The sequence below is a fragment of the Coenobita brevimanus genome, chromosome 14, assembly GCF_032717465.1.
Source record: "Coenobita brevimanus isolate Jiangsu-jjx chromosome 14, ASM3271746v2, whole genome shotgun sequence".
In the NCBI taxonomy this organism is placed as follows: Eukaryota; Metazoa; Arthropoda; class Malacostraca; order Decapoda; family Coenobitidae; genus Coenobita; species Coenobita brevimanus.
The window spans coordinates 13692360-13836538 of record NC_136967.1 but is presented as its reverse complement, the minus strand read 5'-3'; the positions used below and the strand labels follow the sequence as shown (position 1 = coordinate 13836538).

Here is a 144179-nt window from a genome sequence, read left to right as displayed (position 1 = left end):
GTCCCATACTGGGTACACGGGGCACAAAGGGGTTAAGAGTGATGTGACTAGAGTACCTGCGTTCATGTTTACTGCTGGTGATGAGTGTGGTGTCGGATTTGGCAGAGGCGATCGTCAGCCTTTTGTCCTAGACCCATGTTTGCAGTGTTAAGGTAGCCCTGTTGCAGTGTATAGGCTGTGCCCGCTGTGTGATGTGTGTGATTGTGGTGAAAGTTTTATCTGCATAAGATGCAGTGATTGTGGTCAGTTAGGAAGTGGGAATATCATGCTTGTATACGTTGAAATGTGTAAGCAACAGAATGAATCCCTGTGAAACTCCGGAGGGGAAATTGTGTGTCCGTGAAGACTTGCCTTGGAATGAATCATGTTCTCGTTTACAGGATGAATAGTTGCCAAATCAGCGGTTGGTGTTGTTTCCCGTGCTCATGTTGTACGTCAATTATTAGTCTGCGTTGGAGGATGGCATGAAAGGCTTTACAAAATATCTAGTGTTGTTAGAAGAGTGTGCTGTGCAGATGTCATTGAGTTGTTGCCATCACATATTTGTTGCGTGAGATTAATCAGTAAGGCGTTTGTACAAGGCTGTGCTTTAATGTGTTGTGATGGAGAGAGAGGAACTTGAGGTGTGACTTTGTTGAAAATAAGGCATTTAGTTATTTTGGATGGTGCACTAAGTAGTGTTATGATGCTTTATGAAGAAGGTTGTGTTGGAGCCGTGGCCGGTTAAAGTTTAGTGACAAGTCTTCCATAATTCCAAGTGTTAGATATACTACAGTGTGTGTATGAGTAGCTGCTGATATTTGTAAGGACCTGGATGGCGTGTAGTCCGAATTATTTCAAGTTCTGGTTGCTGGTGCCATCTGGACTTGTGCTTGTAGAGTTCGTTATTATACTTCCCCTTAGTAGTGGTGGTGGATACATTAGGTGATTTGTCTGTCCGGGCGTGCGTGCGTCCGTAACACTCTTGTGAGCGCGATATCTCCTGAGCCCAGAGACGGATTTCCACCAAACTTTTGTCAGTGATGCACAATAAGATGATGAACTGTCTGGGTCAACAAAGTCAAGAACTCAAACGTCAGGGTTATTCGACTTAGTTTATCCTTGTGGTCGCGATATCTCCTGAACCCCCGGACAGATTTCGACCGAACTTTTGTCAGTGATTTAGTCTGAAGGGATGATGGATTAGGTCAGCAAAGTCAAGGGGTCAAAGATCAAGGTCATATGGGAGTGGGCGCTACATCTAAACCCCTCGACGGATTATAACCAAATTTTTGTCATTGATACAGTATGAAGAGACGATGAACTGATTTCACCAACAAGGTCAAGGGGGCAAAGGTCAAGGTCATATGAGTCGACTTAGTTTATCTTCAGTCTCATTTCAACCCCTATGAACCCTGTCATGGAGGTTATATGGCGAGTCTGTGCTCAAGGCTTGGCAGAGGCATACCGAGCGGGGCTTTGGGTCGACAGTTCGAGGCCCGAGCTCTTGGCGTTTCAGTTTTTGTAATCTTACGTGTCTATTCGAGAGTAAAGGGGACTCAATTGTGGTCGAGTTGAAAGGTTAGTCCATGTTGGTAGGACTGTTTTTTCAGATTAAGTGAGTATAGGTATTAGCTGACTTACGTTTGCAAAATGGTACACGAGTATACCTGCTCTGTTAAGTGTTGGAAGTGGTGGCGGTGTGGGTCTTGGAGGTGCTGTCTTATGACTTTGTGATACTGTTAAGTATTTTTAAGAGCCGAGAGGGGTGTGTGGAGTGACTGAGTGTTGTTGTAATGGCAGTCTTGTTTTCTCTTTTCTTTGTACTAATCATTCTGTTGATCTCGTAGCTTAGTTCATGGAGGTTTGTGATGGTGTCGTGTGTGTGGGAGAGAGTTCCAATGCTTACGTGAGTCCCGTTGTCATATGAAGCGAGCAGTGTTTTGTGTCAAGTTTTGGTTGCAATGTCATCTCTGTCCTCGTGGGATGGGGAGTTTGTTTGCAGTAAGTATGATGTTGTTGAGTCTGCAATATGCAAATCAGTGTTGGCAATGAGTGTGCTGTTTAACATACTGAAGTGTTGCAACGTCCCTTCAGGGAATCTCTGTCCAGTTTGCCCTTCTGTATCCTGTGTACAGTACATGAGACGTGATCGCTCTTGTTTGGATTGTTCTTATGGTGATAACGAGGAGGATATGGTCTGTGGCAAGTCTGGGTTCCGTTCGCTTGGTGGACCACTCCCTGTAATACCTATAAGTAAGTTTAGCTGATTGTATAGCAGACTTGTGTGACGATAAATTTGGTATTTAACTGGAAGAGTAAGAAAGAGCTTGTAATTCATGCTGCTTCGAAACTGAAAGAATACAAAAAAATAAAAAATGGGTATTTGCTTTCCTGCTTAATTCTTCCTCTCTGTTGCTACTTTCCTGAAGACGTCTCTACTCTTAGTTTAAATTAGACATATTCGCTGATGTAGTTCTCGTCAAGGTTTTGATATTCTTAACTGAGAGAAAACATTAATATGATTATACAAACGACAGCAGTGGTTATGCATGTACTCATTAAGCAGTAGTTACTAAGGGTATGCCGATGTCCCATTTCCTATTCACCTAGTATTTTTCTCTTCCATTTACCTTCCGTACTTTCCCTTTTTTTCCTTTCTACCTCCCGTAAACAAGAACAAATTGTTATTCAGTATCTGGAAATTTCAGTCGGAAAGACAAATTCATCACTTTAGTACAAGCTGTTTATATAAAATGCATATTAACAAGCCCTTTGTAAATAAGTTATAAATATGTACTGCCAATACCAACCTCATGACTGACGTGTTCATCCTGTGTCAGGGTTGAGAGCCAGACTGTATATGACATCTCCTACTGCTACACCTCCATGATGGGCTTTCTCATAACTCTTGTGGTCAGCAGTCTTGTCTCCTTCTGTACAGGTGAGTTTTCAGGCACTATTATTTACCATTTCACTGCAGCTGATTCGTCTGAGTATTTTATTCATCATTACACCATAAAGTTTTGGTCAGATGAGAGAACTCTTGCTAATCAGACGCTTAAAAATAAAAAAATCCTATCCCAAGTTTCTTTCTTGTAGCGGTACATGTAGGACTTGCATATAGACTAGCTTCACACGATTCAGTTTAGTTGAGAGAAATCTTAACAGTCATGGGGTGAACGACAACCCCTTTATATGAGAGCTACTGAAGTGCACTACAATTGATTGTTAACCTTCTCAGTCATAATGCATTTATAATTTTTATTCTTGTTAGTATAGCACGATTTTATTCAACCTCATAAGACCCTCGAGAACTGACTAGGTTAAAGAAGACTAAATCTAAGCCATCCAATTCGAAAACTCTGTGAGCTAAATAAACACTTCGAAAGGTACTAAGCAATATATAAGAAAAAGACATCGTATTCAATGGGTTATTGGGCTACAAAATATAATGTAGTATTTATAATCATCATCGTCATCATCATCATTAATAATAATTTATTTCAATACTCATTGTTTCTAATCAATACATTCCAATATGTCCTTGCCAGCTCTAATAAAATTGCCTTGCAGTAGGTAGGAAGACACATAAGTCGTTACCTCCGACACTCCACTTAGTACAGTGACTTTTTTTTTTTTTTAAAGTTTCGTGCTGTCTTCTGATGATTTAATAGTGTGGGGACATCTCTTATAGAAAGGAAGTTAATGGTGGCAAAACCCAACGTCTCTAGTTCGCATGGCCTCTCCTAATCTTTGCAAACTCGTCTGTTAGGAATAAGAATTAAGATACAAAAGAGACAATCATGGTAGGCCTACGTGTGAAATTTTGATATTAAAAGTGCGTGATATAATGTGATGATCATGGGTTAATGAATACAACAGTACCTATGCAACTGCTTTTGTGCACTTTCATTTCTTCCTTTACTACAATTTTTTTTTCTTATTATTCTTGCAACTTTCAGACGATTTTACTTCCACAATTGACCTGATTTTGCTGAGATTTCATCTGACCTCTCCAGTCCAAAAAAGCTGAGTAGAATCGTGTGGTGGTAGCAAGAACATGATATGAAAAAAGTCATCTTAGCAAAAGGAGTACGGGTAGAGGATATACAGTAAACATCATGAGTCCCTTTAACTCCTGTCAGATGGCGTCTATTTACACCCGCGCGGGCTGGATGCACGGCGGGTGTAATTATTTGCCTAGTTTGTGTGTGTGTGTGTGTGTGTGTGTGTGTGTGTGTGTGTGTGTGTGTGTGTGTGTGTGTGTGTGTGTGTGTGTGTGTGTGTGTGTGTGTGAACGGCATGTCATCATTTTTGTTTTTTACCGACCTGATGAAATTCATGAGGGTCACCCGAGGACAAAATGCATTGTCTTTACGGTTAAGGGTTAAAGTAACATGACAAGGTCAACTTGAATAGTTCTGATTCGGTTCAATTAAACCAAACGTGGTAGAAGGCTTGACGGAGAGGCAAGAACGAAAGGTGCTGATTTTGCAAAATGCGGTCAGGTCATCTTCGACATGTCTAGTGTCTGAGTGTTAACAAAATAAACATTTTAAAAATCTAACAGGTCAGACTTTTTGGAAGAGTTGAGGGTCAGGCAATGCGTTGACCTGTATTTTAGGAAAATTGGTCGTAGATCAAGGTCACATGACACAGCCAACTTCAGTATTTTTTTTTTTCCTAAAGATGAATGTTGGTGGAAGTCTGCAAGGTAAGGCAATAATGAAGAGATTTGATTTTGTAAATAATCAATCAGAGGTCGAGGTTCCAGGGTACGGTCGATCGTCAAGGTCGCATGGTAACATCGGCTTAGCCTTGGCAATTTTCATCCGATTTTGACCAGACGTTGTAATGGTTGAGGTTTAGTCCTGGAGGAAGGAATTCAGTTTTCAGAACGATCAATCAGAGATCAAGACCATTGTGTCTGTGCGAAAAAAATATCTAAAGTAGTTCTGATTCGATATGGCCTATACTCGATTAAAGGTTTGAGGGTCAGCCAAGGCACTAACCTATTGTTTTTTAGAACAACAGGTTTAAGGTTAAGGTTACTAGGCAAGGTCAACTTAGCAATTTTGGTTCAGTTTAGGTAAGTTTTTGAAGATGGGTTTAGAATTAGACAAGGATGAAGGGATTCTGGATGTGAAAACTGTCATTCAAAGATCAAGGTCAAAGGGCTAGGTCAAGTGCTAGACCATTATAACTCAAAGTTTTGATTCGATTTAATCCAGACCTGGAGGAAGAACTGAAGGTGAGCCAAGAATGAAAGTGATTCCAAATTGAGAAAAATTTGCCAAAGGACAAGATCAAGGGGCAAGGTCAGCCTACTCGTATACCATTCTAATACAGTTTGGATCCAGGTTGGTGAAAGTATTAATGTTGAGGCAGAACTGAAATAAATCAACTTTGAGAACAATCAGTCAAAGTTTAAGTCACAGAAGAAAGTCTCAAGCATTTAATCGGTTGTAGGGTACGGGCGTTGCAGTCTTTGAGTTCTTCTTGTTGTATATTTGCTGCTATTAGACGCGATCATTAAGCTAAGGAGAACTCCCTGGTAGTTTAGAGAAAAGTAAAGGTTATACTATCTCTTGTAGTTCAGAAAACCAACTTACTATAGTGTGTGATGTTATGTAGTTGTGATACTAATAAATCTGATCTCGGCAGGTCCACTCTCTCCAGAAGCAGTGGGCAAAGAGTTGACGTGTTCCTCTAGTGCACGACTTCACCGGCGTCTGTGGAGGGTTTGGTATGGCTACTGTACCACTCCTGTGACTACAGACCGCAAAGTTGTAGCAGAAGTGGAGCTCTGACTTTTATTTGTGTTGTTGTTTTATTGTGAAGTAGAGAGGTTTCAATGAGCACATACCTCCCTGAACGTCAATAAACGTATTATTTACTGTTGGGATTCTTCTTTTCCACCAGACGAATACTTTTACGATCTTACATAGCCAGATGATTGTACGTTCTTAGTTTGTTCTGTTACTCAAATCTCAGAGAGTGTATAGCTCCGTCAGCGACAGTAATATTTATAATTTAATCCTGCATCCGAATCTGAATCAACATAAAAACCCAATCAACCCTCCTTTGACCCACTACCTACTTATTCATTTGATTTCAATTAAATTCACTGAAAACTTTTCGAGATATTTTGTACACAAACAGGTAAAGAGATCCCGATAAATACATAACATTCATCCAACGTCGTTGGTGGAAATAAATATATTTGAAGGAGGAATAGTGTTTATTTTTGTTAATAGAAAAAAATTAGCTAATTAGTACTTTCTACTAACATAGTTACAGGCTGGCGTTCATATTCCCTTAATATAAGTCTAGCAGTCCATAGTCATACGCTTTTAATCTCGGAGGGTGTGGACTGTTTGTTCTTCTGTCCTTTGCCATTAAGTTACCATCGCCACATGTCAAGCTGCACTCTTTCACCTACCAGTACTCTCAGTTCCTTCGTCTAATCTTCGGTCTTTGTCTCCCCCTCCACTTCACCCAATTACAATCTCATTTTCAGTCTCACAGGTGACAGGCTCCTTTCTCGTCATATGAACTAAGGCATATCAGGGTACTTTTAACACTTTCCAGTACACGCACATCAACATAAAACGCTTACCAACTTATTATTTGTAAAGCTGTCTGCATAACATCACATGCTTCTTTAGGATAACTCACTTCCACTACTCTCACTCCTGAGCCATGTCGTTCCAGTAAATTCTAAGCTTCATTTACTTTCTTAGGCGAGTTTACCAGTTATGTTCAAACATCCACTCATCAGTTTCGAAATATGGTGACTAAACACTTTACAAAAAGGGGAGCAAAAACATAGATGGTGTTTCATTCATCGCGCCTACACAGTCATTTTCCAAGCATTTTCCAATACCATACTCCAGCACCACATATACCCAGTGGTTGTGCATACGAGCCCTCAGAGTGAGGATCACAATACACTCGTGAAGCGATTTCCTTACAACCATGCTCACCTTCCTATTCCCCTGTTCCTGGTCGTGTGACTCATTGGTCTTGTATTATTTAAGTCTTGAGTTTTGGTTAAAGTTATTGTGCTAGTCGAAGGCAGGAGGAGTTAAAGATGAATACAGGGAGTCGATCTTGATCTATTATCTTCAAGGAAAGTCTAAATTGAGCAGTGTATGTATTGCACGGGAACGTAGTTTACTGACTAAGTCTAGTCGGACCCCTCTTCTTATTTCCCCTCTCCACTGTCATAAAAGACTTTGTATTTACTTTGTGGTTACTTGTAGTTGAGTTATATATATATTAGACTTGTGGGCGAGCGGTTGTTATATTTGAGTAGCTTTGTAAGTAGATAATCTTCTTTCCCATTTGTCATGTAGTGACAGGAGAGGTAAAGAATAGTATGGGACTATTTTTATATGTCTTGGAAATATTAACAAAGTCTCTCACACAGAGCGGAGTATAAAGTAGAGTCCCGCTAGCTATCTCTCTGTCTCGCTCTCTCTGTCTCTCTCTCAAGTTGCTAAGCCCTTCTCCCTGCGACCTGTCTGTTCTATGGCTAACTTCTTTCTGCCCTCTCTTTCCTAAATTCTGGTGAAACAGGAGACGTATCACGTGTGTTCCTTGTGAGTGGAAAGTTCTAGAAGCCTGTGTGTGAGTATGTGTGTATGTGTGTGTATGGTCACTAAGGCTTTGTTCACCGGTGGATTGCTGACAACTAACTGCATCATCTCCTTACTGGCCACTTCGTAATCTGTCGTCAGCTTTCCTCAGTGTAATTTGCAAGATCATTTCCCATTCCCAGGCTCGCATAGAGCTGTCTATCTATCTATTTATCTATCTATCTATTATGATTTGTAATTATAATATGGAGTCTTAACATATTGCTCGGTCACGCGAAAATGGCGTACCATTGACAGTTAATAGTCCTAACATATTAATATATATTATATACACATTATAATGAACTTATAAGCTAATTAAGTGAAATACATAATATTGTAAAAGTAACATAATTGTATGAATATTGTAAATATATAATATTCATAGTAAATAGCAATTATCCAGTAATATTACATTTTAAACAAGTTGTATACATTTTGTGAGATGTGTATGTATAACAGACATACGCATATAATTGTGCAATGGTAATACATAATTGTAACATTTTATGAATTGTTACAAAATATTGTGGTAATGCATAATTGTGTTGGCCTTATAATTGTAGTTACATTTTGTTAATGCAACTGTTACATAAGTGTCTTGGCCTTATAATTGTAGTTAAAATTACATAAAAGTTACATCTTGTTAATGCAACTGTTACATAAATGGTACATATTGTTTGTAGTTACATAATTGTAGTTAAAGTTACATAAAAGTTACTCTTGTTAGTGCAACTGTTACATAAATTGGTACATATTGTTTGTAGTTACATAATTGTAAAGTTACATAAAAGTTACATCTTGTTAATGCAACCGTTACATAATTGGCAAAGTGTAACATAATGCAATCGTTTGTCGTTACATAATTGTTACATATCGTTTGTAGGTGCATAATTGTAGCAAGAGTAACATAATGCAATCGTTTGTCATTACATAATTGTTACATATCGTTTGTAGTTACATAATTGTAGCAAGTGTAACATAATGCAATCGTTTGTCATTACATAATTATAATATGGAGTTACATAATTGTTACATATCGTTTGTCGTTACATAATTGTAATAATTGCAGTCCTGACATATGAATCCGGTCATGCTGCGGTCGACGATAGTGATGATGAGTCATGCCACTAGCTTGTGGAGACAACAATTTGCTTTTTTGTTTGTAGTTTATGTTGTATTTTGGCGTTTGTAGTAACACTTACACTTATTTTCATTTGTTTGTTATGTGATCTTACTCTATTTCTCTCGTTTTCCTTTCTTACTTTTTCTTTCTTTCTTTTTTGTTGTTGTATGTATTGATTTTCTATAGTTTGTTTTTCTTCGCTTGTGTACGCTTTTCCCATGTTGTTCATGGTTGCATAATTACTGGCTAATTTCCATGGGATACTTTTTTAAAGTTTAGTTTATATTGCACAGATATTATTGAAAATGATATTATATAGTCCCATATTTTGTTATTTTATATATATATATATATATATATATATATATATATATATATATATATATATATATATATATATATATATACACTATATACAGTATTAACTATATACACTGACTTGTTGTTCACTTGTACCTATCGTGGGTAATATGTGTGTCAGCACTGTGTGGAAATCATTGTCTTCACGATTGTGTTGAAGATGTTCACTCTTGCTAACGTCATTTGTGTTGGCCATTTCTTTTTTTTCTAGTTTACCTTGTAACTTAATTTATATGTTTCCACTAGGTAGCTTTAATTAATAAATGTTTAATACAGGTCTTTTAATCGCTCACTGAGTAACGGTGATGGTATATTTTCTTTAACACTTTGTAGATATAATAATGTATAGCTGTATGTATGAAACACGTATTTTATGTAGGTATAAATGGTAACACTCGTTGGTAGTAAATAAATGTTATAATAAATGAATGAATATATACAGTGTAGAATATTTATTGTTGATGCAAGTATTTAATGATTGAATTATGAAGATAATTGAAATAGGTATATGTATTTAAGCTGTAACTATACAGCACGTTTTATATGTTTGTGCAGAAGCTTATTGTCTATCACTGTGTATTGTATAAATGAAGTAACTATGTAACTCACTAATTTTTACCGTGGTGGGAATAGTGTTAATGATGGTGCAGGTGGTGAGTTGACTGACGTGGCGTCTTTTCAGCAAGCACGCATGATGACGTCGACTTCCCACACTGGTAGCTGTGGTGAGTGAATGAGTAGCGATGAGTAACTTGAGTGAAGACGAGTGAGTAAGAGGAGTTGTGAATATGGACTTGGTATTTGCTTCGTCGTCTTGACCTCTTGACTCCTGCGTCAGCAGTGGAAGTTGGGTGGATGTAGCAGAGAGAGGAGGGTGAGGTCTGGTGATTATGAGTCGTGTCTCACTCTTCGTTTGTTTGTCCCGTTTTTCTTTGTCGATGTCTTCTCGGTCCTTTTCTCTTGTGATTTACTCGTTGTGGGATGAAGACTGCCGCTACTTGTAGGTGCGTGTAGAAGATTATACAGACGACTCGTAGAGTTGTTTCTTGTAGTTGATTGTAGATGGTTGTAGTTCGCTGGTTCGTCGTAGAAGTTGCAAGATTGTTTGTATCAATATATTGTTAAACTACTTGCAAGGCGTCCTGTGACCTCTTCACCTCTGCATCAGCATGATGATCGGGGAGATGGAGGGGGCTGGTTGGAGAGAATATTGTCAGGAGCTGGTCGAGTTGTTGGTTGTGAGAGGTATTTTTTTGTTTTCAATCTTGATATTTTGTAGGAATTCACTGTTGATTCGTAGACGAGGTTCGTATACGTTCGCTGCTACCAAATGTCATAAAAGACTTTGTATTTACTTTGTGGTTACTTGTAGTTGAGTTATATATATATTAGACTTGTGGGCGAGCGGTTGTTATATTTGAGTAGCTTTGTAAGTAGATAATCTTCTTTCCCATTTGTCATGTAGTGACAGGAGAGGTAAAGAATAGTATGGGACTACTTTTATTTGTCTTGGAAATATTAACAAAGTCTCTCACACAGAGCGGAGTATAAAGTAGAGTCCCGCTAGCTATCTCTCTGTCTCGCTCTCTCTGTCTCTCTCTCAAGTTGCTAAGCCCTTCTCCCTGCGACCTGTCTGTTCTATGGCTAACTTCTTTCTGCCCTCTCTTTCCTAAATTCTGGTGAAACAGGAGACGTATCACGTGTGTTCCTTGTGAGTGGAAAGTTCTAGAAGCCTGTGTGTGAGTATGTGTGTATGTGTGTGTATGGTCACTAAGGCTTTGTTCACCGGTGGATTGCTGACAACTAACTGCATCATCTCCTTACTGGCCACTTCGTAATCTGTCGTCAGCTTTCCTCAGTGTAATTTGCAAGATCATTTCTCATTCCTAGGCTCGCATAGAGCTGTCTATCTATCTATTTATCTATCTATCTATTATGATTTGTAATTACAATATGGAGTCTTAACACCACGACCTGTCGGTTCTATGGCTAGCCCCTTTCTGATCTCTAATTCCTACATTCTCGTTTAGCAGGGCATGTGTCACGTGGGCTACACTGTCGTGGAAGCTTCTAGAACCCTGTATGTCTGTGTGTATGTAGTGCTTCCGGTCCCCAATGGCATACTGTTGATTAAGTATTTGCTGAACTCATTTCCGTTTGGTCGATTCTCGCTGACACACTTCCTATCTCACACCTTGGCTGGTGCTTCGATCTATTTATCTATCTATCTATCTATCTGTCTATAAGTTGTATTGTTATAATAGTCGCCACCTTAAATGTACACACTTTGATACATACATACATGATATCCATCTATATATATATATATATATATATATATATATATATATATATATATATATACATCATCATCATCCGTTTAGGTCCACTGCAGGACCGGCCTATCCCTACCGAAGCAGGGACGATACAGCAAATGTATCTCTACTCAGTGGCTTAGGCTGTCTGTAGAGACGGTATGTAGTGTGACAAGTGCTTGTGAGTGTGATTGTAGTGTTGTACTTTCTTTGGATGTGTGTGCAGTCTGTGAACCAAGCCGATTGGGTGCAAGCATACTAGTATGTGACACTGGTTCAACCACAGTACCCCTTGTGTTCGCCAAAGTAGCACGTAGCTTGGTGAACGTTTCCCAAAGTTTTTACAGCTCTGGCGTGAGGCGAACCAGCGCTCACCAGCGTGCGAAAAGCACATTCTACCACTGTACTACAGAGGCTCCAAAAATATATATATATATAAATATATATATATATATATATATATATATATATATATATATATATATATATATATTGTTACGGAACAGAGAAAGATAATGTACACTTTAAGTGAGAATACGAAGAGTCACTACTGTCCCGTAAAGTTCCAGGTTCAAAACAAAAGAGTTAGGTAAAATTACAAGTTAAAGTTTAATGCTTAAATTAACAACAAAACATTCAGGACTCATAAGGATAATGTAATGGCAAATAAACAGGTTAAATATATGGTTAACTGCAATAGCCTCTATTAACACGAAATTAACAAGAGTAAATTTTATCTAAGTCAGCCCTGATAAAATGAGATACCAGATAATACTCAGTGAATGCCAGATAAATAATTACAGATACAAACTATTATCAAAAATGACTGACATAAAGAACCCCACACGAATTACAAAAACTTCACTAGGCCTACAAATTAAACTTATGCTATACAGTACAAGAAAAAATGCAACAACAGTTATACTCGAATTACACACAGCTGCTAGATGGTTGGAGACTTCTTGAGCACTCACAATAATAATATCTGTACAGGGGAGGACAGAGATGTGAACAAAATGAGGAGCAGATCTAAGTGGCAATGATGCAGAGACTGAGCTCATTATATAGGGGCCAGGAGAGCTTGATACAACTTGTAATGAGGACGCGCAAATGAAGCCATGGGGACAAAGAGATGACAATCCCGCAAAGTATAACAGAGATGTCGACTTACTCTACTATAACGGTAGAAGGGGGGGACTGAGGCAGAACACGCTCGTGATCAAACATGCAGCAACTGTGCGTTAAAATTACACAAAGGATGATGAAATCATAGGCTATGTAACACCTCCCCACAAAGAAAAAAGAAATTTACAAAGGAAATTTCTTATTACTCTAAAACAATCTGTATATGGCACTACAGACCATGCAAAAGTCTTTCCTAATAGTACAAAACATGAGATCTCCCTAGCACGCTCAGTCATAGGTACTTGCCAGTATCCCTTTAACAAATCAAACTTACTTATGTACCTAGCCTTTCCGATCTTGTCTATGCAATCTTCCACACGAGGGAGAGGGTAAGTGTCTGTTTTGGTTATCTGATTAACACGTCTGTAGTCGATGCAAAGCCTCTGTGACCCACCTGGCTTAGGGACTAGAGTGACAGGAGAACTCCACTCGCTCTGACAGGGCTCAATCATCTTGTGGTCCAACAGGTAGCCAAGCTCCTTCTGGATGAGAGGAACTTTCACTGGGTTCACACGGTAAGGAGGCAATTTAATTGGCTTTGCGTCTCCAACATCGACATCATGCATCAACACAGTGGTTCTTCCTGGAGTGGCACGGAACACTTGCGGGTACTCCTGCAGTAATGCCGAAAACTCTTGCCTTTCCTTGGGTGGTAGATGAGAAAGCTTAGTCTGGAGATCATTCATGATATCAGGATTCTTCCCCAAACTATCACTCAGGCTCATACTGCATGGGAGAGCTTCACTTGCAGACTCGGGTGGAACAGCTACAGTGCAGACTGGATTATTTTCATCCCGCTTGTGATATAACTTTAGCATGTTGATGTGACATAGTTGCTTGCTCTTTCTACGATCTGGTGTGGCGATGACATAGCTGACATCACTGAGTTTCTTCTCCACGAAATAAGGGCCACTAAACTTGGCTTGAAGAGGTTGCCCATGAACTGGTAGCAGAATCAAAACCTGATCTCCTGGCTGAAAGTGGCGTAACCTGGACTTCTTATCATACCAAGTCTTCATCTTCTCCTGAGCAGCTCCTAAATTCTCTCGCCAGCTGTAAAGCAGTGGACAGCCGTTCTTTGAAATTCATCACATACTCCAGCAGGTTGACGTCATCTTCCTCCGACAGCCAGCATTCCTTGAGTAGCTTAAGGGGTCCTCTTACTTCATGGCCAAACAGTAGTTCAAAAGGTGAGAAGCCCAGTGATTCATTTGGAGATTCTCTTGCAGCAAACACAACGAATGGAAGACCTTTATCCCAGTCTTTCTGATGTTCCAAACAGTATTTCTTGAGCATCGATTTGAGTGTTTGATGGTATCTCTCCAACGCTCCTTGGGTCTGGGGATGGTAAGCTGAAGACGTGATCTGGGAGATGCCCAACTCTTTCAGAGACTGTTTGAAAACGTTTGACATGAAATTACTTCCCCGGTCTGACTGTACCTCCTTGGGCAGACCAAACTTTGTGAAGAACCCTAGCATTTCCTTAACCACGTTCTTTGCTGAGATGTTTCTAAGTGGAATGGCTTCAGGATAACGAGTAGCCATATCAATCAGGGTCAACACATAAGAAAATCCTGAAGAAGTCTTAGGAAGAGGGCCCACAATATCCACCAACACACGGGTGAAAGGCGCCTCAAAAGGAGGAATGGGAACTAGAGGTGCAACCTTTTCGGTCTGATTACACTTCCCCACAACTTGACAGGTGTGACAAGACTTACAATACCAGGAAACATCCCTGAAGATACCTGGCCAGTAGAAGTGTTTCAAAATGCGTGCCACAGTCTTCCTCACTCCAAGGTGTCCTGCCAAACTGGAATCATGAGCCACTCTAATGATATCCTGCCTACAAACACGAGGGATGACAACTTGATGTACAACCTCCCATTCACAGTCGGCTGATGCTGTTGGGGTCTCCACTTCCTCATAAGTACTCCTGACTTTACATAATAACAAGTAGAAGCACCAGCTGACTCTTCCTCACTGCAAGCAGAGTTAGCTAGACCTTTCAACTCAGGGTCAGCAACCTGCAACTCAACCAACTCTTGACGAGACAAATTATCAACACTACGGGGTACTGCCTCATCTGGTGAGTGGTCCAAATTAGCAAGAAAAGTGTCAGCTAGGATAACATCATCATCATCCTCTAAATCACCAGTAACTTTAGACTTAGCCCTAGTGACAGCACATGCAGGGAACACATCAGGGACATCACAATCCTGGGACACAGCCGCTGGCTCACTAGACAACTGAGGAGCTGGACACACTTGACTTCCACCAATATCATTTCCAAGTAAGAAAGTTACACCTGACATTGGGAGTGTCTCAACCAACCCAACCATAACGGAACCATTAACAAAACCAGACTCTAAATTCACTCTGCACAGAGGGACAGAGAAGTAATTATTCCCTACACCTTGTAAGATTACAGTTTCATCAGAGGAATTAAAATTAGAGCCTAGAACACTGGTCAGCATAAGGGATTGGCAAGCACCTGTATCACGATATATTTGAACTGATTTCCTGTCATTACTGTCCAGAGGACTGACAAAACCATCAGACAGGAAATTAGCACATGAACTCTTGAGAGTGTCACCCACGTTACTGCTCAAAAGAGGAGCTCCATCATGAGAATTTAAGTTACCCCTCAAAGCAGGTTCAGTTAACTCAGTTAAAGAATTCTGGGAACTCTCAAGAGTGGACACTAGACCAATTGACTGAATATTTAAAGACTCCTTTTTGTTCACATCACGCTGTCTCCTGAAACATCTCTCCGTAGTATGACCAAGCTTACTACAATAAGTACATTTACTTTTCTGAAATCTAGAGGTGAAGCTGGTATTTACTTCCTGAGAAACATCATCCTTATTCTCTTTCCTGTTACCTGTACTCTGAGTAGAGGCAACGTACTTACTCTCAGCTTTCCCTTTTTCTCTAGAATATCTCTTGTGAGTGAGAACATACTCATCAGCTAAAACTGCAGCATCAGACAAATTATCTATTCTTTTCTCATCAAGATATAGGCTTACATCTTTATAAATACACCTTTTGAAGTCCTCCAGCAAAATCATCTGCTTAAATTTGTCAAAATCAGAATCCACATTCTTAGAATTTAACCACTGCTCCAACAAATCTTCTTTGATTGTTGCATACTCAACATGGGATTGCTTATCTTGCTTGAAAGTTGTCCTAAATTTTACTCTATAGGCTTCAGGAACAAGCTCATAGGCCTTAAGAATCAAGCTCTTAACTACATCATAATTATCACATTGATCCTGAGGCAAAGATGCATAAGTTACTTGAGCTTTACCGGTGAGAACAGTTTGAAGGAGTACTGGCCAATACTCCTTAGGCCAATTAAAACCTGTAGCTACCCTCTCAAACAACTGAAAATACTTTGTTAAGTCAGATTCATTAAAAGGAGGGACAAGTTTAACATTTTTAGCCACATCAAAATCATCAGAGCTAGATGATCCAGTTCCACCTTGTTTCATGCGATACTCATGGTCTGCCTGAATCCTAGCAAGTTCAACTTGTGCGTGAAACTCAGCCTCCTTAACATCAGCCTCCTTAGCACGTGCTTGAAATTCAGCTTCCTTCACACGAGCCTCCTGCAGGGCTAGCTGTAACTTAGCTAATTCAATCTGCGTTTGCTCATTTGGAGGAGTTACATTAAACAAGCTTTTATTAATCATGCCAACAATTTGATCTTTAGAATGATGAGAGTGAACTGCAATTCCCAATTGTTGAGCAACAAGCTTAAGTTCATTCTTTGTTCTGTTTTCTATATCACACACTGTTTGCACATTTGACAAAAAATCTTTGGCTTCATCAAGTGTAGAAATAGTAGCCATCATGAATATATCACAGTCACAAAATATCAAACAATATCCTTATGATAATATCCTGAATATCCTGATATGAGGTCGCCAAATTTATGTTACGGAACAGAGAAAGATAATGTACACTTTAAGTGAGAATACGAAGAGTCACTACTGTCCCGTAAAGTTCCAGGTTCAAAACAAAAGAGTTAGGTAAAATTACAAGTTAAAGTTTAATGCTTAAATTAACAACAAAACATTCAGGACTCATAAGGATAATGTAATGGCAAATAAACAGGTTAAATATATGGTTAACTGCAATAGCCTCTATTAACACGAAATTAGCAAGAGTAAATTTTATCTAAGTCATCCCTGATAAAATGAGATACCAGATAATACTCAGTGAATGCCAGATAAATAATTACAGATACAAACTATTATCAAAAATGACTGACATAAGAACCCCATACGAATTACAAAAACTTCACTAGGCCTACAAATTAAACTTATGCTATACAGTACAAGAAAAAATGCAACAACAGTTATACTCAAATTACACACAGCTGCTAGATGGTTGGAGACTTCTTGAGCACTCACAATAATAATATCTGTACAGGGGAGGACAGAGATGTGAACAAAATGAGGAGCAGATCTAAGTGGCAATGATGCAGAGACTGAGCTCATTATATAGGGGCCAGGAGAGCTTGATACAACTTGTAATGAGGACGCGCAAATGAAGCCATGGGGACAAAGAGATGACAATCCCGCAAAGTATAACAGAGATGTCGACTTACTCTACTATAATGGTAGAAGGGGGGGACTGAGGCAGAACACGCTCGTGATCAAACATGCAGCAACTGTGCGTTAAAATTACACAAAGGATGATGAAATCATAGGCTATGTAACAATATATATATATATATATATATATATATATATATTTATTTATATATATTTATTTAGTTAGATAGATAGATAGATTGATAGATGGATAAACAGATAGAGAGAGAGAGAGAGAGAGAGAGAGAGAGAGAGAGAGAGAGAGAGAGAGAGAGAGAGAGAATGAAGAAAGGAAGAAAAAAACGGAAAAAAACAATAAGTCCATGTGCCTAAAGGCATTCTCCATTCAAAAAATAATAATTTATAACAACTGGATTTAAATTGAAGTGGATTAAATGTTTGTGGAAAACAACTCCCAGGAAATGAATTCCTGAGAGTAGTAGGTCTGGGGATAAATGAATTTTGATAAGCAGAGGTTCTCCACTGCGGGGGACAGAGTGTGAGTTCATGGGAGCTGCCAACTGCCCGAATATTTCTGGAGAAAATGTGAAGGGGAGGCACAACTGAAGCCAGTTCGTCAGAGCAGTTACGGTAAAAATATCGATAAAACAATGCTAAAGAAACAACATCTCTACGTACTGATAATGGAGGAAGGGTCTGCGTAACGGCAGGATTATTGATTAATCCAATGGCTTTATTTTGAATTTTGTCCAACTGCCTCAGTGCAACCGCTCAACCTCCACTCCACACTGGTGAACAGTATTCGATCTGAGAACACACATGACTTTTGTATATTGTGGTCATATATATATATATATATATATATATATATATATATATATATATATATATATATATATATATATATATATATATATATATATATATATATATATATATATATATATATATATATATATATATATATATATATTTACCCGTCCCCGGCCTGGAGGGGCTTGGCGATGGGTATTGTTTTCACTCGGTTTGTCTGTTTACTTGTTTGTCCGTCTTTTAACAAAATTTTGCAAAAACTACTGGTGCGATTTTGACTAACATTTCATGGATGATGGGCTATGACCTGATCACTTGATTAAATTTTGGGCAAAATTGGGCCAAGGCTGCAGGCCCAAAAAATGTTTTAAAATGTAAAAAAAAAAAAAAAAAGTTTTTTTTCCCCGTAACTCCTTTCAATTTCGTCATATAGTTGTTACAATACATATTTCTTGTGCGTACAGTACTGCGACCCTCCGTCTCTGTTGAAAACATTCTCGCACAGCATCATGTAAACTCCCATCCTTATTCATCATATTATTTAGGTACTTGATGGTGCTTACTTCCTCCATCTCCTGACCATTCAGCCTCGTTGCACACTTCGTGACCTCAGTCATCTTGAGAAAAAAAGAACAAGTTTTAACTTTACTATTTGCTGGATTCGGTTTCAGATTTTGGTTCTGAAACATACACCTTAAAACTCATTTACAAAGCCCTGCAATTTTCACTTATCTTCACATAACAGAACAGTATCATCAGCAAACAACAGAACAGTACCACTGTTATTCACACCTTACTCTCTCCTTAGTAGCATTTGTTAACTGCCTTGCCTTGAATTTTGAGTAAAAAATATCTATATACAGTACGTTGTATATTAAACAGTGTGACATTATATGTCCTCCTTCAATCCAACATACAAATAAGAGAACTCATATTCACCACGCACTACCGATAAGCACCTTCATACACATAACAGAATTTAGTGATTTCCAGTTATCCCATAATTCTCAGTATACTCCACATTCCATATATGTTTACTGTGTCATGTACTTTCGCGAGATCCATGAATGCAGTATAGTTTCTTTTTCTTTCCCTGGAATGCTTCATGAAGAGGACTACTTCCCTTCATAAAATCTCCTTGATCCTTTGCTACCATTTCCATCGTTCTCATTCAAACGCCATTGACACGTATACTACGCTACATTTAATGAATATTTCTCACTACGCTAAAAAGAAAATATTCCCGTTGATTGCTTCACACAACTACTTTTACCTTATACAAGGGAGGCTTACTTCCAGTTCTCAGGCACTCTTCCATCCTTCCAGGCCAGTCTGCACATTTTCCATATTCATTTAAGCACTCTCTCTTCTCTATATTTCAGCATAAAATTTTCAAAGGGATGTACAGTCATTGACAATCTTTTCTCCTGTCCAAAGGGACAAACAGAAATCAATATACCCTATAATCCCTGCATTTCGTCGCAGACCATTATTATGCGCAACGGATGGGAAACTCATATAAACTTAATGTTAAGATAACGGGAAGACACTAGTATTAAAGCATTTTTTTAAGCAAATGCATATTAGCAGCTCTTTATCACACAATACTGGAAAAATAGATAAAACTTTCGATGTTAGCAATGGTGATGATGAGTTTATGTTTGAGAGAGGCAAAGATGTGTTGTCTTAGATGAAAGGAGTGTGATGATAGTCATTTAGACTGTTCCCCACAAGAATCGAGAAAAGTTGAGTCACGACTTGATAGGAATCCCTATTCAAGTGCTCACAAATCTGTATATACTCGTAATTCTACAGAATCTCATCGCACCGCAGAGTCGAGCTGATTCGAAACACTTCTAGTCGAGTCTTGACAAAAGTAGCAGGATCCTGTTGCTTGTCAGTCATAGAGAGGCGGTTGTTCTAAGTGCACCACCACATAACTTGAATTCCCCGATCTTGTTCTTTTTTTTATTGAGGGGAGAGGGCTTAATAGCCTTCACCCACATTAGGCCAGCCTCGTCCTTAAAATTTGACCATGTCACTCCCGTATCGCAATTACCGCGGATCTAGGGGGTCTTGCGGGGAGGGAGCATATGGTATAATGCTCGTAGATCAGTTAGACGGTATCTCCTCCCCTCTGACGATCAGCACAGGTCGTATGTCCTTACCCTGGTCGGTAGCCTGGAGCAGATCATGGAGGGTGGAATAGGTCGTTGCTCCGAACTGGTACGACCGGGTGTGGGTGCCGAGGGCTAGGAGGTGTCTGTAGGAGGCTACATCTAGCCGATCCATGAGGTCGATGATGGGAGGGTGAGATGGGATGCCCTCCACTGCCTGAGGAGGGAAGAGCTCACTGACTTCCTGCTTGGCCGAGGAGCCGGTCGATGCAAGGAGGCAGTGTCAGTAGAGTCCCGCCCCTCTTCAGACACTGATGGCGTATGGTGGACTTCCGCCGTGGTCTTTTGGTGGTCGGTTCCAGAGCCAGGTTGGTGATCTGGGAGGCATTCCGTCTGTTGAGGGGGACCTCCAGCTTGAACCTCTTCTGCGGTGTCTGGTGGGGAGCAGCAAGTCGTGGTTGGCGAGCCCAACGCTCCCCTTGGCGAGGGACCGAGTATACATCGCGGGCGAAGCACTCGGGGATGATAAGGCAAGGAAGCCCGTTCTACTCAAAGATCTTATGGAGAACTCGCAAAGCCTCTCTTATCACCCGAACAAAAAGCCTTCGCCATCGTGATGCATATCTCCAAGACAAGGTTCAGCTGTCCAGGACTCCCAGGATCCCTGGCCTGACGTCCCCGGGCCATGAGACGTCGCCATGCATGGGCAGAACCCTGCACGGCCACACCTCCCAGCCCAGTGATATCCCTGGCCTCAGGACGCTTAGGGGTCCCAAATGGGCTAAACTTCACCGGCTCTCCATCAGCTAGGAAGTGTTGGAAGTGCCGTGGGTTTGGCTTAACAATCGCCTGGTGGTGCACAAAAACATCAACGCCAGTATCTTGGAGTTTGATGAATCCGTACCCCGCCCGTACGTTAAACCAAACCACCGTCCCCCGAATCTTCTGGGCTGCAGGAGAGTGTGGCTGGCTGGTTGCCCCCCTCAACGGGTCGCTGGCAGTGGAAGCAGTACGTTCGCCTTCCATGGCTTTCGGATCTCCTCCCCCTCTCTGGAGTAAAACTCTCTCGTTCATAAATGACCAGATTCTATAGTCCTAGTGATCGCAAGCACCTAGATCGTGCCGTAATTTCATCACTACAGAGAATAGTCACTAAGATCTTCAAGGTCTCGTCTGTTAGTCTTAAATCCTTTTATTAGTTTCCTCCTCCTCATACTCCTACACCTCCTAATATAGAACATAAAGAATGTGACTGCAAGAGAAAAATGTCTTTGTTACTTGGTCTGGTGGGCTAACGATAATCCTGGTACTTCAGCATCAGTATGAAGGGGATTAATTCATTGCTACCTTAGTCACATATCAAATTACTCCACTCGACTTAACACCCTTTGTGTGCTTGCAGCCATAGTATCCAAAAGGCATGTCTCTGGTTGTGTCTGGAAATGTTTGAGATAGTAGCCGGTGGACTTTTTTTTTTCTTTTAGTGTGTATGTGTGTGTGTGTGTGTGTTTTAATCGTTGCTGTCACTTCACTTTCTGTGCCTTGGCCTTGATCGCTGTTGTAATATTGCTCCTCTTGCTCTTGGCTTTGATTCTTGACAGTGCTAGATACGCGGATTTGGTTTTCCCATCTTACAATTGTCCATGATACTTATGTAAGATAATGATAAACCAGTGATATATACTTCAGTCCCAGTCCATTTGCGCCAGAATCTACATGCCTAAACAAAACCAGGCAGCCATGGCCCAACCTCCCTCTTTACTCTCACACACCCCTCGCTGGTGCACTCTTCCCCCTCCTCCACTTGCGCCCCGGAGAAAAAGAGGGCCCTGGTCGTGAGGCTGAATGCATTTTCCCATAAACTGTGAAGGGACCTGCCCACAGAATCACCACTGTAAGTATGCCTCGGGAGCACCACAGGAAAATAATACACGCTTTATCTTCATGCTTTACGACTTGTTTTTCATGGTAGCTTACTTCGTTACAGAGGAATTCTATCACACTTTCATTAATCGAGAATATTTCTATCTAAATATACACACTGGCCAGACAAGAACAATACTAACAGGATACAATTCAACTTAAATAATAGTAGGTAGATACGCGTCTTTCATTCGTAAATCGAGAATTTTATCTTTGGCTATGGTAACCTGTTAATCTTTAGCTTTACTATTAGTGACAAATTGTTTTAGCTTTAGTGGTAGTTGGTTATATTTCATCTTTAACAATAGTACGTGGATATTTTTCAGAGTAATGAATGGCGACTGGATACACAAAAGTTTACATGGACTTAGGATATATATCAGCCAAATAGTGGACTGTTCTAGCTATAATTCCTGCAGTACGATGACGTTGATTTTTTTCTTTTTGTTTTTCGATAATTTTGCAGAGAATAGGAGACAAGTTGACAGAGGCTACATGAAGCCTCTTCGGTTCAAAGAACTTCCCCAAGGTAAAAAAAAAAAAAAAAAAAAAAAAACCGCCCTGAATGAAGTAATAGCATTCAGAGTGCAACCCCTCACCCCACAGCTACTCAAAGATCCAAACACTTGACCCAGCCCTGGACATTAACCTTGACATAGCCTAATAGCAGTGACCTTTTGACCGACTGTTCTCAAAAGTGGGTCACTTCATCCTTACCCAACCCTCAACCCCTCCATCAGGATTGGTTCTGGTAAGACATAAACAATTTTTTCTTGTTGTGTTTTCAGTTTTAAGAGAATCATCAGTATACCCCAGCGAAAGCCAGATTTTATTCAGCTACAGCGAGTCACAGGAACCTGAAAGACTTGAAGAGGAATAGGAAATAGAACAATTTAACAGTAAATGTAATAATAAGAAAAAGAAGTTTCAATGAAAAATAATAATAATCTGCCAGCAGAATTTAGCGAAATGCCTCTGCTTTGTGCCAGAGTAAAGTGTAATACATGGAATGATAAAAAATGGGTGTGTAACTCTTAGTGAAAGCAAACACTCAGTCTCGTCAAGTGCAGGTACTGGTGTGGTTGTCTCCTTTTTTGTTAATTAAACATCTAAAAAGAATAGCAGGTACTTATCATGCAACAGTTACAAGTAGCCCACGATTTATATTTATTATCTAGTACGTTATGAGAATGATGCCATCGTATCTGGAGATATTTTTATCATCCAAGAGTAGAATTTCTTTCGGACGTTATATTAATCAATTTGTACAATAGTTTGTCGGATACACAAATTCAAAATACCAACAAGGTTGCCTTGCATTTATATGAGTTTCCATGTTAAAAGGATTTAATAAAAATAATAACTGTCACCCCATCTCAAATTGGAAGTCGTTAATTCAAAGGGTAAGATCAACGCATGACTACACAAACTGTACCCTAGATGGAAATAAAGACTGTAACTATACTCTGTCCACACTAACTTCCTCTAGAATTGCACCCTAGAAAGAAATAAAGACTGTAACTATACTATGTTCACAATAACACTGCCTGGAATTGCTTTCCCCTCACCTTTAGCGCTGAGCTGCAAGAAAAGGTAAAGAGTAAAATATGGATACGTTATCCATGGAATATGCAGCCGCAGTATAGTCTAAGTCTGCCCTTGAGCTACGGGTTCTAAGCTGTACAAGGACTAAAATCCCCCCCAGATCAAGATGGACGGTCTGTGGGGATGGTGAACCTGTTTTCCATTACTTCATCATGATTATAATTCCGTAACGGATAAGTAAAAAACGTTGAGAAAAGATTAATTCCTTCAGTATGATGACGTCTTTCATCATTTCGTTCGTGCAGTCTTCATGCTGTTTTGTTCCTTTAAGCTGAGTCCCATTGTACTAAATTGGAAAAATAAGACTGTTTCAGACCTCTCCAGTTCAGAGTATGTCTCCCCAGTTAAATAAAATCAACTAAAAATCAATCTATCTATCTATATACGTAGGCTGCTTACCCCAAGGAAAGAGAGGTAGCCGAGACAAGACGACACACTCCCAATTTACTAATCCACTCAAACACATTCATTCGCATCTTAGCCCCAAAGGGGAGAAGGGACAGATCCTCACAGCATCACACAGCACGAGGGCGAACTGCGCAGTGTAATCAGTGACATCCGCAGCAGGGCCCGACGGCAGAGCTGGTTTACCCCTACCAAATCATAATAGACTAAAAGTACCAGGACTAAAATGATCAATTCGTCCTCAAACTGAATGGGTTATGGGCGTCTGTCTGCCAATGATAAAAAATCCTTGATATCATCGGTAAAGTTGTGTTAGTCAGGTGTGTAATGCTTTCCCTGTGTAATCAGTGCTTGCCAGGTGCACAAGTGGGCCCTCGGTGTCTCCCGTCACTGGAAATTAATGGCCTCTGCAGCATCCCCTCCCTGCCTGATCTCCTAATAATGGGGGTAATATTTTGCATGACTCGACCGTACCAACCATCATTACACATTATTTCCATTGGGAGATCTCAATTCAGTGTTCTTAAAAACACACACACACACACACACACACACACACACACACACACACACACACACACACACACACACACGCACACGCACACGCACACGCACGCACACACACGCACACACACACACACACACACACACACACACACACACACACACACACACACACACACACACACACACACACACACACACACACACACACACACACACGAGTGGAAGCATTCAACCGGACATGCTTTCCTCCCCTTACCCTCTTGCTCCCCCAATAAGCATTATCCTTTATAAACAATGTTATTAAATTTCCATGCAGGCACAGAATGGTGGCGAGGAACTTTTGTGACACTGTGTGTTTTTTACAAAGCTTAGCTTTTTTTTTTTTATTATTCTTTTTAACCTCACCAGCCAGTGGACTTAACTTATACTCAATTCTTGCTACTACCAGACAATTTATACTCAGCATCAGGAAGGCCCCTTCCTCTGAAGAGGTTAATAAAGTCCGTACTAGCCCCTCCCCCCCTCCCAGTTCGAAAGTTCTTCCAAGATGAATACTTCCGTCTCCCGGTATTAGGAGTAAACTAAAAAACACGTCACTGGAGTGAAATGCTGAATCAAATGTCTCTGATGTATCGTCCTCTTACTTCACTGACCACAGTGGTATGTGCTGGCGACCATCATCCACTCAGCTGAGGTACGGCTACCTACTCATACCTTATATGGCTCTGCACTGAGTGACAAGCCTAATGATTCTCTAGCACAGAAAACTATTTTCAGCGTTGTGTTGTGACCATATAACTAAATATTAGGATCAAGCGGAACCTACTATGGTGTCCCTGTTAACTGGGTAGAAAGACACAAACGCGTCGTCCATCTAGCAACCAAAACTCATCACCCTTCCCGGCGCCTTGCTATGGCAAGACGTTGTCCACCAGGGAACATCAATCACTGCACTAGATGGCCCTGCACGAGAGATTGCTTGCCTGCTGTTGACGGGTCTGCCTAGCTAGTCAGACCACGAGTTTACAACTACTAATATTATAGTACTACTACTACGACTACTACTGCTACTACTACTACTACCACTACTACTACTACTACTAGTACTACTACTACTACTGCTACTACTACTACTACTTCATTGATGCTTCGTTTTTTATAAGGAACATCTGCTTGTCCCACCTACAGCTTACTTACCATTCAATTGCCTTCCAGAATCTTTTTGATATATTGTGATGGGATTTATGGCATATGTCTCTTTATTCTGCTCCAAGATACACAGTCTTTCCTAAGCTGAAAAAAAAAATGGTGCTGATGGCAAGAAAGAAATATAAAGGACACAAGCCGGTAGGCGATGATGGCCAGCTCTAAGCTAGGCAAGCTTTGTCAGCGACTGGAAGTGAGTTTCGACACTAAAAGTCATTTCTATATGGAGGTACTCAAGTGCAACATTTCACCCAAAAATCAAAGCCAGGACTTAATAATCTTCGGAGCCTTAGCATTCCGCGCGAGGAAGGTCTCAATTTTAACACGTTTTAGATTTTCTGCATTTGATGATGACCTTTGACCACTAACCTGTCGGGTATAGGTCATGCATATACGAGGCACACCTGGCTGTAATACTCCTTAACGTCTATAAGCAAGCAAAGTTTCATTTGTTTCCACCCACCCACTGTGGAGTTATGGAAATTGATATTAGCAGAATTCACCACCAGAGATACACTTGCTATAAATAGGTGGCGCTGCCACCAACTTGAAGTGAGTTTCGACACTGACTGACATATTTGTACGGAGGTACTCCAGTGCAACATTCCATCGAAGAATTATGTTCATGGCTTAATAATCTTCAGAGCCATAGCATTTCGTAGGAGCATCGGCTAATCGTAATTTTAGCTATTTCCATCGTTTTTTTCCCATTTGATGACCTTTGACCCTTGACCTTGCCAATGTAGTACATAGGTGTACGGCAGAAAGTTGTAGTTCTAGTCAATGTATATAAGCATGCAAAGCTTCATTCCATCCCATCCAGCAGCTGGGGAACAAGGGGAGCATTTTTGAAAACCAGTATTGGTTGCTAGAGATGCAGAGGCCAATCTTTGCAGGGTTGCCACACGAAAACTAGATAGGACAGAAGGGATAGATGGATAGTACACTTCCTATAAGTGTATGACATCAAGATTACGCCTAAAGAAATCAGAGCTTTCTACGATCACTAATGATGCTTGTACAACTCAAAACGTGAAAAATGCGAAAAAACGGGTTTTCGGCCGTTGCCAGGCAACGAGTAGTTGCCTAGCAACCAAAACCTGGTGGACACAACGAGGTCAAACACTGATCATTGTGTCCATGTTTGGTTGGAATCGGTTAATTCTGAAGGGTAAAAGTGCCTGCCATAATAAAACAAGACAAGAAAGAAAGAAAAAATACAAGAAAGAATGAAAGAAAACCCAACTAATAATAAGGGGAGCATGGAGCTGGTCAATTATATTGATTGTACTAACAGAGTTAATACATAGATGTTTTCTCTAAATCCAATATGCCCCGGAGTAATGAAACTTGATGAAAATACATATAAACAATGCAATAGTTTATGGAATACACACACACACACACACACACACACAGATAGAGAGATAGATACATACATAGACAGATAGGCATATATATATATATATATATATATATATATATATATATATATATATATATATATATATATATATATATATATATATATTAAATAACAGAACGGAGAAAGGAAAAACAAATGAATAAAAAAATAATCCATATACTAGAATATTGGCGTCCTCTGTTCATAAAATATCTGTAACAGTTAGACTTGAACAGCTGTGGGTTGAAATTTGGAGGGAAACAACTCCAGTCATATATAGTCCCATGAGCAGCGTAGGAACACAGGGCTAGTCAAGTTGGTCCTGACATTTGAGATGAGAGTGACCAGCCTCACTCATTCCTGAGTGGCATTATGTGAGCAAACCCCAACCATCCCTCGGATATAAACCTACACAGGCTCAATCCGACTGGAGCACCTTAATTATCCACTAAAACACCAGGTGCCATAATTTTGTTACATGGTTACCACCTAGTGTGGTAAAATGTTTCCTGGTGTACAGGAAACCATTTGGCTTGTCACTCAGTGTAGAGTTACCCATAGGCAGAAGCAAGAGGAAAGAATGAAGGAAAGAAAGACAGATGAGGGAGTGTAAAGTCACCTATAGGCAGAAGAAAGAGAAAAGATTAAAAGAAAGAAAGACAGAAGAGGAAGGATGGAAGAGAGGAAAGGGCAGACACCCAAAGCAGCACTACATTGAGTGAGTGGATGGCGAGCGTCCCCACACACAGACACACACATATATATATATATATATATATATATATATACGTTGGAGTGTCCAAGCAGGACCGGCCTATTCCGAGCGAAGTGGGGACGATACAGCCAATGTATCTTTACCAAGTGGCTTAGGCTGTCTGGTAGAGATTGTATGGAGGGTGAGAAATGCTTGTAAGTGTATTGTAGTGTTGGACTGGTTTTGGATGTGTGTGTAGTCTGTGAACCAAGTGTAGTCGGTCCGCGCAAGGCGACTGAGTACAAGCATACTTTATAGTATGCGACACTGGTTCAACCACAGCACCCCTTATGTCCGCCAATGCAGAACGTGAGCAGAGGAACGCTCACAAAGTTTTATTACCCTGGCGGGGGGGGAACCCTTGTTTTTCAGGGTACGAAAACGCACACTTTACCACTGTACCACAGAGGCTCCATATATAGATGGATAGATAGATAGATATACTGTAGATATATATATATATATATATATATATATATATATATATATATATATATATATATATATTTGTCTTTATCTATCTATTATCTATCATATATATATATATATATATATATATATATATGTATATATAAATATCTATCAATCTATCTATCTATCTATCTATCTATCTATATATATATGTCCATATCTATATACATTTTATATATATATATATATATATATATATATATATATATATATATATGTATATATCTCTATATATCTATTTATATATATATATATATATATATATATATATTTATATATATATCTGTCTTTATCTATCTATTATCTATCTATATATATATATATATATATATATATATATATATATGTATATATATCCATCTATCTATCTCTCTATTTATCTATTTATCTATATCTATATCTATATCTATATCTTTATCTATATCTATCTATCTATTTATCTATCTATCTATCTATCTATCTATCTATCTATATATATATATATATATATATATATATATATATATACAGATATGGTGGAAAAGTAAATTAGCTGATATTAAGATGGATAATTTAGCAAGAAGAAATAAGATCAACAGTAAAAAGGCAATTGTGCCGGTTAAATTAAATGAATTTTTCAGTATGCACCCCAACAACGAGGCTGGGATTCATTTGTGGGGTGGGGGTTCATTTGTGAGTTCATTTGTAGGGTGGGGGATTATACTGGAAGGCTTATTTGTGGGATGGGGTTCGCTTGTGGTTTCATTTGCAGAGTGGGGGATTATTTGAAGGCTTAATTGTGGGTGGGGTGGGGGCTCATTTGTGGGAAATTTTTCACTGGTCAGTAAGCAAGACGATCAGGTTTAATCAAGTCCTAGTCTTCTCCTAAAAGACAACTAGCACTACTCAAATTTCCATCTAGATCTCCAAATACTGTACTCTAGGTGAAGATGGGCATTGAAGAATAACTTTTTCCAGCAAGGTGTAAAATATTCGAGATGCGAGGTTGATGAAGGGTTCCATGCCCAGTGTAATGGAGACTGAGGTTCATTTATCTGGTATGAATAGCCACTTTCAGGAGAGTTCCTTTTGTGAGGCTGGAAGGTTCACATGTGAAAAGAGTTTCATTTATTGGGAGGTATGGTTTGTTAGTGATGATGAGGTTCACTTGCTAGGAAAGTAGTTAATTTGTGCAGGTATATTTGTTGATATAAAAAAAGAAATCATAGACCGCTTAAGTACGGTGACGACTTATATTCTTTTCTTCCTTCCTCTAGACGATTTTATTTAGCTAGTAGAACCCCCTCGTCGGTATGTTCTGCTATTCTTAGTCTCGTCATGATATACCCTGCATCCTCATTTTTCTTCCAGCAACCTGATCAGATTAGACTGGAATGTCTGGTAGAGTGATCCTAATAGTAAGATGGTAAATTTGTTTCAGTGTTACTTGAATTGTTTTATTATGTCAATCTTGCTGCATATGGTTTAATTTTTCTCTCGAAAGTCGAGTTCACCGATATACCTTGCTAGTTACCGTCACCTCACAGCATGGGATTTCTTGATTTTAAACAATGTGTTGGGCAAGCAACCATCAGGCTGGTGACTTGAGGTGGCAGGTAATAACTTCATGTGCTGGCATGTCATGAAAACAAGGTCTGTCGAGCCACTCCTTCCTTTACGGCGTTCAGCTGCCAGTGTATTTTTAGCTGATTTAACAAAGAACATCAAGCCCCTACGCATCGAAAGCTTAGCATAATAATGGTTGTTAATATGACCATGAAAATTACATACCATACGAGACTTCATTTTATCGTTTGATACAGTGATATAAAGATTTACTATTGTAAACTAATTTTCCATGTATCATTCATATTAGTGGGCATTGTGTATATAGTTATCCTACTTTCTTTTCTGTTCATGGTTGAATCACACCCACCCGCTTTAAGGGGGAAAGAGAACTGGTATGATAGTCATGATGATGATGACGACGATGATGGTGGTGGTGGTGGTGTTAGTGGTGGCGGTGGTGGTGTTAGTGGTGGTGGTGGTGATGTTAGCGTTAACGGAGGTGGTGGCTCATCTTCTCTCAGCTGAGTAATATAATCGCCTAATTGTTGCTGGAACATCAGTATACCACTTGTAATGAACAACAGTTATGCCGTGGCAGGCAGTCGCATTTGCCAGATTTGTATCCGTTTGTTCTTCTATAAAGGGACACATATTTTGCAACTGAAGCATTTATTACGGCCAGATATATGACCTACCTCTGAATCAGACAAAATGCCCAGTCAAGGTCAGATATGACACTAAGGTAGAATCTCTACTATGCTTAATCTATTCGACATGCCGACGGTGGCGGTAACGGTGATGATGATAACAGTCACGATAACAATGATAGCGATTACAGGAACGATGGTATTAATTACGGTAAGTGTGATGATACTGACGGTGACGACGATGTGGATGCCGATGGTGATGGAGACATTGTCGTTGATGAGGACAGCAGTGATGATGATGGTGGCGATGATGATGTCTGTGACAATAGTGACAGTATTACTGATGCTGACGACTTTGACGATGGTAACGGTAACGATGAAGTCGTTGACGACGTAAATGACAACTGTAACTCTGACAATATTGATAAAACGTGTTCAACTGCCAGTGCAGGCGGCCGCAGTTATATAGTGGCTAACAGAAAGCCTCAGGTTATAATTATCATTGTCTTTGCGTCAGTTTCAACTTAAAGAATTATGCCACGGCAAAAACAGCATCATATCTCTCTCTCTCTCTCTCTCTCTCTCTCTCTCTCTCTCTCTATATATATATATATATATATATATATATATATATATATATATATAAACAGATATCGTGAGGGAAAAGGCTTGGCGAATAAGTAGGAAAATAATATGGACAATCTAGGAGGGGGAGGATTGCGATATTTATCGTATATTGCGATGGGTTATCTATATGATTATTGCCAGTAACATAATTCCCAGAGGCTATCCAAGATGATCTTGACAAAAATGCCTTCATTTGCGATAGAAAGGGAAATAATATTGGCAAGTACTGTAATGTGCTGTAAACGTGAAAATCATTTTCTTTAGAACTCAGATAAAAACTTCTGCAGTTTTACTGTCATGCATATTCAAGTATATGTATGAATATAATATCCATCTATCCACCCACCATTCAATCCATTTTTGTTCCATCAGGAGGTTAGAGGCCCGGGGCTAGGCTACTTAGTCCTGACAAGTAAGGCTAGAGCGACCAGCCCCACTCGGTCATGAGTCGCATTATGTGAGCATTGTGTTACAACCATCCCTGGATATAAACCCTAAAAGACTAAATACGGCTGAAGCGCCTGAATCCACTAAACCACCAGGGGTCGCTTGGTTGTATGGCTAGCACACAACGTAGTTAACGGTAGCCTAGTTTACAGGCATCCGTTTGGCTTGTCATTCAGTGCAGTCACCCGACAGCAACACCACAGTACAGTGAATGGCGATTGTGAACACCCACACTGAATAAAATATAATCATATTTTAATACACACAATTACATTATAACCTTTTTCACAATAGTGTCGAATATGTAAAATTCTCCATTTTTTTTTTTTTTTTATGTGTTCGACTCTGGGCATAGGCTTCACAGCCTGCTATCAAGGCCCAACAGTCCTCCTACATACCATACACCTCTTCATGTCACCACTTCGGCGCTAACACCCACCGTCCATATTGAATACATGCCAGGGCTGTCTCATACAGGACTGGTGTGTTGGTATTAGCGGGGGTATTTTTACGACATGTCGGCGGGTCTTCTGGTAGATCAGTAAAGCCTGATTTAATGAAATTCAAATCCTTAAACTGTTCCCTGCCCCAGCGGGGATTTGAACCTGGGTCCATTAGAACGGCAGGCCACGTCTCTACCGATTGAGCCACGCCTCCCCCGACACAGTAAGCCTAAATTCCTTCCCAGTGAGGAGAAAGCAAAGGCATTGTGAGTGGCAGGTGACAGGTGAAAGAAAAAGATATGAACAAAGAAAAGTAAAGCAATAACCAACGGAAGAAACCGGTGGAAAAAATATGGATGTGCAAAAATGAAAACGGGAGGAGAGCCGAAAGATATAGCCGTGGGACAGGGGAGTGAAGCACGGATTTGCAGAGAAAATGGAAGTGGAGGAAAACGACGGCAAAGGAAAAAATATATCGCAAATGGATATTGACAGAGAATGGAGAGAAAGGAAGAAATGCTATGTAGAGCAAGATGAAAAAGGGAAATATGATATACAGGTAAATACAAAAAGGGGGAGAGAGAGAGAGAGAGAGAGAGAGAGTGTAGAAAGGTTTAGAAGGCAGAGGAAGGAAGGGAATAACATGGAATAACATAAACAAGACATGGTAAAGCAGAAAGGAAGGTAGGAAGTCAGATACTTGGATTGAAAGCAATACAGACAGATAAATGGAGAACCGAAGAATAAACACAAAAGAGAGGTAAAAATGACGAAGGGATACTGACAAAGCATGAGAGAGAGAGAGAGAGAGAGAGAGAGAGAGAGAGAGAGAGAGAGAGAGAGGTTAAGTAGTCTATCCCTATCTGATGGATCAGAAACCTTGTGTAATTCTTGTAAGGCTTACTTTAGTATGCAGGGGAAAGAAGTTATAATATTAGCCCTCAAATGAAGGGGTAGAAGATATGTAATTATCATTAATGACAATAAATGAACATGTCACCTTTTCGCACAGCAGATTATTGCTAGATACCAGGGTAACAGAGGAGTAATCAACAGATGGAGGAAGAAGTACGTGGAGAACAACACGGAGAAGCAAAGTTCAATGATTTGGGATGCTAATATTAAATAAGCTAATATCCAAGAGGTTTAACTAAAGTTCAGAGAGGCCTTTGTCCGGCACCTGACTCTATAATACACAAATGATGATTGTGTTACTCAGTATGTAGTATAATATGTAGGTGAGATGAAAGCGGAGTGCATGATAGTTTTTATAAGTTATATTCTGTGCTGTTATAGTGGAACGTGATGGTCAATAAAATCATGTCCCGTGTCTGCGTCGTACTCTATCGCCTGATAGAGAGAGAGACCTTCAGTGGGAACGCCTGGTGACCCTGTTATATAATAGAAAATATTTTAAATTATATCATGGCAATATTTCATTTATAACAGAAGCTTTGGCAATATACAAACATCCAATATATTTAATGTAAACTGTTTATTCATCACTGTCCGACAGGTATTGAGTAAGTCACAATTAGTCGTAATTTATAAATGTTCAATAGAGTATACTACAGATACAATTTGGCATCATCACCGAGGAAATATTCTAATTTTCCACGCCAACTCTTATTCTAGTCCACTCAGGCATGTAACAATATTTGGATGAAATGATCGGACAGACAGACTGACAGAGATAGACAGGCAACAGACAGACGGCATACATTCCGAATCTCTCCACAAGGTATGCCTGTTCGAACCTGTAAGAACATTGCCACTTCAGTTCACTGGGTGAGTTGGTACTTAAACTTAGCTATACTGAAAGTGAGAATTAAACACTTTTTCCTAACTAAATTTAAACCTTTCATTAGACGGTTTGAGAATACGATGAATAAACATCACTCTCAATCCCTGTTATCCTGTACGGTGCCTTTCTGGAATGTAATTGTCGCCAACATTTGCATGCGTTTAAAACTTTCAATGCAAAAGAATCAAGTTTATACGATCATTCCTCAGCTGAAAAAATACAAAACAGTCGCAAACCACACTGCTTATCTGCCCAGCACAAGCCAGTTTACTGTTTTCAACGGCAGTGTCCGAACTAAGAAGCGTGGTTTATAAGTATTTATTTTATTTTATTAATTACCGTGCCCGGACGGAGTCCGACGAGGTATTGTTTTTGGTTGAGTGTGTTTGTTTGTTTGGTTGTTTGGTTGGTTGCTTGTTAGCAACAATACAGAAAAATGGCTAGAAGAAATTACATGAAACTTTCAGAATATGTGGGCACTGGTCCTAAAAGAAAGTGATTAAAGTTTGGAGGTAACTGAGTGACCTTGAGTGTTCAAAATCAAGGTCACGGATTTTGGGGGGGCTATAGGTTGAAAATAAGAGATAATTACTGCTAGGAACATACAGGAACTCGTAATATGGGCTTTCACTTGGCACCAAGACTTTTGACCTTGAGTGACCGTGAAAGGTCAAACTCAAAGTCACGGATATTCATGGGGCTGTAACTCGAAACTCACTGAAGATAGAGATATTTACTATTACCAAGATATAGGAAGTCTCATATGGGCTTTCATTTGGCAGCATGACCTTTGACCTTGAGTGACCTTGAAAGGGTGTAACTTGAAAACACTTGCGTCATTATCTTAGATTTTAAATGTGTTCTGACACAAAATGCAGAAACGAGTCAGTATTAAACAGCAATAATATAACTGCTGTCGGGCGAGGTTTGATGTGCCTGACACCACTTTTCTTTTGAGGGGGTGGGGGTGACGGTGATGTAGGTTGGGCAGGGAGGATGACTAACATAACTGAATTGTAAAAAGAGATACATGACCTATAACTCTGATATCCCGTATTAAGGTTTTTACATACCGCTATAGAAGGGAGCTTTAGTCTATATTTGAAGACATCTTCAAGGTGTGCAGAGACATTTGAGAAAAATAGGGAATTATATACCGAAACATGACCTCTCGTGAGTTACCAGTTGTAAATGATTCCCTACTGTTTTTACATTAGTCATATAACAGTACAGCATACATAAATCTTGCACCTAAACTGAGACAAATTAATAACATATACCGATAATCTACGTACTCATATACACAAAATTACAATTACTAACGATATTAAAAGTACACACATTATTATTATTATAGTGAAGCCTGGACATTGTTGGAAGGACACAAGTCAAGAGTGAGAGCAGTGGAAATGAGTTATTTAAGAGGAGCATGTGGAGTCATATGGAGAGACAGGCTGACGAATGAGGATATAAAGGAGCGTTGTGGTGTGGATGTGGATGTGATAGGAAGCGTTATGAGGAACACACTGAGGTGGTTTGGATATGTGGAGAGGATGGAGGGTGAAAGACTGACGAAGAGAGTGTATGTGAGTGAGGTGGAGGGGGGAAGAGGGAGGGGGAGGCCGAGGATGAGATGGAGGGATGGGGTCGAGAGGTATATGAGAGAGGGGGGTGTGAGTTGGGAGCAGGGCAGTGAAATGGTGGGGGACAGGACGACGTGGAGGCGATTTGTTTGTGGCCACCCCTAACGGGATTGAGGCGTCTGGCAATAGATAAATAGATAGACATTATTTATTCACGGTATGAGGGAGAAAACACACCTCGTGCCTTTTCTTCCTTTGTTCACCTTACTTCGCCTCCCACTCGTCACCTGACCTCAAGAGTTATCGTAACATCTCCACTCGCATTCGCTCTCTCCTAGGTGAATATTATATGACTACTGAGTTATTACAAATTTCATTGCTTAATAATCTTACGATTTACATCTCACCATTTGTTATATTTGTAGTCTCTGTCAGTAGTTTTAGGAGTGTGTTATATAGTTTATATAATTTTGTACTCAAAACCACGGTCTCATCTTTCTTCATCAGAGTACATTCTCTAATTGATATCTGGAACGAGAGTTGTAGATGCTTTTTGCTTCATCCCTGTTGATAGTGTAGGTATATTCCTCTGCATGTTTAAATATTGCACTATATTCTTTGGCTGGTCTAACTAAATATTTATGTTTCTTTACTCTCTCTTCAACAGAATTTCCAGTTTGGCCCAAGTATATGTTATTACATCCTTTACTTGGTATGTAGTATACATTACCACGCTCAGTAACAACATTGTTCTTAACCCGTCACGTCCCGAGGTTTTCCGCACCTCCGACATCCCCAGTCCCGAGCCTTTTTGGATTTTTTTTTTTTTTTTGGCTAAAACTTCCGCTTATGTTGAGAAACGAAGGAAAATCACAAAGAAAGTGGTTTCCGCAGTCTAGAAGTGGTCCATTCAGGTGAGGTCCCCCGAGCCAGGTGTGGTGTTCTGTAATGGACGTGATATGCACTCACGTTTTCTATGGTAAGGAATACTGGGAGAAACAACACACAACACCTCTATATTTATTGAATTTGAACTAATAAACAATAACAGTAACAATATAATGGATTTCAGACACACATATATGAAAAATAAGCATTGTACCATCGCGCGAGCATAACGAGTTTGGTCCGAGTCGTAACATGCTATATGCTAAGTGTCTTGTATCAGTCAACCTATCATTTTTTCTACTTGTATACTTCTGTTTCAATGACATTTTACCAATTACAACTGTTTGTAAGTGTTTTCAGATGTTTTCATTCATTATGATGACATGCAGCATAAGTCTAGTGCACATCAGCTAAGTAAGCGCACTCGCTATGACTCGTATTTCAACATACCAAATTGTTTTATCACTTTCCAATTATTTTTCCCTTTACATAGAACCTTTCCTCCACCACTGTAAATGTTTTCAATTATTTTCATTCATTACGAGGGCATTTAGCGATATGCTAGCGCATATTCACGTAGCAACCACAATCTCAAACACTCGTGTTTCATCATCTACTTTATTTATTCACTCCAATTATACTTTCCCACTTACATTACACACGTTTACACCCCTAAACTGCACTGTACATACTTACTGGCATTAGTTATTCAAGTGAGCATCAGAATATCGCATGAAAATACCCTCGCAATGAATGTTTCGACCAACATAATACTCAAACACTTATATACTAATTCTTCACATATATTACACACTTTACCACTTGCTGACTTTTGTTTTCACTAATACGTGCCTTATTCATTCAACTGAGCGTCAGGAAATCGCATCTCTATACACACGCTATGAATATTTGACTTAGAATATATTTCAGCACTTACAATAATTTGAACTTATATTATACCCGTAAGCATTTACAATAATAATAATTATACAATTACGGGCCGTATTTATTGCACTGAGTGACAGAATATCGCATCATAAAACCCTCGCTATGTATGTTTCCATTTAGGGCATATTTATACACTTACATACAATTTTTGCACTTATGTTAAACCCGTATGCACTTTATACTAATATTTGGAGATCAACATGACTGATAATTTCACTGAGCGTCTGTCTGTCGCATTTACCTCATAATTTCTGCGTCCTTTCGCATTCACACCATATTAGAATTGCATCAACTTGTGATATTCACTGAAACATGGGTGAATACAGAGACCCACGTCACACTGCACGCACTCATAGCGGGTGTCCTTCCTCTGTGTCGTGAGTCTCACCTGGGAATTACTGCACACGTGACACCTGCGTTGGGGCCTAGGTCTGTTTGGCTGGGGAGGGACAGGAGTGGGGAAATGGGGGCCGGATATTCTCAGGGCAGTTTGTGCAACAGGGGCAGTGCGTGTGCGATGTTGGGGCCTTTCAACAGCATACCGTGCAAAGATTTCTCTTGTGAGCTCCCTCACAAACCCTTCAAATGTTTCCTGAACTCCTGTTGTCATGGCGTGAAGGTGATGGCAATTCAGAGCAGTGATATCTAGCAAGTGAAAGAACAGTTTCTTATACCACTTCATCGTGGTCCTGGCACACTCTACCGTCGATATCATGGAGTCTGACTGGTCCACGAGGCGCATGTTTATATTATAATCCATGACACACTCAGGTTTCCAAACACGACGCCTGTTCTCGCTACGGTAATCTACGGAATCAGTACGGTGCATCAAGGGGCGGTGAACCGTGGACAAGAGGCTTACTTCTCTATTGTGGTTCCACACAGTTGCAAGGATGTTGTTGGCTTTGAAGAAGATAACCTCATTCCTTGCAAGTTTCCGCCCTACCTTGGCCATGTGACGCCAGTTCACCTTCACGGTTCCACAGACTCCCGTTTCATGCGTGTGAAGATAACGAGCGAGAAGAGGGCTAGTGTACCAATTGTCCAGGTAGAGAACGTGACCACGATGAAGGTAGTCTTCTATCATCATCTTTACCACTGCTCCCGACAGTCCAATACTTCGATCTTCTATTATGTCTGTCTGTCCACCGGTGTACAAGACTATGTCTTGCACGTATCCAGTCCTACAGTCGCACATAACAAAGATCTTGAACCCAAAACGGTGCCTTTTGCTGGGTATATACTGCCTAAATGAAATATTGCCTCTCCACAACACGAGACTCCCGTCTATGACGAGGTCTCTATAGGGATAGAATGAGGAACGAAAGGTTTGCCTGAGGTGATCAAAGATCTCCTAATTCGCCTCATTTTATCAGTGTTGTTCGCATTTACAGGATCATGAGCATCATAGAAATGGAGGCGACTTAGAATTTGTTGAAACCGATTATGGCTCATCACTTGACCAAATATTGGGGTAAACATAACAGGGTCCCTAGTCCAGTAAGCAGGAATTCTTTTCTTTCGTATAATACCCATCAAAAGGACCAGGGCAAAAAATAAGAACATTTCTGGAAGGGAGATAGGGTAATCATAGATGATAGAATGCCTACTCCTTGTTCCCAATCTTTCACTCTCTACGCGCTGGGTGCATGCAAACAGGTTGGTTTGGTATACAGTCTGCTCCACAAATGCCTCACTGAAAAACAGGTGGAAAAAATCCAACCTGGTGGAATTACGGTGAATTCCTGGAGCAATGCAGCCAGATCGCTCCTGCTCAGTGAAGGGGTGAATGAGGGCAGAAAAATCACTTCCATCCTCCAAATTCCACGACACAAATCCCTCGTCCCCATCATCCCCATCACCGCCTTCGTCTGGGTGGGGAGGAGATCCTGGTTGGGGAAGTGGGGGAGAAGGAGTGCGGAGGGCTTCCCCACTGTCACTCCTCTTCCCTCTGCCTTTACGCTTTCCCTTTCCCTTACCCTTACGGCCTTAAGGAACATTAGGGGGCTGTGGGGATCAAGTAGGGGAATATTGGGGAGCAGAAGACGTGCTAGGGAGTGGTTCCTCCCCACCTTCCCCCTCCATGACAACACCACGTGCTTTCTCACGCACCCTAGCTCGACCACGTGTTAGGGGATATTGGGGAGCATAAGACGTGCTTGGGAGTGGTTCCTACCCACCTTCCCCCTCCCTCACAACCCCACGTGATAATGAACGCACCCGCACTGGCCCACGTGATCCACTACGCCGCCTCACACTACGTAGGGAGAGCAATGACTCACTCACGTCACTCTCACTTTCCCTAATCCTCCCTGCACTTTCCCTTTCACTTCCCACTCCCTCTACTTGACCTCCTAACTCCCCAAACAAAATGCTAGGCCCATACCTGCTCATACGACGTGGTGTGCGCTCTGGGCCACGATGAGTTATGACCTCACGTCCATACCATGTGGCAGCACATCCCACGGCTCCGTCATCGTCCTCGTCCTCGAATTCTGGTTCCAAATCACGTTGGGGATAGGGATAGGATGTTGCACGTGCCTTCTTTGCCTGCTGCCCCTCTCTAGCAGCACGGTAAGTCACGTACTGCCGCTTCCTGGGAGACGGAACTTCCTCGTCACTGCTGGTGGTTTCTTCCTCCTCTGGCTGCACATAATCCTTGTCCATATCTTCGTCGTCCAGTGGGGAATCACTGTCGCCTGTAAAGGTGTCCAGGGCGACTTGAATTTTGCTGTCTGAGAGACCTCTCTTAGCCATGTCTGAGCAGGATCGTTGCTACCAGGTGAGTGGATGAGTGGTGGGTTAGCGCGGGTCGTGCGGGGTCGCCGAGTGTCCCTGCCTGGTGGCAGGTAGGGGAAAGTCATGCGAGGGTACGTACCAAAAATCAAGCGCAAAATTTGAAAATTGTCGAAATTATGCACATTGCAATTGTACGACGTACCGGTACGTCTCCGGGACTGGCAAATGCAAATCGTTGCAACGTACCCATACGTCGACGGGACGGGGAGGGTTAATGATTATTTTAATGTGATCTTATACTTAAAAACAACAATTATAGCTCAACATCGTAAAATATGTACAAATGGTTCTAGCTGCTTTTCATTAGGTAAGGATAGAATATTATATTTCATAAGAGGCTCCTTGTTATTGTTACCATAAAAAGGGTCCTTCGCTTTTACTAAGCATTGCTGAATTATATGTTTAGAGTTGCATAACTTCTTTCCCTAAACGATTTTTTTTTCTTCAGTTTCTTCATTAAAAAATTATGGGTCACAAATTATCAGAGCCGTCATGAACATGGAAGTATATGTGGACTGCTTTACATGAAAATGATGATATGAGAAATAATGTATATACATGAATCCACTGAGGTGGGTTTTCTGTAAACCTTAATTTTAAACACACCACCACCATTACAAATTAGTGTCCTGAAACAACAGGACTGTTGGTTTCTTCTTCGATTTAGAACGAAACTGACTGGACGTGGTTGTAAAGTTTCCCGAAATACATTTGGCGACTTTCGTTAGCAGGTCACCAACATAAAATATCATCAACATATCTACATCAAGCCAAAGTAAATGTGCATTCCCGAGAAATACATCTAGTTTCCAAATATTCTATGTACAGATTTGAAAGTACTGGCGATATAGGATTACCCATAGCAAAACTGATTTTTTTTTTAAGTAATATTTACCCTGTATCATGAACGCCTTATTCAAATCATAAAGTTTCACAAATTTTATTAATACATTATAACTGGTAAATTGAGATTACTTAAGTCATTTCAAAGGAAATCAAGCAAATCTCTGATAGCTACTGTTTGGTTGGGTGGAAAGCGCAGTCTAATAATGAAAAGCAGTACCAGGACATGAATAAATAGCATCATCATCTTGATTTCATGAATGACTTTTCGGTTACAACATGTTCTGTCTTCAGAGCTTAAATCATAAAAAGCCAACGTTGTACAACAGAGTGAACGAAATCTAGAGATTACTTTTAAATTTGAAGTAGAAATCATTAACCATACAGCACTTGTAAATACTCACAAAAAAACACCAAATCAGTATGAAGCATTGCCAATACCCCGACAGTAATTGCCAAACCTAGTATATAAACAGGCCAAACATAATAAATAGTAATCAGTATGCCAAATTATTAAAATGTGCATAATTACTGGAAATATACTGGCTACACCAAAATCAAGGAAGACATGCATAAAATAAACAGAGATAATCACAACTTCTAAATAAGACCAAGTCCAAAAAATAAACCAAAATAAAGTGCTCTAAACCTGGATGAGTAAAAAAAAAAAAAGAATGTACATGAGATAAACATGACTTGCAACAACTTGATCAGTAATGACAGCACGGATATTCATAATCCACATTTTTTTCCCTCCACCTGACAGTCAGAGGAGGGTTTGTTATCACTGGGATCAATAGGTGTCCGTCCGTAAAGTTGGGAGGTAGGGCAGCTGGCTGGATGTAGAGATTTTGTTTCTGGGCCAGAACTCAGAAAGTATTCGGTATAAAGTCATGAATTTTCACGTAGTTATGTGTATTATGGTGAATTAGTGCCTTTTGATAGGAAGATTGCTGTGTCTTAAGTATTTTTAATATATATATATATATATATATATATATATATATATATATATATATATATATATATATATATATATAAATAATGGAAAAGGGAAATAATCAGAGATTTCAGTGCCACCTTCGCAGATAATCTAATTTAATGTTTTTTTATGCCTGTCATCAAATGATTCTATAAACTTAGCGATAACTGACTCTTTGGTTTTTACCCTCCACCTGACAACGTCAGAGGAGGGTGTTGTTATCATTAGGATCAATAGGTATCCGTCCGTGGAGTTGTGTGGCAGGGCCGTTGGCTGTTTGTAGAAATTTCATTTCCAGGCCAGAACTCAGAAAGTATTCACCATAGAGTCATGAAATTTCACATAGTTATGTGTCTTACAGTGAACTGGTGCCTTTTGACAGGCAGAATGCAATTTTTTTTTTTTTTTTAATAGAAAATAATGAGAAAGTAAAAAAATCCAGAGATTTCAATGCAACCTACACATGGAATCTGAAGGGCCCAGGGTATGCATCCTCAAGGTGTTCTCCTTACGCCCACATTTAAAAGAAGAGATTGGGGGTTTGCGTTATGCGCTTGATTAGGTGTGCAGGGTGGTGGGGGATATGCTTTTGGTCAGATGGTGAGTTGCAACAGCGTAGGGTTGTCTTTGTTTTTTTATTATTATCATCTGGCTATATGGTTACATCCCAGTGTTGTTTATGGTTTCCTAAGTTACAGGAAACCATTTGATTTGTCACTCAGTGTAGTCACCTGAAGTGGAAAGAAGAAAATTAAAAGTGACAAGAAGGAAAGGGAGAAATAGCAAGAGAAGAGAGCAGACACAGAAACACAACAATACAGGTGAAGGAAAAAGTAGGTAGCACTACATCAAGGGAATTGACGTTGGTCGCCACTACCTGCCACTATGAGGCAGTGATTTAGAGAGGATTGATGCACGCCTATAGTTTAATGACAAAACTTCAGAAATTTATACATAATAATATATAACAGTGTATAGAGTACATAAGACAGTACCTTGAGGGGTTGAGGGAGAGCCGAGAGGCTGTCCTGTTGTTTTTTAGAATAACAGATGAATGTCGCATGGTGAGGTTGATTGATTGCTTGATTGAACATAATTAAAAAATGGTGGCGCAACTGCCAGGGTCCTTTGCCGCCGGACAGCAAGGTAATAGACGCAGCAAATAAATGTGTATATTCAAAAGTAAAGTTAATACCCATTAGTAGAGAATTGCAAAGCACTGAAAATAACAGAATAGTTTATAAAATATCAGTTACTTATAAAAGTGGAAGGAGACCCACCTCTTGAAGAAAACTAAAAACACCAGGAAAATCGCTAGAGGCTCCACCAAGCATCGTGGACAAACATTAGGCACCATCTGCCCCTTTATTGTTAAGGAAGAATTGTCCCCCAGACTCGGACACTCGACCAGCAAGTGACGGACAGCAAGGGGTACAAGGCAATCATCACAGTATGGTTATGTCTCTCCACTCATCAGGAACCCATGTGTAAGCCGAGAGTACCCAATGCGAAGCCTAGCAAGATCCACCTCAAATCACTGAGGAATGGAGGGGAGAACCCTTGGCACAACCACTCTCTGAAAGATTTCTTTTAATTTATTATGAGCAACACCACCCCAGTGTCTCTGCCAACAGGTACGAATTGCATACTGCAAGTAAGGTGTTCCATTAGAAGCAGGAATGGGGTAGTCGGTTGGGGACTGTTGAGAGGACGCAGGTTTAGCTACTGTATCTACCCTCTCGTTGCCTACCACACCAACATGTGAGGGAACCCAGCAGAAGTCCACATGACGGCCACCACGGCCAAGAAGAAAAAGCCACACTAAAATTGATAAAACCAATGGGTGGGAAACATTAAAAGACTCCAGTGCGGAGAGAGCACTACGGGAGTCATTAAAATTCACAAAAACAGACTGGGGGAGAGTTAAAATGATTTTGAAAGCATATAAAATTGCAGTCAGTTCTGCCGTATACATTGAAGTAATACCAGGAAGGCTACTGCCCCTACTAAAGGAAGGGAAGACAACACCAAAGCCTACTCCAGTATCAGTCTTAGACCCGTCATTACAGACGGGAACAGAACCCTCATGAGTGGAGGCATGTTCTAAAAAGAGAGAGAGAGACACCTAAGAGGGAAGTGAGCCCTTTTTACCGACAATGGACCTACAAAATGTCATACGAGGGAGTAGCCAAATACCCGCCCTAGGGATCCGATGTGGACAAACTGCCAGTCTCGGAACAGAGAGAGCTAACATAACAGACTGCACCCTGTAACCAAAAGCATTGGGAAACTAGAACGGGTGTTATAAACAGAAGATCGGGAATTTTAGGAGATGGTGGCACAAGAAATTGAGTCCGGAATGCGATGAAGATGATACCAATACCTCATCATCAATGACTCGTGTCGCAAATCCAAGGGGAGTACACCAGAATCCACCAACAAACTTGAAATCAGGGATCACCTGCATGCCCTGGTTGCCATACGTACACCAGCATGATGCACAGAATTTTACAACTGGAGACGAACATCTGTTGCAGTGGAGTAGATCTCACACCCATATTCAAGTTTAGGAAGAATAAGAGACCTGTGCAAGAGGAGCAAAGTCTGATGGTCAGCACCCCAAGAGGTATGAGCCAAAACCCTCAAAAGGCTCAAAGCATTTAATACAAACCGCCTTAACAGAACGAATATGAAGAACCCAGGTTTGTCGTCTATCAAACAGAAGACCCAGAAACCGCGTCTCCTCCACACAGGATATTCTCCGACCATAGAGATACAAGTCAGGGTCTGGGTGAACCCCTGAAGACGACAAAAATGCATAGCCACTATCTTTGTGAAAGAAAAATGGAAGCCACGAGACTCTGCCAGGCAGAAATTCTATTAAGAGCCAGCTGCAACTTCCTCTCTATCAGAGACATTCTGGATGTGGTTAAGGAAATTGAGAGCTCATCGAAATGTAGTGAGCCTCGTACACCTTCAGGAAGTACACTGATTACGCTGATGATGAACACAGCAAAGAGAGTAACACCAAGGATACTCTCGTGTGGTACTTCATCTTCTTGTGCCCGGGCATTAGAAAGCACTCCTTCCACTCGGACCCTTAAAAAACAGTTAGATAAAAACAGCTGAATAAAAATAGGGAAGGGCCCACGAAGACCAAGTTCATGAAGAGAAAGTAAAATGCCATGATGCCGGACATTGTCATATGCCTTCCCCAGACCGAAGAAGATCATGACCTAGTGTTGGTTTGTGGAGAAAACCTCACAGACAGAAGATTCCATGGACAGTAGCGCATCAGAGGTAGATCGTAATTTTTGAAAACCATACTGGGCAGGGGATCAGAAGTCACCTCTCTCCAAAAACCACAGAAGCCTAACACTGACCATCTTTTCTAGAACTTTACATATACAAGAAGTCAAAGAAATAGGCCTTTAATTCATCGCCTGTAGATGGTTCTCACCTGGTTTGGGGATGGGAATAACCACAGCAACACCCCGACAAGTTGGAAACTCACCAGAACACCAGATCTTACTGAATAATGAAAGCAAAAACAAAGCGGACTCATCAGACAGGTGGGGTAAAAAGCATATGGAATATCATCACAACCAGGAGAGGAATCATGGCACTGCAACAGAGCCGCCTGGAGGTCAGAAATAGAAAATGGAACATTGTAAGACTCTCCCCCAGAAGAGGCAAAACTGAGACCACGAGACTCTAAGCGCCAACGATGGCAAGCCAATGCCTTATCTGCATCCTTCTGTGACACACTTGCAAAATGATTGACAAGCAACTCTGCAACAGCAAAAGGATCAGCCACAGTTCTACCTGCTCCAGATAAAACAGGAGGGGAAGGAATAGTAAATTTCCCTGAAATTTTCGTTACCCAGTTCCACATCTGAGTATTGTAAATCCTCGAACTGATAGAGGAAACATAACTCTTCCACGATGAACCCCTGGCCTCCTTCAAAACCCTCCTCATATGAGCTCATGCCCTCTGATAAGCCACCAAATACTGAGGATCCCCTTGGTGATAACAAAGTCGAGAGAAGGCGACTTGTTTAGCTCTCACTGCAGAACTGCACTCAGAGTTCCACCAAGGAACCGGACGTTTAGGAAATTTACCACTCGTTCTTGGAATAGATAAAAGGCCTGCTGAGTCCAACAAGTCATTGAAATATGACACTGCCTCATTATGACAGCCAAACTCATGGAAAGAAACGGAAGTGGAACTTAATTCCCTGAAACGTGGCCAGTCAGTCTTATCCAGAAGCCAGCGAGGAAGACGTGGCTGAAGTCCACCTGCACTAGCAGTTACGGGTAACGGAAAACGGTCGCTGCAGTAAAGGTCTGGCAACACACCCCAGGTAAAATCTAAAACAGCATCAGCTGAGCACAAGGACAAATCAACTGCAGTAAAAGGTCCAGTCTGGCTATGGAAATAAGTCATTTTATTGAAGCTGAATATGCCCAACTCATCATCATCCACTAAAGAGGCCAGCATGACACCCCGAGGGTTGGCCTCACTGTTTCCTCATAGTGGATGGTGACCATTCATATCTCCTAGTGACAGAAAGATTGAAGGAAGGCTGCGAATAAGGCGTTCCAGATCCGCCCTTTCAACAGTGGCACTAGGAGGAAGATAAAAACTGCAAACTGTATACTGCCAACGTAAAAACATCCAGACAGCAACAGCCTGCAGGGGAGTGGAGGTGTCCAGATGACTGTATGGAATATCCTGGCAAAGGAAGATAGCAGCACCACCATGACGACTTTGGCCTGGCACAGGATCAGAATAAAAGGCATGGCAGCCAGAAGGACTGGAAGGAACAGCATCACCTACCATGGTCTCCTGGATGTACATGCACAGAGGAGTAAACTGAGAAACAAGATGACACAGTTCCTCATAGTTAGCACGCAAACCCCAACAATTCCACTGGATGATAGAACCTATAGTGGAGGGATGATTAAGTGCGGGACTGTAAACCTGACAAGCAAGTGGATTTGGATTGATGCTTATGAACGCCCTTCGGAGGAGCCTGCCCAGCACCAGAAACTCGCACCCTGAGTCTAACATCCGAAGGCAAACGTGAGGACGAGGAAGTAAGTTTTACAACACTCCGTCTTGGAGTGGGCATACCAGTTTGTTTAGAAGACAGCTTGGGGGCAGCCTTTGGAGATGTAGGACGACCAGTGCCCCCACCAGAAGCCCCGGAAGTGATAGTAGAGTCCACAGGACTTGAATCATTTGAGGAGGACATCCTATGCTTCAGATCTGAAGCACCAACAAGCTGTCCAACAACATCCCCAGGTGGGGACCAGACCAGAGGTGAACCATCAGCTTCAGCTGTCACATGGCTAGATCCCTCAGCCAGCTGGGCAGAGTGAACAGGAGTGGTGTTGACACAAGGGTCGACAACAGAAACATTAGGTGGCCGGTCTTTAGGCCCAGATGACTCTGACGAACAACAGTGATGCTTGCCAGGTACAGATGGAGCCTCGGGTAAGACAGGAGAAGGAGTCCGGTCAATGTGGACATCTGCCACCATCACAGAAGTGTGCAAGCCGTCAGCCACCGATGTGGGGGTGGAAACGGTCTGATCACCATTCGAGCAAACATCATTCTCACAAGCAGTACTAACCATGAGGACAGCATTCTCCAAATCACAAGTTGAAGGAGTGGGTACTGGAATGGGTCGAGGCTGCCTCTGAGATACAGGGTGACGCACTGACGTTCCAGAAAGAACAGAAGCATAAGTAATCCCAGGCTGAAAGAAGAGAGTCTGGGCTCTCCTTTTTGCATCAGGAAACGAAACCCTCTCACGTGTATGAATGGACAAAATTTCTTTTTCCAGGCAGTATCTTGGAGAGTTTTCAGAAGAGACAGCATGAGGACCTCCACAGTAAGAGCATTTAAGGAGTCCTGTACAGTCGCTGGTATGGCTTGGTCTGCCACAGGAGACACAGACACCAAGAAGGCCAGCCTGTGCACGACGGCAAATTGGCTAACGTGCCCATACCTCTGGCAGTGGAAGCAGCACTTTGGGGTTGGCACATATGGCATCACAGGAAGCAACAGCCAAGCTGTTTCACAGATGCAGGCAACGTTAATTTGTCAAATGTCAGAAACCAGGTCGGGGTCAGGGCCAAAATTCCATTGATTTTCTTCTGAAGGTGGCCAACCTTCATCACACCAGATGACCGTAGTTCCTCCAACAACCTTGCCTTTGAGTATCAGAGGAAGTCACGGGAAAATACGACACCCTTACATTGGTTGAAACTGTCATGAGGAACACATGTAATGGCTGCATCAGAGACTGAGGTCAGACATAGTAAACGGGAGCTCTCACCAGGGAAAGACACTTCTATAAGTATATTCCCATCACCCTGGGAAGAGATCTTAGGCTCCTTTCCACGAGCTGACACTATGGCACTAGGGCCGCTCCAACATCCACTGACCTACCTTGTATCTCTTTTATAACCCCATCCATATACAGACTGAACAACCGTGGAGATATGACACATCCTTGTTTCAGTCCAACCTTCAAATAGAAAAATTCACTCAGTTCATTATCCACACCCACTGCAGCCTTAGCACCCTCATATATATTGCTCACGGCCTTCAACAACTTCCCATCTACTCCATTTATTCTTAATTCTTTCCACAATCCTCGTCTCTCCACCTTGTCATATGCATTCTCCAAATCCATTAAGGCCGCATACAACTTCTCTCTGTTCTCTAGAAACTTTTCCACTAAAGGTGTAAGAATGAATGTCGGATCTACACAACCTCTTCCACTCCTAAAACTTCCCTGTTCTTCTCCAACTAATTCCTCTGTTATTTCCCTAACTCTGTCAATAAGTATCCTATCATATACTTATCCTGTTACATTAAGAAGACAATTGCCCCTATGATTACCGCACACTTTCTTTTCCCCTTTTCCTTTGTACAGGGCAATAATTAAACCTGACTTCCAATCCTCCGGGATTCTACCTTCCTCCCAGGCCAATCTGCACATCTTCCACATTCATTCTACTACACTCTCTCCCCCATGCTTCAGCACTTCACCACACACTTCATCAATTCCTGGGGCTTTCCCCATTTTAACTTTCTTCATTGCGTCCACAACTTCCATTTTACTGATTTCTTCCTCTCTTCTCATATCCCTCCTTCTCTCAGCCATTCCACAGCTGCTTATACTTGCGTTACTTTCATTCTCTGTGTTAACAGTTCCTTAAAGTGTTCTCTCCATCTACTCACTTTTTCTCCCTTCTCCACTAGTAATCTACCATTTTTATCTTTCACTCCCCAACTAACCTTTTTGGCAACCTGTCTAACTCTCTATACCTCTTTCCAGAACATTTCCTTACATTCCCTCCACTTTACACTCAAGTTCCTTCCAAATTCTTCATCCACTCTCTTCTTATTCCATCTTACTAATCTTTTCAACTCTTTCTTCCTGTCGACATTTAACTCTCTCTTCCGTCTCTAAACTTCTTGTATGCCCCTGTTTCTCATCCACTGACTACTGCTTTCTTCTTTTGTGCCACAGCCTCTCTCATCTCTTCATTCTGCCATGCTGTTCCCTGCATCCCCTTTTGTCATCTCTTCACCCCACACACCACTTCATGCTCCACAGATTTCTTCTGTGACTATCTTACACACACCTTCCACGTCCCCCATCTGGTCCAGTTCATATTTACCTAATCGCTCCTCCACTTTCCTCTTCCATTCTGCCTTTTTTCCCATCTCTTGTAACTTTTCCACCCTCCTTGTGTTAACTACTTCCTTCTGCCCTTCCCATCTTCTATTTCTCCATTTCATTTGGACTTTGATTCTTACCACCATCAAAGTTGTGGTCAGAAAGTCCACTCCCCGAACCTGTATATACTCTTGCATTCATTACACACCTTCTCATCCTTTCATCCACACACGCATAATCAGTCATTGCCTTCCGTTCATTCAGTTCACCACCCATCCTTCTTACACTTGCCACGTATACCAATGGATTATTTTGTGCCTGAAAAGTGTATTAGCTATCACCAACCCCCTCCCAGCACAAATATCCACTAAAGCACTGCCATTCTCATCCATCTCTGCAGGCACACCCTACTCACCAACTACTCCATCCACCTTCACATTCCCTACTTTTCCATTCATATCTCCAATCAAAAATACCCTCTCATTCCTTTCAAACTTTTCCATGCATGCCTCCACATTTGTCCAGCTTTCACTGCTTGCACAGTCTTGCGTTGGTGCATACTCGCACGCAATTGCCCACATTTGTATTGCAACTTTCAGTCTTACCCACACAATCCTTGTGCCAACTGATCCATACTCTTATATTCTCCTTCCATCTGTTACTTACAACAATACACACTCCTTCTTTTGCCCTCTCATTCTCACCTACTCCTGCACATATACCAAATCCATATTCCCATTCTCTCACACACTCACCTCACCATTTAGTTTCAGTTAATCCACATACATCCACTTTCACACCCTCAAGCAACTGGACAATCTCTCATTCTTTCACCTCATCATTTGCACCCCTTACATTCCATGTAACTATCCGTACCATGTCCTTTGTTCGAACCTTAGTCATCACCTTTTGGTCAGTCCTGGTCCAAGGCTTCTTGCTCGTATGTCTAGCTAGTTGTTTCTCGGGGAGGAGCAGTAACCCTCCGCCAATCCACTTGTTGTCTCTTAGGGAACACGTGTTGGTTGATTATAAGGTTACCACCCAGCGTAGCAAATATATATATATATATGTGTGTGTGTGTGTGTGTGTGTGTGTGTGTGTGTGTGTGTGTGTGTGTGTGTGTGTGTGTGTGTGTGTGTGTGTGTGTGTGTGTGTGTGTGTGTGTGTGTGTGTGTGTGTGTGTATGTGTGTGTGTGTGTGTGTGTGTGTGTATATGTGTGTGTGTGTGTATATGTGTGTGTGTGTGTGTGTGTGTGTGTGTGTATATGTGTGTGTGTGTGTGTGTGTGTGTGTGTGTGTGTGTGTGTGTGTGTGTGTGTGTGTGTGAGAGAGAGAGAGAGAGAGAGAGAGAGAGAGAGAGAGAGAGATTTGTTTTTAATGGATCGTAATAGGTGAAGCAAGACATGTTTCAAGCCAATCATTAAGTAGCTCCTTATTTGTTTAAAAGACCTCATTCTTCTGGATGACTTGCTGATGAATATTGCTAGTTTAGATGGAGGTGAGAGATCACAGAATTCTCCTTCCTTTAATCATAAATTTATAATCGTTATCCGCCCTAAACTTGGTGCTGTCGAGGAAGAAATGTATTTCGGCTAACTCTTGACTTTTTTCGAGGAACTGTGAAAACACTGACATTTTTTACAAGGAATTCGAACTGTTAGAAGAGGTTTTGTTCATGAACAAATTGAATCTCAGCGGATTCCGGGACCCATTCTTTTAGCTGTAGACCAAGAAACCTAACCATCACTTCTAACATTCTTTCCAGGCAACCCCACGGAAGTGTACCTTCATGGGACGCAAGTGTACGTTATATATTTGAGTATTTTTACCGGCTTCGCGGTGGTCTACACGTTTGTCATCCCAGCCTTCTTTAACCCTCGCCTTGCCTCCATTAGCGAGGTAAGTGAGAAGATCGTGTGGTGTAGTGTACTAAATATATAAATGTTTAAGATAATCCCGTTGGTGGAAGGTAGATGATTTAGATTGTTTTGTGTGACAGAAAGTGATTGTTCGAGTATACACTTGTTTGATGTTCAAGCTGCATTATGCGGCAGCATGATGTGTGCGTTGCGGCTGTGTGATGGAGGCTGACCAAGTATGATTATGAAAGGGAAGGATAATGTTGGAACATACTTTGAGACAGTGTGATGTCTATGTTTTGCGATGCAGGGTTACTGTTATGTTTTGTGATGTGTAGTGTTTGTGCTTTGCTTGTGATGTAGTATCGGAGACTTTCGAATTTGTGCTAAACGACAAAAAGTTTTTCTTTCTCGTTTAGTTACATGATCGAAAATGATTAAGTATGTAATTGTCAGAGAAAGTCACTGTTCGTTATGTGCTGTGCAGTGGAAGGTGATTATTTTTAATGGTTTTGTGGGGTGGAAATGTCTAATTTTTGTTACTTGATGAACGTGGTCATATGTGTTTTATGGGATGTGATTGTTTGGCTATAATATTCGCATATGAAAAGATTTATTTTATGTGGTGGGATGAGGACTGGTTTTTATTATCTGGAATGGCTGGGGAATGTCGGTTATTTAAATGATTAGGAAACGAACTGAAGGACTGTTGGCACGAAGGAAAAAAAAAAGTAGGGGAATGGGAAACATGTCTTGCCACTTCCTAACGATATGGTGTTGATGCCGATTCAAGACATTAATATCAAAAGTTTGAATCTGGGTTAGGAAGAATCTGTCAGAGATGTTTTTGAAGATGCAGGGGAAAGAAAAGTGAGGCTATGTAGTAAAGGGACGGGGCACAACACTATGAGAGAAAACCTTATTAGATATGAAAAGTCTGAAGAGACTGGATTGTTTAAGTCTCTGTGGGTAGACGTTGCGGTAGATGTAACGAAGGGAGAATTATTGACGAGCGTGTGGCTGGAGCCTTGGCCACCCCGTTTGGGATACATGGCGTCAGGCAATGAATGAATGAATGTGTGGCTGGAGAGTATGAAGGTCAAGAGGTGCCGACTGCGCTGCATAGTGTTACGAAGACTGGATTGTACGGATTTGACGGCCAGTACTTGGGCTATATGCTCTCTGGCGGCCTGATCTTTAAATTTCCGTTGCTGTAAAAGGATGGTAATGTTAGAATTAATGTCAAGTGCATAGCGTTGTATGTTGGATGAAATTTTTTGACAAAGTTATAAGTGACGGTAAGAAAGATTTGGAATTAGACACTGTAAAACTAAAAGCGTTGAATTACTGTTTAGGGCCTGTTAAATTGAAAATGTTATGGCCATATCTAGAGAACAGTAACGAGAGACTGATGAAGAGGTACATAATGAAAGCAGAGAGAAAGAAATGGGGAAGCCATGAAGATGGTGGGAGAACTGTGTGAATGAGATTTGTAATCATAAAGGTCTGAGCCTTTAGTAACCGTGAATGGAACAGTGCAAATCGTAATGAAGTGTTATGGGAGCGGATTTCTCGATGTCATTTATCCTCCACAGACGAGAAGCACAAAACAGTAAACATAACAAATATATACATACCACCACTCACTTCGTGCCCACCTGGAGGTTCCCCAGTTCCCTTGGCACTCCGCAACATCCTTAGATTAATAATAGCAGGTGACCTTAAAGGAAAAGACATCATGGTTATAACACACACACACACACACACACACACACACACACACACACACACACACACACAGAAAGAGAGAGAGAGAGAGAGGTGGGGGGAGGGGACTCAACCGCATGACTTACATATTGAATCATCATGAACTATTCAACATCTCAGGTAACTACAACACCTCTACACTATCCTCACAAAGACAAAACCAAAAGAACTTCATATCTGACCTCGTTTTGTGTACATGTACACAGCCCATTATGACCAACTGGATCAGAGTCTGTGGCCTCTCACCCAACCCTCTCACCATCATCGTATTTTACATGATCAAACCAAACCCAGTCAGTAGTAAAAGAAAACAACCTATAAGCACAAGAAGGCAAACTGGACACACTTCACACAGGACTCAAAATATACAGTAGGAACATTCAGCCAGAACTCATTCCTAGCCACTGACGAAGCATTCACCGTCATCGGTAGAATTATTGCTACAACCAGCGGGCATTGGATGAGGAGGGGGGTACCAGAATATGCTTAGTTCTTCCACTCATGGATTACATATAACTTATACATAGGTGGTAACTCACGTGAACGTTTGAAATCCAAATAAATTTGTTACCATTTAACTTTAGTATCCTAAGTTGAACTAATGAATGGCAATCACACGTCTCCCTTATCTACACCCACTCCCCTCCTACCCCCACCCACATGCCCTCTCGCCCATCCACTCACGCGGCCTCCACACAGTTAACAGTGGATTCCGTGGCAGCTGCCATGACGTCACCAATCTCACTCTCCGTGCTTCGAATATGTAACCACGTGTTTAACGCAGAAAAATCCTTGAAGGCTTTTAGTTATCCTGTAGACCCTTATGAGGGTTTGGCCACTTATAGATAACTGTAACAAAAAATTTAAGCAATGATTAAATAATTCTGTACGGAAGAACGATATTAACGTAAAAAAATGGATGATTCTTAACATATAAACAATGAGAGAGAGAGAGAGAGAGAGAGAGAGAGAGAGAGAGAGAGAGAGAGAGAGAGAGAGAGAGAGAGAGAGAGAGTCACACTTATTGACAAATAAAGTAAGATCTGTTGTACAGTTTCCCCAGCACTGCAACAAAATATTTCATTGTTAATTTACTCGTCATTAATATAGGCCTCTCCTTCTACAGTATTTAGTGCTGAGGTATAAGTCAGCCACTGTGCACAGGCTGGTCTCGGTGTCTCAAATTGTCTATAACTTCTTCTACATGGGCATGGTCATGTATAGTCCTTCGTTGGCCCTGTCCACCGCCACCAACCTTTCCACCACTACCTTAATGATAGTAATGGGCCTCGTCTGTACCTTCTACATGACTGTGGTGAGTATATAAGAACTTACTGCCGCTGCTATGTGGGTTGCTAGTTATGTATCCTAAAGTTCCTCACTGAATTCCTGTAGTTTCCTTCTACCCACTCTAGCTCTGACTTTAGCTCCTCTACAGTATAGGTCATTCAGTTCAAACCTAGACAGATTAGATGTGCTAACAGTATAAGATCTGCTGATATTGATTTTGATGAAATCTATAAAATAAGTGCAGGATGGGGGATGCCCTCGTCAGATATGCATCCAATTCCTTTAGATTTGAAGCAGAAAGAATATGCATTAAATACTGTGACGGTGAAAAATAAAATCTCCAAGTCTACCTGGAGTCTGCTTGAACCGAATACGGTAGGTATTCCCTGATGCATAGGCAGGCAAAAAATATGTATACTGTATATAAAATAATATAAAAAACAAGGATAGTGAACGTGGCCACACGCCATGTTACTTCCCGTAGAACCCTCTGACTCGCAACCTTGAGAACGATATTTCAACTGATGCAGCAACCTATTGCGACAGTAGCGACCATAGCAGCAGCACAGACCAGGAAATAGCTAAAAGGAGCGACAACGAGAACGGCGACAATCAGCCCTACAACCTTCATTTGACTATTATTGAGATAATCTCTTCACTGCTACAATGTATTATTTGACCTCACCAATCTTTGGGTCTACCAAGAGACCGTCAGATATACTGGACAGCGCTTCTTGTATTTGCTTCGTCAAACCTCGGTGGCTGAAACACCTCATTGTCAGTTCATCCATCTCCACATACTGTACATTGGACAAGGCTCTGAAATTTCTTTGGTCACACCTCAATGGCCGGCACATCAGCTGCGAGGTGATTACGAGGGGTTTCTGTTGGAGGTGTTTAACAGATTTCGTGGTATATTGCAATAGCAACAACAACAGCAACATATAATAATAATAATAATAATAATAATAATATTACTACTACTACTACTACAACTGTTGTTACTAACACTGAATGATAATAATAATAATGATGTTTTTATTATTATTATTATTATTATCAAATAGAGCTATATTGTATTCCACTTATAATGAGGTAGAGGAAACATCACATAAAATATATCCAAGTAAATTCCTACATGATTTTAGGACCGTAAAGGTTATTGAATGAGGAGTTTGACTGGAACAGGGAAGGTTTGGAGCCAGCAGATCCAGTTGTTGGAATGACTATATTTGTAGTCGCCACGCTGTCAGTGCAAAATTTAAGTCGTGTGTGTTTGTGTTTGTTTGTGTGTGTGTGTGTGTGTGTGTGTGTGTGTGTGTGTGTGTGTGTGTGTGTGTGTGTGTGTGTGTGTGCAGTTTATAAGCCCAGCTACCCAGCTATGTGAAGTGGAACGGTCACTCTAATAAAAATTACGAATATTGGTCTGGTGTTCTCTATTTGAACTTGGCACATAATGAGAAATACAATTATATATATATATATATATATATATATATATATATATATATATATATATATATATATATATATATATATAAACTAGCTTTCCATACATTTGATCTAAGTGTGTGTGATAAATGTTGCCTGCACACGATATATGAAGGAGCGGTGACGGTACAACTGACTGCTGATCAGGCCTAAGGTGGGGGGACGGGAGGGGTGAGAGGCGGGGAAGACTTAAGACAAAGAATGAGAGAGAAGGGGAAGAGGGAGAGAGAAGCAAAGAGAAAGTTATATAAATTTAAAAAGAAATTGAGTGGGAAAAGTAAATTGAGAGAGAGAGAGAGAGAGAGAGAGAGAGAGAGAGAGAGGGAGACAGCTGGGGAAAGTGAAAAGGTAAGCGCGGACGACACTGGATTACAATGATGGTGAATATTCTCAATTTGAGAATGCAGTTCAATACGGTAATAATTTATTCTAAAAATATAGTCCAAGTCTTGGCCGTTGAAAGCGTGTGCGACGACAGTTTAGTCATGTTTACAGGACATGAGAAAATTTGCGTCTAATCAGTAACTGGCAGCTGGAGGTGGAGGGTGGGGGAGTTGGGGGCAGAAGGCGGGGTAGACTTGTTCGCGATTCCCCCTTTCCCTCTGTCCAGGGTAGAGGGGGGAAGGAAGGGGTAACCCCTGAGCAGAAATTAGTACGCATGACTGTACTGTTGACCGCAGCTACACTTCATGCTTCAGGGTGGCGTGAAGGCTGTGGTGTACACTGACGTTTTACAGACGTTGCTCATGCTCGCTGGAGTGCTGCTTGTGGTCATCCTCTGTTGTGTTGAGACTGGGGGTGTCAGCAGCATTTGGTCCATAGCTGACCAGGGCGCCAGGATTGAGTTCTTAAAGTAAGACAACTGGACGTTATCTTCTTAATATCTCTTACACCGTTGTTTATGATATAAAGTAGTATTTTTGATGCTCCTAGATGTGGATTCAAAGAAGAGGAAGCTTGATATGTATAAAGAACTATGGTATCATAATATGCATATATACGTATGGTATTTTCCTGATGTCAGTTATTGTATTTGCTTTAAACTGACCATACTAAAAGGATAATCCTAGTGTCTAGGTAGATTTTTTTTTCTTAATAACCCATTTAACGCTAATGAATAAGTAGTGAGTTGGGCTACAGTGTGATAGAAGTGAAAACGGGAAACAGTCACGGATTATGAAGACCATATTAGAAGGATAATTCTGGTGCCCAATTGTTTGGGAATGTAATTGATATTTAATGCCAAATACTTTATTCTTGATTCGAAGCATAAAGAAAATGCTACTTCAGTGCTTTGACACCTGACATCTTCATTTCTGGCATACAGGGCATATCAACACTATATCTATCTATCTATCTCTCCATCTATATCTATCTATCTATCTATCTATATCTATATATATATGTATATCTATCTATCTATCTATCTATATGTATATCTATCTATCTATCTATCTATCCATCTATCTCTATCTATCTATCTATCTCTCTCTCTCTATCTATCTATCTATCTATCTATCTATCTATATATATATATGTATATATATATGGAGCCTCTGTGGTACAGTGGTGAAGTGTGCGTTTTCGTACACTGAAGAACGAGGATTCGCGCCCCATCAGGGTAATAAAATCTATGGGAGTGTTCTTCTGGCCACGTACTGCTTGGTGGACATCAGGGGTACTGTTGTTGAACCAGTTGTCGCATACTATAAAGTATGCTTGCATCCAATCGGCTTGCGCGAGCCGATTACACTTGATTCACAGACTACACACACTTCCAAAGCCACTCCAACATTACAATTACACTTACAAGCACTTCTCACCCTACATACAATCTCTACCAGACAGCCTAAGCCACTTGCTAGAGATAAATTGGCTGTATCGTCCCCACTTCGGTCGGGATAGGCCACCTGGTTGCCCAGGTGGTTGGATAGGGTGGGTGGTCGGAGCTGGGTGGGTGAGTTGTGTTGGATGGGCTGAGTGGATAGATGGATGAGTGGGTGGGTGGATTTGTATCTAACCAAATAACAAGGCAGGAGAGGGACTTTATGGCTAGAAATTATGCAACTTGTCGCTGTTATTTTATATCGTTTAGAAGACGTTGGATAAATATTTGGAAACCATACTTTATACATTGGGGTCATTCTATTGAAATCTGCTAAAACTTCAATATAACTTTTTTTCTCACTGGACTGAAGGTGAAACTATGCACGTTATAATACACTTAACAGCAGGCTAAATGAAATATTTCTTGCGGCAAAACGTGAGGCTGAGCGAAGATTCAGATCTCCGATCCAACCCCCTAACAAATCAGTGCTTTGGCGGAGGTAAGGAGGGGGTTTTGGGGGTGGACGTGTGCGATTAATCTGCCCTCTAGTGGCAGACTACCCTGTCTCTTTATTAGTGATCATGACTACACTGGAAGGTTATGGCAACTAATTCACCTACTTCTGCTAAATGGACACACACACACACACACACACACGCATATATATATATATATATATATATATATATATATATATATATATATATATATATATATATATATATGGCTACGGGCTTTGCACTGGGAACTTACGGTAGTTGACGCACTTACTTCCACCACCAAGCTTGGAAACTGAAGCCATAATATAGGAAATGACAATCGTATCTAATTTCTGTATTGGGTTATTCTTTAATTTAATTAGAAAAATTCATATCGGATGTGGTGATACAGCTGCATAAGACAAGCTTTTACATGAAGAGAAATCTGGGAGCAAAAATAAATTTACTGAGTGTTTACTAGAAAACACAAAACATACGAAAATCACGCACGTAGGCAGGCATTCCTGATCGTCCAGGTGGCAAGCAGAGTTATAAATGTTCTATTGGTCTATCAGTGTCATATAATTATCAACTTAATGAACTTAAGTGTTGTGGAAGTGCGTATTTATGAAGTATTTATTTTAACAACCTAATAAATCATACAAAAACTACACCACACGAGAAATTAAACTAATTAGCGAGCAGCCTAGCACATAAGTAGAGACCACTGACGATCATTAAGGCTGGTTCAGTACAGTCGTTTTGAATAGTCATGATCTTCCAAAAACAATGTGCAAGTGTCCTGATGCTCGCTGAGCGCTCATTAATGTAAGAAAATGTTCTCTATTACTGCCAGGGATCAGCTAAATACCTACAATCAGATACCACACACACACACACACACACACACACACACACACACACACACACAAAATGTATCTTTTTTTTTTTCTCTCTCTCTCTCTCTCTCTATGTACTGTAAATATGTGTGTGTGTGTGTGTGTGTGTGTGTGTTTGTCTGTATTTTATATATATATATATATATATATATATATATATATATATATATATATATATATATATATATATATATATATATATATATATATATATATATATATATATATATATATATATATATATATATATATATATATATATACAATAAGTGAACGACTGTAAATGAATTATGGTTAAGGTATGTTTATTATATTTATTTGTGCATTTATTTATTTATTTATTTATTTATTCATTTATATATGTGTAAAAATTAATTATACTTGTCTCCCTCAAAAATCTAACAGGAATGAAATTAATCCATTACACTTCATCACTTGCAAGTATACGTCCTTATGTCTAAGTATGAACCTATCTGACGTGATTATGCAGTCAGGGACATAAGTTCGAGTTATACTCCACGACTCCTATTTTGCACTGACTTCTAATGGCTAACCTTCATAAAGATCAAAAGGCTTTACGTTTTCCTCTGCCCATTGATGATTCTCTTTGATATAATGCGTCAGAAAATGATGGACATTTCCTAAGTGTACAGTAGACTCAGTGGAAAGGTATGCAGACATTTGGCCCGGCCTTTATACAAAATACACAGTATTCACTAAATACTTAGGTGCCGTAGAGTCTCTGCCGTGGTATGACACCGCTTCTAAGGAATGTATGCAGAAATTCGATCAGAGTGGCTCCGTGAAAACATATTTAGCTAAAGTATTCATGTACATCATTATCACTCCTGATGCAACACCACACAGATGCCAAACATACTCTCAGTCACACCCGGCCTTGCAGTCAAGGTAGGAGCGTATTGTTGATAGCTTGATGTGATGGTTGTATATTTTCTTGTCCTTCTTGGTGTCGAGGTAGTTCTGACTGTAGATGAAAAAAGAAAGACAGAAAGAAAGAAAGAAAGGGCTATGTTTGTGCTTATCGACTGCACAACGATAATGAAAAGAGAAAATATACTTATCTGAAAGTCTTTATCAGCGTCAAGAATACGACCAGCTGTACTCAGTTTTCATCTAATTTCCCAACTATACTGTTAAGTGAACAGGATTGAAGGGTTAAACAGACTGAGTTTAACAGTCATACCAGCCCAGGACTCGAACTTGGACTTGCTAACCAGTGCACCACCGGCTTCCTCCAACTGTACATGTCGTTAAGAGGTTTTCCTGCACTGCGAGGATTATTGAGTGGCAGTCGTGGTTTCAGTGCCTTGTTGTGAAGCGCCTTATTTTCTGATTTAGTTCACTGGTCAGTATGATAGCACGAGACAGTGTAATATTAGTTCAAGAAGTATATGCATCTTCAAAGTGCAAGAAGATATGCATCTTTAAGTGGGTGAAGTTGTGATAATATTCACTGAAGATCTTGCTTCTTGGTCACTAATATCCCAGAAGGAAGTGCCTAACAGGATGGTATATTTCGATACGCTTTCAATAGCACCTCATATCTCGATAAAGGTACCCCAATATTTATGTATATTTACCTCCGCCAACGAAGCTGGAGGAGGTTATGTATTCGCCTATGTTTGTCTGTTTGTCCAGACGATATCTCCAAAAGTTCTCAATGAATTTCAATGAGATTTGGTGGAAGAGTGGGCCATGGGCCAAGAAAGAATTAGATTTTGGTGCGAATCCTGATCTGGATCCGCATTCTAAGTATAATAACTCCAAAAGTTCTCAAAGAATTTCAATAAAATTTTGTGAAAGAGTGGGCCAAGGGTTAAGGAACAATTGACTAAATATGGGGCAGATCCGGATCCTACGTATTCCACACAATATCTCTACGGATCCGGATCCGAATCGATTTTAATGGCAATGGCATTGAAGAAGGTATGAGCTATCTGAGTGCTTTCTAGTTTTACCTGCGGCAATAGCCAGCAGGTTAATGAGCGGTCAGCTATCTTCTTCTTCTTCTTCTTTTGCTTCTGCTTCAGGCGGATTTATTAAAAAGGAAGCCTTAGGAGGCATAGAAGTGGTACCATATACGATATTTTGACATGGAGAATCCAAATTTGCCATCAGCTGACACCTGAGGTGGGGCCAGCTAGCGACAACTTTAGTGAAAGTGCCTAGTGAGACATAAAAGTGGTCCATAATAAAGTTATTTGACATGGAGAATCAAAATTTGCTGTCAGCTGACACCTATGGTGTCGCCATCTATCAGCAACGGCAATCTGTTAAGACATCTTCATAATCTGGGTAGTGGATCTGTTTGAAACAAGAGACTCACCGCAGGTCCCAGAGCAATTCCGCTGTTGTTTACGAAAGTTATGTTGTGCTAAGAGTAACCCTTCGAGTAATCGTAATAGTGTACCCCATCTTAAAGTTATCCCTCGCTTTTTTTTTTCTTTTCTTTTTTTTTCATATACTGTACCTCATGATGAAAAAAGTGGTGTCACTCGTCTCGACGTGTGTGTGTGTGTGTGTGTGTGTGTGTGTGTGTGTGTGTGTGTGTGTGTGTGTGTGTGAGCCGTGCCTTTCTTTAAGTTAACTCATAACTCACCTCCTGGTGATGGGACACAGAAGTCAGTAGACAACCCCCTGTATTCCGTCACCGCTGAAAAAATACGTTGGACTCAACTCCACATCGAATGCACATGTCTGATTTTAATACACGTGTAATTTCCATCATTGCGTTATTCATCATAGAAGTTTCATTATTGACTTTTTCCCTGGTATCAAGTGGCCCTGGAGTGACAAAAAAGATAGCTTATTGGATCTCTTTGCATTTTGTTCAAGTAAGCGTTGGTGGATAGGTAGCACAATTATGTATGTTAACGGGAATCTATGTAGCCAGTGATTGTACACGGATATCGTGTAATAGGCTACCTATGACTGTCATTCATTACATGAAATCTCAATCATTTTTAGAGATTTCGTAGTTTCGCCAATTTCCACATCCACTAATTGCACGAAATCAGTCAGGTACTATAACTGCAGTCGGCAACAGCCAATCGGAGTTCAGCATGACTTTCCCTTACCTGTTGCCTGCCTCATTTCAGACAGTTTTTGTTATCCATAAAGGACTGCGGTGTCGTATGCATATTTTCATTTCATGTTATATGAGTAAGAATGCTATAAAATCATCTCGAAGTATCTTTGTTCCATTTTGGATCTGAATGTGCATGAAAAAATGCCAGCATGAAAATCATGCCAGGCAAAATAAAACCGACGCAAATGATTTAGAATTACCCAGAGGAACAGAAGAAGAGCTATAAAGAGCATATCAGGATAGTTCTGAAGAGGTACAACATCACACCAAAAGATCTTGAAAGCATTGCCTCGGACATCAAACAATGGAGAGCCCTCAGGAGAGAAGGAACCATTCATCTCGAAGAAGCTCAGAACCTGCCCAGACAAGGGCATAGACAACGAAGGAACAATCGAAACAGAGGTCTTCCACCAACCCGGCCTTGACATGCCGACTGTGTGGCAAAGTTTGCGGATTGGTCTGCATTGTCACACACGTTGGTACCAAAGACAATGAGAAACACATCAACGTTTTGTGGATGTAACTGGCGTCGTCTTCTGTAGCAGAAGGACAGCTTTAAGTTAAATGTGTGTGTGTGTGTGTGCGGGGGGGGGGGAGAGAGAGAGAGAGAGAGAGAGAGAGAGTGAGTGAGTGGGTGAGTGAGTGTGTGTGTGTGTGTGTGGAGGAAAGGGTTATCATCCGACCGGGCTTGTGCACCTCAATGAACCTGCTCCCTTAGAGGTCGGTGAATATATTGATTAGTGTTTTAGGTCTATTTCTTTTAGTTTACAGTGGTTCTGCAGAGGAATGTCGCCTTCTGGGAGAAACGAGTCCAGAGTAAATTACTGGCATCGAGATACCGAAGTGGCTCAAGGAGAATAAGATTGCACCAAAACTAATCTCAAACGCCATGATACAAAAAAAATGTTTCTTCTTTAAAAATTGGTTACTGTAGCCAGACAGGCCATTGCAGTCGCAAATATTGTAGCCCAATGGGTTGTTTGACAGACAGTTCTGTGATGGACAAGAAGTGGATCACTGTGTGAGAAATCTGACAGTCCCTGCGTCACCAACAGATGTAACTTCTTTTGACTGCATAATTTAGTTGTGGTTCTCGGTATTACGACCCATGTCCAAGGAGGCAAAGGAGACTTGCCTGTGGAAACTGTGCCTGGACGATGCCTCACGTGATTTCTTAGTGTTCAAGCTTTCTTGCTCACTACTGAATGAGGATGGGCTGATACCCTTCAAGCTAGTACACTTAAAGTGGGGATTCCTGTAACCCTCATATATAGTGGCAGATATTTTGTGAGGCTCCGATGTGCTTGTTCGCTTCTATTCCAGAGAAGTCATAAATGGCACAGACTCAACAGGGAACTGGTAGAAAACAAAAGGATGCACTCTATGTTCATTCGTGAATGTTCACAATATTTCTGCCTCATTTCTTGGCCTTTTTTTTTTGTCTGCCTATGTCCCCGTCACATTCTTCTCCAACGCAATACACAGCACAAGGACATGTTTAAATAACCTACAGTTTGACCATGGTCGCTCATATTAAAGTTAAAATGTATACCCATATACTAAGAATGCTTTTAAATTATGCCTAGGAGAGTAACTTTAATTAATCGATTTTTTTTTTAAATCAAGGTATGCTGTTGTGATACAGCTTATGAAGAAAGTGTTAACTGATGCAATATAACATTATCCTCAGTGACAATCAGTAAATGTTACAGGCTAGACTGATATATTGCAGATGTCGACGGCTGGGTCAGGGGATGCACCGGTGTGGTCAGGATTCACGGCGGTGGATTACGTCGTCTTCATCACTATGTTGGTGGCGTCCGTCGGAATTGGGGTGTACAGCGCGGCCAGGAGTCGGGGCCAGGAGTCTACCCAGAACTACCTGCTGGGGGGCCGAGCAATGTCACCCTTCCCTGTGGCTCTATCGCTCATAGGCGGCAGCATCTCTGCAAATTCAGTACTCGGTAAGTGTGCGCTGTGAAGACAATCTTTTTAACTCGTTTCACAAATTTCTCAAAGAATAAATTAATGAAAGTGGTGTGTGTGTGTGTGTGTGTGTGTGTGTGTGTGTGTGTGTGTGTGTGTGTGTGTGTGTGTGTGTGTGTGTGTGTGTGTGTGTGTGTGTGTGTGTGTGTGTGTGTGTGTGTGTGTGTGTGTGTGTGTGTGTGTGTGTGTGTGCGTTTAGTTATTGGTGGGAAAAAAAAATTGAAGCTACATGTATTCCAAGATTGCACACACACACACACACACACACACACACACATCTTTCTTGATGGCTGCGAAAGCATACTTGAAAGTAGTACGTGCTTCAGAGCATGTCTTACGCTGTCTATACATCGCCAGTAACTTAGTACAACACTCGCTCCCTGCGGTGGGTTTAATACCGATTTTTTAAATTCTGCGCTGTACCTTTGTCCATCGAATGATTTCTCTCAAAATCAAATTATTCATCCGTATCTAACGTTCAACCTATCCACCTAATTTGGATCAAGTCAGAATAAAAGTTCTTAAGCTGATAATATCCTGCGACATGCTCTCAGGTTTGATGCAAAAGGGCCGAATCTTTGATTTCTCACTCCGATCTTTGCCTATGACCCATTGCTTTCAAAGCTGAAAATTTTCACTTTTTCCTACCCCCGAGTTCTTTCACTATGTTGGGTGAAGTCTGATTACAACTGTCTGATGGCCTTGCCTTTGACGTATGACATGACCTTTTTCGACAAAAACAAAAAAAAAAGCAGTCACCTCTTCCTCTGATGGGCTAAGTTATTATGCCATATTTTCTGTAGTTGCATTCTCTGATAGCTATTCCATAATCTTGCTAACAGATAGCATGACAGAGAGACAAACAAGCCAAACCAAACACATATTCTCATCGTTCTTTAGCGAGCATCTGTGACAAGGCTGGATGAGCAAAATCTGCCAAGGTTATCTAGGATATAAAACCGTATGTACTGTATAAAAAACGGGAATGTTTGTCTCCTTGTCGGTCCTTTGTGGAAAGCTCTAACAGGAGTAACTTTTTAGGGCGAATTTAGATGTATACATTACAATTGCTAAAGTGGCGCCACTGACGGGCGTTAGTAACATTTATAACTAAATCACTGTTAGCTACAGCGGATGGAATGGGTGGACGGATTGGTAGGGTGGGCAGGGTGGGTGGGGTGGATGGAGAGGACTGAGTGGATGGGTGGGGAAGGTTGAGTGGATGGGTGGGTGTGGAGGAGCAAAGTGGGTCGAAAGGGTGGGAGGGTGCCTGTAGTGGGGCTGGATGGGTGGGATGGGAAGGCAGAGTTAAATGGGTGTGGTGAGGCAGCGTGAGTGGGTGAATGGGTGGGCAGGATGGATGGGCGAGTGGGTGGGCGCAGGGTGGGTGGGAAGGGTTGGTGGGTGGGTGGTTAATGGGAAAAGAGGTCTATGGTGGTAATAGGTCCATGGGGAATATATCTCTGAGGAAATGGGACCGGGGAAGAAAATAGGGTCAGTAGTCAAAATGAGATCCAGGGGGTTTTCTCCCACAGGGGAGAGGCCATCCAGGGTTCCAGGGAATTCCGGGTACCCCTGCTAGAAGCCTGCTGTTTGGAGACTCCTTGCTCAACAAGCTGGAATTCTCTGATTGTCATATCCTCCTCTTAAAGAACAGATAAAAGCTAAATGATTTGATGTCATAATTTATCTCTAATTTCCTATCTTCAACAATCAAGAGTTAGACTACTTGTAGAAGTACTGGGAGCATCAGTCTCCATTGATCAACTTCAGGGTGAGGAATTATGCTGTTACAGACACTTAATCCCAGCTCTGCTCAAGGTTGAGAATCAGCTGGAGGCACTAGTAAAGATGCTCGAATACTGTTATCGTCTTCTTGCTTCAATTGCCCAGGGCTTCAGGACAAGTTTTTCTCCACTGTAAGTGTCTTTTGAACCAAGTGTTCAGACATTTGTTGCAACAGTCTCTCACCCCTCCTTCAGACTCAGGTAGGTAAGCTTGAGTTTAAGTGGGATTATCAGACCACCTTAGCAACGTTTCGTGATAAGCAAATAATTGTGATTAAACATCTGACCAGCAAGATTCAAGTGGATTCATGTCATTCACCAGATTCTTTGGAAAGTGTTTATGGTCCTCATGAGTATCATCGGTTGGACAAGACGCTACTGACACAAGTTGGAGAGGACACCACCGACATGATAGTCATCCAGTATCTAACTCACAGTACCACTTTTTCCTGCCTGTCCAAACACATGACCACTCAGACAGTTTTTATCGAGCACTATACCACACTTTCATCATCAGCTTCGATAGAAGGTCTCCTTTCTTTTGCTGGAATGATTCAGTCGCCAAAGAGAGGGGAGCTGTGTGATCGATTGTAGGAAACTATAACTCAAACAATAAATACATTGAAGAGAGAGACTAGGACAAATGATGGCTCTGATAAACGAAAAGTGAAGAAAAAAAATGTCTAATGAAATGCTACCCGTAGTATGCTTAGGTCCTCGATGAATGTATTTTTTTTTTCTTACTGTTTTGGGTATTTCAGAATTAAATTTTTGTAGGCAAAGTCATAATATATAATATCCCATTGGGTACCGGAAGTCCTGTGCGAGGGATTTTGCTGGAAGGGTGCTAGGCGTACACTGGGTACAAATGGGTTTATATATATATATATATATATATATATATATATATATATATATATCTGTGTGTGTGTGTGTGTGTGTGTGTGTGTGTGTGAGAGAGAGAGAGAGAGAGAGAGAGAGAGAGAGAGAAAAAAAAAAAAAAAAAATTGTTTTTTAATGGATCGTAATAGTCGAAGCATGACGTGTTTCAAGCTAAACGTTAAGTGGCTCCATACTTGTTTAAAAGACCTCATTTTTCTGGATGACTTGCTGATGAATGTTTCTAGTTTAAATGGAGGTGAGAGATGACAAAACTTTCGTTCCTTAAATCATAAACTTACAGTGGTTATCCGACCTAATCCTGGTGCTGTCGAGTGAGAAACGTATTTTGGCTAACTCTTACTTTTTTCGAGGAACTGTGAAAACACTGACATTTCTTATAGGGACTTCGAACTGTTAGAAGAGGCTTTGTTTATGATCAAAATGAAACTCAGCGTTTTCTGAGATCCTTGTTTTAGCTGTAGACCAAGAAACCTAACCATCACTTCCAACTTTCTTTCCAGGCAACCCCACGGAAGTGTACCTCCATGGGACGCAAGTGTACGTTATATATTTGAGTATTTTTACCGGCTTCGCAGTGGTCTACACGTTAGTCATCCCAACCTTCTTTAACCTTCGCCTTGCCTCCATTAGCGAGGTAAGTGAGAAGATCGTGTGGTATAGTGTACAAGATATATAAATGTTTAAGATAATTCCGTTGGTGGATGGTAAATGATTTAGATTGTTTTGTGTGATAGAAAGTGATTGTTCGAGTATACACTTGTTTGATGTTCAAGCTGTATTATGCGGCAGCATGATGTGTGCGTTGCGGCTGTGACTGAGGGTGACCAAGTATGATTATGAAAGGGAAGGATATTGTTGGAACTTACTGTGAGGCAGTGTGATGTCTATGTTGTGCGATGCAGGGCTAATGTTATTTTTTGTGATGTGTAGCGTTTGTGCTTAACTTGTGTTGTAGGATCGAAGACTTTCGAATTTGTGCTAAACGACAAAAAGTTTTTCTTTGACTTTTCGTTACTTGATTGAAACTGATGAAGAATGTAATTCTCAGAGAAAGTCACTGTTCAATATGTGCTGTGCAGTGGGAGGTGAATATTTTTGATGGTTTTGTGGGGTGGAAATGTCTAATTTTTGTTACCTGATGGAAGGTACATTATTCACATATAAAAAGATTTATTCTATGTGGTGGGATTGAGAACTGGATTTTGTTATCTGGAATGGCTGAAGAATTTCGGTTATTTAAATGTTTAGTAAACAAACTGAAGGACTGTAGGGATAAAAAAAAGTAGGAGAATGGAAATATGTCTTGCCACTTCCTAACGATATTGTGTTGATGCCGATTTAAGACATTAATATCAAAAGTTTTAATCTGGGTTAGGAAGAAGCTGTCAGAGATGTTTTTGAAGATGAAGGAGAAAGAAAAGTGAGGCGATGTAGTAAACAGACGGAGCTCAACAATATGAAAGCTAAACAAGATATGAAAAGTCTGAAGAGACTGGATTTTTAAAGCCTTTGTGGGTAGACGTTGCGGTAGATGTAACCTAGGGAGAATTACTGACGACCATGTGGCTGTAGAGTATGAAGGTTAAGAGGTGCCGACTGCTCTGCATGGTGTTACGAAGACTGGATTGTACGGATTTTACGGCCAGTACATGAGCTATATGCCTTCTGGCGGCCTGAATTTTAAATTTCGTTGCCGAAAAAAGATGGTAATGTTAGAAGTAATGTCAAGTGCATAGAGCTGTATGTTGGGTGAGATGTTCTAACAGAGTGAGAATTGACGATAAGAGAGATTTGGAATTAGACACTGTATGACTGAAAGGGCTGAATCACTGACTATGGCGTGTTAAATTGAAAATGTTGTGGCCATATATAGAGAATAGTGAATAGAGACTGATGAAGAGGTATACACTGAAAGCAGAGAGAAAGAAATGGGGAAGCCATGAAAGTGGTGGGAAAACTTTGTGAATGAGATTTTGAATCACAGAGGTCTGAACCTCCAGTTATCGTGAATGGGACAGTGCAAATCGTTTAACAGATTTGTGTGAGTGGATAACTCGATGTCATTTTTCTACAACAGACGAGAAACGAACGCTAACGAGAACAACACGCAAAAATAATTTATATATATATATATATATATATATATATATATATATATATATATATATATATATATATATATATATATATATATATATATATATATATATATATATATATATATATATATATATATATATATATATATATATATATATATATATATATATATATATATATATATATATATATATATATCAAAATAAACACAGCAGCGCTAAACAGTAAACATAAATATATACATACCACCACCCACCTCTTGCCCCCCTGGAGGTTTCCCATTTCCTTTGGCACCCCGCAACGTCCTTAGTTTAATAATGGCAGGTGACGTTAAAGGAAAAGACACATCATGGTTACAACACTCTCGCTCTGTCACACACACACACACACACACACACACACACACACACACACACACACACACACACACACACACACACACACACACACACACACACACACACACACACACACACACACACACACACACACACACACACACACACACACACACACGCACACACACACGTGGAGGGGACTCAACCGAACGGCTTACATATTAAATCATCTTCAACTTTTCAACGTCTTAAGTAACTACAACACCTCCACACTCTCCTCACAAAAACAAAACCCAAAGGGCTTCACCTCTGACCTCGCTTTGTGAACTTGTACACAACCATTTATGACCACTTGGAGAAGAGTCTGAGGCCTCTCATCCAACCCCCTCACCATCATCATAGTTTACTTGATCAAACCAAACTCAGTAATAAAAGAAAACAGTCTACATGTACGAGAAGGCAAACAGGACTCACTTCACACAAGACTCAAAATATGCAGTAGGAACATTCAGCCAGAACTCTTTCCTAGCCACTGACGAAGCATTCACAGTCATCGGTAGAATTATTGCTAAAACCAGCGGGCATTTGAAGAGGAGGGGGAGAGTAGAATATGCTTAGTTCTTCCACTCAAGGATTACATATAACTTATACATAGGTGGTAACTCACGTGAACGTTTGAAATCCAAATAAATTTGTTACCATTTAACTTTAGTATCCTAAGTTGAACTAATGAATGGCAATCACACGTCTCCCTCATCTACACCCACTCCCCTCCTACCCTCACCCACATACCCTCTCGCCCATCCACTCACGCGGCCTCCACACAGTTAACAGTGGATTCCGTGGCAGCTGCCATGACGTCACGAGACTCATGTGTGTCGAATTTGTAACCACATGTTTAACACAGAAAAATTCGTGGGTGTACAGTTAACATAAATATGTATCAACTGACATACTCGTATCTGGGATTGTAGTTATCCGCCAGACCCTTATAAGGGCTCTGCCAGTTACAGACAAAAATAAAAAAAAAATCTAGGCAATGATTAAATAATTCTTTACAGAAGGAAGATATTAACAAAGAAAATGGATAATCATGAACATATAAATAAACAAGACGAGATATATACAGTATATATACATAGAGAGAGAGAGAGAGAGAGAGAGAGAGAGTCCCACTCAATGACAAATACAGTAAGATCTGTTGTACAGTTTCCTCAGCATTGCAACAAGATATTTCACGGTTAATCTATCAGTCACTAATATAGGCCTCTCTCTTCACAGTATTTAGTGCTGAGGTACAAGTCAGCCACTGTGCACAAGCTGGGCTCGGTGTCACAAATTGTCTATAACTTCTTCTACATGGGCATGGTCATATATGGTCCTTCGTTGGCCCTGTCCACCGCCATCGACCTTTCCACCACTACCTCAGTGATCGTAATGGGTCTCGTCTGTACCTTCTACATGACTGTGGTGAGTGTATAAGAACCCACTGCCGCTGCTATGTGGGTTGTTAATTATGTATCCTAAAGTTTCTCACTGAATTCCTGTACTTTCCTTCTACTCTCTAGCTTTTAGTTTAGTTCCTCTATAGGTCATTCAATTCAATCCTTGACAAATTAGTTGAGGTAACAGTATAAGATCTGTTGATAGTGATTTTGATGAAATCTATAAGTGCAGGATGGGGGATGCCCTCGTCAGATTTGCATCCTATTCCTTTAGATTTTGAGTCAGTAAGAATATGTATTAAAAACTGGGACGGTGAAAAATAAATCTCCAAGTCTACCTGTATTCTGCTTGAACCGAGTACGGTAGGTATTCCCTGATGCAAAAAAAAAAAAAAAAAAAAAAAAAAAAAAAAAAAAAAAGATATTGAACGTGGCCACACGCCAAGGCACTTCCCGTAGAACCTTCTGTCTGACTCGTACGACCGTGAGAACAGTAGTTCAACTGATACAGCAGTCTATTGCGACATTAACGACCATAGCAGCAGCACAGACCAGGAAATAGATAAAAGACGAGGGAAAGAGAAGGGTCACAATCAGCCCTACAACCTTCATTTGACTAACATTTAGATTATCCCATCATTGCTATATTGTATCATTTGATCTCACCAATACTTGGGTCTACCCAGAGACCGACAGATCTCCTAGGACTGCACTTCTTGCAAGTTTCCTTAGTCATACCTTTGTGGCTGAAACACCTCATTGTCAGATCATCTCCATAGACATCGGAAAAGGCTCTGAAACTTCTTTGGCCGCACCTCAATGGCCGGCACATCAGCTGCGAGGTGATTACGAGCTGTTGCTGTTGGAGGTGTTTAACAGACCTGATGGTATATTGCAACAGCAACGACAACAACAACAACAACAAAAACAATACCTAATTATAATAATCACAATATTAATAATAGTAAAAGTAATAATAATAATAATAATAATAATAATAATAATAATAATAATAATAAATAATGATAATAATAATAATAATAATAATAATAATAATAATAATAATAATAATAATAATAATAATAATATTATTATTATTATTATTAAATTGATCTATATGGTAATCCACTTATAAGGAGGTAGAAGATACATTACATAAAATATATCCAAGTAAATTCCTACGCGATTTTAGGACCGTACTGTTGACCGCAGCTACACTTCATGCTTCAGGGTGGCGTGAAGGCTGTGGTGTACACTGACGTTTTGCAGACGTTGCTCATGTTCGCTGGAGTGCTGCTTGTGGTCATCCTCTGTTGTGTTGAGACTGGGGGTGTCAGCAGCATTTGGTCCATAGCTGACCAGGGCGCCAGGATTGAGTTCTTAAAGTAAGACAACTGGACGTTATCTTCTTAATATCTCTTATACCATTGTTTATGACATTAGCTATATATGGTGCTCCTAGATGTGGTCAAAGAAGAGGAAGTTTGATATGTATAAAGAACTGTGGTATCAGAATGTGCATTCAGTATATACGTATGGTATTTGCCTGAGTCGATGATTGTATTTACTTCAAACTGGCCATTCTAAAAGGATAATCCTAGGGCCTTGGTAGATTTTTTTTTTTTTTTTTTGTAACTAATTCAATGAAAATGAAAAAATGGTGAGTAGGGCAACAGTGTGACAGAAATGAAAACTGGAAACATTCATAGATTATGACGACCATGTCTGAAGGATAATTCTGGTACCCAATCGTTGGGGAAAGCAATTAACATATAATGCCAAACATCTTATTCTTGACTCGAAGGATAAAGAAAATGCTACTTCAGTGCTTCGATATCTGACATCTTTATTTCCTGCACACAGGACATATCAACAATATATATATATATATATATATATATATATATATATATATATATATATATATATATATATATATATATATATAACCCATTGGATCCCAGGGGTGCTGGGCGAGGCATGGCACTGGGCGGGTACTAAGTGTACCGCCCTCCGCCTATCGGCTCATGGCCGCGAAGCTCATAGGTCCCTACCCGGGGGTTCCCTACTTTATAAAGACCTGAAAAATCCCAGTTCTGTCCAATATTCCTGACGCAGGGCTCCAATGGGAGGAATCGGTAGAGAGGCGGCCTGCAGTTCTGATGGACCCAGGTTCGAATCCCGGCTGGGGCAGGGAACAGTTTAAGGATTTGGATTTCATAAAAAGCAGACTTTCCTGATCTACCAGATGACCCGCCGACATGTCGTAATAATACCCCCGCTAATACCAATACACCAGTCCTGTATGAGACAGCCCTAGCTTGTATTCAATATGGACGATGAGTGTTAGTGCCGAAATGGTGACATGTGGAGGTGTAGGAGGACTACTGGCCCTTGGGATAAGCTACTGCCCCCGAGATGTAGGCCCTGAAGCCTTTGCCCAGAGTCGGACACATAATATATATATATATATATATATATATATATATATATATATATATATATATATAGTGGTAGGTGGGGGCGCTCACCATCCACTCACTCGATGTAGTGCTGCTCTCGGGTGTCTGCTCTTTCCTCTCCTTCATCCCTCTTTCCTTCCATCCTCTTCTGTCTTCCGTTCGTTCATTCTTTCCTTGTCCTTCTGCCTATGGGCAACTTTATATTCCCTCTTCTGTCTTTCTTTCCTTCATTCTTTTCTCTTCCTTCTGCCTATGGATGACTCTACAATGAGTGACAAGCCAAATTGTTTCCTGTACACCAGGAAACCATTTACTACGCTGGGTGGTAACCATATAACCAAATTTTGGCGCCTTGTGGTTTAGTGGGTATTATTGCACTCCAATCGGATTGAGCCGGTGAAGGTTTATATCCAAGGGATGGTTGGGGCTGATTGCTCGTGTAATGCCACTCAGGGATGAGTGAGGCTGGTCACTCTCATCTTAAATTCCAGGACCAACTGCCTAGCCCTAGGCTCCTACGCTCCTCATGGGGCAATGTAGGATTGGATGGTATATATAAAATGTGTGTGTGTGTGTGTGTGTGTGTGTGTGTGTGTTAGAGAGAGAGAGAGAGAGAGAGAGAGAGAGAGAGAGAGAGAGAGAGAGAGAGAGAGATAAAATGCTTGACTCATGCCCGCCATTAACAGCAGCAATTATTCCCCTCACAGCACAGACCCGAGCCCCTTTGTCCGCCACTCCCTTTGGTCTACTATAGTCTATGGTTTCCTGTTCGCTTTGTTCAGAGTAGGATTTAACCAGAATGTGTACCAGAGACTTGCCTCGGTAGACACACTGACTACTGCACGGAGGTGAGCTGTTTGCAGTGCACATTTTTCAAAATAAGGAATCACATACTGTCTGCAGTTATTTCATGTCAAGCATATACTAGATGTACTGTTAATAGTTTTCGTTGTTATTATTATTATTATTATTATTATTATTATTATTATTATTATCATTATATTACCGTATTATTATTATTATTATTATTATTATTATTATTATTATTATTATTACTATCATCATCATCATCATAATCATCATCATAATCATCATCATCATTATCATAAGAAGTTGCTGAGAAGGATGCTTAAGCAAAATGAACACAAACAAGTGTGCGAGGCACTTTTTGCCTCCAGTCTTGCTATGAATCTGGCTTTCCCGCAAGTGTCGGACTATTGTAATAGTCTTATTCGGTTAATCCTGTCAGAACCAAAAGCCGTAATATTGCTGACATCAATTCAAACCTTAATAGAAGAGTTAATGACGTGTGTTGAAAAATATATTCTTCCAATACATCTGCAAATGTTATCTTGAACAAGGCACAGACATAATCAGTCCATACGTCAACTATACGTGCATATCTTAACCTAAAGTTTCCACATAAAAAACCTGAACCGCTAAGCTTATGCTTTCCAGCAGGCACCTGACGATGCAAGGGAATAGTCATTGAACTTATACAGACTGAATTTAAATACAGGTTGAGAAATAAAAAGATAATGAATAAAATATGTACACAGTAGGATGTAGAGCACATACAAGATTGGTAAAGAAGTATCAGAGGTGAAATAAATGCATACACATATATTATATTAGTAAGAAATACAGTATCAAGCAGCAAAATACTGTAACAGATAAACATGCTTCGTCTCTTAAATGCGGTCAAAGAGTTTATTTCTCTAAATTAGATGCCAGTGAGTTCTAAATTTGCCAGGTTCTATAATGAATGAACACCTGAGTTTGAGTCGAGTGTGGGTAAGGTGGTTTTAACTGGTTGTTGCTCCTCAGGCTATAGTGCTGAGTGTTTTAAATAGTACTGAATGGGACAACATTCTGTACCTTGTTATTAAGTAGGGTGCCATTTAAGCATCAAATTATTGGTAGTATTTTGTGCATTTAGAACATCTGAAGAGATGGCGAAGTAGCAAGCCTAGTCGTTAATGAAAAAAAAAAAAAAAAAAGGCAGGTGAGGTCAAATACTGGAGTTTTCCTTTCTACCCGGGTGACACCAGCCTACCTGGGTTCAAATGCTGCCCTTTATCAAAGCAAGGAAAATTTTAAATCACCATAAAATGAAAGCCTTGATTGTATTAGATGCTACATGATATTCACCTCTTTTAAACATAATTTTGCTGGTCCATTCGACTATCGACTTTAAAATGCTATGCTATTTCACTGCTTTGTCATTTGTGATGTAAAAATTTGTGGTGCCCAGACACACTCACGTGTCTCTTTCCATAGTGGTAAAGCCTTTTAATAACTTGAAACATTTTGGTGGCTTTATAGTCGTCTTATCTGTGTGTGTGTGTGTGTGTGTGTGTGTGTGTGTGTGTGTGTGTGTGAGAGAGAGAGAGAGAGAGAGAGAGAGAGAGAGAGAGAGAGATTCATATTGCTCTCATAAAAGGGAAAGCTGTTTACGATGGACTAATACCCCTTCACCCTCACCCCTAACTGTGAATTCCAACAGCTCATGAGAATTATGGCACTCGTCCTTTTACCACATTTGAGAGGATCAAGTGGAATTACATGGAGAGACAGACATACAAATGGGGAACTAAAGCAGTGTTGTGGTAGTGATCCGGATGTGATTGGACGGGTTAGGAGATACACTCTGAGATCTATCAACAGTGGTGTTCCTCAGGGCTCTATCCTATCACCAACTCTCTTTCTTTTATTCATCAATGATCTTCTAAGCTGTACATCTAACCCTTTCCACTCATACGCTGATGACTCCACCCTTCACCTTTCCATTCGGTTCCCGCAACGCTCATCTCAGCAGTTACTTCAACAAGCAAGGGATGAGGCTATGGCACACCTAATGTCTGACTTGGCTCGTATCTCTGACTGGGGTAAAAATAATATGGTTGTTTTTAATGCATCTAAGACTCAGTTCTTACACCTATCAATCCGACAAAATCTTCCACAGGTATACCCACTAATGTTTAATAACATTCAGCTTAATTCTGCATCATCCTTGAACATGCTTTGGGTTTCATTTACTCGGGACTTATCTTGGAAAGATCATATTACATATCTTGTAAAATCTGCTTCCAAGAGATTGGGTGTGCTAAGCCGACTCCGCTCTTTCTTTACCCCTGCACAATTGTTGACTCTATACAGGGGTTTTATCCGCCCCTGTGTGGAGTACAACTCTCATGTGTGGGGAGGCTCCCCACATACAGCTCTTCTCAATAGGGTGGAGTCAAAGGCTTTTCGACTCATTAACTCTCCTCCTCTTACTGGCTCCGTTCAACCTCTGTCTCTTCGTCGCACTGTTGCATCTTTATCTCTTTTCTACCTCTACTTTAATAGTGACTGCTCCTCTGAACTGTCTGCTTCCATTCCTTCACCTCTACGACGGGCACGTAGCACCCGTCTGGCAGCAAACTCTCATCCCTTTTCTGTCCAACTCTCTAATGCTAGAGTTAACCGTTACTCCCAGTCTTTCATTTATGCAACAGGTCAACTCTGGAACTGTCTCCCTCTGTCTGTATTTCCTGCTGCCTATGATCTCCAGTCTTTCAAACACAGTGTGTCCAGGCATCTCAAAATGATTGGATCTTGAATTTGGCTTTCTATTGTGTTTTGTTTTTCTCTTGGAGGGAACTGTTACTGCGGGCTCATGGCCTTTGGTTCCTTCTTCCTCGCATTAAAAAAAAAATGTGGAGTGGATAGAGAATAAGAGGCCTAGTAGTAGTGTATTTGAGTTAGGTGGAGGGGAAGAGGGAAGGAGGAGACCAAGATTTAGATGGAGGGATGGAATGGAGAGAGGTTGGTGTGATCTTGACATGGAGCAAGAAAATGACAGAGGACAGGGCGACACTGAGACGATTGCTTGTGGCTACCTATAAGGGATTTTGGCGTCTGGCTTCAGGTAGGTATATAAACAGACTGTAGTGAAGTGCTATTTTACTTTTTTCTTATAACTCCAGATGATTTAAATGAATTTCAAGACCTCTAATACTTAAAAGGGCAGTGAAGGCTATAACTTTCGTAAGCTGCGTAAAACTATCTGGAAACGGTAAGAAGTGCATAAAAAGTTTCATACGATTGCAGAGTTTGACTGAAGCTACTAGATATACACTGAATTTCCTTTTTGACCTCATTACTACATCCAGGTCCAAAGAGCAATTGAATCTCCTTAATATTTAACGAACTTTAATATTACCCCTTGCTTTAGGTTAAGCGTGTGCCTCATGTTGGGCTGTCTTGCTACGATGACTTTGTTCAGTTTCTCCGGGTTGGTGGCGTACGCCATCTATTACAACTGTGACCCGCTCACCTCAGGCAGGATACAGAAACCGGATCAGATCCTTCCTTACCTTGTGATAGATAAATTGCGTCATCTCAGAGGTATACCAGGGATCTTCGTGGCTGCAATTTACGGTGCAGTTCTGAGGTAAGTCATGTTTCTTATTACCGATATAGTAATAGTTTTGGCCACTTGTCTTCGACGATAACCCACATTGGGTATGAATAGTAACATGCCAAAGGATATGACAGATGTCTGTATGATATGATCCTACAGTTGTGTTTCATTTCAGTCTAACAGTAATGAGTTTCACTGCTTTTCAGACTCACGAGCCTTTGGGTTTAAAGAATATATATATATATATATATATATATATATATATATATATATATATATATATATATATATATATATATATATATATATATATGCATGAATCGGCTGTCACGTAGTTTAGTCACACAGTGCGATGCAGATTATGATCATCTTTCTTAGCTAGCCTTTGGTGAGATTGAAATGTTACTTCGTTTATATCATTGTAATAAAATTGGACAATACCCTCAATTTCAGTCTATAACCACTGCTGGGTGATACAGTAGTTCTTGTTTTAGCAAGCAAAACAAGCGAGAACATTACACTACAGTACATGTAGGTGGGTGGCTGGTGGTTAGTAAGCGGATCGGAGGGTACCATGAAACAGGTAGTAGAGCACAACATCCCCGGTAACTATTATAGCTACAACACATTTCCCACTTAGATGAAGAGCTTATGAAACAGTATTACGTGATACAGTTTTCTTGTCTAATAACTATATACTTTGCATCACCTGTAATATCAAGGTAGTAGATAGATAAGACCCATAGAAGTGATGTGGTACGAAAGCTCCAACACATGGATATTATGATCTTTAGATAACATGGACAATAAACAGCCGAAATGTTTGGAAGTTTCCAAAGCCAATTATAACACGATCCTTACAAGCATGATAGCAGCGTCTAAGATAAAGTATTTCTCCTGTAAATTTGTTATCATACCATCCAAAAAAACAAAAAGTGCCAAAATAGACACGAAAACTGAGTATTCTCTTAAATTATTGCTGCTATAGTGAACCTACGAAAATGGTTTGAAACTTTAATGAAACTAGAGGCATCCCAAAGGGAGAAATCACACCAGACGCAAGCCGATGAATATCTAGTGCTGCTCAGAATATGACCTTTACCTTGACCTACTGTACTTTCACCATTTTCGAACTCATAGGAGATTTTCCTACGTGCTACACATCTGTAAAATTTTGTGATGATGTCTTCAACAGTTGCGAAGTTATCGTGGTAACAGACACACAGACAGACAAACAAACTGAAAACAATATTCGTTGGAGACTTTCATCCCTACTATACACCTGTAAACCTTTGTGACGATATCTTGGGCGGTTGCGAAGTTATCATGGTAACAAACAGACAAACATTGACCTACTTTCACCAATTTCAAACTCGTGATCGCTTTCATTCCCTGTTTACACACCTGTAAAATTTCGTGATGATACCTTGAGTGGTTGCGGAGTTATCGTGCTAAAATACACACACACACACACACACACACACACACACACACACACACACACACACACACACACACACACACACACAGAAAATTGAAAACAATACCATGTTTCGTTATCGCGGCTGCTAAAAATGGCAAGAATACTAGCTCGAACATGTTTCATGCTTTCAATATGGCGGTCAGTGACTCCTTGTATTTATTAACCGTTAATATTTGCCCTTACTCTTATTTAGTGATTTATTTTTGAGTCAGGTCGGCGAGGTCGATGGTCATTATTTCTGTACTAAATGCATCTGTGTGTGTCTGTCTATGTGAAAAACTCTAATCTCAGAAAGTATTGGTTGTAGAAGGAAAAGTTATTAATAAAAGTTGTTTAGAGTCGCAGCTTGAGTTCACATGTCCCTCAACCAGCACTGGGAGTTATCCAAGATGGATACACAGTAGTCAAGTCTTCATCAAACAGTATTATTACAGTCTACCTGGCTCACAGATGACAGGTAGTCCTGTTCTGGATTATTTTATGAACAGATTTAGTCCAGCTAGTAATATGACGCTGACAGTCAATGAAAAAAGTAAATAAAACCTTCACAGGATGCCGAGCTCTGCCCATTCATCATCCGAGACATTAACTCACCAAGAATGTTATAGACAGATTATTTCAGTTCGCTGGTGCATTTACACTACATACTTTTCCATCAAATGACATGTCTTGCATAAAACTTTCGTCCAATTCAATATTGTTAATGTATTCTGTAATGTCTGTTTAATATTATGCTGCCAAAAGTCTCACATCATGACTGTAATTGATATTTGATTTCGCTAAGCTTTTATATTTGTTTTTGTATTATTTTTTCAATCCAATAGCAAAAGTGAAAAAAAAAAAGTCAAGAATTCAGTGGCAGGATAAATGTCATATTAAAATGTGCACCAGTGTCTCGAGGATGGCCATTTTCTTCAGTGCTGAATGGATTTCAGATTGATGAGATTTCGTTTTCTTATAAATGAGTTTTTAAAAATTCATTGTTTTCTTGCTGTAAACTATGTCAAATTTTGTCTGTGACCGGCGAGGGCTTAATAATAATGAATGTAACTGAAATAAGGAAGAGCTGTAGCATCACGTTTTCCGCAGTTACATCAAGCCAAACAGTGCTGCAAGGAAACTGTCGGATCACATTGTCTTGGAAACAAGACAAGTCATGTCTTCTCTTTTAACAGTTCGATCTCCAGTCTCGGTAACTCAATAGCATGTCTGATCTGGGAGGACTTACTCAAGGACAGGCCATATTTTAGGAAGATGAATAACACCTCAGCCACAAACGTCCTCAAACTGCTGTGTAAGTACTCTAAAGAAAATTACCATAGTTACTCTTTACGTGTATTAAAAAAATCATTGCTCCAATAGAATTTTGGATTCTTGTCGAATCCTACTAATATCATTTTAAAATTGATTATGTGAAGTTGTAGCCAAGCCCATATTTATATATCCACCTAAAGAATAAGAAATGACTACCCTCTATGCCATGTTATACCGCATAATTTAAACGACAGTGAAGCAAAGATCTTTGAATTCAGCTTTCTCCTCATCACTAATGACGTTTACAAATACTGAACTTAGTCTCTTGGTTTCTCTTCAGCTGCTGCAACGGGACTGCTAGCAATCGCCCTCGGTTTCCTGGTCAGCCGTCTTGGCACTATCACGAACGTGGCCTACAGCATCACTGGCGCTCTTATGGCGCCACTTGCTGGCATGTACATGGCCGGCCTCCTCACACCCTGGGTCAACACTAAGGTCAGGCTCACTTGAGACGCATGTCTATTGTCTAGTCTCCCCCCAAAGTAACGCCTCTTCTGGAGCCAATGTTTCTGTAAAAGCACACAACACAACATACATGGCAGGTTCGATAGGGTTCGTATTTCTGACATTGATGCATCTGTTTTGCGCTTTCCTGTACGTGATAATCAGTAAATATGCTCTATATCACTTACTCTCAAATTAGACAATGTTCTTTCCAACATTTGGGATACCAAGTAGCAGTAAAACGTCCCTACATCTTCATGACCTAAGTAGTACTGACGAACTTATTCGAACGCAGTATATAATAAATCAAAAAGATCTAATGTCGCATTCATTTGGAAGCACTCAGAGGTACAATAAAATTCCATATCGTATAACAATGACATTGTAATTTACTGTATAACAATATTATTTCCACATACAGTGGCTCAGTCTACTGGAGGTTGTTTCAAGGCTTCAGTCGAAACAGTGTCAAATGCACCCATGGGTCTTACAGTCATCATCAAAACAACGAAAAAATCACAAGGATTATCACTGACCTTCGAGAAATTGGCATAGGCCTGCTAATATATTTCACAATCTTACTATATTACACTACTAATAATGTGCATTGTGACCAACAGTTACATACAGTATAGGCATGTGCCTCACTGATAACCAGCAACTCTTTCATACTAGGATGGCAGGCCTACCAATATCATCCACGTGCATAGTTACTGCTTAGACGACTTCGCTCTTGTGTCCAACTGTATCGATGAGGAAATGGACCGATACTTTTTGGGGAGGCTGCACACCTGCTGCTGACACTCCTTAAGTAGGGAATGAACTAAAGCCAAGGCTGATTCAGTAAATAATGTCGCAACCAAAAGTCACTAACTGAAAGTAAGTAGTCTACTCAAATGCTCGATCAGCATAACTGGCTGTTTATCTTGTTAGAACTCCAGCCGTGGTGGCCATGAATTTGTCCCCTCTCCCCTGCTCAAGAACTTTCAGCCACTTGTGTTCATGTACTGAAATATTGGCTTTTAGTTGGATGTCTAGCCAGGGTGATGCCAAGTTAACCTGATTAGTTTCTTGCATTTGCTAGGGTGCCGTGGTGGGCTTCGTGGCAGCCTTTTCGTTCAATATATGGCTCATAATAGGCAAGTTTTTACGGGGTGGGGGGTCACCTCCCCACCTCCCTCTCTCCACGGATGGATGCCCAGAGAACGTCGTCCACCTCGTCAACATCACTTCAGCCACACTTGGTACACTGCTAGTACAAGAGCCACCAGTTGACAGGTCAGTGTAATAAGAATATTATTTTTAAGGATATCTTACTAATATATCACATGTGAAAGTTCTTTATATAGGACTTTGCATTCAAGGGATTCTTTCTTCTTGCATTTTTTTTTTCCCAGTAGTTTTAAATCATGGCTCCTCAGTGCTCAATATGCAATTTTACATACCCTAATCAGAATAAAAATGAAAATTTCTTTCTTGACCAGGGTAGTCATAAGCACCCAAAAGCTGATGAAAATCATTGTTCAGATCTCTGCCACCCACTGGGAGGATAGAGGTATGGCCTTTAACATTGCCTGGCTCCTCTGGAAATGAAAAATCCCTGTGCTGATTGTTGCCACCATAACAGGCTTGTTTTTCTTCTGTCATCCTCCGTTTGTATCTTAACACAAAGACAAGAGAGTAACACACCAAATGGTCAGAAACACCACCACATGGTCAGTAACATTATCGTCACCATATGGACAGGAACAACGCATGGTCAGTAACATCACCATCACCACATGGTCAGAAACACAACCACATGGCTAGTAACACCACCACCACCACATGGACAGAAACACCACCAAATGGTCAGAAAGATCACCATATGGCCATAACCGCCACCACATGGTTACTAACAGCACCACATGTTCATAAGCACCACATGGTCATGATCACAACACTTCCACATAGTAATAAACACCACCACATTGTCATATAGCATCACCTCGCGGTCATAAACACCACCACATGGCCATAGAGCACCATCTTATAGCCATGGTCATAAATACCACTCCATAGCCATGACCATGAACACAACCATTAGCACCATAATAGGTTCTTTGTCATAAACACCACCATTAGCACCACATGGTCATAAACTATTAACAGCCACAAAAAAAAAAAAAAAAAAACACTAATTGGCGATAAAGCACCAACACATGGTCATATGCACCACAACATGATCAAAAGCACCACGGCGTGATGAGAATGCACTGACAAATGGTCGTAAAGAAATTAACATGTTCATAAACATCACCACATGCTCATAAACACAAGAACATAATTATGGTTATAACACAGCTACATGGTCATAAACATCACCATATAGTCATAAAACACCACCATATGACCTAAACGCACCACCACTTTGTCATGGTCATAAACATAACATGGTTATGGTCATAAAAACACGGTTTTGGTCATACACATAAAGTGGTTATGGTCATAAACAGAACATGATTATTGTCAGAAACATAACATTGGTATGGTCAAAAACATAACACGGTTATGGTCATACACATAAAGTGGTTATGGTCATAAACATCATATGATAATGAAGCCCCATCACATGGTCATAATATCCAACAACTGCTCATAAAGCAGCACCATTCAGCAATAATAGTCAGTCAAAACAGCATATGCATCCTCTTCAAGTTTCCTCCTTCTTACGAAACACAAACCAAACAATAGTACTTCAGTTTACAGACGGACAGGTAGTTATTATTGTTTGGTTACCATGATTAAACATTACTCCGGCAAAAGAAACAATCATGTAAGTGCGAGAGATACTGAGGTAAAACATTAGGATGTGGCTAATGATTGGCACTTGGAGTCAAAAAGTTGAATCTTGGAGGACACATCTATTTACTGACTAAGAAGGAAAACCAACCTAATGATACTCATTATTTAGTAACTAGGGTGTATAGTCCATCCTCCACTATAGCACTCCTTGGTATTTTGTTTTCTCTTGAGACGACTAGCTTCAACAAAGGGAAAGCAGGTAAGAGACCTTGCAGCAGACAAAGAGGGAAAGAAACTAGCTCACTATATGGGTACAGCAAAAAATCTGCTTTGAAGACTGGAGCAGAGGCAGAATATAAAAACTGAATAGATATCAGTGGCTAATCGTGATTCACACACACACACACACACACACACACACACACACACACACACACACACACACACACACACACACACACACACACACACACACACACACACACACACACACACACACACACACACACACACACACACACACACACACACACACACACACACACACACACACACACACACACACTTGTTCAATTGTTCAGTCCAATATACTTTATTCTTTGGGGTCCGCGAGCCCCCTCTTGAAAATGCCCACACACATTCTAGGAAGGTGTGTCCCTCAGACTGAAAACCCTTTTTCTAACGTAATAGGGACACGTAATTTCACCACTACCTCCATCACTTCCCCTATTCAGCTCATTTTCTTTTCTTTCATACCATATCATGTTTTCATATTTTATCTTTCATCTTAAGTACCTAAGTTGTTCATGTATCACCAAAGCAAATGATAACGAGCACAACAATACACTTTTTTTCGGTTCAGGTAATTCATTTCCCATTGCATAATCATACGAATTTCTTTCGGAAATATTATGTCTGGAAAGAAGTGACCAGACAGTTTTTAATCTCACCGCTTATCCTCTGCTATCATTACCATTTTCTTTATATCAAGCCACGAGATGCACTGCAGTTGTATACATATGCGTCGGTGATTCTTTGCTGTCTGTATATTATTCTCATAGTTTAGCGACCATCTCTACTACAGTTTTATACACATATTCATTTGCATATAGGCCTACGTGTATGTCAACAGGAAACGCTGACCGGCATATGTATAAAACAGTAGCTGCCAAATCACATTTTATCCCGTTTGGATCGTAGTGGCCCGATGCTAGGTTTCAGTTAGTCCAGAACATTTCAGGGCAGGAGACCACTAACACCCCAGCAGCCCATTCATGATAGAAAAATCTCTGGCCATCTCTGAGACTCGAACCGTAATGCACAGGCCACAGTGCGTTCTGACCCAAGCGTTTTTCTAAGTGTGCCATCAGGTGTCTATATGTATAAGATAGTTAACATTGAAATAGTTATGAAGTTTGTTTTCCTAATTATATCCCCGTATTCAAACCACTAGACCTGCAGAAACTATCGATTTCTTATGGCCTGTTGTGCATGGAGTTCAGATATGGACATTTCCCTGTTAAGAGAAATGCAGTATGTGTTTACTTTGCATGACGTAAATTTCTGTGTGACTGATTTCACAGGTTACTCATCACAGTTCTCTATATTGTTCACCAGTGCATTCTTTGCCCCAGTATGATATGCAGTCAGGTCCACATACAGGTACTATAGGGTTTAGTTTGTTGGAAGCTAAATTGCAAACAGTGCATTTGTTTACGTAACATGTCAATTACGTTGGTACAGTCCTGTTTTTGAGGTTATAACATGAAGACTCTTGTATCAGTCTGTAAGCGATTCTACATCCTGAATACTTGGGAAGTAAATGTATCACATACCATCAGTGCATTTAATCCTTGCTTGCCACGATGGCTTTGGGGTGGAAGTGGGTGTTGAGTGACAAGGGCTTGGCTTGTTCATGGCTGTTCCCGTTGTTGTTTCAGATCTGAATGAGACTGTGTGTGTGTGTGTGTGTGTGTTTGTGTGTGTGTGTGTGTGTGTGTGTGTGTGTGTGTGTGTGTGTGTGTGTGTGTGTGTGTGTGTGTGTGTGTGTGTGTGACTGGCATTAAGTAGAGACTGAACTCACATCCTGACTGGGAGGTTTGTTCAGTTGGACAGCACATGAAAGTCGCCCGTGAATACCCATACCCCTTTCGTCCTACACCAGCATACATCCCAAAGCCATAATAGTATAATAGTACGCATAGATCAGCATCCACTGACATTTTATGTGACTTAGCTAACCTGTAAGTACATCGGTGGTAACATCATTACTACATTAATAGAGCTGTCATGACATTGGCATAATACAGAGGCCGCTCCAAATTAGCAGACGTGTGACGTAAACTAATACACTGGTGTCACGTCGATCTCTATCACACCACCTTTGGTGTTTGTTGCTGTTGCTCTGCCCCGGTCCGTTTGATGGAATAGACCCACCGACCGCAGGTAAACAATTGTCCCTAAGGTGGTTGTCTCATAGGCTCCCTACACTGCTGATATTGTGTCTGTATCTTAGTATGGCATGTGATGTGCATTTCTCCGCCATAAGTGTTATGCTGTGTAGGCCCACACCGCAGGCCGGGCACGTGCCATCTGTTATTCCACTCAACCCATATCTAAGCCAGCAATTGAGGAGGGCTGGGTGACGTCATAACCCATTATTAGATAGATGAACTCCACCATCTCTAAGGACACCTTCAATAGGTGGAGGTTAGAAGAGGGTGGGGGCTTGTAATATAGTGTTTTGAGAGAGGTGTTATATTGCCATGTGCATAAGGGGAACTGGAATGTCTGGAGGGGGGGGGGGATGCTGCTGTAGAGGGCTTGATAATGTTTGTATGGTCATTGATTTATGTGCCTTGGTGTCGTGTGTGTCGCTGTCTAATGGCAGGGCTATTGTGCATTAGCACAGATTCCTATATAGAATTGTGTTCCTCTTATATCAAGGTAAGTGAGCTTTAGAAATGATTTTGTTGCGGCCAGTGATGATGAATAGGTCTTTGTTCTATATTGTTTGCAAGGTGTAGTATTAGATAGGATGGAAGCCCATGGTGGGGAGATAATCCAGTAGGACATCACTGATTTAAGAATTATATTGTATATAGAGTTATAAGAATGGTGCTTCTTATAACAATAGTCTGGCCCTGTACTTGCCCTGAGCGCACTGAGGTGGTGGTGCACCTCCTCTTGATACCTTGTGTATGGTCCTTGTAGGTGAGGTCAGTGTCATATGTAACTCCAAGGATCATAGTGGAGGGAGTGTGTGACACATGTTCCCTACTTTGTTAAAGAAACTGGTAGATTTGTCAGTGTTTAACCAGTTAGCTACCAGAGTCCCTGTGCAAGAGATTTTGCTGGAAGGGTGCTAGGCGTACCGCCTTCCGCCTGTCGGCTCATAGTCGCGAAGCTCATAGGTCACTACCCAGGGGTTCCCTTCTTTACTACATTTTGAAAATGCCCAATTCCGTCCCATACTGGGTACGCGGGGCGCAAAGGGGTTAAGAGTGATGTGACTGGAGTACCTGCGTTCATGTATACTGCTGGTGATGAGTGTGGTGTCGGATTTGGCAGAGGCGATCGTCAGCCTTTTGTCCTAGACCCATGTTTGCAGTGTTAAGGTAGCCCTGTTGCAGTGTACAGGCTGTGCCCGCTGTGTGATGTGTGTGATTGTGGTGATGGTTTCATCTGCATAAGATGCAGTGATTGTGGTCAGTTGGGAAGTGGGAATATCATGCATGTATACGTTGAAATATGTAAGCAACAGAATGAATCCCTGTGGAACTCCGGAGGTGAAGTTGTGTGTCCGTGAAGACTTGCCTTGGAATGAATCATGTTCTCGTTTACAGGATGAATAGTTGCCAAATCAGCGATTGGTGTGTAGAACTACATATTATATAGATAGATAGATAAATAGATAGACAGAAGCAGGGAGTCAGATGATGAGAGGGGTTGTGTCTGCGAGAATCGAGCAATGCTAAACATGCTTACACTGAGGAAAGCTGACGACAGCGGCCAGTAAGGAGATGATGCAATTAGCTGTCAGCAGTCCTCTCGTGAACAAAGACCTAGTCCATCCACGAGGAACACACGTGACACACCCCTGCTACACCAGAATTTAGGAAAGAGAGCTCAGACGGAGATTAGCCACAGAAGAGGCAAGAGAGAAGTAGACAGGCCTCAGAGGAGACAGGTGACGGAAGAAGGGCTTGGCAATTAGAGAAAGAGAGACAGATAGCGAGACAGGCAGGAGGTCAAGAAGAGGGATGACCCAAATGTCACTACATGACATTTGGTAGCAGCGAACGTATACGAACCTCGTCTACGAATCAACATTAAATTCCTACAAAATATCAAGATTGAAAACAAGAATATCTCTCTCTCAATCAACAACACAACCAGCTCCTGACGCTTCTCTCCATCCAGCCCCCTCCGTCTCCCAGATCATCATGCTGATGCAGAGGTCAAGAGATCACACGACGCCTTGCAAGTAGTTTAACGCCGAACCAGCGAAACTACGGACATCGTCTCCCAATTAAAAGCAAATTTCTACAAAAGCAAGCGATACTCTACAAGATTAGCTTCAGAATCACTACAAAATACAGCCTACAATGCAAATGGTCTACAAGTCTACGAAACAATTCTATAATCTTCACGTAACTTCAAGCAGCAACAAGAAGAATATAAAACGAAGCAAGTAAAGAGGAGGAAAAACCAAAGCAACAAGCACACCACTCTCTCCCGCCTGACCCAGAGGTCAAGACACGCAGCAAAACACCAAGTCCATATTCACAACTCGTCTTACTCACCCGTCTTCACTCAAGTTACTCATCGCTACTCATTCACTCACCATAGCTACCAGTGTGGGAAGCCGACGTCACCATGTGCTGAGACGACAACACGTTAATCAACCCGCGAAGGACAACGCTATCACCACGTGCAACACCACTCACACCATTTCCCACCACGGTAAAAATTAGTGAGTTACATAGTTACTTCATTCATACAATACACAGTGATAGACAATAAGCTTCTGCACAAACATATAAAACGTACTGTATAGTTACAACTTAAATACACATACCTACTTCAATTATCTTCATAATTCAATCATTAAATACTTGCACCAACAATAAATATTCTACACTGTATATATTCATTCATTTATTATAACATTTATTTACTACCAACGAGTGTTACCATTTATACCTACATAAAATACGTGTTTCATACATACAACTATACATTATTACATCTACAAAGTAATAAAGAAAATATACCATCACAGTTACTCAGTGAGCGATTAAAAGAACTGTATTTAACATTTATTAATTAAAGCTACCTAGTGGAAACAGACAAATTAAGTTACAAGGTAAACTAGAAAAAAAAAAAATGGCCAACACAAATGCCGTTAGCAAGAGTGAACATCTTCAACACAATCGTGAAGACAATGATTTCCACACAGTGCTGACACACATATTACTCACGATAGGTACAGGTGAACAACAAGTCAGTGTGTATAGTTAATACTGTATGTAGTGTATATATATATATATATATATATATATATATATATATATATATATATATATATATATATATATATATATATATATATATATATTTTTTATATAAAATAACAAAATATGGGACTATATAATATCATTTTCAGTAATCTCTGTGCAATATAAACTAAACTTTAAAAAAGTATCCCAAGGAAATTAGCCAGTAATTATGCAACCATGAACAACATGGAAAAAGCGTACACAAGCAAAGAAAAACAAACTATGGAAAATCAATACATACAAAAAAGAAAAAAAAAGAAAGAAAGAAAGAGAAGTAAGAAAGAAAAAAGAGAAATAGAGTAAGATCACATAACAAACAAATGAAAGTAAGTGTAAGTGTTACCACATATGTCAAAATACCACATAAACTACAAACAAAAAAGCAAATTGTTGTCTCCACAAACAAGTGGCATGGCACATCATCACTATCATCGACCGCAGCATATGTTAGGACTGCAGTTATTACAATTATGTTACTCCATATTATAATTATGTAACTACAAACAATACTACAAACAATATGTAACAATTATGTAACGACAAACGATTGCATTATGTTACACTTTGCCAATTATGTAACAGTTGCATTAAAAAGATGTAACTTTTATGTAACTTTAACTACAATTATGTACCTACAAACGATATGTAACAATTATGTAACGACAAAACAGTTGCATTAACAAGATGTAACTTTTATGTAACTTTAACTACAAGTATAAGGCCAAGACACTTATGTAAGAGTTGCATTAACAAATGTAACTATAATTATAAGGCCAACACAATTATGCATTAACACAATATTTTGTAACAATTCATAAAATGTTACAATTATATAGTACCACAATGTTAGTACAATATTATAAGTCATACAATTATAGCACAATTCTGTATTACCAGTATCATCATACAAGTTAGGTGAAATATTAGATATTACTAAAGTGATAACTCAAATATGTAATGTATAACCTAGCAGTATTACCATTGCACAATTATATGCGTAATATTACTGAATAATCACTATTTACTATATTATATGTATACAATATTCATACAATTTGCTTTTACAATATTATGTATTTCACTTAATTAGCTTATAAGTTCATTATAATGTATATATATTATATATTAATATGTTATGACTGTTAAATGTCGATGGTACGCCATTTTCGCGCGGCCGAGCAGTATGTAGAACTACATATTATATAGATAGATAGATAAATAGATAGACAGAAGCAGGGAGTCAGATGATGAGAGGTGTTGTGTCTGCGAGAATCGAGCAATGCTAAACATGCTTACACTGAGGAAAGCTGACGACAGCGGCCAGTAAGGAGATGATGCAATTAGCTGTCAGCAGTCCTCTCGTGAACAAAGACCTAGTCCATCCACGAGGAACACACGTGACACACCCCTGCTACACCAGAATTTAGGAAAGAGAGCTCAGACGGAGATTAGCCACAGAAGAGGCAAGAGAGAAGTAGACAGGCCTCAGAGGAGACAGGTGACGGGAGAAGGGCTTGGCAATTGGAGAGAGAGAGACAGATAGCGAGACAGGGAGGTAGCTACCCGGGACTTATACTCGTTCCGTGTGAGAGACATGTTAATATTTCCAAGACAAATAAAAATAGTCCCATACTATTCTTTACCTCTCCTGTCACTACATGACAGGTGTTGTTTCCCGTGCTCATGTTGTACGTCAATTATTAGTTTGCGTTGGAGGATGGCATCAAAGGCTTTACAAAATATCTAGTGTTGTAAGAAGAGTGTGCTGTGCAGATGTCACTGAGTTGTTGCCATCACATATTTGTTGCGTGAGATTAATCAGTAAGGCGTTTGTACAAGGCTGTGCTTTAATGTGTTGTGATGGAGAGAGAGGAACTTGAGGTGTGACTTTGTTGAAAATGAGGCATTTAGTTATTTTGGATGGTGCACTAAGTAGGGTTATGGAGCTTTACGAAGAAGGTTGTGTTGGAGCCATGTCCGGTTGAAGTTTAGTGACAAGTCTTCCATAATTCCAAGTGTTAGATATACTACAGTGTGTGTATGAGTAGCTGCTGATATTTGTAAGGACCTGGATGCCGTGTAGTCCGAAATATTTCAAGTTCTGGTTGCTGGTGCCATCTGGGCTTGTGCTTGTAGAGTTCGCTATTATACTTCCCCTCAGGAGTGGTGGTGGATACATTAGGTGATTAGTCTGTCCGGGCGTGCGTGCGTCCGTGCGTCCGTAACACTCTTGTGAGCGCGATATCTCCTGAGCCCAGTGACGGATTTCCACAAAACTTTTGTCAGTGATGCACAATAAGATGATGAACTGTCTGGGTCAACAAAGTCAAGAACTCAAACGTCAGGGTTATTCAACTTTGTTTATCCTTGTGGTCGCGATATCTCCTGAACCCCCCGACAGATTTCGACCAAACTTTTGTCAGTGATTTAGTCTGAAGAGATGATGGATTAGGTCAGCAAAGTCAAGGGGTCAAAGATCAAGGTCATATGGGAGTGGGCACTACATCTAAACCCCTTGACGGATTATAACCAAATTTTTGTCAATGATACAGTATGAAGAGATGATGAACTGATTTCGCCAACAAGGTCAAGGGGGCAAAGGTCAAGGTCATATGGGTCGACTTAGTTTATCTTCAGTCTCATTTCAACCCCTATGAACCCTGTCATGGAGGTTATATGGCGAGTCTGTGCTCAAGGCTTGGCAGAGGCATACCGAACGGGGCTTTGGGTCGACAGTTCGAGGCCCGAGTTCTTGGCGTTTCAGTTTTTGTAATCTTACGTGTCTATTCTAGAGTGAAGGGGACTGAACTGTGGTTGAGTTGAAAGGTTAGTCCATGTTGGTAGGACTGTTTTTCAGATTAAGTGAGTATAGATATTAGCTGACTTACGTTTGCAAAATGGTACACGAGTATACCTGCTCTGTTAAGTGTTGGAAGTGGTGGCGGTGTGGGTCTTGGAGGTGCTGTCTTATGACTTTGTGATACTGTTAAGTATTTTTAAGAGCCGAGAGGGGTGTGTGGAGTGACTGAGTGTTGTTGTAAAGGCCGTCTTGTTTTCTTTTTTCTTTGTACTAATCATTCTGCTGATCTCGTAGCTTAGTTCATGGAGGTTTGTGATGGTGTTGTGTGTGTGGGAGAGAGTTCCAATGCTTATGCGAGTCCCGTTGTCATATGAAGCGAGCAGTGTTTTGTGTCAAGTTTTGGGTGCAATGTCATCTTTGTCCTCGTGGAATGGGGAGTTTGTTTGCAGTAAGTATGATGTTGTTGAGTCTGCAATACGCCAGTCAATGTTGGCAATGAGTGTGCTGTTTAGCCTGCTGAAGTGTTGCTCCGTCCCTTCAGGGAATTTCTGCCCAGTCTGCCCTCCTGTATCTTGGGTACATGAGACGTGATCTCTCTTGTTTGGATTGTTATTATGGTGATAACGAGGAGGAGATGGTCTGTGGCAAGTCTGGGTTCCGTTCGCTTGGTGGACCACTCCCTGTAATACCTATAAGTTGAGATGATTGTATAGCAGACTTGTGTGACGATAAATTTGGTATATATCTGGAAGAGTAAGAAAGATCTTGTAATTCATGCTGCTTCGAAAGTGAAAGATACGAAAAGATAAAAGATGGAGATTTGTTTTGCTGCTTAATTCTTCCTCTCTGTTGCTACTCTCCTGAAGACGTCTCTACTCTTAGTTTAGATTAGACATTCGCTGATGTAGTTCTCGTCAAGGTTTTGATATTCTTAACTGAGAGATAACACTAATATGATTATACAAACGACAGCAGTGGTTATGCATGTACTCATTAAGCAATAGTTACTAAAGATAGGCCGAAGTCCCATTTCCTATTCACCTAGTATTTTTCTCTTCCATTTACCTTCCGTACTTTCCCTTTTTTTCCTTTCTACCTCCCGTAAACAAGAACAAATTGTTATTCAGTATCTGGAAATTTCAGTCGGAAAGATAAATTCATCACTTTAGTACAAGCTGTTTATATAAAATGCATATTAACAAGCCCTTTGTAAATAAGTTATAAATATGCACTGCCAATACCAACCTCATGACTGAGGTGTTCATCCTGTGTCAGGGTTGAGAGCCAGACTGTATATGACATCTCCTACTGCTACACCTCCATGATGGGCTTTCTCATCACTCTTGTGGTCAGCAATCTTGTCTCCTTCTGTACAGGTGAGTTTTCAGGCACTATTATTTACCATTTCACTGCAGCTGATTCGTCTGAGTATTTTATTCATCATAACACCATAAAGTTTTGGTCAGATGAGAGAACTCTTGCTAATCAGACGTTTAAAAATAAAAAAATCCTATCCCAAGTTTCTTTCTTGTAGCGGTACATGTAGGACTTGCATATAGACTAGCTTCACACGATTCAGTTTAGTTGAGAGAAATCTTAACAGTCATGGGGTGAACGACAACCCCTTTATATGAGAGCTACTGAAGTGCACTACAATTGATTGTTAACCTTCTCAGTCATAATGCATTTATAATTTTTATTCTTGTTAGTATAGCACGATTTTATTCAACCTCATAAGACCCTCGAGAACTGACTAGGTTAAAGAAGACTAAATCTAAGCCATCCAATTCGAAAACTCTGTGAGCTAAATAAACACTTCGAAAGGCACTAAGCAATATATAAGAAAAAGACATCGTATTCAATGGGTTATTGGGCTACAAAATATAATGCAGTATTTATAATCATCATCGTCATCATCATTAATAATAATTTATTTCAATACTCATTGTTTCTAATCAATACATTCCAATATGTCCTTGCCAGCTCTAATAAAATTGCCTTGCAGTAGGTAGGAAGACACATAAGTCGTTACCTCCGACACCCCAAATAGTCCAGAGACTTTTTTTTTTTTTTTTTTTTTAAGTTTCGTGCTGTCTTCTGATGATTTAATAGTGTGGGGACATCTCTTACAGAAAGGAAGTTAATGGTGGCAAAACCCAACGTCTCTAGTTCGCATGGCTTCTCCTAATCTTTGCAAACTCGTCTGTTAGGAATAAGAATTAAGATACAAAAGAGACAATCATGGTAGGCCTAGCTGTGAAATTTTGATTTTAAAAGTGCGTGATATAATGTGATGATCATGGATTAATGAATACAACTGGACCTATGCAACTGCTTTTGTGCACTTTCATTTCTTCCTTTACTACAATTTTTTTTTTTTTATTCTTGCAACTTTCAGACGATTTTACTTCCACAATTGACCTGATTTTGCTGAGATTTCATCTGACCTCTCCAGTCCAAAAAAACTGAGTAGAATCGTGTGGTGGTAGCAAGAACATGATATGAAAAAAGTCATCTTAGCAAAAGGAGTACGGGTAGAGGATATACAGTAAACATCATGAGTCCCTTTAACTCCTGTCAGATGGCGTCTATTTACACCCGCGCGGGCTGGATGCACGGCGGGTGTAATTATTTGCCTAGTTTGTGTGTGTGTGTGTGTGTGTGTGTGTGTGTGTGTGTGTGTGTAATTCACCGGGTCGGTCAGGATCACTTGATGGTCATGATCGTCAGCTTTTACCCTCCCGGAAGGGAGCTCAGAGCTCATATAGTCCGATCAAAGGGGAAGGCTGTGACTTTCACACACGCACACATCCGTCCCCTTGCTCGAAGGGGACAGTAACCACCCACTTCGTCAGTGAAACTTTTCGCAACCTGAGCGAGGCGCGAACTCCCGTCTACAAGACGGCAAGCGAGAAAGTTACCACTGCATCAGCGAGCGGTGTGTGTGTGTGTGTGTGTGTGTGTGTGTGTGTGTGTGTGTGTGTGAACGGCATGTCATCATTTTTGTTTTTTACCGACCTGGTGGAATTCATGAGGGTCACCCAAGGACAAAATGCATTGTCTTTACGGTTAAGGGTTAAAGTAACATGACAAGGTCAACCTGAATAGTTCTGATTCGGTTCGATTGAACCAAACGTGGTAGAAGGCTTGACGGAGAGGCAAGAACGAAAGGTGCTGATTTTACAAAATGCGGTCAGGTCATCTTCGACATGTCTAGTGTCTGAGCGTTAACAAAATAAACATTTTAAAAATCTAACATAGGTCAGACTTTTTGGAAGAGTTGAGGGTCAGGCAATGCGTTGACCTACTGTATTTTAGGAAAATCGGTCATAGATCATGGTCAATGACACAGCCAACTTCAGTATTTTTTTTTTCCCTTAAGATGAATGTTGGTGGAAGTCTGCAAGGTAAGGCAGTAATGAAGAGATTTGATTTTGTAAATAATCAATCAGAGGTCGAGGTTCCAGGGTACGGCCGATCGTCAAGGTCGCATGGTAACATCGGCTTAGCCTTGGCAATTTTCATCCGATTTTGACCAGACGATGTAATGGTTGAGGTTAAGGCTTGGAGGAAGGAATTCAGTTTTCAGAACGATCAATCAGAGATCATGACCATTGTGTCTGTGCAAACAAAATATCTAAAGTAGTTCTGATTCGGTATGGCCTATACTTGATTAAAGGTTTGAGGGTCAGCCAAGGCACTAACCTATCGTTTTTTAGAACAACAGGTTTAAGGTCAAGGTTACTAGGCAAGGTCAACTTAGCAATTTTGGTTCAGTTTAGGTAAGTTATTGAAGATGAGTTTAAAATTAGACAGGGATGAAGGGATTCTGGATGTGAAAACTGGCAGTCAAAGATCAAGGTCAAAGGGCTAGGTCAAGTGCTAGACCATTATACCTCAAAGTTTTGATTCGATTTAATCCAGACTTGGAGGAAGAATTGAAGGTGAGCCAAGAATGAAAGTGATTCCAAAATGAGAAAAATTTGCCAAGGGACAAGATCAAGGGGCAAGGTCAGCCTACTCGTATACCATTCTAATACAGTTTGGATCCAGGTTGGTGAAAGTATTAATGTTGAAGCAGAACTGAAATAAATCAACTTTGAGAACAATCAGTCAAAGTTTAAGTCACAGAAGAAAGTCTCAAGCATTTAATAGGTTGTAGGGTACGGGCGTTGCAGTCTTTGAGTTCTTCTTGTAATATATTTGCTGCTATTAGACGCTATCATTAAGCTAAGGAGAGCTCCCTGGTAGTTTAGAGAAAAGTAAAGGTTATACTATCTCTTGTATTTCAGAAAACCAACTTACTATAGTGTGTGATATTATGTAGTTGTGATACTAATAAATCTGATCTCGGCAGGTCCACTCTCTCCAGAAGCAGTGGGCAAAGAGTTGACGTGTTCCTCTAGTGCACGACTTCACCGGCGTCTGTGGAGGGTTTGGTATGGATACTGTACCACTCCTGCGACTACAGACTGCAGAAGCGGAGCTCTGACCAGTGTCGCAGACACTGTAGCAGAAGCGGAGCTCTGACTTTTATTTGTGTTGTTTTATTGTGAAGTAGAGAGGTTTCAATGAGCACATACCTCCCTGAACGTCAATAAATGTATAATTTACTGTTGGGATTCTTCTTTTCCACCAGACGAATACTTTTACGATCTTACATAGCCAGATGATTGTATGTTCTTAGTTTGTCCTGTTACTCAAATCTCAGAGAGCGTATAGTTCCGTCAGCGACAGTAATATTTATAATTTAATCCTGCATCCGAATCTGAATCAACATAAAAAAAAAAAATCACTGAAAACTTTACGAGATATTTTGTACACAAACAGGTAAAGAGATCCCGATAAATACATAACATTCATCCAACGTCGTTGGTGGAAATAAATATATTTGAAGGAGGAATGGTGTTTATTTTTGTTAATAGTAGAAAAAAATTTGTTAATTAGTACTTTCTACTAACATAGTTACAGGCTGGCGTTCATATTCCCTTAATGTAAGTCTAGCAATCCATAGTCATACGCTTTTAATCTCGGAGGGTGTGGACTCTTTGTTCCTCTGTCCTTTGCCATTAAGCTACCATCGCCACATGTCAAGCTGCACTCTTTCACCTACAAGTTCTTTCAGTTCCTTCGTCTAATCTTCGGTCTTTGTCTCCCCCTCCACTTCACCCAATTACAATATCATTTTCAGTCTCACAGGTGACAGGCTCCATTCTCGTCATATGAACTAAGGCATCTCAGGGTACTTTTAACACTTTCCAGTACACGCACATCAACATAAAACGCTTACCAACTTATTATTTGTAAAGCTGTCTGCATAACATCACATGCTTCTTTAGGATAACTCACTTCCACTACTCTCACTCCTGAGCCATGTCGTTCCAGTAAATTCTAAGCTTCACTTACTTTCTTAGGCGAGTTTACCAGTTATGTTCAAACATCCACTCATCAGTTTCGAAAAATGGTGACTAAACACTTTACAAAAAGTGGAGCAAAAACATAGATGGTGTTTCATTCATCGCGCCTACACAGTCATTTTCCAAGCATTTTCCAATACCATACTCCAGCACCACATATACCCAGTGGTTGTGCATCGAGCCCTCAGAGTGAGGATCACAATACTCTCGTGAAGCGATTTCCTTACTACCATGCTCACCTTCCTATTTCCCTGTTCCTGGTCGTGTGACTCATTGGTCTTGTATTATTTAAGTCTTGAGTTTTGGTTAAAGTTATTGTGCTAGTCGAAGGCAGGAGTTAAAGATGAATACAGGGAGTCGATCTTGATCTATTATCTTCAAGGAAAGTCTAAATTGAGCAGTGTATGTATTATACGGGAACGTAGTTTACTAAGTCTAGTCGGACCCCTCTTCTTATTTCCCTTCTCCACGACCTGTCGGTTCTATGGCTAGCCCCTTTCTGATCTCTAATTCCTACATTCTCGTTTAGCAGGGCATGTGTCACGTGAGCTACACTGTCGTGGAAGCTTCTAGAACCCTGTATGTCTTTGTGTATGTAGTGCTTCCGGTCCCCACTGGCATACTGTTGATTAAGTATTTGCTGAACTCATTTCCGTTTGGTCGATTCTCGCTGACACACTTCCTATCTCAACACCTTGGCTGGTGCTTCTATCTATCTATCTATAAGTTGTATTGTTATAGTAGTCGCCACCTTAAATGTACACACTTTGATACATACATACATGATATCCATCTATATATATATATATATATATATATATATATATATATATATATATATATATATATATATACATCATCATCATCCATTTAGGTCCACTGCAGGACCGGCCTATCCCTACCGAAGCAGGGACGATACAGCAAATGTATCTCTACTCAGTGGCTTAGGCTGTCTGGTAGAGACTGTATGTAGTGTGAGAAGTGCTTGTAAGTGTGATTGTATTGTTGTATTTGCTTTGGATGTGTGTGTAGTCTGTGAACCAAGCCGATTGGGTGCAAGGATACTAGTATGCGACACTGGTTCAACCACAGCACCCCTTGTGTCCGCCAAAGTAGCACGTGGCTTGGTGAACGTTTCCCAAAGTTTTTACAACTCTGGCGTGAGGCGAACCAGCGCTTACCAGCGTGCGAAAAGCACACTCTACCACTGAACTACAGAAGCTCCAAATATATATATATATATATATATATATATATATATATATATATATATATAATATATATATATATATATATATATATATATATACATAGAGAGAGAGAGAGAGAGAGAGAGAGAGAGAGAGAGAGGAAGGAAAAAACGGAAAAAAATAATAAGTCCATGTGCCTAAAGGCATTCTTCATTCATAAAATAATTATTTATAACAACTGGATTTAAATTGAAGTGGATTAAATGTTTGCGGAAAACAACTCCCAGGAAATGATTTCCTGAGAGTAGTAGTAGTTCTGGGGATAAATGAATTTTGATAAGCAGAGGTTCTGCACTGCGGTGGACAGAGTGTGAGTTTATGGGCGGTGCCAATTGCCCGAATATTTCTTGAGAAAATGTGAAGGGGAGGCACAACTGAAGCCAGTTCGTCAGAGCAGTTACGGTAAAAATATCGATAAAACAATGCTAAAGAAGCAACATCTCTACGTACTGATAATGGAGGAAGGGTCTGCGTAACGGCAGGATTATTGATTAATCCAATGGCTTTATTTTGAATTTTGTCCAACTGCCTCAGTGCAACCGCTCAACCTCCACTCCACAGTGGTGAACAGTATTCGATCTGAGAACACACATGACTTTTTTATTTTGTGGCCATATATATATATATATATATATATATATATATATATATATATATATATATATATATATATATATATATATTTACTCGTCCCCGGCCTGGAGGGGCTCGGGGATGGGTATTGTTTTCACTCGGTTTGTCTGTTTACTTGTTTGTCCGTCTTTTAACAAAATTTTGCAGAAACTACTGGTGCGAGTTTGACTAAAATTTCATGGATGATGGGCTATGTCCTGATCCCTTGATTAAATTTTGGGCAAAATTGGGCCAAGGCTGCAGGCCCAAAAAATGTTTTAAAATGTAAAAAAAAAAAAAAAAAGTTTTTTTCGCCGTAACTTTTCAATTTCGTCATATAGTTGTTACAATACATATTTCTTGTGCGTACAGTACTGCGACCCTCCTTCTCTGTTGAAAACATTCTCGCAGAGCATCCTATAAACGGGGACTTTGATGGATGGTTGCCTAGAGAAAGGACGTGTGCTGATCTCTCCTCTAGCTGTAGGGTTGCCTCACCGGGATTAGCTTTCTCTTTTTCTCGCCACTAGGGCGTTTTTCAATAAAGTTAGGTTAGCTAGACCTAATTTTCCTCCCTGGCCTTAGTAGATATAGTAGGTGTCTATATCTAATTACTGAGATCGCCTTTGCTTACTCACCTCTGGAGTGTACCCCCCACTGATCGCTCTGGGGTGTGAGTTACACACAGGCGCGTCCTCCCGACAGTGGTTTGAGAGGGTAATCTCAGATTAGACGTGTGTTCCCCGGGCAATTTCTCCCTTGGTCGTTTTTCTCTCTCTTCCCACTTCCCCCTCACGGGGGAAGTGGTAACTATGGCGGACGCCACTAGGTAGTCCTGACCGACCCCCGACTGTCTCACGGACTGACTACCCCCAGACTGAACGGCCCCAGACACGTACCCGTCTTGACATTGATTATAGAAACGCCGAGTTTGTACAGATCCATGCGGTTGGTCCCACTCCCCTGTCCAGCCTCAATCCCTTTATCATCAAGAAGGTGATTGATGGGTGTGCAGGTGAGGTGGAACAAATGAAAAAACTTGCGAGTGGAGATCTTCTCGTTAAAACTAGGAACTCAAGTCAGGTAAAGGATTTGCTAAAACTGAGCAAATTCCATTGTTATGATGTTCAGCCCACGATCCCTCACTCCATGAATTCCTGCAAAGGTGTGATCACCTGCAGAGATCTAGTGGTCATGGAGGAGGAAGAGATCGTACAGGAACTTGCTCAGCAGGATGTTATAGAGGCACGTTTCATAACTAGATTCTCGGAAGGCAGGAAGACGAAGACCACCACAGTTGTCCTAACGTTCGGCAAAGTTGCTTTACCTTCCAACATTAGAATTGGATATGAAATTCTTAACGTCAGACCATATATCCCGAACCCCTTGCGTTGCTTAAAATGCCAGATTTATGGGCATCATGAAAAGGCTTGTAGGGCTTCCCAGCCAGTGTGTGGTAGGTGCGCGACTGTGGGACATTCTGCTGAACACTGTACATCTGAGACGGAGTGCTGCTTTCACTGCAAGGATGCTCACTCCACTTCCTCGAGGGCTTGTCCCAAGTGGAAGGAGGAGAAAGAGGTCTGCACAGTGAAGGCAACCGAGGGCATTTCCTTTTACGATGCAAGGAAGGAGTTGCATGCAACTCCCAAGCCTAATATCTCCTATGCATCGGCGGTTGTGTCCCGTCCCGTGATGTGCACCGTTGAAACACAGACTGACCTAACATTCGCTCCTCATGCCCCACGCCCTACCTCTCAGTCTAAGCCTCCTGTACGATCCAACTCTCTGACGGACATCCCTGTTGCCACTTCATACTCCCAGGCTGCCGCTGCTCCTTCGTAGTCAGTGCGGCCAAAATTGAAGCCCGACAAGTCTGACAAGTTAATTTAACCACCCTCACTAAACTGTCACGTCCTCATGTCCTTCCCGCTAATGGTCCGGCGAGGGAGAGAAAGAATGGCTCTTCCTCGATGGAATCTGGGAGCCTCATTATTGATGAAAATATGGAGATCTCCACAAACAAGCACCGGGATAGGTCCCCCGGTAGCCACTCGCCTGGTCGCGGGGGGCATAAAAAGACTAAGCACACTGGCCACCCTCGAAAATCTTAAACCGCCGCATTCACTATACTACAGTGGAATTGTAGAGGTATTGGGAATAAGTTACATAATATAGCTATCTTGCTTTCACTACACAGGCCAGACGTTGTTTGTTTACAGGAGACGTGCCTGGAGGATCATCCTGATCCTCCACAGTTCAGACACTACCACTCGTATAGAAGATATGAAGGTCACGGAGTTGCCATTTACACACACAAATCACACCCACAAACGGGAGTGATTCTAAATTCTACTCTGGAAGTGGTCGCGTGCAGAGTAAAATTTAATAACACGTATCTGTCTATTTGCTCTCTGTACTGTCCTCCACATGGCCCCATTGATAGTGATGCTTTAAATTCACTAGTGGAACATCTCCCTGGGAATAAGTTAGTGTTGGGCGATTTTAACGCCCATCACTATCAATGGGGTAGCTTGAGTATTGATGGTCGTGGGGAGCAAGTAGCTGACCTAATACTACAGCCCAACCTCTGTCTTCTGAACGATGGTAGAACGACTCATGTAGATGATCGTACTGGTAACTTTTCGGCCATTGACTTATCTTTGGCCTCCCCTGGTATACATCAAGATTTTTTATGGAATCCTTATGACGACTCCTTGGGAAGTGATCATTTACCCATCTGTCTTTCTTATACACGCGACATCGTTTCGGACCCTCCACCTCCAAAATTTAACTATAAGAAAGCAGACTGGGGATCCTTCTCAAGGATCGCCAATTTAGATATATCTGGGGAGACCATAGATGTTAAGGTCGAAAATATAACCCAATCCATATTACACGCAGCTGAGGCTGCTATTCCCAAGACTTCTACAGTTCATGCGAAGCATAGAGCACATTGGTGGACGCCGGATTGCCGACAAGCATTAAGAAAACGCAATAGGAGATAAAGGATTTTTGATAGTCAGCCCACTGAGGAAAATTTTATTGCATACAAACAGGCACGGGCTGAGGCAAGGAGAATAATAAGAAGGGCTAAACGTGACTCTTGGCGGTCCTTTGTGTCCACGGTGACTCGTACAACACCTTTACATAAAGTCTGGTCCACTATAAGATTATTAAATAATAAACGCCCATACTTCCCAGTCACCACCTTGCAGGTGAATAACACCACCTATGACGAGCCCGTGGACGTTGCTAACATCCTCGCCAGGAGTTTTTCTCATGTAAGTAGCTCAGCCAATTATGACCCGCGTTTTCAACATCATAAACGCACGGCTGAGCTACAGATATTAGACTTTGCCACAGAAGACGTAGACTCCCCGTACAACCAAGAGTTTACGCTAGATGAACTGCTCCTTGCCCTTAAATCCTGTAAAGACACCAGCCCTGGACCAGACACCACCACATACGGTATGACCCAGCATCTTAATCAGGACAACCTGATTAAGATGTTAGCATTGTACAATGAGATTTGGGCGTCTCGAACGTTCCCAAACTCATGGCACTTTGCGCACGTCATACCGATACCCAAAGAGGCTGGTCGTCTTATGAATCCCACTTCATTTCGTCCTATTGTGTTGACTTCTTGTCTATGTAAGGTCATGGAACGAATGGTAAACAATAGGCTTCTTTTTGTTTTAGAGTCGAAGAATTTGTTAAATGATCAACAATGTGGCTTACGTAAATACAGAAGTTCACTAGATCATTTAATGAATTTGGAGCATTATATTGCAGAGGCATTTGCCAATAAAGAATTCATGATAGGGGTGTTCTTGGACATCCATAAAGCTTATGACATGACATGGCGACACGGTATATTAATGAGGCTCTATGCTTATGGTTTAAGAGGAAATTTGCCTATTTTCATTTCAAATTTCTTAAGGGACAGGACTTTCTCTGTCAAATTACCCCGTAACGTAACATCAGATATATTTATCCAGGATAACGGGGTGCCGCAGGGAAGTGTGCTTAGTCCTACTTTATTTAGTATTATGATCAATGATATTCTGTCATCAGCCCCCATCCCCAGGAATCTTAAATACTCACTCTATGCTGACGATTGTGCAATATGGCACTCCTCCCGTAATGCACAATTTTCGGCTGGACGGATTCAAGCAGCCTTGACTCCGTCCACCAATGGGCCTTGCAGTGGGGATTTAAGTTTTCCGTCCGTAAGTGTGCCGCTGTAGTTTTTACAACTCGTAACGTCCCCGATTTGCGTTTATTTTTGGATAATCAAGCGGTACCTTTTCAAAATTCTGTAAAGTTTTTGGGCCTCCACTTTGATCGCAGAATGAATTTTAAACTTCACGTTAATACTTTGCTTGCTCGTTGTGATAAACCATTAAATGTCCTTAAGTACCTAGCGGGTACTACATGGGGTGCCGACAGAAAATCTTTATTAATGGTGTATAACTCCCTTATTCGATCGAAGCCAGACTATGGCGCACAGGTGTATGGCTCGGCATCTGATGCCACGCTGAAAGGATTGGATGTGTTGCAGAATAAATGCTTGCGAATGTGTCTTGGAGCTGTCCGGTGTACCCGTGTAGCTCGTATGGAAGTGGAGGCGAATGTGCCTCCCCTCCGTATTCGCCGTGACCACCTGGCATTTTCGTATGGGTTACGAACATTAAGGAAAAGTAATATCGGCAATGTGGCCTGTACCCCCCTGCGTCAATACCACCACCTTCTGCGGGGGGTGCGTCGGCCACTTGCCGCTCGCCTCCACTTACTGACTCAGGAGCTTGGTGTGGACCCCAGTGACTGTGACAAGTTGGTGCTTAAAAATATAGCGCCTTGGGAGCCACCCAGCTTTACAGTGGATGTATCATGGCTCCCAGCACCAAAGGCCAAGGCGCCGGAGGCGGAGGTCCACCACTTGTTTCGTAACATCATTGTTCGTCACTTGGGGTCCCATCAATTGTACACCGACGGCTCCAAGTCGAGTGAATGTGTGGGTGCAAGTGTGTGGTCGACTGAATGTGCCCTGAGGTATCGGTTGCCGACTCATACATCTGTGTTTACTTCAGAACTTTTTGCTATTGACAAAGCCATAGACTATGCTCTCAATTCTAGGCATGACTCATTTGTCATATTTTCAGATTCAAAATCAGCCCTTCAGGCAATTGCATCTTGCACTACGGACTCTCACGAGATCCAGGGCCGCATCATTAATAAGTTGCATTCATGCAACAAGTCATTCACACTGATCTGGGTGCCTGGTCATTGTCGTATCTACGGCAATGAGCAGGCTGACTTACTTGCAAAGTCGGCTGTAGAGCTCGAGGAAACTTGGGACGTTCCTCGTGATCTACGGTCGAGTCTCTCTCTCGGAAAGAAATCAATAAATCTTCTGTGGCAAGGTCAGTGGACCAGACTAAATATTCCAACTTGTAAGCTGTACCCGGGCGACTGGGACACTGCCAACCGTCCCAGTCGCCTAGAAGAAAAAGTGTTGGCACGGTTACGGCTAAATGCCACCATTTTAACCCACATAAAACCATATATGGAAAGACGCTTCCCACCGCACTGTGACATCTGTAATGCGGTGTTATCTATCAGTCATATCATCCTGCGCTGTCGGCGATTTATTCGTGAACGTGCTTCACTTATAAATTACTGCGGCGCAGTAGACGTTCCCTTCACCCTTTCCACCATCCTGGGTGATGGGGACATTGTTATGACTGATAAATTGATGGCTTTCTTGAGAGAGACCGGACTGATCAGAGTGATGTGACTTTTTTACTGTGTGGTTATGGTTTTTATGAACAGTAAATATGTATATATTGTAATATTAATTAGGGTTGACAGTTGACAAATTTTAAATAGTTCCTCCTCCCACCGATCTATTTCTAATATAGATGTCCCCTACATTAAGCCAAGTTCCTCGCCTGACAGTCACCAGCTGATGAGTGCAAGTGTGCAATATAGGAAGGTATTGGGCACTTGCAGTCGATGGTGGTCTGCTGGGCGAGGTTCTTCACTTTTTGTACAAATTATGTAAATACATTATACTATCTTGCTTAAGTTATTCTAATTAGGGACGACAGCTGACGTATATGGAAATGTTCCTGACTCGTCTGGTTCCCTTTCATATACTGATGGCCCCTATATTAGGTTGTGCCCCGACTGACAGCCACCAGGTGATGAGTGCAGGTATGTCATGTAGAAAGGCATTACATATCTGCAGTCGATGGTGTTCTGTTAGTCGAGGTATTTTTACCATTAGTGTAGGTCTAGCTATTTGTCTCTGTAGGATTTAGTATAGGTTAGCTATTTGTCTGTTAGGTGATCAGTTTTAGGGTCTTTAGATTAGTTTTTCTTTATAATATAAGATATAAAAATATAAAACCAAGAAAAAATTAAAAAAAAAAAAAAAAAAAAAAAAAAATTAAAATTATTATATATATGTGTACGTTTGCATGAAACTGTGTCTGTATGTATGCATGGAAGTGTGTGTGTGTGTGTGTGTGTGTGTGTGTGTGTGTATATATATATATATATATATATATATATATATATATATATATATGTTTGTATATATATATATATATATATATATATATATATATATATATATATGGCCTTAATAACCAGGGGCTTCGGCCCCGATGGTTGATATGCCGGAGGAAAAAAAAAAAAAAATCCTATAAACTCCCATCCTTATTCATCATATTATTTAGGTACTTGATGGTGCTTACTTTCTCCATCTCCTGACCATTCAGCCTCATTGCACACTTCGTGACCTCAGTCATCTTGAGAAAAAAAGAACAAGTTTTAACTTTACTGTTTGCTAGATTCTGTTTCAGATTTTGGTTCTGAAACATACACCTTAAAACTCATTTACAAAGCCCTGCAGTTTTCACTCATCTTCACATAACGGAACAGTATCATCAGCAAACAACAGAACAGTACCACTGTTATTCACACCTTACTCTCTCCTTAGTAGCATTTGTTAACTGCCTTGCCTTGAATTTTGAGTAAAAAACATCTATATACAGTACGTTGTATATTAAACAGTGTACACATTATATGTCCCTCCTTCAATCCAACATACAAATAAGAGAACTCATATTCACCACGCACTACCGATTTGCACCTTCATACACATAACAGAATTTAGTGATTTCCAGTTATCCCATAATTCTCAGTATACTCCACATTCCATATATGTTTATTGTGTCATGTACTTTCGCGAGATCCATGAATGCAGTATAGTTTCTTTTTCTTTCCCTGGAATGCTTCATGAAGAGGACTACTTCCCTTCATAAAATCTCCTTGATCCTTTGCTACCATTTCCATCGTTCTCATCCAAACGCCATTGACACGTATACTACGCTACATTTAATGAATATTTCTCAGTACGCTAAAAAGAAAATATTCCCGTTGATTGCTTCACACAACTACTTTTACCTTATACAAGGGAGGCTTACTTCCAGTTCTCAGGCACTCTTCCATCCTTCCAGGCCAGTCTGCACATTTTCCATATTCATTTAAGCACTCTCTCTTCTCCATATTTCAGCATAAAATTTTCAAAGGGATGTACAGTCATTGACAATCTTTTCTCCTGTCCAAAAGGACAAACAGAAATCAATATACCCTGTAATCCCTGCATTTCGTCGCAGACCATTATTATGCGCAACGGATGGGAAACTCATATAAACTTAATGTTAAGATAACGGGAAGACACTAGTATTAAAGCATTTTTTTAAGCAAATGCATATTAGAAGCTCTTTATCACACAATACTGGAAAATTAGATAAAACTTTCGATGTTAGCAATGGTGATGATGAGTTTATGTTTGAGAGAGGCAAAGGTGTGTTGTCTTAGATGAAAGGAGTGTGATGATAGTCATTTAGACTGTTCCCCACAAGAATCGAGAAAAGTTGAGTCACGACTTGATAGGAATCTCTATTCAAGTGCTCACAAATCTGTATATACTCGTAATTCTACAGAATCTCATCGCACCGCGGAGTCGAGCTGATTCGAAACACTTCTAGTCGAGTCTTAACAAAAGCAGCAGGATCCTGTTGCTTGTCAGTTGTCAGTCATAGCGAGGCGGTTGTCCTAAGTGCACCACCACATAACTTGAATTCCCCGATCTTGTTCTTTTTTTATTGAGGGGAGAGGGCTTAATAGCCATCACCCACATTAGGCCAGCCTCGTCCTTAAAATTTGACCATATCACTCCAGTATCGCAATTACCGCGGATCTAGGAGGTCTGGCGGGGAGGGAGCATATGGTAAAATGCTCGTAGATCAGCTAGACGGTATCTCCTCCCCTCTGACGATCAGCACAGGTCGTATGTCCTTACCCTGGTCGGTAGCCCGGAGCAGATCATAGAGGGTGGAATAGGTCGTTGCTCCGAGCTGGTACGACCGGGTGTGGGTGCCGAGGGCTAGGAGGTGTCTGTAGGAGACTACATCTAGCCGATCCGTGAGGTCGATGATGGGAGGGTGAGATGGGATGCCCTCCACTGCCTGAGGAGGGAAGAGCTCACTGACTTCCTGCTTGGCCGAGGAGCCGGTCGATGCAAGGAGGCAGTGTCAGTAGAATCCCGCCCCTCTTCAGACACTGATGTCGTATGGTGGACTTCCGCCGTGGTCTTTTGGTGGTCGGTTCCAGAGCCAGGTCGGTGATCTGGGAGGCATTCCGTCTGTTGAGAGGGACTTCCAGCTTGAAACTCTTCTGCAGTGTTTGGTGGGGAGCAGCAAGTCGTGGTTGGCGAGCCCGACGCTCCTGTTGGCGAGGGACCGAGTATACATCGCGGGAGAAGCACTCGGGGATGATAAGGCATGGAAGCCCGTTCTCCTCAAAAATCTTAGGGAGGAGAACGCGCAAAGCCCCTCTTATCACCCGAACAAAAAGCCTTTGCCATCGTGATGCACATCTCCAAGACAAGGTTCAGCTGTCCAGGACTCCCAGGATCCCTGGCCTGACGTCCCAGGGCCGTGAGACGTCGCCGTGCATGGGCAGAACCCTGCACGGCCACACCTCCCAGCCCAGTAATATCCCTGGCCTCAGGACGCTTAGGGGTCCCAAATGGGCTAAACTTCACCGGCTCTCCATCAGCTAGGAAGTGTTGGAAGTGCCGTGGGTTTGGCTTAACAATCGCCTGGTGGTGCACAAAAACATCAACGCCAGTATCTTGGAGTTTGATGAATCCGTACCCCGCCCGTACGTCAAACCAAACCACCGTTCCCAGAATCTTCTGGGCTGCAGGAGAGAGTGGCTGGCTGGTTGCCCCCCTCAACGGGTCGCAGGCAGTGGAAGCAGCACGTTCGCCTTCCATGGGTTTCGGATCTCCTCCCCCTCTCTGGAGTAAAACTCTCTCGTTCATAAATGACCAAATTCTATAGTCCTAGTGATCGGAAGCACCGAGATCGTGCCGTAATTTCATCATTACAGAGAATAGTCACAAAGATCTTCAAGGTCTCGTCTGTTAGTCTTTAATCCTTTTATTAGTTTCCTCCTCCTCATACTCCTACGCCTCCAAATATAGAACATAAAGAATGTGACTGCAAGAGAAAAATGTCTTTCTTACTTGGTCTGATGGGCTAACGATAATCCTGGTACTTCAGCATCTGTATGAAGGGGATTGATTCATTCCTACCTTAGTCACATATCAAATTACTCCACTCGACTTAACACCCTTTGTGTGCTGGCAGCCATAGTATCCAAAAGGCATGTCTCTGGTTGTGTCTGGGCATGTTTGAGATAGTAGCCGGTGGACTATTTTTTTTCTTTTGGTGTGTGTGTGTGTGTGTGTGTGTGTGTGTGTGTGTGTGTGTGTGTGTGTGTGTGTGTGTGTGTGTGTGTGTGTGTGTGTGTGTGTGTGTGTGTGTGTTTTAATCGTTGCTGTCACTTCACTTTCTGTGCCTTGGCCTTGATCGCTGTTGTAATATTGCTCCTCTTGCTCTTGGCTTTGATTCTTGACAGTGCTAGATACGAGGATTTGGTTTTCCCATCTTACAATTGTCCATGATACTTAGGTAAGATAATGATAAACCAGTGATATATACTTCAGTCCCAGTCCATTTGCGCCAGAATCTACGTGTCTAAACAAAACCAGGCAGCCATGGCCCAACCTCCCTCTTTACTCTCACACACCCCTCGCTGGTGCACTCTTCCCCCTCCTCCACTTGCGCCCCGGAGAAAAAGAGGGCCCGGGTCGTGAGGCTGAATGCATTTTCCCATAAACTGTGAAGGGACCTGCCCACAGAATCACCACTGTAAGTATGCCTGGGGAGTGCAACAGGAATATAACACACGCTTTATCTTCATGATTTACGACTTGATTTTCACGGTAGCCTACTTCGTTAGAGAGGAATTCTATCACACTTTCATTAATCGAGAATATTTCTATCTAAATATACACACTGGCCAGACAAGAACCATACTAACTGGATACAATTCAACTTAAATAATGGTAGCTAGATACGCGTCTTTCATTCGTAAATCGATAATTTTACCTTTGGCTATGGTAACCTGTTAATCTTTAGCTTTACCATTAGTGACAAATTGTTTTAGCTTTAGTGGTAGTTGGTTATATTTTATCTTTAACAATAGTACGTGGATATTTTTCAGAGTAATGAATGGCGACTGGATACACTAAACTTTACATGGACTTAGGATATATATCAGCCATATAGTGGACTGTTCTAGCTATAATTCCTGCAGTACGATGACGTTGTTTTTTTCTTTTTGTTTTTCGATAATTTTGCAGAGAATAGGAGAGAAGTTGAAAGAGGCTACATGAAGCCTCTTCGGTTCAAAAAAAAAAAAAAAAAAAAAAAAAAAAAATTAACGCCCTGGATGAAGTAATAGCGTTCAGAGTGCAACCCCTCACCCCACAGCTACTCAAAGATCCAAACACTTGACCCAGCCCTGGACATTAACCTTGACATAGCCTAATAGCTGTGACCTTTTGACGGAGTGTTCTCAAAAGTGGGTCATTTCATCCTTACCCAACCCTCAACCCCTTCATCAGGATTGGTTCTGGTAAGACATAAACAATTTTTTCTTGTTGTGTTTTCAGTTTTAAGAGAATCATCAGTATACCCCAGCGAAAGCCAGATTTTATTCAGCTACAGCGAGTCACAGGAACCTGAAAGACTTGAAGAGGAATAGGAAATAGAACAATTTAACAGTAAATGTAATAATAAGGAAAAGAAGTTTCAAGTGAAAAAAATAATAATCTGCCAGCAGAATTTAGCGAAATGCCTCTGCTTTGTGCCAGAGTAAAGTGTAATACATGGAATGATAAAAAATGGGTGTGTAACTCTTAGTGAAAGCAAACACTCAGTCTCGTCAAGTGCAGGTACTGGTGTGGTTGTCTCCTTTTTTGTTAATTAAACATCTAAAAAGAATAGCAGGTACTTATCATGCAACAGTTACAAGTAGCCCACGATTTATATTTATTATCTAGTACGTTATGAGAATGACGCCATCGTATCTGGAGATATTTTTATTATCCAGGAGTAGAATTTCTTTCGGACGTTATATTAATCAATTTGTACAATAGTTTGTCGGATACACAAATTCAAAATACCAACAAGGTTGCCTTGCATTTATATGAGTTTCCATGTTAAAAGGATTTAAAAAAAATAATAACTGTCACCCCATCTCAAATTGGAAGTCGTTAATTCAAAGGGTAAGATCAACGCATGACTACACAAACTGTACCCTAGATGGAAATAAAGACTGTAACTATACTCTGTCCACACTAACTTCCTCTAGAATTGCACCCTAGAAAGAAATAAAGACTGTAACTATACTATGTACACAATAACTTTGCCTGGAATTGCTTTCCCCTCACCTTTAGCGCTGAGCTGCAAGAAAAGGTAAAGAGTAAAATATGGATACGTTATGCATGGAATATGCAGCCGCAGTATAGTCTAAGTCTGCCCTTGAGCTGCGGGTTCTAAGCTGTACAAGGACTAAAATACCCCCCAGATCAAGATGGACGGTCTGTGGGGATGGTGAACCTGTTTTCCATTACTTCATCATGATTATAATTCCGTAACGGATAAGTAAAAAACGTTGAGAAAAGATTAATTCCTTCAGTATGATGACGTCTTTCATCATTTCGTTCGTGCAGTCTTCATGCTGTTTTGTTCGTTTAAGCTGAGTCCCATTGTACTAAATTGGAAAAATAAGACTGTTTCAGACCTCTCCAGTTCAGAGTATGTCTCCCCATTTAAATAAAATCAACTAAAAATCAATCTATCTATCTATATACGTAGGCTGCTTACCCCAAGGAAAGAGAGGTAGCCGAGACAAGACGACACACTCCTAATTTACTAATCCACTCAAACACATTCATTCGCATCTTAGCCCCAAAGGGGAGAAGGGACAGATCCTCACAGCATCACACAGCACGAGGGCGAACTGCGCAGTGTAATCAGTGACATCCGCAGCAGGGCCCGACAGCAGAGCTGGTTTACCCCTACCAAATCATAATAGACTAAAAGTACCAGGACTAAAATGATCAATTCGTCCTCAAACTGAATGGGTTATGGGCGTCTGTCTGCCAGTGCTAAAAAAATCCTTGGTATCATCGATAAAGTTGTGTTAGTCAAGTGTGTAATGCTTTCCCTGTGTAATCATTGGTTGCCAGGTGCACAAGTGGGCCCTCGCTGTCTCCTGTCACTGGAAATTAATGGCCTCTGCAGCATCCCCTCCCTGCCTGATCTCCTAATAATGGGGGTAATAGTTTGCATGACTCGACCGTACCAACCTTCATTAAACATTATTTCCATTGGGAGATCTCAATTCAGTGTTCTTAAACACACACACACACACACACACACACACACACACACACACACACACACACACACACACACGAGTGGAAGCATTCAACCGGACATGCTTTCCTCCCCTTACCCCCTTGCTCCCCCAATAAGCATTATCCTTTATAAACAATGTTATTAAATTTCCATGCGGGCACAGAATGGTGGCGAGGAACTTTTGTGACACTGAGTGTTTTTTACAAAGCTTAGCTTTTTTTTTTTTTTTTAATTCTTTTTAACCCCACCAGCCAGTGGACTTAACTTATACTCAATTCTTGCTACTACCAGACAATTTATACTCAGCATCAGGAAGGCCCCTTCCTCTGAAGAGGTTAATAAAGTCCGTACTAGCCCCTCCCCCCCCCAGTTCGAAAGCTCTTCCAAGATGAATTCTTCCGTCTTCCGGTATTAGGAGTAAACTAAAAAACAGGTCACTGGAGTGAAATGCTCAATCAAATGTCTCTGATGTTTCGTCCTCTTACTTCACTGACCACAGTGGTATGTGCTGGCGACCATCATCCACTCAGCTGAGGTACGGCTACCTACTCATACCTTATATGGCTCTGCACTGAGTGACAAGCCTAATGATTCTCTAGCACAGGAAACTATTTTCAGAGTTGTGTGGTGACCATATAACTAAATATTAGGGTCAAGCGGAACCTACTATGTTGTCCCTGTTAACTGGGTAGAAAGACACAAACGCGTCGTCCATCTAGCAACCAAAACTCATCATCCTTCCCGGCGCCTTGCTATGGCAAGACGTTGTCCACCAGGGAACATCAATCACTGCACTAGATGTCCCTGCACGAGAGATTGCTTGCCTGCTGTTGATGGGTCTGCCTAGCTAGAGAGACCACGGGTTTACAACTACTAATATTATAGTACTACTACTACGACTACTACTGCTACTACTACTACCACTACTACTACTACTTCATTGATGCTTCGTTTTTTATAAGGAACATCTGCTTGTCCCACCTACAGCTTACTTACCATTCAATTGCCTTCCAGAATCTTTTTGATATATTGTGATGGGATTTATAGCATATGTCTCTTTATTCTGCTCCAAGATACACAGTCTTTCCTAAGTTGAAAAAAAAAAATGGTACTGATGGCATGAATGAAATATAAAGGACACAAGCCGGTAGGCGATGATGGCCAGCTCTAAGCTAGGCAAGCTTTGTCAGCGACTGGAAGTGAGTTTCGACACTAAAAGTCATTTCTATGTGGAGGTACTCAAGTGCAACATTTCATCCAAAAATCAAAGCCAGGACTTAATAATCTTCGGAGCCTTAGCATTCCGCGCGAGGAAGGTCTCAATTTTAACACGTTTTATATTTTCTGCACTTGATGACCTTTGACCACTAACCTGTCGGGTATAGGTCATGCATATACGAGGCACACCTGTAATACTCCTTAACTTCTATAAGCAAGCAAAGTTTCATTTGTTTCCACCCACCCACTGTGGAGTTAGGGAAACTGATATTAGCAGAATTCACCACCAGAGATACACTTGCTATAAATAGATGGCGCTGCCACCAACTTGAAGTGAATTTCGACACTGACTGACATATTTGTACGGAGGTACTCCAGTGCAACATTCCATCGAAGAATCATGTCCATGGCTTACTAATCTTCAGAGCCATAGCATTTCGTAGGAGCATAGGCTAATCGTAATTTTAGCTATTTCCATAGTTTTCGCATTTGATGACCTTTGACCCTTGACCTTGCCAATGTAGTACATAGGTGTACGGCAGAAAGTTGTAGTTCTAGTCAATGTATATAAGCATGCAAAGCTTCATTCCATTCCATCTAGCCGCTGGGGAACAAGGGGAGCATTTTTGAAAACCAGTATTGGTTGCTAGAGATGCAGAGGCCAATCTTTGCAGGGTTGCCACACGAAAACTAGATAGGACAGAAGGGTTAAATGGATAGTACACTTCCTATAGGTGTAGGACATCAAGATTACGCCTGAAGAAATCAGAGCTTTCTACGATCACTAATAATGCTTGTACAACTCAAAACGTGGAAAATGAGAAAAAACGGGTTTTCGGCCGTTGCTAGGCAACGAGTAGTTGCCTAGCAACCAAAACCTGGTGGACACAACGAGGTCAAAAACTGATCATTGTGTCCATGCTTGGTTGGAATCGGTTAATTTTGAAGGGTAAAAGTGCCTGCCATAATAAAACAAGACAAGAAAGAAAGAAAAAATACAAGAAAGAATGAAAGAAAACCCAACTAATAATAAGGGGAGCATGGAGCTGGTCAGTTATATTGATTGTACTAACAGAGTTAATACATAGATGTTTTCTCTAAATCCAATATGCCCCGGAGTAATGAAACTTGATGAAAATACATATAAACAATGCAATAGTTTATGGAAAACACACACACACACACACACACACACACACACACACACACACACACACACACACACACACACACACACACACACACACACACACACACACACACACACACACAGACACAGACACACACACACACACACACACACACACACACACACACACACACACACATTTAGATAGATAGATAGACAGATAGTTATATATATATATATATATATATATATATATATATATATATATCAATCAGTCAATAATTTCCTGTGGCACCCCACGGGATGCATAGGGCCTCGATGAACTCCACCAATATTTGTCTCTTGCCATCTCCTTCAGGTCCCACCAACACTCCTCTCCTGCTTCTTTTTTCATTGTCCTCAACCAGGTTTCCCTCGGCCTACCTCTACCTCTTCTTCCTCTAGCAGTCCACTCTGGCACATCCTGTATTAAACTACCTTCTTTTCTGTATATGTGCCCCAGCCACTTCCAGCGAGACAGTCTCACATATTCATTAACTGGTTCCACTCTCGTAATATCCCTTACTCTTGCATTTGTAACTCTGTCTTGCCACTTTACCCCAAGAATCCTTCTCAGTATTTTATTCTCAAATCCTAATACTTTCTGAACTGTTGCAATTGTACTGTACCATGACTCATGCCCATAAATTAAAATTGGTCTAACCATGGACTTGTAAATTTTCACTTTAGTATATACCGAAAGCATATTATTATTCCAAACAGATTTCAACATTCCAACTGCTCGCCAAGCCTGTCTAATCCTGTAATCAATTTCATTGTTTAATGATCCATTAAATGATACAATCGTTCCCAGATATTTAAAGTTTTCTACATTCTTCACCACATTATTCCCAATTACACAATCGATTTGGTTCTCCACGTTCATATTAGTAATTTCAGTCTTTCCACAATTTATTACCAATCCCACTTTTTCTCCTTCCTCCACCAGACAATCAAGCACCCTCTGCATCTCGTAGATACTTCCGCAAATCAGTACAGTATCATCAGCATAGTCCAAATCCATCAGTTTCTTATTTTCTTTCCAGATAATTCCTGCACCTGTTCTCCTTACAACCTTTTTCATAACATAATCCATAACGAAAACAAACAGCAATGGCGAAAGAACTCCTCCTTGAATCACTCCTGACCTAACTTGAAATGGATCACTCAAAGAACCACCCACCATTACCTTACAGAAAGTACCTTCATGCAGGCTTCTAATAATATTTACAAACTTTTCTTGTATACCATAGAATCTCATAATTTTCAACATAGCTCCACGTGAAACACTATCAAACGCCTTTTCAAAATCCACAAAACACATACTAAGTGGCATTTTCATCTCATTAGCTTGTTGCATTAGATGTCTTACAATAAAAATCTGATCATTACAACCTCGACCCTTTCTAAATCCCGCTTGTTCTTCTCTTAAAATTTTATCAATTACTGGCTCTATTCTTTTCAACAAGATTTTGGAATAAAACTTTGGCAACTACAGGTGTCAAAGTTATCCCCCTCCAATTGCCACACACGCTTAAATCTCCCTTTTTTTGGTATTTTTATAATCACTCTATTTTTCCACTCTTCTGGAATTCCACCATTATCCCAAGCCACATTAAAAAGTTTCAAAAGCGCATTCATCAACTCGTCATTTTCCACCTTAAGCATTTCAGGGAATATTCCATCCTCTCCTGGGGCCTTAAAATTCTTTAACTCCTTTATAGATTTTGCTACCTCATCCAAAGTTATATCCCCTGTTTCTATCTGCAAATCTCTCTCGGCTGGCAAAATGTCCTCTTCAGCTGGGATTGGTCTATTTAGAACAGATTCAAAGTGCTCTTTCCACCTTCCTTTTATATCCAAATCTTTAGTCATCAAATTACCATTTCTGTCTCGTACAGGTATTTCCTTCCTTCTCTTCTCAGTCCCAGTTAACTCCTTTATGGCCTGATACGCTGCTCTTGTGCTCTGACCGTCATTTTTACTTAATTTCTGTCTCTGTCGCCTTTTCATCATATAGCCTCCTCTTATCACGTCTAACGAGTCTTTTTACTTCAGAATGTAAACTCCAGTACTTTGCTCTAAGTATTTCAACTACCTGGCCATAAGCATGTTGTTCTTCACTTCTTAACTTAGCCTTTTTCCTTTTCTGAATTGCATTCCATGTTTCATCTGACATCCACTTTTTCCTTCTCGCTTTCCCTTTTTTCTTCATAGTAACCTTAGCACTCTCATGCAAAACCTCTTTTACCTCTCTCCGCATTTGATTAATATCATTGTCTTCAGATTCCATCAAAGTCTGCAGGACTAGAAACCTGTTCCTACATTCCCAACGAAACTTTTTCCTCGTGCTCTCATCACCTCTCAGCTCATCAAAATCATAATTATTACCTCCTGTACAATTACCATTAACGTTTCTCTTAAGTTTTATTTTAATTTTTGACACAAGTTGATGATCACTACCTATATCTGCCCCCCTCCTTACACAAACATTTTGCAAATAACTCCTATGCCTTCTGCTAATTGCAATGTGGTCAATCTGATCACAATATTTACCACATGGTGAAATCCAAGGAGTCTTATGTATTTTTCTATGCTCAAAGATAGTTCCACCAATTATAAGGTCATTTGCCAAACAAAAGCTTCCAAAGCGCACCCCATTTTCGTTTCTTATACCAACACCCTCCTTACCCATACAATCTTCAAAGCCATCCCTACTACTGCCAACAATCGCATTAAAATCACCAATGCAACTAACACATCATGTCTTGCCACTCTATTCACTACATCCTGCAGCTTCTCATAAAAGTCATCCTTCATTTCATCAGCAGCCTCATTTGTCGGAGCGTACCCTACAACCATACTGATATTACCATGGTCAGATTTTAAACGAGCATAAAGCAAGCGCTCATTAATTGGTTCAAACTCACATACTGCCTTACAAGCATCTCTACTCAGTACAGTAGTAAGCCTACTCCTTGGTAATGATTTCCATCACTCCTACCATATATATATATATATATATATAGATAGATAGATAGATAGATAGATAGATAGATAGATAGATAGATAGATTAAATAACAGAACGGAGAAAGGAAAAACAAATGAATACAAAAATAATCCATACACCAGATTACTGGTATCCTTTGTTCATAAAATATGTGTAACAGTTAGACTTGAACAGCTGTGGGTTGAAATTTGGAGGGAAACAACTCCAGTCATATATAGTCCCATGAGCAGCGTAGGAACACAGGACTAGTCAAGTTGGTCCTGACATTTGAGATGAGAGTGACCAGCCTCGCTCATTCCTGAGTGGCATTATGTGAGCAAACCCCAACCATCCCTCGGATATAAACCTACACAGGCTCAGTCCAATTGGAGCACCTTAATTATCCACTAAAACACCAGGTGCCATAATTTTGTTACATGGTTACCAACTAGCGTAGTAAAATGTTTCCTGGTGTACAGGAAACCATTTGGCTTGTCACTCAGTGTAGAGTTACCCATAGGCGGAAGCAAGAGGAAAGAATGAAGGAAAGAAAGACAGATGAGGGAGTGTAAAGTCACCTATAGGCAGAAGAAAGAGGAAAGATTAAAAGAAAGAAAGACAGAAGAGGAAGGATGGAAGAGAGGAAAGGGCAGAGACCCAAAGCAGCACTACATTGAGTGAGTGGATGGCGAGCGTCCCCACACACACACACACATATATATATATATATATATATATATATATATATATACGTTGGAGTGTCCAAGCAGGACCGGCCTATCCCGAGCAAAGTGGAGTCGAAACAGCCAATGTATCTCTACCAAGTGGCTTAGGCTGTCTGGTAGAGATTGTATGGAGGGTGAGAAGTTCTTGTAAGCGCAATTGTGGTGTTGGACTGGTTTTGGATGTGTGTGTAGTCTGTGAACCAAGTGTAGTCGGCCCACGCAAGGCGACTGGGTACAAGCATACTTTATAGTATGCGACACTGGTTCAACCACAGCACCCTTTATGTCCGCCAATGCAGTACGTGACCAGAGGAACGCTCCCAAAGTTTTATTACCCTGGCGGGGCGCGAACCCTCGTTTTTCAGTGTACGAAAACGCACACTTTACCACTGTACCACAGAGGCTCCATATATAGATAGATAGATAGATAGATATACTGTAGATAGATAGATAGATAGATATACTGTAGATAGATAGATAGATAGACAGATAGATAGATATAGACAGATATATATATATAGATAGATAGATAGATAGATAGATATAGATATAGATAGATAGATAGATAGATAGATAGATATAGATATAGATATAGATATAGATATATATATATATAGATAGATAGATAGATAGATATACTGTAGATTATATATATATATATATATATATATATATATATATATATATATATATATATATATATATATATATACAGATATGGTGGAAAAGTAAATTAACTGATATTAAGATATGATGTGTTTTAAAATCTGACAAAACAGATGGATAATTTAGCAAGAAGAAATAAGATCAACAGTAAAAAGGCAATTGTGCCGGTTAAATTAAATGAATTCTTCAGTATGCACCCCAACAACGAGGCTGGGATTCATTTGTGGGGTGGGGGTTCATTTGTGAGCTCATTTGTAGGGTGGGGGATTATACTGGAAGGCTTATTTGTGGGATGGGGTTCGCTTGTGGGTTCATTTGCAGAGTGGGGGATTATTTGAAGGCTTAATTGTGGGTGGGGTGGGGGCTCATTTGTGGGAAATTTTTCACTGGTCAGTAAGCAAGACGATCAGGTTTAATCAAGTCCTAGTCTTCTCCTAAAAGACAACTAGCACTACTCAAATTTCCATCTAGATCTCCAAATACTGTACTCTAGGTGAAGAAGGGCATTGAAGAATAACTTTTTCCAGCCAGGTGTAAAATATTCGAGATGGGAGGTTGATGAAGGGTTCCATGCCCAGTGTAATGGAGACTGAGGTTCATTTATCTGGTATGAATAGCCACTTTCAGGAGAGTTCCTTTTGTGAGGCTGGAAGGTTCACATGTGAAAAGAGTTTCATTTATTGGGAGGTATGGTTTGTTAGTGATGATGAGGTTCACTTGCTAGGAAAGTAGTAAATTTGTGCAGGTATATTTGTTGATATAAAAAAAGAAATCATAGACCGCTTAAGTACGGTGACGACTTATATTCTTTTCTTCCTACCTCTAGACGATTTTATTTAGCTAGTAGAACCCCCTCGTCGGTATGTTCTGCTATTCTTAGTCTCGTCATGATACACCCTGCATCCTCATTTTTCTTCCAGCAACCTGGTCAGATTAGACTGGAATGTCTGGTAGAGTGATCCTATTAGTAAGATGGTAAATTTGTTCCAGTGTTACTTGAATTGTTTTATTAAGTCAGTCTTGCTGTATATGGTTTAATTTTTCTCTCGAAAGTCGAGTTCACCGATATACCTTGCTAGTTACCGTCACCTCACAGCATGGGATTTCTTGATTTTAGACAATGTGTTGGGCAAGCAACCATCAGGCTGGTGACTTGAGGTGGCAGGTAATAGCTTCATGTGCTGGCATGTCATGAAAACAAGGTCTGTCGAGCCACTCCTTCCTTTACGGCGTTCAGCTGCCAATGTATTTTTAGCTGATTTTACAAAGAACAGCAAGCCCCTACGCATCGAAAGCTTAGCATAATAATGGTTGTTAATATGACCATGTAAATTACATACCATACGAGACTTCATTTTATCGTTTGATACAGTGATATAAAGATTTACTATTGTAAACTAATTTTCCATGTATCATTCATATTAGTGGGCATTGTGTATATAGTTATCCTACTTTCTGTTCATGGTTGAATCACACCCACCCGCTTTAAGGGGGAAAGAGAACTGGTATGATAGTGATGATGATGATGACGACGATGATGATGGTGGTGGTGGTGGTGTTAGTGGTGGCGGTGGTGGTGTTAGTGGTGGTGGTGGTGATGTTAGCGTTAGCGGAGGTGGTGGCTCATCTTCTCTCAGCTGAGTAATATAATCGCCTAATTGTTGCTGGAACATCAGTATACCACTTGTAATGAACAACAGTTATGCCGTGGCAGGCAGTCGCATTTGCCAGATTTGTATCCGTTTGTTCTTCCATAAAGGGACACGTATTTTGCAACTGAAGCATTTATTACGGCCAGATATATGACCTACCTCTGAATCAGACAAAATGCCCAGTCAAGGTCAGATATGACACTAAGATAGAATCTCTACTATGCTTAATCTATTCGACATGCCGACGGTGGCGGTAACGGTGATGATGATAACAGTCACGATAACAATGATAACGATTACAGCAACGATGGTATTAATGACGGTAAGTGTGATGATACTGACGGTGACGACGATGTGGATGCCGATGGTGATGGTGACATTGTCGTTGATGAGGACAGCAATGATAATGATGGTGGCGATGATGATGTCTGTGACAATAGTGACAGTATTGCTGATGCTGACGACCTTGACGATGGTAACGGTAACGATGAAGTCGTTGACGACGTAAATGACAACTGTAACTCTTGACAATATTGATAAAACGTGTTCAACTGCCAGTGCAGGCGGCCGCAGTTACATAGTGGCTAACAGAAAGCCTCAGGTTATAATTATCATTGTCTTTGCGTCAGTTTCAACTAAAAGAATTATGCCACGGCAAAAACGGCATCATATCTGTATCTATATCTATCTATCTATCTATATCTATCTATTTCTCTCTCTCTCTCTCTCTCTCTCTCTCTCTCTCTATATATATATATATATATATATATATATATATATATATATATATACATATATATATATATATATATATATAAACAGATATCGTGAGGGAAAAGGCTTGGCGAATAAGTAGGAAAATAATATGGACAATCTAGGATGGGGAGGATTGCGATATTAATCGTATATTGCGATGGGTTATCTATATGATTATTGCCAGTAACTTAATTCCCAGAGGCTTTCCAAGATGACCTTGACAAAAATGCCTTCATTTGCGATAGAACGGGAAATAATATTGGCAAGTACTGTAATGTGCTGTAAACGTGAAAATCATTTTCTTTAGAACTCAGATAAAAACTTCTGCAGTTTTACTGTTATGCATATTTAAGAATATGTATGAATATTATATCCATCTATCCACCCACCATTCAATCCATTTTTGTTCCATCAGGAGGTTAGAGGCCCGGGGCTAGGCTACTTAGTCCTGACAAGTAAGGCTAGAGCGACCAGCCCCACTCGGTCATGAGTCGCATTATGTGAGCATTGTGTTACAACCATCCCTGGATATAAACCCTAAAAGACTAAATACGGCTGAAGCGCCTGAATCCACTAAACCACCAGGGGTCGCTTGGTTGTATGGCTAGCACACAACGTAGTTAACGGTAGCCTAGTTTACAGGCATCCGTTTGGCTTGTCATTCAGTGCAGTCACCCGACAGCAACACCACAGTACACTGAATGGCGATTGTGAACACCCACACTGCATAAAATATAATCATATTTTAATACACACAATTACATTATAACCTCTCTCACAATAGTGTCGAATATGTAAAATTCTCCATGTAGACAGGGTAAGCCTAAATTCCTTCCCAGTGAGGAGAAAGCAAAGGCATTGTGAGTGGCAGGTGACAGGTGAAAGAAAAAGATATGAACAAAGAAAAGTAAAGCAATAACCAACGGAAGAAACCGGTGGAAAAAATATGGACGTGCAAAAATGAAAACGGGAGGAGAGCCGAAAGATATAGCCGTGGGACAGGGGAGTGAAGCACGGATTTGCAGAGAAAATGGAAGTGGAGGAAAACGACGGCAAAGGAAAAACTATATCGCAAATGGATATTGACAGAGAATGGAGAGAAAGGAAGAAATGCTATGTAGAGCAAGATGAAAAAGGGAAATATGATATACAGGTAAATAGGGAGAGAGAGAGAGAGAGAGAGAGAGAGAGAGAGAGAGAGAGAGAGAGAGAGAGAGAGAGAGTGTAGAAAGGTTTAGAAGGCAGAGGAAGGAAGGGAAGAACATGGAATAACATAAACAAGACATGGTAGAGCAGAAAGGAAGGTAGGAAGTCAGATACTTGGATTGAAAGCAATACAGACAGATAAATGGAGAACCGAAGAATAAACACAAAAGAGAGGTAAAAATAACGAAGGGATATTGACAAAGCATGAGAGAGAGAGAGAGAGAGAGAGAGAGAGAGAGAGGTTAAGTAGTCTATCCCTATCTGATGGATCAGAAACCTTGTGTAATTCTTGTAAGGCTTACTTTAGTATGCACGGGAAAGAAGTTATAATATTAGCCCTCAAATGAAGGGGTAAAAGATACGTAATTATCATTAATGACAATAAACGAACATGTCACCTTATCGCACAGCAGGTTATTGCTAGATGCCAGGGTAACAGAGCAGCAATCAACAGATGGAGGAAGAAGTATGTGGAGAACAACACGGAGAAGCAAAATTCAATGATTTGGCATGTAATATCCAAGAGGTTTAACTAAAGTTCGGAGAGGCCTTTGTCCGGCACCTGACTCTATAATACACTAATGATGATTGTGTTACTCAGTATGTAGTATAATATGTAGGTGAGATGAAAGCGGAGTGCAGGATAGTTTTTATAAGTTATATTCTGTGCTGTTATAGTGGAACGTGATGGTCAATAAAATCATGTCCCGTGTCTGCGTCGTACTCTATCGCCTGATAGAGAGAGAGGCCTTCAGTGGGAACGCTTGGTTACCGTGTTATAAAATAGAAAATATTTTAAATTATATCATGGCAATATTTCATTTATAACAGCAGCTTTGGCAATATACAAACATCCAATATATTTAATGTAAACTGTTTATTCATCACCGTCCGGCAGATATTGAGTAAGTCACAATTAGTCGTAATTTATAACTGTTCAATACTGTAGAGTATACTACAGATACAATTTGGCATCATCACCGAGGAAATATTCTAATTTTCCACGCCAACACTTATTCTACTCCACTCAGCCATGTAACAATATTTGAATGAAATGATCGGACAGACAGACTGACAGAGATAGACAGGCAACAGACAGACGACATACATTCCGAATCTCTCCACAAGGTATGCCTGTTCGAACCTGCAAGAACATTGCCACTTCAGTTCACTGGGTGAGTTGGTACTTAAACTTAGCTATACTGAAAGTGAGAATTAGAGACTTTTCCCTAACTAAATTTAAACCTTTCATTAGACGGTTGTGAGAATACGATGAATAAACATCACTCTCAATCCCTATTATCCTGTACGGTGGCTTTCTGGAATGTAATTGTCGCCAACATTTGCATGCGTTTAAAACTTTCAGGGCAAAAGAATCAAGTTTATACGATCATTCCTCAGCTGAAAAAATCCAAAACAGTCGCAAACCACACTGCTTATCTGTCCAGCACAAGCCAGTTTACTGTTTTCAACGGCAGTGTCCGAACTAAGAAGCGTGGTTTATAAGTATTTATTTTATTTTATTAATTACCACGCCCGGACGGAGTCCGACGAGTTATTGTTTTTGGTTGAGTGTGTTTGTTTGTTTGGTTGGTTGATTGTTAGCAACAATACAGAAAAATGGCTGGATGAAATTACATGAAACTTTCAGAATATGTGTGCACTGGTCCTAAAAGAAAGTGATTAAAGTTTGGAGGTAACTGAGTAACCCTCAGAGTTCAAAATCAAGGTCACGGATTTTGGGGGGCTATGGGTTGAAAACGGTTGAAGTTAAGAGATAATTACTACTAGGAACATACAGGAACTCGTAATATGGGCTTTCACTTAGCACCAAGACTTTTGACCTTGAGTGACCTTGAAAGGTAAAACTCAAGGTCACGGATATTCATGGGGCTGTAACTCGAAACTCATTGAAGATAGATATTTACTATTTCCAAGATATAGGAAGTCTCATATGGGCTTTAATTTGGCAGCATGACCTTTGACCTTGAGTCACCTTGAAAGGTCAAATGCAATATCACGGATTTTCAGATGGTGTAACTTGAAAACACTTGCGTCATTACCTTAGATTTTAATTGTGCTCTGACACTAAATGTAGAAACGAGTCAGTATTAAACAGCAATAATATAACAGAGGCTTGTTGTGCCTTGCACCACTTTTATATTTTATTTTTATTTATTTATTTATTTTTTTTTTTTTGGGGGGGGAAGGTGATGTAGGTTGGGTGAGGAGCATGACTAACGTAACTGAATTGTAAAAAGAGATACATGACCCATAACTTTGATATCCCGTATTAAGGTTTTTACAGACCGCTATAGAAAGGAGCTTTCGTCTGTATTTCAAAACTTCTTCAGGGTGTGCAGAGACATTTGAGGAAAATAGATCATCATATACCCAAGCAAGACCTCTCGTGAGATACTAGTTGTAAATGATTCCCTACTGTTTTTACATTAATCTTATACCAGTACAGCATACATAAATCTTGCACCGAGCCCGAGACAAAATAATGTTATATGCAATTAATCTACGTGTATTCAAAATTACAGTTACTACGATATTAAAAATACACATATTATTTATTCACGGTATGAGGGGGAAACCACACCTTGTGCCTTTTCTTCCTTTATTCGCTTTACTTCGCCTCCCACTCGCCTGACGTCACCAGATTTCGCCACACTTCCCCACTCACATTCGCTCTCTCCTAGGTGAATAATATATGACTGCTGTACTGAGTTTTTACAAATTCCAGTGCTTTATAATCTTGCTATTTACATCTCACCATTTGTTATTTTTGTAGTCTCTCTCAGTAGGTTTCAGGAGTGTGTTAAATATTTTATATAATCTTGCATTCAAAGTCATGATCTCATCTTTCTTTATCAGAGTACATTGTCTACTTCATAATCTGGAACGAGAATTGTAGATGCTTTTTGCTTCATCCCTGTTGATAGCGTAGTTATTTTCCTCTCCATGTTTAAATATTGCACTATATTCTTTGGCTGTTCTAACTGAATATTTATGTTTCTTTACTCTCTATTCTACAGAATTTCCAGTTTGGCCTATGTATATGTTATTACATCCTTTACTTGGTATGTAGTATACATTACCACGCTCAGTAACAGCTTTGTTCTTAATGATTATTTTAATGTGTTCTAATACTTAAAAACAACAATTATAGCTCAACATCGTAAAATATGTACTAATGGTTCTAGCTGCTCTTAATTAGGTAAGGATAGAATATTATATTTCCTAAGAGGCTCCTTCTTATTGTTACCATAAAAAGTGTCCTTCGCTTTTACTAAGCATTGCTGAATTATATGTTCAGGGTTGCATAACTTCTTTCCCTAAACGATTTTTTTTTTCAGTTTCTTCAATCAAAAATTATGGGTCACAAATCCTCAGAGTCGTCAAGAACGTGGAAGTATATGTGGACTGCTTTACATGAAAATGATGATTTGAGAAATAATGTACATATGAATCCACTGAGGTGGGTTTTCTGTAAACCTTAAATTTAAACACACCACCACCATTACAAATTAGTATCATGAAACAACAGGACTGTTGGTTTCATCTTCGATTTAGAACGAAACTGACTGGACGTGCTTGTAAAGTTTCCCGAAAAACTTTTGGCGACTTTCATTAGCAGGTCACCAACATAAAATATCATCAACATATCTACATCAAGCCAACGTAAAACTTCATTTCCTAGGAATACATCTAGTTTCATAATATTCCATGTATAGATTTGAAAGTACTGGTGATATAGGATTACCGATAGCAAAACCGATTTTTTCCCAATAATATTTACCCTGTATCGTGAATTCCTTATTCAAAACGCAAAGTTCCCCAAATAATATAAATACATTATTACTGACTGGCAAATTGAGAATACTTAAGTCATTTCAAAGGAAATCAAGCAAATCTCTGATAGCTACTGATTGGTTGGGTGGAAAGCGCAGTCTAATAATGAAAAGCAGTACCAGGACATGAATAAATAGCATCATCATCTTGATTTCATGAATGACTTTTCGGTTACAACATGTTCTGTCTTCAGAGCTTAAAACATAAAAAGCCGACGTTGTACAACAGAGCGAACGAATCTAGATATTACTTTTAAATTTGAAGTAGAAATCATTAATCATACAGCACTTGTAAACACTCGTAAAAAATCACAAAATCAATATGCAGTGCCGATACCCAGAGAGTAATTGCAAAATCTAGTATAAAAACAGGCAAAACATATTAAACAATAATCAGTATACCAAATAATTATAACCTGTATAATTACAGGAAATATACTGGCTACACCAAGATGAAAGAGGACATGAATAAAATAAACAGGGAAAATCACAACTTCTAAATAAGACCAAGTCCAAAAAATAAACCAAAATAAAGTACTCTAAACCCGGATGAGTAAAAAAAAAAAAAAAAGAATGTGCTTGAGATAAACATGACTTGCAGCAACTTGATCAGTAATGACAGAACGGATATTCATAATTCACATTTTTCCCTCCACCTGACAGTCAAAGGAGGGTTTGTTATCACTGGGATCAATAGGTGTCCGTTCGTAGAGTTGGGCGACTGGGTAGACTGCTGTGTCTTAAGTATTTTTGTTTTGTTTTTTAATAATGAAAAAGTGAAAAAAAAAAAAATCAGATTTCAGTTCTACCTTCGCAGGGAATTTAATTGAATGCTTTTGTCTGCTCATCATCAAATGATTCTATAAACTTAGCGACAACTGACTCTTTGTTTTTTACCCTCCACCTGACAAGGTCAGAAGAGGGTGTTGTTATCACTAGGATCAATAGGTGTCCGCCCGTAGAGATGGGTGGCAGGTCAGCTGGCTGGGCGTCGAAATTTTGTTTCTGGGACTCAGAAAGTATTCATTATAGAGTCATGAAATTTGATATAGTTACGTGTCATACAATGAACTGGTGCCTTTCGACAGGTAGAATGTTGTGACTTGAGTTTTTCTTTCTTTTTTTCTTTTTCTTTTTTTAGAAAATAATGAGAAAGTTATAAATCCAGAGATTTCAATGCAACTTGCTCAAGGAATCTGAAAGACACAGGTTATGTATTCTTAAGGTGCTCTCCGTACACTCACTTTTAAAAGATTAGGGGTGGGCGTTATGTGCTTGATTTGGTGTGCAGGGTGGTGGGGGATTTGTTTTTGGCCAGATGGGAGGTTGCAACAGTGTCGGGTTGCATTTGTTTCATTATTATCATCTGGCTGTATGGTTACAATCCAGTGTTGTATATGATTTTCTAGGTTACAGGAAACCATTTGATTTGTCACTTAGTATAGTCACCTGAAGTGGCAAGAAGAAAATTAAAAGTGACAAGAACGAAAGGGAGAAATAGGAAGAGAAGAGAGCAGACACAGAAACAGAACAATAAAGGTGAAGGAAAAAGTAGGTAGCACTACATCAAGTGAATGGATGGAGGTCATCACGACCGGCAACTATGAGACAGTGATTGAGATAGGAATGACGCACGCCTATAGTTTAATGACAAAACTTCAAAAATTTATACATAATGATATATAACAGTACATGTAGTACATAAGACAGTACCTGGAGGGGTTGAGGGAGAGCCGAGAAACTGTCCTGGTGTTTCTTAGACTAACAGGTGAATGTCGCATGGTAAGGTTGATTGATTGCTTGATTGAACATAATTAAAATCTGGTGGCGCACCTGCCATGGTCACATGTCGCTGGACAACATGGTAAAAGATACAGCAAATAAAATGTGCATATTCAAAATAAAGTTAATCTCGTTAGCAGAAAATTAAAAAACACTGAAAATAACAAACGAATAGTTTTTAAAAATATCAATTACTTATAAAAGTGGAAGGAGGCCCGCCTCCTGAAGAAAACTAAAAACATCGGTAAAATCGCTAGAGGCTCCATCAAGCATCGAGAAGAAACAGTAAGTACCATCTGCCCTTTACACCTGTGGAGAAATCTCTGACGTAGGTCCTCAGACTCGGACACTCGACCAGCAAGTGACGGACAGTAAAGGGAACAAGGCGATCATAACAGTACGGTTGAGTCTCTCCACTCATCACGAACCCATATGTAAGCCAAGAGTCCCAAATGCGAAGCCTAGCAAGAACCACCTCCAATCACTGAGGCATGGAAGGGAGAACCCTCGGCACAACCACTCTCTGAAAGATTTCTTTTAATTTATTATGTGGAACACCATCCCAGTGTCCCTGCTAACACGTATGAATTGCATACTGCAAGTAAGGTGTTACATTAGAAGCAGGAAGGGGGTAGTCGGTTGGTGGCTGTTGAGAAGACGCAGCTTTAGCTACTGTATCTGCCCTCTCGTTGCCTACCACACCAACATGTGAGGGAACCCAACAGAAGTCCACATGACGGCCACGACGGCCAAGAAGAAAAAAAACACTCTAAAATGGATGGGATGCATTAAAAAACTCCAGTGCGGAGAGAGCACTAAGGGAGTCACTAAAAATCACAAAAACAGATTGGGGGAATTAAAAATGATTTTGAGAGCATGTAATATCACATTCAGTTCCGCCGTATACACTGAAGTAATACCAGGAAGGCTACTGCCCCTACTAAAGGAAGGAAAGATAACACCAAAGCCTACTCCAGTATCAGTCTTAGACCCGTCAGTACACAGAGAAGGCATGTTCCAAAAAGAGAGAGAAGGACACCTGAGAGGGAAGTGAGCTCTTTTTACCGACAACGGACCTCCAAAATATCATACGAGGGAGTAGCCAAATACCCACCCTCGGGATCCGATGTAGACAAACTGCCAGTCTCAGAACAGAGAGAGCTAACATCATAGACTGGACCCTGTAACCAAAAGGCTTTGGAAAACGAGGACGGGTGTCATAAACAGAAGATCAGGAATCTCTGGAGATGATGGCACAAGAAATTGAGTCCAGAATGCGATGGAGATGATACCAACACCTCATCATCAACGAATGGTGTCACAAATCCAAGGGGAGTATACCAGCATCCACCAACAAACTTGAAATTGGGGATGACCTGAATTCCCTGGTTGCCATATGTACACCAGCATGATGCACAGAATTTAACAACTGGAGACAGGCATCTGTTGTGGAAGAGTAGATCTCATACCCATATTCAAGTTCAGGAAGAATAAGAGACCTATGCAAGAGGAGCAGGGTCTGACGGTCAGCACCCCAAGAGGTATGGGCCAAAATCCTCAAAAGACTCAAAGCTTTAATACAAGCCACCTCAACAGAACGAATATGAGGAACCCATGTTAGTTGTCTATCAAACAGAAGACCCAGAAACCACGTCTCATCCACACAGGATATTCTCCGACCATAGAGATACAAGTAAGGGTCTGGGTGAACCCCCTGAAGATGACAAAAATGCATAACCACTGTCTTTGTTAAAGAAAAATGGAAGCCACGAGACTCTGCCAAGCAGATATTCTAAGAGCCAGCTGCAACTTCCTCTCTATCAGACATTCTGGATGTGGTAAAGGAAATTGAGAGGTCATCGACATACAGTGAGCCTCGTACACCTTCAGGAAGTACACTGATTACGCTGTTGATGACCACAGCAAAGAGTGTAACATTAATGATACTCCCTTGTGGTACTCCATCCTCTAGTGCACAGGCGTTAGAAAGCACTCCTCCCACTAGGACCCTTAAAAAACGATTAGATAAAACTGCTGAATAAAAGTAGGCAAGAGCTCACAACGACATAATTCATGAAGAAAAAGTAAAATGCCATGATCCCAGTCAGTGTCACATGCCTTCTCCAGATCGAAAAAGATTGTGACCTGGTGTTGGTCAGTGGAGAAAGCCTCACAGACAGAAGATTCCAAGGACAGTAATGCATCAGAGGTATATCGGAATTTTCGAAAACCATACTGAGCAGGGAATAAGAAGTCACCTCTCTCCAAAAACCACACAAGCCTAACACTGACCATCTTTTCCAGAACTTTACATATACAAGAAGTCAGAGAAATAGGCCGATAATTCGTCGTGGGTAGGTGGTTCTTACCTGGTTTGGTTTGGGGATGGGGATAATCACAGGAACACCCCAACAAGACGGAAACTCACCAGAACACCTGATTTTAATAAATAATGAAAGCAAAAACAAAAGGGACTCATCATACAGGTGATGTAAAAAGGCATATGGAATATCATCACAACCAGGAGAGGAATCATGGCACTGCAACAGAGCCGCCTGGAGTTCAGAAATAGAAAATGGAACATTGTAAGTCTTTCCCCCAGAAGATGCAAAACTGAGACCATGAGACTCTAGGCGCCAACGGTGGCTGATGCCTTATCTGCATCCTTTTGTGACACACGGGCAAAATGATTGACAAGCAACTCTGCAACAGCAATAGGATCAGCCACAGTTCCACCTGCTGCAGATAAAACAGGAGGAGGGGGAACAATAAATTTTCCTAAAATTTTCCTTACCTGGTTCCACATTTGAGTGATGGACATCCTCAAACCGAAGGAGGAAACATATCCCTTCCAGGATGAATGCCTGGCCTCCTTTAAAACCCGCCTTATATGAGCTCGTGCCCTCTGATAGGCCACCAAATACAGAGGATCCCCATGGTGACAACAAAGTCAACAGAAGGCGACTCATTTAGCTCTCACTGCAGAACTGCACTCAGAGTTCCACCAAGGAACCAGACGTTTAGGAAATTTACCCCTCGTTCTTGGAATAGATAAAAGGCCTGCTCAGTGCAAAAAGCCATTGAAATATGACAGTGCCTCAGTAAGACAGCCAAACTCATGGAGAGAAACGGAAGTGGAACTTAATTCCTTAAAACATGGCCAGTCAGCCTTATCCAGAAGCCAGCGAGGAAGATGTGGCAGAGGTCCACCTGCACTAGCAGTTAAGAGTAATGGAAAACGGTCACTGCAGTAAAGGTCTGGCAACAAATCCCAGGTAAAATCTAAAACGGCATCAGCTGAGCATAAGGACAAATCAACTGCAGTAAAAGTTCTAGTCTGGCTATGGAAATAAGTCATTTTATCAGAGGTGAAAATGCCCAACTCCTCCTCATCCATTAAAGAGGCCAACATGACACCCTGAGGGTTGGCCTCACTGTTTCCTCATAGTGGATGGTGACCATTCATATCTCCTAGTGACAGAAAGGTTGAAGGAAGGCAACAAATAAGGCGTTCCAGATCCGCCCTTTCAACAGTAGCACTAGGAGGAAGATAAAAAACTGGAAACTGTATACTGCCGATGTAAAAACATCTGGACAGCAACACCCTACAGGGGAGTGATGTCCAGATGACTGTATGGAATATCCTGGCGAAGGAAAATAGTAGCACCACCATGAAGACCTTGGCGCAGCACAGGATCAGAATAAAAGGCATGGTAGCCAGAAGGACTGGAAGGAACAGCATCACCCACCATGGTCTCCTGGATGTACATGCACAGAGGAGTAAATTAAGAAACAAGACACAGTTCTTCATAGTTAGCACATATACCCCGACATTCTCCACTAGATGATAGAATCTATAGTGGAGGGATGACTAGGTGCAGGACTGTACACCTGACAAGTAAGCGAGTTTGAACTGATGCTTATGAAGGCCCTTCGGAGGAACTTGTGCAACACCAGAAACTCGCACCCTCAGTTGAACATCCGAAGGCAAACGTGAGGATGAGGAAGTAAGTTCTACAACACTTCTTCTTGGAATGGGCATACCAGTTTGTTTGGAAGGCAGCTTGGGGTCTGCCTTTGGAGATGTAGGACGGCCAGTGCCCCCACCAGAAGCCCCAGATATGGAAGTAGAGTCCACAGGACTTGAATTATTTGAGGAGAACATCCCATGCTTCAGATCTGAAGCACCAACAAGCTGTCCAACAACATCCTCAGGTGGGGATTGGACCAGAGGTGAACTACTAGCTTCAGCTGTCACCTGGCTAGATCCCTCAGCCTGCTGGGCAGAGGGAACAGGAGAGGTGTCGACACAAGGGTCGACAACAGAGGCATTAGGTGGCCGGTCTTCAGGCTCAGAAGACTCTTACGAACAACAGTGACGTTTACCAATTGGTACAGATGGAGCCTCGGGCATACTGGGTAGGACCGTAGGACGGGAGAGGGAGTCTGGTCAACGTAGACATCTGCCACCACCACAGAAGTGTACAAGCCATCAGCCACCGATGTGGGGGTGGAAACAGTCTGAGCTGCATTCAGGCAAACATCATTCTCACAAACAGTACTAATCATGGGGACAGCATCCTGGAAATCATGACTTGAAGGAGTGGGTAATGGATGGGTCGAGGCTGCCCCTTAGATACAGGGCGATGCACTGACATTCCAGAAAGGACAGATACATAAGTAACCCTGGGCTGAAAGAAGAGTCTGGGCTTTTTTTTTTGTTTCAGGAAATGAAACCCTCTCATGTGTACGAATGGACAAAGTCTCCTTTTCCAGGCAGTATCTTGGACAGTCTTCAGAAGAGACAGCATAAGGACCTCCACAGTGATAGCATTTAAGGGGTCCTGTACAGTCACTGGTATGGCTTGGTCTGCCACAGGAGACACAGACACCAGGAAGGCCAGCCTGTGCACAACGGCAAAATTTGCTAACGTGGCGATATCCCTGGCAGTGGAAGCAGCACTTTGGGGTTGGTACATATGGCTTCACAGGAAGCAACAGCCAAGCAGCTTCACAGACGTAGGCAACGTTAATTTGTCAAATGTCAGAAATAAGGTCGGGTTCAGTGTCAAAATTCTATCAGTTTTCTTCTGAAGGCGCTGAACCTTCACCACACCGTATGACCGTAGTTCCTCCAACAGCCGTGCCTGTGAGTATCAGAGGAGGTCACGGGAAAATACGACACCCTTACATTGGCTGAAGCTGTCATGAGGGACACACATAATGGCTGCATCAGAGACAGTGGTCAGACATAGTAAACAGGAGCTCTCTTCATGGGAAGATACTTCTGTAAGTATGCTCCCATCGCCCTGGGAAGAGATCTTAGGCTCCCTTTCACAAACTGACACTATGGCACGGTGTAATGCAAAAATATCAATATCAAGCACTGACTCTCCCACGGAGAGTTTCAGGACTAGATATTTAGCATAAGGTGCCAGCACCATTTCATCTGCTTTGAACTCCGGAGCTGCACCAACCCAACATGAGTGCCTCCCAGTCCCAGCTGAAGGCTGCAGCAGAGGAGGATACTCAACAGGGGCCTGGTAAGGCTCCAGAGTCACAATATAAAGGTAGCCAGGCATGGTGTCAGAGTCGTCAACTGAAGGTTTTCTAAAATTTGCCATTATACTGCTGATAAAAACTTCATTCCCCCATCCCTCCACCCACCACAGAGCCCAACAAGGGGAGGTCTTATGCCAGGGCCAGCACCACTGGCAACCCCAGAGGTAGCAGGAGAATATATGTGAGTAACCACCAGGGGACCTGGGCAAGGGTGACTCCATGACGATAGGAGCCACCAGGCCCCCCCCCCCAGTGCCCACTTGACCCTAGCCAACACATGAAAAGCCAATTGACCTGGTCAGACCAGGTCGCACATCAAGACGGAATAAGAGACCAAAGAGGTGTATTGCTAGCTGCAGGATGCATCATGCAGTATCAGCCAAACCCCAGGACTCCCATCTCCCAGCATTATGGGATGCCACACGTTGCAAAAATGAGGGAAGACAACAGTCAAGCCCAAGATGGCAAATGGGCAGGAACTAACATTACCAGCAGGCCTCCTCCACGAGTGATGTAGGGGGTGCTTGGTCCACAAGGCCAACAAATGCCGGACCCTACGAAGGTAGGGATGTCTCCAAAGTAGGTGGCACAGCCAACCACGCTTCAAGCCCCACCACCACGTCAAGGTGACCCCCCGCAGAGGGGTCGCATGGTAAGGTTAATGTAAATAGTGTATATCCAATGCAGACCAGCCTTTGTGGAATCATACATATTAAGGCAAGGATGCAGAGATTCAATTTTGTGAACAGTCAATCAAAAGCCAAATTCACTGAGTAAGGTGAAATATGAAGGTCACGTGGCATGTTCCAGTTAAAAAGTTTTGATCCAATATGGCGAGACATGGTGAAAGAGTTGTGAGGGAGGCAATGTTGAAGTGATTTGATTGTAAGAACACGTTGCTAATACTGAAGGTCACAAAGCAACGGCAATGTTCGACCCATTTTTGTCTTTATTTTGATAAACTAACTGAAACAGTTTTGATATGATTTTAACTAACTGTGGCGGAGGAGCTTAGGTTAGCCAATTAGCTAAGTTACTTGTTTTTTAAAACTATAAGATGAAGGTCAAATTCATATGTTAAGGTCAGCTTACTCAGTTCTGATGTGGAGTAACCCAAGCTCTGTGTAGCGACTCAAGAAAAAGCAGGGAAAAAGGAACTTTATTTAAAAGCAATCAATTAAAGATCAAGGGCACAGGGTAAGGTCCAATGTTAGACCCAATATCTCAAACAGTTGCCATTCAGTTTAAACCAAACTTCGTGGAAGGATCAGCCATGAATGAAGAGATTGAACTTTAGACAAATAGGTCCAATTTTTCTATATCACTGCTGACTACACTCAAGTCATGTGGAACTGAGGTTGATCTTATCTGTCGGTTACAGATGCATCAAAAATGACCATCAAGTACTTAGAGGTGTGCTTTCGTCTTGGTACAGTTAATTACGCCTCCGCCCACCTATGGTGAAGGAGGCATTAAATGAATGGTCTGTCCATCCATGTGTCCGCGGGTAAGTGCATGCATGGGTCAGTGAGTCCATAACACTTTTGTAGGCGCGATATCTCATAAACACATCAACTGATTTCCACCAAACTATTGCCAGTGATGCAGTATCAGGAGATGATAAGCTGATTAGGTCAGCTAGGTCAACGGATCAATAGTCAAGGTCATATGGGGTTGATTTAGTTTTTCCTTGTGGACGTGATATCTCCTGAACCCCTCGATGAATTTCTACAAAACTTTTGTCAATGATACAGTATGTAGGGACGATGATCTGATTAGGTTAGCAAGGTCGTGGAGGTTGTACGGCAAGTCTGTGCACGAGGCTTGACGGAGGCATACCGAGCGAAGCTTTGTGGTGACATCTCTGGACCCAAGTTCTTGGCGTTTTATTTTAATAATAAGACCACGAGAGGTTTCATGCATATTCTACTTCCAGTTGCGCTGATAACAGACGTCTGTTCATTGGATGACCCTAAACTTACCAAGATTCTTCTGAGCAATATTACAGCAAGGTACTAAGAGTGAAAGACTATAAATGGAATACAGTTGATGTATGTGTATTTTTAAATTTATTTGAGTATTTTTTTATTTACTGACTTATTCATTTATATTTAGGTGTAACAATTAATTATCCTTGTATCCCTTAACCCCTAGGCGCCGGTCCACATCATATGACGTGTTGGTAGAGGCATATGGTCCACGTCATATGATGTTTTAATTTTTTTGCGGGCATGTTTGAACTTCATAGCAAGCCATGTGGACTCATAGTATTGCCCTGGCATGGCTGGTGCGCGAGGTCACGCTGGCTGGCCGGGGGAGGGGACAGGGGTGTGGGTAGGGGGGGTGGGAGGGCAGCTTAGCAGGGAGGAGGGCCGTGGTGGAGGGTGGTGGTAGGCCGGGGTAGGGAGAGTGTGGCCTTGGAACCAGCTGATACTGGTTCGGGTTGGGGTAGGGGTCGGGACGGGTAGGGTGGGGTGGGGTAGTGGGGAGGGCTACTATAATCCTTCCAAAATATCCAGATCATTTAAGCGTTGTCCCTCAAGGGAGTTCCTCTACGTGTGATGTTGCCACAGTTTCTACTGGGCCAATTATCGGATTAGAGACAAGGGTTAACCTTCACTCCCAGCTCACTACCTCTCTCTCTCTCTCTCTGCATATAAAATCAACATTTTATGGAGATTTATTTCAATAAAAAGTCTATACGGTTTTATGAATTATTAGAATTTGAGGAAAAGCCTCCTGACTTTGTCTGTCTGTCTCTGCATATAAAATCTACAGTTTATGGAGATTTGTTTCTCTAAAAAGTCTATACGGTTTTATGAATTATTATTATACTTGAAGCCAATCTCTGTGAGAATCTTGCATAGGGACTCAATGCATCCATTGAAGGAGATATTTTCCTTAAGTTCTTCTTTTATTTTATGCAGTGTAAGGATCTCCTTCCTTTCATAGAATCCTAAGACGGTTCTTCTCACCACACGTTTGTTGATGTCGTCTAACTTAGTGACGGTTGCAGAGCGCTTCTTTGTTGGTGACGAGAATACAGGCTGTTCTGGTGACTTTTGTGTAATGCAGGCTTGACTGAAGGAAGAGCAAATTCGTCTGACTGTTACTTCACTCACGTTGGTGGCCTTTGCCGTTCGAGCAAAAGTTTTTGAGGGATCAATTAAAGGTTCCCTGTTTGCTTTCTCTTCTAAAAAATACTTATTTACGCTGTAAATAAGTTCCTTTTCTCGACTATGAAGCAGACGAGGGCGAGTAGTAAGAGTAGGAGCTTCCATCTTTGATGGAGGTTAGAGAGGAACTGACCTGCGGATTGACACCTGACCCACCCTCACTGACTTGCCTACAAGCATGACAGAGTTGGAAAGCAACGTTGCCAAGTGTTGAGGTATTTATAAAAAGTCATTGTTATTATTAAAAACAATAGGCATTTTCTTACACTATATAGCCTTATTAGAGAATTTTATATCTATCTATCTATCTATCTATATATATTGTTACATAGCCTATGATTTCATCATCCTTTGTGTAATTTTAACGCACAGTATGCTGCATGTTTGATCACGAGCGTGTTCTGCCTCAGTCCCCCCCTTCTACCGTTATAGTAGAGTAAGTCGTCCTTTCTGTTGTTCAGTGAGGGATTTTCAGCTCTTTGTCCCCATGGCTTCATTTGCGCGTCCTTCTTACAAGTTGCATCAAGCTCTGCCGGCCCCTATATAATGAGCTCAGTCTCTGCATCATGGCCACTTAGATCTGCTCCTCATTTTGTTCACATCTCTGTCCTCCCCTGTACCGTTATTATTATTGTGATTGCTCCAGAAGTCTCCAACCATCTAGCAGCTGTGTAATTTGAGTATAACTGCTATTGCATTTTTTTTCCTTGTACTGTATAGCATAAGGTGTTGATTTGTGGGCCTAGTGAGGTTTTTTGTAATTTGTGTAGGATTCATTTTGTCAGCCAGTTTTAATATTATTTTGTATCTGTAATAATTTATCTTGCATTTACTGAGCATTACCCAGTGTATTTTCATTTTATTAGGGCTGACTTAGATAAATTTACTCTTGCTAATTTCGTGTTAATAGAGGCTATTGCAGTTAACCATATATTTAACCTGTTTTTTGCCATTACATTATCCTTATGAGTCCTGAATGTTTTGTTGTTAGTTTGAGCATTAAACTTTAACTTGTAATTTTACCTAACTCTTTTGTTTTGAACCTGGAACTTTACGGGACAGTAGTGATTTTTAGTATTCTCACTTAAAGTGTACATTATCTTTCTCTGTTCCGTAACATAAATTTGGCGACCTCATATCAGGATATTCAGGATATTATCATAAGGATATTGTTTGTTATTTTGTGACTGTGATTTATTCATGATGTCTTCTATTGCTACGCTTGATGAAGCCAAAGATTTTTTGTCAAATGTGCAGTGTGTGATGTAGAAAACAGAACAAAGAATGAACTTAAGCTTGTTGCTCAACAATTGGGAATTGTTGTTCGCTCTCATCATTCTAAAGATCAGATTGTTCACATGATTAATGAAAGCTTGTTTAATGTAACTCCTCCAAATGAGCAAACGCAGATTGAATTAGCTAAGTTACAGCTAGCCCTGCAGGAGGCCCGTGCTAAGGAGGCTGAGTTTCACGCACAAGTTGAAATTGCTAGGATTCAGGCAGACCATGAGTATCGCATGAAACAATGTAGAACTGGATCATCTAGCTCTGATGATTTTGATGTGGCTAAAAATGTTAAACTTGTCCCTCTTTTTAATGAATCTGATTTAACTAAGTATTTTCAGTTGTTTGAGAGGGTAGCTACAGGTTTTAATTGGCCAAAAAAGTATTGGCCAGTACTCCTTCAAACTGTTCTCACCGGTAAAGCTCAAGTAACTTATGCATCTTTGCCTCAGGATCAATCTGATAATTATGATGTAGTTAAGAGCTTGATTCTTAAGGCCTATGAGCTTGTTCCTGAAGCCTATAGAGTAAAATTTAGGACAACTTACAAGCAAGATAAGCAATCCCATGTTGAGTATGCAAAAATCAAAGAAGATCTGTTAGAGCAGTGGTTAAATTCTAAGAATGTGGATTCTGATTTTGACAAATTTAGGCAGATGATTTTGCTGGAGGACTTCAAAAGGTGTATTAGTAAAGATGTAAGCCTATATCTTGATGAGAGAAGAATAGATAATTTGTCTGATGCTGCAGTTTTAGCTGATGAATATGTTCTCACTCACAAGAGATATTCTAGAGAAAAAGGGAAAGCTGAGAGTAAGTACGTTGCCTCTACTCAGAGTACAGGTAACAGGAAGGAGAATAAAGATGATGTTTCTCAGGAAGTAAATACCAGCTTCACCTCTAGATTTCAGAAAAGTAAATGTACTTATTGTAGTAAGCTTGGTCATACTACGGAGAGATGTTTCAGGAGACAGCATGATGTGAACAAAAAGGAGTCTTTAAATATTCAGTCAATTGGTCTAGTGTCCACTAATGAGAGTTCCCAGAATTCTTTAACTGAGTTAACTGAACCTGCTTTGAGGGGTAACTTAAATTCTCATGATGGAGCTCCTCTTTTGAGCAGTAACGTGGGTGACACTCTCAAGAGTTCATGTGCTAATTTCCTGTCTGATGGTTTTGTCAGTCCTCTGGACAATAATGACAGGAAATCAGTTAAAATATATCGTGATACAGGTGCTTGCCAATCCCTTATGCTGACCAGTGTTCTAGGCTCTAATGTTAATTCCTCTGATGAAACTGTAATCTTACAAGGTGTAGGGAATAATTATTTCTCTGTCCCTCTGTGCAGAGTGAATTTAGAGTCTGGTTTTGCTAATGGTTCCGTTATGGTTGGGTTGGTTGAGACACTCCCAATGTCAGGTGTAACTTTCTTACTTGGAAATGATATTGGTGGAAGTCAAGTGTGTCCAGCTCCTCAGTTGTCTAGTGAGCCAGTGGCTGCGGCCCAGGATTGTGGTGTCCCTGATGTGTTCCCTGCATGTGCTGTCACTAGGGCTGAGTCTAAAGTTACTGGTGATTTAGAGGATAATGATGATGATGATGTTATCCTAGCTGACACTTTTCTTGCTAATTGGGACCACTCACCAGATGAGGCAGTACCCCGTAGTGTTGATAATTTGTCTCGTCAAGAGTTGGTTGAGTTGCAGGTTGCTGACCCTGAGTTGAAAGGTCTAGCTAACTCTGCTTACAGTGAAGAAGAGTCAGCCGGTGCTTCTACTTGTTATTATGTAAAGTCAGGAGTACTTATGAAGAAGTGGAGACCCCCAACAGCATCAGCCGACTGTGAATGGGAGGTTGTACATCAAGTTGTCATCCCTCGTGTTTGTAGGCAGGATATCATTAGAGTGGCTCATGATTCCAGTTTGGCAGGACTCCTGTGAGTGTGGAAGACTGTGGCACTCATTTTGAAACACTTCTACTGGCCAGGTATCTTCAGGGATGTTTCCTGGTATTGTAAGTCTTGTCACACCTGTCAAGTTGTGGGGAAGTGTAATCAGACCGAAAATGTTGCACCTCTAGTTCCCATTCCTCCTTTTGAGGCGCCTTTCACCCGTGTGTTGGTGGATATTGTGGGCCCTCTTCCTAAGACTTCTTCAGGATTTTCTTATGTGTTGACCATGATTGATATGGCTACTCGTTATCCTGAAGCCATTCCACTTAGAAATATCTCAGCAAAGAACGTGGTTAAGGAAATGCTAGGGTTCTTCACAAAGTTTGGTCTGCCCAAGGAGGTACAGTCAGACCGGGGAAGTAATTTCATGTCGAATGTTTTCAAGCAGTCTCTGAAAGAGTTGGGCATCACCCAGATCACGTCTTCAGCTTACCATCCCCAGACCCAAGGAGCGTTGGAGAGATATCATCAAACAATCAATTCGATGCTCAAGAAATACTGTTTGGAACATCAGAAAGACTGGGATAAAGGTCTTCCATTCGTTGTGTTTGCCGCAAGAGAATCTCCAAATGAATCACTGGGCTTCTCACCTTTGAACTACTGTTTGGCCATGAAGTAAGAGGACCCCTTAAGTTACTCAAGGAATGCTGGCTGTCGGAGGAAGATGACGTCAACCTGCTGGAGTATGTGATGAAGTTCAAAGAACGGCTGTCCACTGCTTTACAGCTGGCGAGAGAGAATTTAGGAGCTGCTCAGGAGAAGATGAAGACTTGGTATGATAAGAAGTCCAGGTTACGCCACTTTCAGCCAGGAGATCAGGTTTTGATTCTGCTACCAGTTCATGGGCAACCTCTTCAAGCCAAGTTTAGTGGTCCTTATTTCGTGGAGAAGAAACTCAGTGATGTCAACTATGTCATCGCCACACCAGATCGTAGAAAGAACAAGCAACTTTGTCACATCAACATGCTAAAGTTATATCACAGGCGGGATGAAAATAACCCAGTCTGCACTGTAGCTGTTCCACCCGAGTCTGCGAGTGAAGCTCTCCCATGCAGTATGAGCCTGAGTGATAGTTTGGGGAAGAATCCTGATATCATGAATGATCTCCAGACTAAGCTTTCTCATCTACCTCCCGAGGAAAGGCAGGAGTTTTCGGCATTACTGCAGGAGTACCCGCAAGTGTTCCGTGCCACTCCAGGAAGAACTACTGTGTTGATGCATGATGTCGATGTTGGAGACGCAAAGCCAATTAAACTGCCTCCTTACCGTGTGAACCCAGTGAAAGTTCCTCTCATCCAGAAGGAGCTTGGCTACCTGTTGGCCCACAAGATGACTGATCCCTGTCAGAGCGAGTGGAGTTCTCCTGTCACTCTAGTCCCTAAGCCAGGTGGGTCACAGCGGCTTTGCATCGACTACAGACGTGTTAATCAGATAACCAAAACAGACACTTACCCTCTCCCTCGTGTGGAAGATTGCATAGACAAGATCGGAAAGGCTAGGTACATAAGTAAGTTTGATTTGTTAAAGGGATACTGGCAAGTACCTATGACTGAATGTGCTAGGGAGATCTCATGTTTTGTAACACTAGGAAAGACTTTTGCATGTTCCGTAATGCCATATGGTATGAAGAATGCACCAGCCACATTTCAGAAGCTCATGAATGTTGTAACAGAGGGTTTGGCAGGGTGTGTTGTTTATATTGATGATGTATTAATCTTCAGTGACAACTGGAAAGATCACCTATGCCATGTCAGTAAATTTCTTGAGCGTTTGGTTCAGGCTAATCTTGTAGCTAATTTATCAAAGAGTGAGTTTGGTCAAGCTAAAGTTCAGTACCTTGGGTATGTAATTGGTGATGGACATGTTGCACCACCAGGAGCTAAGGTTCAGGTTATAAGTGATCTTCCCAGACCTAAAAGTAGGAAAGAGCTACAAAGATTTTTGGGAATGGTAGGTTATTACAGGAGATTTGTTCTTAACTTTTCTATTCTTGTATCACCACTTACAGACCTACTGAAAAAGGGAGTTAAATTTGTCTGGACCGATAACTGTGAATCCTCTTTCAACAAACTTAAAGCTATTCTATTAAGTCAGCCAGTGCTCGCTACTCCAAATTTTGCTAAGCCTTTTAAGATGGCTGTTGATGCAAGTGATACAGGAGCTGGGGCTGTTTTGTTGCAAGAGGATGATCAGGGTATTGAACATCCTGTATCTTATTATAGTAAGAAGTTCACTCCACCTCAAAAGAACTACTCAACTATTGAGAAAGAGCTTTTGGCCTTGATTTTGGGTTTACAGCATTTTTCATTTTATTTGTGTTCTGGTTTTGACCCCATAGTCATTTATACCGATCATAACCCACTGAAATTCCTTAGTAAGTTTAAAGATAAAATCGGAGATTGACAAGATGGAGTCTACTTCTTCAGGAGTATTCATTAGACATACAACATGTCAAGGGGAAAGAAAATGTCATTGCAGATTGCTTATCTAGACTTTAGACAGATTGTTTTAGAGTAATAAGAAATTTCCACAAATTTCTTTTTCTTTGTGGGGAGGTGTTACATAGCCTATGATTTCATCATCCTTTGTGTAATTTTAACGCACAGTATGCTGCATGTTTGATCACGAGCGTGTTCTGCCTCAGTCCCCCCCTTCTACCGTTATAGTAGAGTAAGTCGTCCTTTCTGTTGTTCAGTGCGGGATTTTCAGCTCTTTGTCCCCATGGCTTCATTTGCGCGTCCTTCTTACAAGTTGTATCAAGCTCTGCCGGCCCCTATATAATGAGCTCAGTCTCTGCATCATGGCCACTTAGATCTGCTCCTCATTTTGTTCACATCTCTGTCTTCCCCTGTACCGTTATTATTATTGTGATTGCTCCAGAAGTCTCCAATCATCTAGTAGCTGTGTAATTTGAGTATAACTGCTATTGCATTTTTTTTCCTTGTACTGTATAGCATAAGGTGTTGATTTGTGGGCCTAGTGAGGTTTTTTGTAATTTGTGTAGGATTCATTTTGTCAGCCAGTTTTAATATTATTTTGTATCTGTAATAATTTATCTTGCATTTACTGAGCATTACCCAGTGTATTTTCATTTTATTAGGGCTGACTTAGATAAATTTACTCTTGCTAATTTCGTGTTAATAGAGGCTATTGCAGTTAACCATATATTTAACCTGTTTTTTGCCATTACATTATCCTTATGAGTCCTGAATGTTTTGTTGTTAGTTTGAGCATTAAACTTTAACTTGTAATTTTACCTAACTCTTTTGTTTTGAACCTGGAACTTTACGGGACAGTAGTGATTTTTAGTATTCTCACTTAAAGTGTACATTATCTTTCTCTGTTCCGTAACAATATATATATATATATATATATATATATATATATATATATATATATATCTATCTATCTATCTATCTATCTATCTATATATATATATATACAGTACTGTAAATAAATTTAATTTAGAAGTAGTAAATAGCTGACATGAGACAGAGAGGTGTGTTTTGGCACAGATTCGGCAGTGTTGAGCGAAGGGGAACTCCCGTGAGGGACAACGCCCAAATGATCTGGATATTTTGGAAGGACTATAGGGGGCCATGACGGGTGTGGGGGAGAGTGTATGGGTGCTTGAAAACAATTGTACTGACCATAGCCAACATTTAGGGAGTATCACATTGTCAAGAAGTACTAAAAACAATGAAATAATGTGTAAATAGTGTGTAAATAACTGTGAATACCTAAATAGACATAAGTTTGTTAAATAATAAATATCATGGAAAACATAAAATAAGCCGATCTTTATTTATTACTTTCTTGTTTTTTTGCCATTTTAGTTGTAACATTGTGTTCATACGGCACTGTGAATTAGTGAGAGAAACAAA

General features: G+C 40.8%; 2 protein-coding genes across 2 annotated transcripts; one reads left to right on the top strand and one right to left on the bottom strand.

The window, feature by feature from the left end:
* Positions 1 to 20655: 20655 nt before the first annotated feature.
* On the bottom strand, positions 20656 to 21123 carry LOC145389891 (Y-box-binding protein 2-like). The gene has a single exon (XM_080265015.1). The coding sequence runs from the start codon at positions 21121 to 21123 to the stop codon at positions 20656 to 20658; it is 468 nt and encodes a 155-aa protein (XP_080121141.1).
* Positions 21124 to 45120: 23997 nt separating this feature from the next.
* Positions 45121 to 96699, top strand: LOC145389882 (sodium-coupled monocarboxylate transporter 1-like). The gene is made up of 17 exons (XM_080265010.1): positions 45121 to 45177; positions 47785 to 48030; positions 53465 to 53551; positions 54385 to 54573; positions 56720 to 56892; positions 63342 to 63411; positions 64087 to 64318; positions 67531 to 67664; positions 70750 to 70938; positions 72144 to 72298; positions 74158 to 74223; positions 77595 to 77813; positions 80442 to 80560; positions 80861 to 81015; positions 82109 to 82302; positions 93445 to 93545; positions 96527 to 96699. The coding sequence occupies exons 1-17, from the start codon at positions 45121 to 45123 to the stop codon at positions 96697 to 96699; spliced, it is 2559 nt and encodes an 852-aa protein (XP_080121136.1).
* Positions 96700 to 144179: the final 47480 nt, after the last annotated feature.

Excerpts from the sequence above, each read along its gene's own strand:
- LOC145389882 (XM_080265010.1), top strand. The coding sequence starts at position 45,121 with ATGCCGGACATTGTCATATGCCTTCCCCAGACCGAAGAAGATCATGAC. Across the intron at positions 63,412-64,086 it reads TCCCTGCGTCACCAACAGAT|ATGTCGACGGCTGGGTCAGG; the intron begins GTAACTTCTTTT and ends GATATATTGCAG. Across the intron at positions 70,939-72,143 it reads GTACCTTCTACATGACTGTG|GGTGGCGTGAAGGCTGTGGT; the intron begins GTGAGTGTATAA and ends TTCATGCTTCAG.
- LOC145389891 (XM_080265015.1), bottom strand. The coding sequence starts at position 21,123 with ATGGAAGGCGAACGTACTGCTTCCACTGCCAGCGACCCGTTGAGGGGG.